Consider the following 113299-nt stretch of genomic DNA (forward strand, 5'->3'; position numbering starts at 1 on the left):
GGGTACGACAATACCCTACATGTGGCTGTTATCAGCTGCCTGGGCATACGGCAGGGCTCAGAAGGGAAAGATGAGGGGGGTAAGCTGTGCGGAGTGCATCAGGGTAAATTGAAAATCAAGGGATGTATGATACATTTTAAAACAATCTTTTATACAGAGCCCTGGTTTTTCGGGACACGTGTCACATTGGTATATTGTGTTCTTCCTTATCCCCCTCTTATAGCAGACTCTGCACCTCTTTTGACTCTTTCCCTTTCCACCGGTTTGGGGACCTTCTCCTGGAAAGTGTTGCCCTGGTACGATGCGCCCCCCCTTCCTGGACCCTAAAGATTAGATCTTGAAATTCCAGGAAAGTTCCCCTCTGGCCTGCACATCGACGTAGCACATACGCATTGTACAAAGCCATCTGTATGATGTGCCCGGCCAGCTTCTTATACCTCACCGCATGGCGCTGTAGGGCTTCAGGACTTGATTTGACAAGTCCATCCCTCCCATGTACCTATTGTAGTCCAGGATGCAGTCTGGTTTGGGGGTGGCCTTTCCTTCATATATCCTAAATCTGTAGGTATACCCTGATGCACTCTCGCAGCTTATACATCTTCACGCCATACCTTGCCCTCTTACCTGGCAGGTACTGGCGGAATTGAACCCTCCCTTTAAAATGTACCAGGGACTCATCAATAGAAAAACACTTCTCGGGGGTGTATGCTTGGGAAAACCGGGCACTGGAACGGTCTAATAGGGGTCTCCGTTTATACAAACGGTCAAAACTGGGGTCATCTCGGAGTGGGCACGGCTCATTATCAGTATAATGTAAGAAGCGAAGTATTGCCTCATTTATTTATTTTTTTAGGTTCCAGTTCATTTCTGAAGTTGCTTTGAGGGGCCCATATATTAGAAACCCCTATCAAACACCCCATTTTAGAAACTAGACCCCTCAAAGTATTCACAACAGCATTTAGAAAGTTTATGAACCCTTTAGGTGTTTCACAGAAATTTAGAGCAAAGTAGAGGTGACATTTACTCTTTTTATACCATTTTTTTTATAACACAAAAGGATTTATCAGAGAAACGCAACTCTTTACTTCTTGCCCAGATTCTGCAGTTTAGAGAAATATCCCACATGTGGCCCTCGGGCGGTAATGGACTGAAGCACCGGCCTCCGAAGCAAAGGAGCACCTAGCGGATTTTGAGCCCTCTTTTTTATTAGGCACCATGTCCGGTTTGAAGAGGTCTTGTGGTGCCAAAACATTGGAAACCCCCCAAAAGTGACCCCAATTTGGAAACTAGACCCCTTGAGGAATCCATTGTAGTTTTCATGGGGTGCATGCGGCTTTTTGATCAGTTTTTATTCCATTTTTAGGTGGCGTGGTGACTAATAAACAGCAATTCTACTATTGTTTTTGTATACTTTTTTTTTTACAGCGTTCACCGTGCGCTATAAATGATATATTAACTTTATTCGGCGGGGCGATACGATCACGGCGATACCAGATGTTTATAGTTTTTTTTTATGTCTTATGGCGTTTGCACAATAAAATACGTTTTGTAAACAATCATTCACTTTTTGTGTTACCTTATTCTAAGAGCCATAACGTTTTTATTTTTCAATCAATAAAGCCGTGCGAGGACTTATTTTTTGCGTAACGAACTGTATTTTCCATCAGTACCATTTTTAGGTACATGCGACTTTTTGATCTCTTTTTATTCCATTTTTTGGGAGGTGAAGTGACCAAACAATTGTGATTGTGGTACGGTTTATTAATTTTTTTTTTTACGGCGTTCACCGTGCGGGATAAATAACAAAATAATTTTGTAGTTCAGGCCGTTACGGACGCGGCGATACCAATTATGTATAGTTTATTTGTTTGTTTATATATTTTTATTAATAATAAAGGCCTGATAAGGGAAAAAGTGGGACTTTTACTTTTATTACTTTTAAAACTTTTATTTTCTTATTTTTACACATCTTTTTTTAACTTTTTTTTTACTTTATTACTTTGTCCCACTAGGGGACATGAGGGCAGGAGGCCCTGATCGCTATTCTAATACACTGCACTACATGCGTAGTGCAGTGTATTAGAACTGTCAGCTACTCACTGACAGCAAGCATAGTGGGTCCTGACGTTGTCAGGACCCACTAGGCTTCCGTCTATGGCATAGCCGGACGCCATTGTTTGGTGTCCGGTTGCCATAGTCACCATCGCCGGCCGCTATCGCGTAGCAGGCCGGCGATGGCAGCTTAACCCCTAAAAAGCCGCGATCTCTATAGAACGCGGCTTTTAAGGGGTTAATCAGCGGGGACACAGCGATCGGTCCCCGCTGTAGGAGCTGTGACAGCTGCTGAACAAGACAGCAGCGTCACAGCTCCTGTATGTGTCGGGAGGACGGCCGAAACGGCCGTTACTCCCGAGACGTACTATTACGGCATGGAGCGCGAACGATACAGCTGCCATGACGTAATAGTACGTCAAGGAGCGGGAAGGGGTTAAGATTGCTAATTACTGGGATAGAATCTTTAACATTTTTTGGGAAAAAATAGATCCAGATATAGTGTTTCAACCACAACTGGTATTGCTGGGTGATGATTCCGAATTAAACATTTGTAAGTAAAAAAAATGTGGACTAATAAAACTATTATTTATTGCAAAATTACTAATAGTTAGGCCCCATGCACACGAACGTGTTTTTGCGGCCGCAATTCCCCCGAAAATCCACGGGAGAATTGCGGCCCCATTCTTTTCTATGGGGCCATGCACACGACCGTAGTTTTTACGGTCCGTGCATGGCCCGGGAACCCGCACCGCAGAAAGAACGGGCATGTCCTATTACGGACATCTTCTGCGGTCCGGGCTCATTGAAAACAATGACGGCGGCCATGTGCATGTCCCGCGATTTGCGGGCGGCTCGCGGCTGTCACTCTGCAGCCGGCCGACACGAAAATCACGGCCGTGCACGCGGCTACGGTCGTGTGCATGAGGCCTTAGAAAGTGGATATCTAGCTCCCCACCGGAGGTTAATGCTTGGATAAATAATGTGAAAATTATAATGAAATATGAGAAAATCTATAATCAAGGCAAACACCGTAAAACCTATTGGGGGGAGTGGTAATAATTTTTGCACTTTTTGTTCTCTTCAACCAAGATCTGTCTTGAGAGGGTGGGGAGGATGGTGGGGTGGGAGTAGGAGGAAAATGTAAAAGTATGTTTATAGTTGTATTTTCTTTATTCCTTACTCGTATAGCATTTTATATTGTATTGAACAAACATAAATAATAAAAAAAAAAAGTACAATATGTCACGGGAAAGAATATCAGAATCGCTTGGATACATAAAAGCATTCCAAAGTTATTACCACATAAAGTGACACATGTCAGATTTAAAAAATAAGGCTCTGTCAGGAAGATCAAAAGTGGCTGCAGCGGGAAGGGGTTAACTAGTTACTGTTCTGAGCAGGGGTGAGTGTAGTTTGTCAGGGTCCTTGCAATATTTCTTGATAAATGAAGAAAATAGACACCTTTCAATAAAACAAATATATTATCAGCATTTATCTTGTTCATAGATCTAATCTCGCTTAAAGGAACAGTGTCACCAAAAAATTTTTTTTCATGTCAGTTTTATGTTAGTGTTTTATTAAAAACGTTTTTATTTATTTGTGTGTTTGTGTGTTACTTTTTTCTATTTTTACACTTTTTCTTCCCTATGGGGGCTGCCATTTTTTTTCTCCATTTCTGTATGTGCCGATTAACGACACATACAGACATGGAATACGGCAGCCACAGTCCCATAGGGACTGCGAACGGGCCCCGTCCCATCCCCTTCTGTGTACGCCGTCTGTGTGGGAACGGCGCATGCCACACAGTCCAATTTGAAATGCGCGCCGTCCGGCGCCATTTTCTTGTGGACCGGAAGTCGCGCCCGGACAGTAAGATTACTACTTCCGGTCGCGGCTTCCGGACTTGTGCACATGAAGCAGCGGCAGCAGACGGAGCGGACGGGCCGGAGGGAGCCACGGCGGCAGGAGCAGGTAAGAGATTTCTATGTATGTTCATGTTTGTGTGTGTTTACTACTGTATGTAAACCTACTACACTGTGTGTTAGCTCAAAAAATGGTGACACACAGTGTAGGAGGTTAGACAGTTCAATACCCTCGTTTCTCTCGGCACTAGCCAGGATAAAGGAGGGGGGGATTCTCAGAGCTCACTAGAGCGAGTGATTTTATCCCAATTTTGCAGCAAAAGGCAATGTGGTTGCTTTACCACATGCAATGCTGCAATTTTGGGAATAGCTCCATCTAGTGACCAGTGCTGGGAAATATTATAAATTAGAATCTAATTTATAATATTTCCTGACTTGTGAAAAAAATAAAAAAAATTTGAACAATGTTTAATCACCTACACACTAAATGTTTAACTAAAAAAAAAAATACATGTTTTGCTGGCAACACATTCCCTTTAAAGGATATCATCAATGTCCCACAGAGCAGAAACAAATTTTATCGAATTGTTTGCTGCGATTTGCATAGTGCAGGGGTGGGATCCGGCCGGTTCACCCCGATTCTCCTGAACCGGTTATTAAAATGACAGCCGGTTCACAGAACCGGTTGAAGCAGGAAGCCGGAACCGGTCCGTTCCCCTGCACTAAATTGTATCCACGTCCTTAGGACGCGGATACAATTGAGTTGACTAGCACTGCCCTGGCGAGGTTCATGATGCCTCGCCATTCGGCGCTTTAGTGATGATGCAGTCGGCGCGATGACGGGGACGTCATCGCGCCGCTGCATCGTTCCGATGGAGGAGGACTGACGTCGCTGGAGGATGGCGCGGCAACGGGTCAAGTAAGAAAATGTGTTTTTTTTTTCCTCTACCGTGGGCACTATAGGGCAGGGACAAATTAAAAAGAATGAAGAAAAAGAATGAACATTATTACTAATGGAAAGAAAATATAAAAAAGGGCATAGTGAATTTATGTTTGGTAGACCTGGCATGAACAGATTTTCTTTGTGTTTATTTCCTCATTAACTACAAATTCCATATAAGCAGACGCCTTTGGAAATTCCTGTGCTTGATAGGCCTGGAATGAACAGGATCTACGTGTAGTTTATAAGGGAATAAACACATATTCCATAGAAACAGATGTGTCATTATTTTCCTGTGCTTTATAGACCTGGAATGAATAGGATCTATGTGTATGTTTATAAGGGAATGAACACGTATTCCATAGAAACAGATGTGTCATTATTTTCCTGTGCTATGGAATATGTGTTCATTCCACTATAAACTACATGTAGATCCTGTTCATTCCAGGTCTATCAAGCACAGAAAAATAATTACACATCTGTTTCTATGGAATATGTGTATATTCTACTATAAACTACACATAGATCCTGTTCATTCCAGGCCTATCAAGCACAGGAAACATTTTTACACATCTGTTGCTATGGAATTTGTTTTTATTTTCTCATTAACTACAATGAAAATCTGTCCATTCCATGTTTTCGATACATAAAAAGCTCATTATATCTTTTTCTATATTTTCGCCCATTGCTAATATTGAATATTGTTCATTATTTTTCTTCATTCTTTTAAGTATGTCCCTATAGGGCACTACATAGGGGACTATACAGGGAAGACTATGTAGGGAGCTAACTACAGGGGACTATATAGGGGCCCTTATCTACAGGGAACGCCTCAGGGGGCCCTAATCTACAGGGAAACCCACAGGGGACCCTATCTACAGGGTAATGCCACATAGGGCCCCCTGTGGCGTTTCCTGTAGATAGAGCCTTTTGTGGCATTCCCTGTAGATAGAGACCCCTGTGGCATTCCCTGTAGATAGAGCCCCCTGTGGCGGTCCCTGTAAATAGGGCCACATGTGGCGTTCCCTGTAGATAGGACCCCATGTGGCATTCCCTGTAGATAGAGCCCCATCTACAGGGAATGCCACATGGGGCCCTATCTACAGGGACCGCCACAGGGGGCTCTATCTACAGGGAACGCCACAGGGGTCTCTATCTACAGGGAATGCCACAGGGGGCTCTATCTACAGGGAATGCCACAGGGGGCCCTATCCACAGGAAGCGCCACAGGGGGACCTATCTACAGGGGGCACTATACAGGGAACGCTACAGGGGGCACTATACAGTGAACGCTACAGGGGGCACTATACAGGGAACGCAACAGGGGGCACTCTACAGTGAACGCTACAGGGGTCATTATACAGGGAATGCTACAGTGAATGCAACAGGGGGCCCTGTCTGCAGGGAACGCTACAGGGGGCACTATCTACAGGGAACGCTACTACCTACAGAGGGGTCTATGGGGAGAACTATCTATAGAGGGTTTTACTGGGAGCACTATCTACAGAGGGCTCTACTGGGAGTACTATCTACAGAGAGCTCTATGAGGGGCACTATCTACAGGGGGCACTGTGTGTGGCACTGGGGACCCTTGACGTTGGGTTGCAAGCTTTGCGTATTTTGGCCAAAATAACAACTAATACCCCATGTTACCGTGGATATTTTTACTAGGTATACTTTTTTCAGGACGTGGCCAGGTCTTATATGCTGGGAGGGCATGATGTGCTAGTCCTTGGTGTGGCATGCAGAGCAGCCCGCTTTAGCTGACAGTAGCTGCGTTACAAATAGGCTGTGATACGGCAAGATATGCTATGCCTGACGACCAGCACATTATCCCTCCACGTATTACACTTAGTACTGACACCCCATGTACTATTCACAGCACTGACCGCTATTCATTACACTTATTTCTTTTTTATTACACTATCACACAGTTCTGACACTCCTATACATACACATTTCATTTTTACCATACATTCACACCCTAGCACTACACTAACACTGCACTCATTTATCGCACACTTGTGAGCACTTAGTTCGCCACTCCCCCCAAGACTAGTGGGAGTGGCTATTACTATTTAATGCACCCTCCTTCTGCAGCATTTTTTGACCTGTCTGCGTCCTGCTGGGAACGGGTTTTCACCCACTCAGTACATATATATCAGAACAACCAAGCTCAAAACATATATAATTCAATTCAAAAAGTGTCTCTCATATATTCTATATATTCATTACACACAGAGGGATCTACTTCCAGCATTTTTTTTATTTAATGTTGATGATTATGGGAACAGTTAATGAAAACCCAGAAAATTTGAATATTATATAAACCCAATTTAAAAAATAATATGATTTTTAATACCGAAATGTTGTCCTACTGAAAAGTATGTGCAGTATATGCCCTCAATACTTGATCGGGGCTCCGACTTTGCATGAATTACTTCATCAATGGCGTGGCATGGAGGCGATCAGCCTGTGGCACTGCTGAGGTGTTATCAATGCGGTGTGGCATGCAGACGATCAGCCTGTGGCACTGCTGAGTTGTTATAGAAGCCCAGGTTGCTTCATCACTGACTGTGGAAACTTCACAAAGTAAATTTTGCATTTCAGTTGGAAATCTCAGTCCCAGAGTCTGGAGAAAGAGTGGAGAGGCGTCAATCCAAGATTCTTGCGGTCCAGTGTGAAGTTTCCACAGTCAGTGATGGTTTGGGGGCCATGTCATTTGCTGGTGTTGGTCCATTGTGTTATATCAAGTCCAGAGTCAGCGCAGCGTCTACCAGGATATTTTCCAGCACTTCATGCTTCGATCTGCTGACAAGCATTATGGAGATGCTGATTTCATTTTCCTGCAGGACTTGGCACCTGCCCACACTGCCAAAAGTACCAATACCTGGTGTAATAACCACAGTATCACTGCGCTTGATTGGCCAGCAAACTCGCCTGACCTAAACCTCATAGAGAATCTATGGGGTATTATTCTGACTCCATGACCAGGCTGTAAGTTGTAGGGCCCTTGAGACAATCTCACTGTATATGTCTGTATTGAACCGGTACTCACACCAAGACACTGTCAGATAGCGTCAACTCAGCTGAAGAGGCACGTGGGAAGTTTCCAGAGAAGTTTATTTTCAGGCTGAAATACTTGTAATGTACACAAACCAGCAGGTGAAAAGATGATATTTTGCCAGAGTTGAGCAGGAGATGACTACACAGTATGGGAACCATGAGGAAAGACAACTAGGCACAGAAAGAAGGGAGGAGCTATTACCTCAGAGCCTAGCTACAGGGAGATAGCAGGGACAACTAAATAAAGCAAAGCAACTGCAATAGGAGCATATAACATAACATGACAGTGAATAGAAACCTAAGTCGAGGGACATGACACTCCCCGTCTGAAATCTTTAGATTTCACAATAAAATCAAACTTGAAAGAATGTCCTTGAATAATGTCCAGTAGTGGATCCTGGAACCTGAAAGACAAAAAGAACATGCAAACAATGACAATAGTTATAGTCCAAGTCTGTTGCCGATAGTCCACAACAGTAGGTATCCGCTTGTACAAGTTCCAAGTAAAAAACCCATCTTCGGATTGGGGAAGCCGCAACTTGCCAACACTTCCACCAACCCACTGTATATTCCAAATGGTAAGGTGTTCCAAATATAACACAGCTAGCAGCCAGCTGGGGGCTGTGTCCTTTATGTGCCTTCTTTCTTTGGAAGAAGAAGCACTAGTTCAGTGATTGGGCGGAAGAAAACTCGCACTGAGCCTCCTTTGGTCACCTTGACCTCTACCTTTCGAGTCTTTCCATCATCACTAGGCATAACCTTGGTAACAAGACCCATTGGCCATTCATTGCGATGGGCTTCCTTATCCTTTAGAAGAACAAGGTCACCTTCCTGGAGGTTAGGTCTCGACGTCTGCCATTTGTGACGGCTTTGAAGTATGTGCAAATACTCTGTCTTCCAGCGGTGCCGAACACGTTGGACAGGTATTGTACCTGTTTCCATTGGCGTCGGTAAATGTCGCTGTGGTCAAAGATTGCCGGAGGGATTGCAGCAGTCCCGATCTTCTGGGTAAGAAGCGTAGCTGGGGTAAGAATAACTGGGGAATCAGGGTCCGAGGATACTGGGACTAGTGGCCTTGCATTGATTATGGCGGACACCTCTGCAAGAAAGGTGACCAAGATCTCATGAGTAAGCAAAGACTTGTGATCCAGCAACATGGAGTCAAGGATTTTGCGTGCAATTCCAATCATGCGTTCCCATGATCCTCCCATGTGAGACGAATGTGGAGGGTTAAACACCCATGTGCACCCATTGTTAGACAAGAAATTGTCTAACTGCAGTTCTTTGCTGGCTCCCACGAAGTTAGTGCCGCAGTCAGACCTCAGTTGCTTGACGGGTCCTCGGATAGAGAAGAATCTTCGGAGGGCATTGATGAAGCAAGAAGAATCCATAGACTCAATCACTTCGATGTGTACTGCTCGGATGCTGAGACATGTAAACAGCACAGCCCACCGTTTGCTGTTTGCGACTCCACCACGGGTCCTTCGTGTAACAACTGACCATGGGCCAAATACATCCAACCCAACATAAGTAAAGGGCGGTTCCGTACTTAGTCGGTCTGCTGGGAGATTTGCCATTTGTTGTTGATGGTGTCTTCCTCTTAACTTATGACACTTGACACATTTATGGAGCACGGAGGAGATGCATCTCTTCATCCCTACGATCCACAAGCCGGCTGACCTGATGGCACCTTCCGTAAACTGTCTGCCTTGGTGCTGCACTCTTTCATGATGGTGTCGGACCAATAGTGTAGCAATATGATGCCGACCTGGTATAATGACAGGATTTTGTTCCTTGCTACTTAGATCAGATCTCACTATAAGGCCGCCCACTCTCAGCAATTTGTGATGATCAAGCACTGGATTCAGTTCAAAGAGTGCACTGCTCTTGGAAAGATTGATACCCTTTGTAATATTGTCAATCTCCTGACTGTATACTTCTTGTTGCACACAACGGGTAATGACTTCTTCAGCATGTTCGATGTCTGCGACAGTAGGGTGTTCTTTACAGATATGCCAGCCATGACACTCTGATGTGTCCTTAGCAAAGCAGTGAGCGATATGAATTAGGTGAGCAACAGCTCGCACAATAGATGACCAATTTGAGAAGCGCTCAAAGCGATGTGACTTCAGCTTCAATTTTGGAATTACAGAAGTGAAGAGCGTGGTATTTGTAGGCCTGATTTCCTTGTCAGACTCGGGATCCACCATCTCATAGGTGGTGTTGGTAGAAATTAAACAGGGATCCTCATACAAGAATCTTGGAGGTGACAACCACATGTCACATAGGCCTGCTGCCGGTTCAGGTCTTGTTCCACGATCAGCTGGGTTAAGGTCAGTGGAGATGTACTGCCACTGCCCAGGAGTAGAAAAACTTCTAATGCGTTCTACTCTGTTGCTGACATATACATAGAATTGTTTTGTTTGGTTGTATATATAACCAAGCACAACTTTACTATCTGTGTAGAAAGCAAATGAATCAATTGCAATGTCCATTTCGTTTTTAATAACTTCAGCAATCTCTACTGCTAGCACAGCTGCACAAAGCTCAAGTCTTGGCACAGAGTGTGCGGGTTTTGGGGTTAGTTTGGCCTTACCCAGGACAAATCCACAGTGAGGCTTGTTGGTTCCTGGGATTCTCAGATAGGCTACTGCAGCTATGGCTTCGATAGACGCATCAGAGAAAATGTGTATTTCTCTTCTGATGGCAGCTGAAAGAGAGCTGGGAACATAACAACGTGAGACTTGGAGTTGTTCTAATATTTTCAGAGACTCCTTCCATATCTTCCACCTTTGTTGTTTCTCAATAGGCAGAGAAGTATCCCAGTCTATGTTCTCGGTGGTAAACTGTCTCAGCAATTTCTTGCCTTGAATGGTGACGGGGGCTATGAAGCCAAGAGGATCATAGATGCTGTTCACAACAGATAAAACTCCTCGCTTGGTAAAAGGTTTGTCACTGGCTGACACTTGGAAGGTGAATGTGTCTTGCTTAATGTCCCACAGCAAACCTAGGCTTCGTTGTATAGGAGGAACATCAGAACCAAGATCGAGGTCTTTCAAGTTGGTTGCATGATCTTCAGAGGGGAACGCTTTCAAACCTTCTGGCTGTTAGAGATAATCTTGTGAAGTCTGAGATTTGCTACAGACAGCATTGCCTGCGTTCTGGTGAGGAGATCGATTGCCTCTTCACTTGTGGGTAAGGATTTAAGTCCATCATCTACATAGAAGTTCTTCTCAACAAATTGACGAGCATCAGATCCATACCCCTTCTCACCTTCCTGGGCTGTCCTTCTCAATCCATAGATTGCTACAGCAGGAGAGGGGCTGTTGCCGAAGACATGTACCTTCATCTGGTAATCTGTGACCTTGTTGTTGACATCATTGTCTTTGTGCCATAGAAACCTGAGGTAGTTCCTGTTGTCTTCCTTGACAATGAAGCAGTGGAACATTTGCTGGATTTCAGCCATTACTGCAACAGGTTCTTGTCTGAAGCGGATGAGTACTCCTATGAGGTTGTTGTTTAGGTTAGGCCCAGTGAGGAGCAGGTTGTTTAGAGAAACGCCTTCATACTGAGCGCTGGAATCAAACACCACTCTGATTTGATTAGGCTTGCGAGGGTGATACACGCCAAAGGATGGAAGGTACCAGCATTCTTCTCCTTCCTTTAGTGGTGGTGCAGGTTCTGCATGATCTCTATCAAATATATTTTGCATGAAGTCTACAAAATGTTTTTCCATCTCTGGTTTCCTCTTTAGGGTGCGTTTTAAAGAGGAAAATATCGAAACTGCTTGCTGTAGATTGTTTGGTAATTTTGGTCTTGGGGAACGGAAAGGCAAAGGTGCTACCCAGCTGTTAGACTCATCCTGAGCAAATTCTTTGTCCATAACCTTGAGAAATTCTTTATCCTCTCTTGCAAGTGGCAACTTATTGTCTTTACTTGTAGAATTGAACACTGTTGATCCAAGACTGTCATCCCACGACAGGAATGTGTTCATATTATCTTGGTGGTCAAGCTGCCACTTACTGTTGCTCAGCTTCTCTTTCACCCAGTAATGGTGTGGGCATGGCTGAAAATAAGTGTTGCGACCATTTGGCAAAATGTGAGTTTTAAATGAGGAAATCTTGGTAGGCTTCTTCATCTTGTCTATACAGACGTTGCCTATGATAACCCAACCTAAATCAAGGCGTTGGGCAAACGGAGCATCATGTGGTCCGTTGATTTGCTGGCGTACCTTATGTACCCTGAGAATGTCTCTACCGAGCAGAAGTAGGATCTCTGCACTCTTGTCAAGGGCTGGTATTTCTTTCGCTATAGCCCTTAGATGAGTGTGATGAAGAGCAGCCTCTGACGTAGGAATCTCATCTTTGTTGGATGGTATCTGGTTGCACTCAACAAGTGTGGGTAAGGGTATCTCCTGATTGTTGAGAGAAGCCACTATAAGTCCACTGGCTCTTCTTCCGGAGACCTCTGTAATGCCACTACAAGTACCCAAGGTGTAAGGGTAAGCATCTCCTTTTAAGTTGAACAGGTCAAAGAGTTCTGATCTTGCGAGTGAACGGTTGCTCTGATCGTCCAGGATGGTATACACCTTTACGGCCCTTTCTGGTTGACCCTTGGGGTATACGTTGACTAGACATATCTTTGCGCAGGACTTGTCGCAAAGGTCGTCTCCGCAGACTTCTGTGCATGAAGAAGATGCAGTAGTAAGATTTGCTGCTTGCTCTGCATTCTCCCCGCCATGATTTATCGCAGGAGTGGAATGTGCAGGTGGTGCAGGACTGAATTGAGATGGATGGAGCGCTTGCACATGGTCCTCACAGCCGCACTCTATGCATTTAATAGTAGTTTTACAGTCTTTAGCTAAATGTTCAGTAGACGCACAACATCTGTAACATACCCTAAATTTCTTTAGAAGCTCTTTGCGTTCCTGGAGCGGTTTCTTTCTGAAGCCAATGCATTTCTTGAGAGGATGTGGCTTCTTATGAATAGGACATAGGCGATTAGGATTTTCAATCTTTTCACCTTGGTTGTACTTGTCTGGAGCTGATGAGGGTGTGGGAAGGACATCAGTCTTTTTCACTGACACTGGACCTCTGTGGTTTCTATAGTTAGAACGTGGGCTGTCGTACTTAGGATGGGGTGAGCCAGGACCACTGGACTCACTGGAGGTAAAGCTTGGGTCATTCTTGGATTCTGCAATGTTCCTGATAAATTCACAGAAGTAAGAAAATGGAGGAAAGGAGACTTGCTTTTCTTTTTTGTATCTCGACCCAAGTGTAGTCCACCTTTCTTGAATATTGTACGGCAGCTTGGAAACTATTGGGTTTACCCCACGAGCTGTGTCTAGGTAACTGAGGCCAGGTAGGTGTGGGTCTGCCTTGGCCAGCTGGAGCTCTAAGAGTAGGTCGCTGAGCTCTTGGAATTTTTCATTGTCTTTGCCAGATATTTTTGGAAAACCTTGCAGCCGTTTTAACAGAGCATTCTCTATGGCTTCAGGACTGCCAAAGCTTTGTTCCAGTCTCTCCCAAGCAGCGATGAGGCCTGCAGTTGGATTCTCGATGTGGACAGATCTCAATCTCTTGACACGTTCTGTAGACTGTGGACCGAGCCACCTGATCAGCAGATCTAGTTCTTCAGCAGCAGTAATGCCAATGTCACTAATAACGGTTCTGAAGGCACATTTCCAGCCCCTGTAGTTCTCAGGCTGGTCGTCAAACCTTGTGAGGCCGGTTTTAGTAAGTTCGCGGCGAACCATGTATCTTGCAAACTCTGTCATGTCAGTTCTCTCTGACTTTGGGCAGAGTATTGCTGGCTGAGTAGTGCTGATCATATTATTTGCGGTGTTCTGGCTAAGAGACATAGGGAAATACGGGTTCTGGTGCAATGTGGTATGTGGAGAAAGGTAAGGATGACAAATTGGTAATGCATTGTACTGACCTTGGATGCAGAATGCTGCAGAAGAATCTGTGCCCCGTTGCTCTGGAGAAATATTTGCGCTGTCAGGATCATTAGCAGCAATCACAGGTTCACTGTTTTGGCTTAGTACGTAGTCTCTTGTGCGCTTAAGAGGATCTTCTACCTCCACTTCACATACACTGATGCTGTCTCTTTCACTTCCCCTGGCAGCTTCTTCTAAAACCTTTAACCTTGCCATAGCTGTGGCATGCTCGCATTGTTTGTTTAAAGTTTCTATTTCCGCCTTTTGGCGCGCTGCATCGGCTTCCATATCTGCCTTCTTTTGCGCAAAGACGGCCTGTATTTTAGTAGCCTCTGCTTCTGCCCGCGCTCTTATGAGCTGTTCGCTGAGCGTGGAATATTTTGAAGATCTTGACTTAGAAGATAGTTTTGAACGACTGGTAGACTTAGAAATGCGAGACGACGTTTCCTGTAATTGCGCGATTCTTGCCTCTGTGTTAGACTTAATTTTGCATACTAGGCTGTCTCGTTCCAAATTAAGTTTTTGGAAGCTTTCAAATTCTTCTAAAGAATCCTTTGTATTAAGTTTCTTCAAAATGCCAACATATTCCTAGCTTTTCAGTGAATAATGTTCATATGCTGTACAAAGCTGTTCTAGAGCTCCCTCTAGTGGTGAAACATTGTGAGCAGGCTGTGAGATGGTGGAGATGTGACTCAGCAATCTTTGCCATAAGTTTGAGACAGCAGAAGAAAGTTCATGTTTTGCACCTTCTAGATTCTCTGTAACCTTCCATGTAGGCTTAGAAGAGCGTTTAGCTCTCTCACTGTACTGCAGACTAGGATCCATACTTTCTTCTGACTGTAGGTACTGTTCACCTTGAGAAGACTGTGCAATGTTCTCTTCAGACATGACACCTCACAAACAGGATGTGGATAATACAGAGGTGGGGGTGCTAGCTTGCTAGAAGGGTCTATGCTGTGGGGTCACACACACTGATGATTTCTTCTGCAGGCAGTTGCTTGTCTGTGACTATCTCTGCAGGAGCTGCACACTGACTATACAGCTGGATCTGGCAGATATATAATCATCTTTTCACTATTCTGACTCCATGACCAGGCTGTAAGTTGTAGGGCCCTTGAGATAATCTCACTGTATATGTCTGTATTGAACCGGTACTCACACCAAGACACTGTCAGATAGCGTCAACTCAGCTGAAGAGGCACGTGGGAAGTTTCCAGAGAAGTTTATTTTCAGGCTGAAATACTTGTAATGTACACAAACCAGCAGGTGAAAAGATGATATTTTGCCAGAGTTGAGCAGGAGATGACTACACAGTATGGGAACCATGAGGAAAGACAACTAGGCACAGAAAGAAGGGAGGAGCTATTACCTCAGAGCCTAGCTACAGGGAGAAAGCAGGGACAAACTAAATAAAGCAAAGCAACTGCAATAGGAGCATATAACATAACATGACAGTGAATAGAAACCTAAGTCGAGGGACATGACAGGTATTGTCAAGAGGAAGATGAGAGACACCAGACCCAAGAATGCAGACGAGCTGAAGGCCGCTATCAAAGAAACCTGGGCTTCCATAACACCTCAGCAGTGCCACAGGCTGATCGCCCCCATGCCACACCATTGATGCAGTAATTCATGCAAAAGGAGCACCGACCAAGTATTGAGGGCAGATACTGGACATACATTTTAGTAATAATAGATAAAAGAAAAAAGGACACGGCGCCAGAAGAGGTTTGTTTTTCCAGGGAAACAAAATATGTGCTTCCTTTTCCAAATTGCAAATACTGGCAGGTAAATGCAAAGAAGTGCAAGCTGCTGCCGATCCCCAAACGCAAACACCTAAAGGAGTTGCCTTGATGAAAATTGTAAAGAAAATAAAACAAAAAAGAGGGATACTGTAGGCGCTGCTTGGTTGATAAAAGTTGGTTTATTGCATAAAGCAAGGTAAACAGATTTCTACGCGTTTCAACGCCGGACTGGCGTCTTCCTCAGGCAGATTTGCCTGAGGAAGACACCAGTCTGGCGTTGAAACGCGTAGCAATCTGTTTACCTTGCTTTATGCAATAAACCAACTTTTATCAACCAAGCAGCGCCTACAGTATCCCTCTTTTTTATTTTATTTTCTTTACAATACATTTTAGTAGGACAACATTTCAGTATAAAAAAATCATTTTTGTGAAATTGGGCTTATATAATATTCTAATTTTCTGAGTGACTTACATTTTGGGTTTTCATTAACTGTTACCATAGTCATCAACATTACAAGAAAAAAATCCTGGAAATAGATCACTGTGTGTGTAATGAATCTATATAATATATGAGAGACACTTTTTAAATTGAATTACTGAAATCAATTAACTTTTAAAGATATTCTAATTCACTGAGAAGGACTAGTATATATACTGAGCTTTGTTCTGGTGTTGAATATATGAACTCAGCTTTGTTCTGGTGTTGTATTTATGTACTGAGCTTTGTTCTGGTGCTGTATATAAGTTCTTTACTTTGTTCTGGTACTGTATATATGTACTGAACTTGGTTCTGGTGTTGTATTTAGGTACTAAGCTTGGTTTAGGTGTTGTATATATTTACTAAGCTTGGTTTTGGTGCTGTATATATGTACTGAGCTTTGGTCTGATGCTATATTTATGTACAGAGCTTGGTTCTGGTGTTGTACTTATGTACTGAACGTTGTTCTGGTGCTGTATATTTGTACTGAGCTTTGTTCTGGTGCTGTATATATGTACTGAGCTTTGTTCTGGTGCTGTATATATGTACTGAGCTTTCTCCTGGCACCGTATCTGTGCATTAGCCGGGAGAGTTGTCGCGGCTTACTGTGCACTCCGCACTGTCCTCCACCCTTCTCATGTGCACAGCCTAACTAAATAGGCTGAGCACGCTTAGGATATTGAATGTGCCCATATAGGCCTATACATAATGGATGAGTTTAACATAATGTGTGGGTAGGTCTGTACGTTTATGTAATTATATACATAGTGTAGCAATCCACACTAAAGCATTCTGGACAGGGAACTTCTTTATAGACAGTCCACTTTAATGTAGGGGGTATTTGGAATATCGTAATTGTTTTATTTTATTATTAGATTCATTTTCAAAGGGGCGATACACCGCAATACACTGTGACCCCCCCTCCCGCAGTGCGTATGTGTTCGTCTGAAAAACAGGGAACCTGTTGTTATGAATTTGAATCCCACCCCTGGCATAGTGAATAGTAGAGGACATGGTTTCAGTTACTGCTTCAGGCGGTAGAATGAAAAGCCATATTCCTGCTCCTTATACATCACATAGCATCTGTGAGGCAGCAGAATAAACCACAAAACGGCAGACCTCCTATGTACCCAGTCACAGCTCTAGATCAGCGGTGGTCAATCTGACATACTGTGGTGGCCACAAATGCAGCCGTTGACTCCATTAAAGTGAAGTACATCACATTCATCACATAAACATACACACGACACAACTTTTGGAGGCGAGAAAGATATCACAGTGCCCCCCAACAGGGGAAAAGGCAATGGAGGTCTTGGGCAGAGAACCTAGTTTACAGGAGCGCTGATGTAACATAAATACAGCACATGATATGAGCGCCAACAACTTTTATGCAGTTCAATCTTCTCAATCTTCTTTTTATTTGGCTTTTTGTTTCAATATTTTCCCACTGCATGACTCATAATTCTCAACAAAATTGTCTCTCAGGTATAGTGATTGGTTAGGTGTCACCCCAAAAGGTTGTATTAAAACACCTCCAAAATATCAGTACAGAGTAGCAAACTCCAAAATATCATAACGAACACTTGAGAACAAGGAGTCATTGCGCCACAAGTCATAGAAAAATATAAGTTTTATTCTTTATTATATACAATAATATACGCACAAAATATATAAAAAACCACAACGAGGTTCTAAAAAATTGAGGTCTATTTGTGGGTCAATCACAAAAACCATACAAACACAGGTAAGGTAAAGTTGCTGTACAATGCAAATCTCAATAATAGTTAATAGCCAGGATAATTTAGCAAATACAGTCTCATACTGCTGGTACTAGGTAAATTGACTATTATTTAATTAAATTGTCGCCATCCGTAGCCTTAAGGTATCAAGCACATATTCGGTCTTATTTAAGGAACTATACAAAAAGGTATTCTCTGCATGATCCTGGACACAAGTCAGAAAAAAGGGAGTAACCTGAAATGGTCAGAAGTGAAAAAGACTATGTCCACCTGGTAACACCAGGGGAGCCAGTGTAGTCAGTCTTACCCATGGAGTTGGAGATGAAGTGATCCACACGGTAGTTAGGCACCCCGACGCGCGTTTTGCAGGTATCGCTTCCTCAGGGGGTGTATATTGCTGTGTACCCTGTCCGCTTAAGTAGTGTCCTAAATCATCTGTGAATGTGTTCCGGTCCGTCCAATTCCCTGGTCTACGGCGCATGCGTGGGATTGCCTGAGGCCGCGAGACCTCCGTCTCCCGTCGTCATGTGGCCACCGCGCATGCGCGACTCCAGGGACGCGTCTCTAAGGAGACAGCGCAGGCGCAGCGCCTGCATACAGAAGAAAGGAGACAGGGGCGGGCACTCGACATCGCCGCAGCACGCGCAACCCCAGGGAAAGAGGTGCAACAGTGGTGAGTCTATCTATGTCCGTCTGTATCAGTCACTTCAAAAGCATCTCCCCATGTTTTGTGTCCAGAACCAAGAAGAGAAAGTGAAGGTGAAATCCCAAATATTTGGGCTCATGTAATAATAACATATGTTCAACAGAAGTTGAATTAAAAAGCAGTACATCCAGCACAATAAGTGAAATGAATACACTATTGACAAGTAAAGAAAGTGTAATTAAATAAATAGATGAGTAAATAAATACATAAATAAATAAATAAAAAGACGTGAATAGGGTGAACAAACACAAAATCTATATAAAATGAAAAATAATTACTGTAACACAGTGAGTTAAGTACATGAAAATCATGTAAAAAGACACGACTAGAGATAAATGAATAATCTAAACAAAGTGCACATGCATATATTATAAACATGGGGAGAGAAAAAGGTAATTTTAGTGACATATACAGAATCAAAAGGACCAAAGACATAATCTTTAGGGAAATAACTGGTATGGAAGACATCTCTTCTCGTCAACATCTTTCTCAGATGATCAGACAAATACCCGTCAGATTTTCGTCACCAGTGTATTATCACCGACATCCAAAGAATCAAGTATTCTAGATATCCTCACTCGAACACTAATCGTGGACACAAAACAGACAATTAATATCATATACAAAAAGTAGGACAGGTAACCACAGCTTTCTAAAATCACTTAAAAAACGGCAATGGACTGATAAGGTATCATAAGAAAGCAGAGAAGCTCAATTGCTCATTAAGCCCAAAGGGAGTCAAAGTACCCAAGGTGGTAATCCATCTACATTCTTTCTGCTCGAGAATCTTTTTCGCATTACCGCCTCTGACTCCACAATGCACCATGTCTATGCCCCATGCCAAAAAGGTTTTGGGGTCACATCCATGGTGTAACTTGAAGTGTTTCGGGATCGTTTTCAATAATGATAAATCATTAATTTCCTTGGCGGCCCTTATGTCTCGTACATGTTCCCGAATACGGATTCTGAGTTGTCTGGATGTTAAACCGACATAAGCCTTTGAGCATCCGCATGTTGCGTAGTAGATGACGTGAGTTGAGCTACATGAAATATAATGTAGGATTTTAAACCGACGTCCGTTATTGATGGAATTAAAGAAAGTTTTCCGTGCTATATTGGCACATGCCACACAGTCACCACATGGATAACAAACTTGGACTGGACCTCTTTTTGAAAAGGGTTCGGTTGTATGGGTACATAGTGGCTTTTCACCAGCATATCCTTGAGATTTTTACTCCTTCTGGCCATCATCTGAGGTTTTACTGGCAAGGCTGTCACAAGAGCAGGTTCTGTATTTAAAATTGGCCAGTGTTTTGCTAGAATTGATCTCATGGTTTGCCACTGATTATTATAGGTGGAGATAAATCTGATCTTGTTGTTGGCTATATTATCCTTTTTTACTCCAGTCGGATGTAATAATTTTTTCCTTTCAGTTTTTTTTGCCCGGTTATATCCTTGCTTGATGCATCTATGGCTGTAGCCCCTGTCTTGGAATCTATTTTTAAGATCCCGTGACTGTTTCTCAAATTTCTCATCAGACGAGCAGATCCGCTTCATCCTAAGGATGTGTTTTTCACAGCCTCTGGCTCCAGGCCTAATATGGATTTTCGCTTGCGAGACCAATCGTGGATCTCGCAACTCAATGAGGTTTTTAAAGATGATTTTAACATGCTTTTAGATGGCAATGGGAAAGATACGAGAACATTAACTAGTAGGCTCAAAGAATTGCTCAAACAAAGGACCAAGATCTGGTGGAATAAGGCCTTTCTCGAGAGGTACTTGAGTAAGGGCCTGATTCCTAGAGGCCTCAGAATTCAGGTTTTTCCTTCCTTCCCTACTGAGGAGGAAAGTTTTAAAGATAAATGGGAAATACTTTCTACCACCTGTTCACGAGGCTGTATGGACCTCTTGATACAATCAAATCAAGTGACCTTGGGGGTAATTGAGAAGGAGATAGAGGATATAGAAATGGCCCTTAAAAAAGATTTCTCCAGTGATGCACTAGACAAATTAAATATCGATCTAGAGAAAGAATTTCAGAAGTGGGAACAGGAGATTTGCTCCACCAAAACGAAGAAATTCCAGAGAGACACCAATGATTTTCAACAAGGGAGAGTCTACAAATGGCGACAGGGAAGATCACGGTTGGGGTCTCGGTCTAGATCAGGGTCTTTATCATCGCAGACCTCCGGTGAGCATATTAGCAATAGATGGAATGGGGAGGCCATTATAAATAGGCAAGACCCAATTTTTCCATGGAGAAACAGAGAGAGGCAACTGCAAAACGCAAGACCCCATCCCCCTACCAAGGAGGGAAAAAATCTAAGAACCTGGAGGTAATTAATCTATCTGCGCATACTCTCTCCGACACACAATGTTATGTTCTCAATAAGGGACTCACGTTCTCTCCAAGTAACTCGTTAGATTATTTCACAGCATTAAAGGACCTTCAGTTATTCTCACGTAAGCTGGTTTTAAGAAAACTTCACAGCAGGGGATAAATAGATGTGGGCTTGAATAGTACGATGAAGAAAGAAACTCTGTCAGCTCTGGAAGAATTATTACAGGAACAAATCTCCCCAGAAAAAGGTGGGTTCCCAACTTCGATTGTTCCAAAATCAACAAGGTTCCCCCCCTTGTCCCTTTGTCCACAGGTTGAAATATTTACTAAACTTGTGATGGAGGATTTTAAACAAATCTCCATCAATAAACAATTTGACAATTTAACGGCGGCCCTGAGGCTAGCCTTAAAAGAATTACAATCATATGATGATGTGGTATACAAAGCAGCGGACCAGGGGGGGAACATTGTGATTTGACCAATCAAATTATATGAAAAGGAGGCGTTTCGCCAGTTGAGGGACCAACAGACATATCAGAAACTCACATATAACCCAATTGGCTCTTTCTCCTCTGAGTTAGAGAAACTGTTGAGCTTAGCTCTGGATAGAGGGATAATTCTGAAAAAAATATTTGATGGCTTGGTAGTCCAATACCCTAAAATTCCCACCTTCTACCTGCTCCCTAAGATTCATAAAAACTTGACCGAACCACCTGGTCGACCAATAGTGTCAGGGATTGGGGGTCTTTGTGATCCCATATGCAGGTTTATTGATTTTTATTTGAAACCCCTGGTCGAGTGCTTGCCCTCATATGTCAAGGACACCATTGACGTACTCACAAGAATAGATGAGATATCCTTAGAGCCAGATATGCTCCTTGTAACGGCGGATGTTGAGTCACTGTATACGAGCATTCGGCACCATGACGGAGTCCATGCGGTCCGTTTTTTCCTGGGAATGAGCAACTGGGACAGCCAAGTCTGTGATTTGATCATTGAACTTTTGGAGTATATTCTTACTCATAACCTGATTGTCTTCAAGGATGTTTTTTAAGTACAAAAGCAAGGCACTGCCATGGGCACGGCGTGCGCGCCGTCATATGCAAACCTGTTCCTCGGTTTCTGGGAGAGACAGGTTGTGCAGGGTAGCGGCGCCTGCGCCGCTGACCATGTGCAGTGCTGGTTGCGTTATATTGATGATGTGTTCATCATCTGGCAGGGCACTGAATTACAATTGACTGAGTTTATGTGTGAACTTAATTCCAATTCACCCTTGATAGACGAAAGGTTGATCTTTTAGATGTTTCCATTGAGGCAAATGAGGAGGGGGCACTACAGATGGACGTCTTTAGGAAAGAGACGTCGGTCAACTCCCTCTTACATGCCTCGTCATCACATCTATACTCCACGCTGAAGGCTGTCCCAGTTGGTCAGTTCCTTAGGATGAAGCGGATCTGCTCGTCTGATGAGAAATTTGAGAAACAGTCACGGGATCTTAAAAATAGATTCCAAGACAGGGGCTACAGCCATAGATGCATCAAGCAAGGATATAACCGGGCAAAAAAAACTGAAAGGAAAAAATTATTACATCCGACTGGAGTAAAAAAGGATAATATAGCCAACAACAAGATCAGATTTATCTCCACCTATAATAATCAGTGGCAAACCATGAGATCAATTCTAGCAAAACACTGGCCAATTTTAAATACAGAACCTGCTCTTGTGACAGCCTTGCCAGTAAAACCTCAGATGATGGCCAGAAGGAGTAAAAATCTCAAGGATATGCTGGTGAAAAGCCACTATGTACCCATACAACCGAACCCTTTTCAAAAAGAGGTCCAGTCCAAGTTTGTTATCCATGTGGTGACTGTGTGGCATGTGCCAATATAGCACGGAAAACTTTCTTTAATTCCATCAATAACGGACGTCGGTTTAAAATCCTACATTATATTTCATGTAGCTCAACTCACGTCATCTACTACGCAACATGCGGATGCTCAAAGGCTTATGTCGGTTTAACATCCAGACAACTCAGAATCCGTATTCAGGAACATGTACGAGACATAAGGGCCGCCAAGGAAATTAATGATTTATCATTATTGAAAACGATCCCGAAACACTTCAAGTTACACCATGGATGTGACCCCAAAACCTTTTTGGCATGGGGCATAGACATGGTGCATTGTGGAGTCAGAGGCGGTAATGCGAAAAAGATTCTCGAGCAGAAAGAATGTAGATGGATTACCACCTTGGGTACTTTGACTCCCTTTGGGCTTAATGAGCAATTGAGCTTCTCTGCTTTCTTATGATACCTTATCAGTCCATTGCCGTTTTTTAAGTGATTTTAGAAAGCTGTGGTTACCTGTCCTACTTTTTGTATATGATATTAATTGTCTGTTTTGTGTCCACGATTAGTGTTCGAGTGAGGATATCTAGAATACTTGATTCTTTGGATGTCGGTGATAATACACTGGTGACGAAAATCTGACGGGTATTTGTCTGATCATCTGAGAAAGATGTTGACGAGAAGAGATGTCTTCCATACCAGTTATTTCCCTAAAGATTATGTCTTTGGTCCTTTTGATTCTGTATATGTCACTAAAATTACCTTTTTCTCTCCCCATGTTTATAATATATGCATGTGCACTTTGTTTAGATTATTCATTTATCTCTAGTCGTGTCTTTTTACATGATTTTCATGTACTTAACTCACTGTGTTACAGTAATTATTTTTCATTTTATATAGATTTTGTGTTTGTTCACCCTATTCACGTCTTTTTATTTATTTATTTATTTATGTATTTATTTACTCATCTATTTATTTAATCACACTTTCTTTACTTGTCAATAGTGTATTCATTTCACTTATTGTGCTGGATGTACTGCTTTTTAATTAAACTTCTGTTGAACATATGTTATTATTACATGAGCCCAAATATTTGGGATTTCACCTTCACTTTCTCTTCTTGGTTCTGGACACAAAACATGGGGAGATGCTTTTGAAGTGACTGATACAGACGGACATAGATAGACTCACCACTGTTGCACCTCTTTCCCTGGGGTTGCGCGTGCTGCGGCGATGTCGAGTGCCCGCCCCTGTCTCCTTTCTTCTGTATGCAGGCGCTGCGCCTGCGCTGTCTCCTTAGAGACGCGTCCCTGGAGTCGCGCATGCGCGGTGGCCACATGACGACGGGAGACGGAGGTCTCGCGGCCTCAGGCAATCCCACGCATGCGCCGTAGACCAGGGAATTGGACGGACCGGAACACATTCACAGATGATTTAGGACACTACTTAAGCGGACAGGGTACACAGCAATATACACCCCCTGAGGAAGCGATACCTGCAAAACGCGCGTCGGGGTGCCTAACTACCGTGTGGATCACTTCATCTCCAACTCCATGGGTAAGACTGACTACACTGGCTCCCCTGGTGTTACCAGGTGGACATAGTCTTTTTCACTTCTGACCATTTCAGGTTACTCCCTTTTTTCTGACTTGTGTCCAGGATCATGCAGAGAATACCTTTTTGTATAGTTCCTTAAATAAGACCGAAAATGTGCTTGATACCTTAAGGCTACGGATGGCGACAATTGAATTAAACAATAGTCAATTTACCTAGTACCAGCAGTATGAGACTGTATTTGCTAAATTATCCCGGCTATTAACTATTATTGAGATTTGCATTGTACAGCAACTTTACCTTACCTGTGTTTGTATGGTTTTTGTGATTGACCCACAAATAGACCTCAATTTTTTATAACCTCGTTGTGGTTTTTTATATATTGTGTGCGTATATTATTGTATGTAATAAAGAATAAAACTTATATTTTTCTATGGCTTGTGGCACAATGACTCCTTGTTCTCAAGTGTTCGTTATGATATATTGGAGTTTGCTACTCTGCACTGATATTTTGGAGGTGTTTTAATACAACCTTTTGGGGTGACACCTAACCAATCACTTATACCTGAGAGACAATTTTGTTGAGAATTATGAGTCATGCAGTGGGAAAATATTGAAACAAAAAGCCAAATAAAAAGAAGATTGAGAAGATTGAACTGCATAAAAGTTGTTGGCGCTCATATCATGTGCTGTTTTTATGTTACATCAGCGCTCCTGTAAACTAGGTTCTCTGCCCAAGACCTCCATTGCCTTTTCCCCTGTTGGGGGGCACTGTGATATCTTTCTCGCCTCCAAAAGTTGTGTCGTGTGTATGTTTATGTGATGAATGTGATGTACTTCACTTTAATGGAGTCAACGGCTGCATTTGTGGCCACCACTGTATGTCAGATTGACCACCGCTGATCTAGAGCTGTGACTGGGTACATAGGAGGTCTTCCGTTTTGTGGTTTATTCTGCTGCCTCACAGATGCTATGTGATGTATAAGGAGCAGGAATATGGCTTTTCATTCTACCGCCTGAAGCAGTGACTGAAACCATGTCCTCTACTATTCACTATGCCAGGGGTGGGATTCAAATTCATAACAACAGGTTCCCTGTTTTTCAGACATAGACATACGCACTGCGGGGGGGGGGGGGTCACAGTGTTTTGCGGTGTATCGCCCCTTTGAAAATGAATCTAATAATAAAATAAAACAATTACGATATTCCAAATACCCCCTACATTAATGTGGACTGTCAATAAATAAATTCCCTGTCCAGAATGCTTTAGTGTGGATTGCCACACTATGTATATAATTACATAAACGTACAGACCTACCCACACATTATGTTAAACTCATCCATTATGTATAGGCCTATATGGGCACATTCAATATCCTAAGCGTGCTCAGCCTATTTAGTTAGGCTGTGCATATGAGAAGGGTGGAGGACAGTGCGGAGTGCACAGTAAGCCGCGACAACTCTCCCGGCTAATGCACAGATACGGTGCCAGGAGCAAGCTCAGTACATATATACAGCACCAGAACAAAGCTCAGTACATATATACAGCACCAGAACAAAGCTCAGTACAAATATACAGCACCAGAACAACGTTCAGTACATAAGTACAACACCAGAACCAAGCTCAGTACATAAATATAGCACCAGAACCAATCTCAGTACATAAATATAACACTAGAACCAAGCTTAGTACATATATACAACACCAGAACCAAGCTCAGTACATATATACAACACCAGAACCAAGCTCAGTATATAAATACAGCACCAGAACAAAGCTCAGTACATATATACAGCACCAAAACCAAGCTCAGTAAATATATACAACACCTAAACCAAGCTTAGTACCTAAATACAACACCAGAACCAAGTTCAGTACATATATACAGTACCAGAACAAAGTAAAGAACTTATATACAGCACCAGAACAAAGCTCAGTACATAAATACAACACCAGAACAAAGCTCAGTTCATATATACAACACCAGAACAAAGCTCAGTATATATACTAGTCTTTCTCAGTGAATTAGAATATCATTAAAAGTTAATTGATTTCAGCAATTCAATTTAAAAAGTGTCTCTCATATATTATATAGATCCATTACACACACAGTGATCTATTTCCAGCATTTTTTTCTTGTAATGTTGATGACTATGGTAACAGTTAATGAAAACCCAAAATTTAAGTCACTCAGAAAATTAGAATATTATATAAGCCCAATTTCACAAAAATTATATTTTTATACTGAAATGTTGTCCTACTAAAATGTATGTCCAGCATCTGCCCTCAATACTTGGTCGGTGCTCCTTTTGCATGAATTACTGCATCAATGGTGTGGCATGGGGGCGATCAGCCTGTGGCACTGCTGAGGTGTTATGGAAGCCCAGGTTGCTTTGATAGCGGCCTTCAGCTCTATGACTTGTGGCGCAATGACTCCTTGTTCTCAAGTGTTCGTTATGACTCATAATTCCCAGTATTGTCCTTGATCTGACCACATGTTACAGCGTTCCTCTATTTTCTTCAGCTGCATGTCTATCTATTTATCTCATGTCTATCCAGGCCCAGACTAACCAACCGGGGAGTCGATGAATCCACCGGTGGGCCTTGATCTGGCAAACAAAGTGGACAGCTGCCACAGGGATTAGTTGTTCTCTTCCACTAGTTCTATTAGGGGGACCTAACTACTATATAAGGGACCTAACTAATGTATGGGGGACCGAACTACTATATTGGGACACCCAACTATTACATAAGGGCACTTAACTATTAGGGTATGCTCACACAGAAGCAGAATGCCTCCAAACATCTGACCATTGATTTCAATGGGAAAAACGGCATTCTGTTCCGACGGGCCATTATTTTATGCGGCCGTTTTAAAAAACGGCCGCGTTAAAAACGGCCGCGAAACAGAAGTGCAGCTCACTTCTTGGGACATTTTTGGAGCCGTTTTTCATTGACTCTATAGAGAACAGATACAAAAACGGCCATAAAAACGCAGCGAAAAACCCTGCGAAAATCGCGAGTGGCTTAAAAAACGTCTGAAAATCAGGAGCTCTTTTCCTTTGAAAACAGCTCTGTATTTTCAGACGTTTTTTGCTAAGCGTGTGAACATACCCTTATACAAGCTACTGTATGATATTATTCAGTAACAGTATGGAGGTATTATTCAGACACTATGTGGTGGTGATATGTGGTCATGGTGTGGCGGCATTATTTATCTTTGTATAGTGGCATCATTGGTAATTTTGGGCTTGGTAAACTGGGTTTTGACTGTATAATTTAAAGGTATATTATCATATATAGAATTTTTTTTATAGTTATGTTGTTTTTAAGAATAGGAATGCCTGTGCATCTGAGCAACAAATGGGGTGGGGGGGGGAGTGTTATGAGGGGGACCCAGGTGCAAAATTTACCTTTGGGCCCATAGGACATTAGTTACGCCACTGAATGCTAAAGTAGTAAAATATTAAATAAACTAGATATATCTGGTATCACCACAACCATGATGACTTATAGAATAAAGTTAGCATTTTACTTATACTGCGCTGTGCATATCGTAAAAAAAAGGCTAAAAATTATTAAATCTATCTATCTAATATCTATCTATCTATCTATCTATCTATCTATCTATCTATCTATCTATCTATCTATCTATCTATCTATCTATCTATCTATCTATCTATCTATCTATCATGATCAAAAGTATGTGACCGTGCCTTCTGTGCGTTCAGACATTTCAGTCACACCACTTGTTATCAGGTCACACATTCAGTCATACAACGTCAATAGATAAATATTAGCAGCAGGAGGAGTCCTAGTACAGCGCTTCGTTGACTTGGTGCTAGCCTAGAAGTTTACCTTCCGGGGTATAGCTATAGGGGTTGGAGAGGTAGAAGTGGCCTACCAGTATTATAGATCCAGAAAATAGGGTTTGTTGACAGCATTCTTATTCAAAATGCTTCCTTTTTTGGATTATATGGCTGAGGACCATCCAAATATTGAACACCTGCAATCTGCTGGCCGTTCAAGTCTGGAGCTATCTCAAGCACTATATTTTTTAAACCAGTATTAAAGATGATACATGGTAGGTGGGGGCCCTGATACAGATTTAGCATTGGGGCATTGCTAGAGCTGCACGTGTCATCCTTAAATGCTGTTATTGCGTAGTGGGAGCAACACAATCTCAGCCATGAAGCCGTAGGCTACAGAATAGGCCACAATCCTTGGTTACAAAACTCACTTTTCAGTTCCAATGTAAATCCACATAATCAATTCATGGATTGGGTTTCCAATAACAATTAGTCACAAACAGGACAGTGATCACGATGTACAGCTGAAATGATGTAGACCTCATCACCATTGGTCTTTGGATAATTGGAAAAATGTTCTCTGGAGTGACAAATCACACTTCACTATCTAGTGGCCTGACAAATTTGGGGTTGTTGTATGCCAGGATAACATGTCCTGATTTAATGTGCAAAGCCAACATAACATTTTCATGGAAAAATCCCCCAACTTTCATGCCCAACCTCACTAACATTTTTTGGCTAGCAGCCAAAATCTTGTGGAAAACCATTGGCGGAGAGAGGGGCAGCAGCAAATGGAATGATATGTTTACTAAGCACTTATGGCTATGAAGGCCATCCATCCACCCAGAGAGCCAGTCACAGAGGATACTCTGGTGGTCCTAGGCTCTGACACAATATCGTTCCCCCAATACAACAGTATCTCAAAGGTCCAGCAGAAGGCTACCCCATTTGGAGTCAATCACTTGTCACCAGGTTCTATTTCTTATGGGATCATTCACAAATAACCTATTAGACCTTATTGATGATATGTCTGGTGTGTGCAACGATAACAATAAGGCCCCATGCACACGAACGTGCTTTTGCGGCCGCAATTCACCCGAAAATCCATGGGAGAATTGTGGCCCCATTCATTTCTATGGGGCCATGCACACAACCGTAGTTTTTACGGTCCATGCATGGCCCGGGAGCCCGCACCGCAGAAAGAACGCACCTGTCTTATTACGGCCGTCTTCTGCGGTCCGGGCTCATTGAAAATAATGGCCATGTGCATGTCCCATGTTTTGCCGGCGGCTCACGGTTGACAGTCCGCAGCCGGCCGACCCGAATATCACGGGCGTGCACATGGCTACAGTCGTGTGCATGAGGCCTAAAGATTGCAATGCAATTAATAGTTGACGTGCCCATGTCCTCTATAGATGGAGGGTGACACTCAGAATAATTTTTTATGGAGGGCCCAAGTAACCCTAGTTTCACATTACATCCACTACTCCATCCATTCTTCTATATGTGAAGGATATTTAGCCATTAAACGTTTGAACATGTGTTAAAATACAGTACCGAAATATGATACAGTTTCTTCTCCGTTGCTCCCTTTTGTTTCTTTTTCCAAATTATGTAAAAGAAATAGCATCACTCAAGATCAATTAAACATTTTTAATTAGAAATCACAAGGTATTATATATTATTATGCATTTTATTAGTATGATTACAACATGCACATTTGTTAGTGGTTATAGAAATCATTGACAATATAAAAAAAATCACTGCTAAAGAATTGTGCTCAGCAAAAAGCCAACACAAGCAAAGCAATGCATTTACATTATTGTAATTCTTAAAGGGGTTGTCTGCTTAGACAACCCCTTGCATATGCAATGTAGTAGAGTGGAACCCCCTCTATTAGCCAGAGCAACTACAAAGACCAGCTCTTCCTCCGGAGCAATGGTCTTGTCAATGCATTATACGGATGATCCATTCAATCAAATCGGCACCATCTAATACTTCATTAACCCATGCCAGCCACTTCATCCAGTAATAGATGCCCCCCCACTATACAACACATTATCTGGGTACCATTCATGTGAACATGAGATGTCTAATTAAAAGTAAATGTTCACCTTTTTCTGTTTTCTAGAATTGGTGATAGCCCATGAGCTGGGACTTATTGAGTGCTGTGGCTTTAAGTTTGAAGATTTCATTATCTCTAAGCTATCTTGAGTGACATGGGCCCATTGTTGTAGATAGGCTTTCCTTCACCCGGAGCAAGGATTCAATTAGTTGCCCAAAACCTGTAGCCAAATACCATGGCTAAGGAGTAGTGGCTTGTCAGTGCCCTTCCTGGCACCCAGCGCGTATGCCCCACCGATCCGCCTCCTCTAGCTACGCGCCTGTATAGGCCCGTCATCATTATAGCCACCAGAGAGTATCCCAGCTTATGGACCACCACCATTGCTATCGTCTGACAAGTCTCCAGTACCTGTTAGCATTCACTTTAGAAAAATGCTTATATTGTTAATTAAAGCTCTCGAGTTCTACCTATGTTCAAAGGACACCACCATAAATAATATGTATGTTATATGCAACATTTTATATTTTAGTTGGCACATACAAGTAACAGTCTCAGTGGACACGTGGCAGTTTTCAATCAAACGGGGAGAAGTGCGGCTACAAGATAATACTTCTATCTGATATGCTCTGCACAATGTATTTGCCAGAAAAGTATTTACTAGCAATGGCTGAGCTCCATGTTATATTTTTCAAGGGCTTTCCATAATGTGTTTTCAAAGGTTTTCTTAGTCCCTTAAAGTGTAAGGGTATGTTCACACGGCTTAGAAAAATACGTCTGAAAATATGGAGCTGTTTTCAGGCGTAAACAGCTCCTGATTTTCAGACGTTTTTGTAGCAACTCGCGTTTTTCGCAGCGTATTTTACGGACGTTATTGAAGCTGTTTTTCAATTAAGTCAATGGAAAACGACTCAAAAAACGTCCCAAGAAGTGACATGCACTTCTTTTTCGCGGGTGTCTTTTTACGCGCCGTCTTTTGACAGCGACGCGTAAAATAACACCTCGTGGGAACAGAACATCGTAAAACCCATTGCAAGCAATGGGCAGATGTTTGTAGGTGTAATGGAGCCGTTTTTTCAGGCGTAATTCGAGGTGTAAAATGGCCGAATTACGTCTGAAAACAGTGCGTGTGAACATACCCTTACTATACATTCGACAAACTTCTGACATGTCATAGTGACATGTCAGAAGTTTTGATGGGTGGGGGTCCGAGCACTGAGACGCCCACCAATCGATAAAACAAAGCGGCAGAAGTGCTCATGTGAGCGCTCAGCCGCTTCGTTTCTGTTCGGCTTTTCGGGAAAGCCGAAGTTTCGGAGTACGGGCTCATAGACTTTCTATTGAGCCCGTACTGAAATATGAAAAAAACAGCGATTCCACCATTGTTTTTTGCGCTTCGTTTTTACGGAATTCACTGTGCAATTAAAACAACATGTTAACTTTATTCTGTGGGTCGATACGATTACGACGATACCAAATCTTTATAGTTTTTTCTATATTTTACTACTTTTACAAGTGTAAAAAATTAAATTTATTTTGTGTCGCCAAATTCCGAGAGCCATAACTTTTTTATTTTTTCGTCTATTAAGTGGTATGAGGGCTTATTTTTTGCGGGATAAGCTGTAGTTTTTAATGATACCATTTTGGTGTACATGCGATGGTTTGATCACTTTTTATTTAATTTCTTGTGGGAGATGAGGTGACAAACAAATAGAGATTTTTTTTTTAGGGCGTTCTCCGTGCCGATTAAATAATGATATATTGTAATAGTTCAAACTTTTACGGATGCGGAGATAGCAATTATGTTTATTTATAAAAAATTTTACTATACTCTAGGGGGAAATGGGAAAAGGTTTTTTTTTTTTAACTTTTAATTAATAAATGTTTTTACATTAAAAAAAACACTATTTTACTAATTTTAACTTTTTTTATTAGTCCCCTTAGGGGACTCAATCGTTAGATCGCTTGCACTATATACTAATGTATTGCAGTATATCGTGATTCTGACAGGCTTCTATTAAGCCCTGCCGGACGCAGCGCTTAATAGGAGCACAAAGATGGCGGACCTGAGGGCCTTCATTAGGCCCCCAGGAAGCCATAGCAACCATCGCCACCCCGTGATTGCATTGAGTGGGGCGCGATGAGCTGTTAGAGGGGGTCGCCCCCTCTTTCTAACGATTTAAATGCAGCGGTCGCTATTGACCGCAGCATTTAACGAGTTAAACGAGCATACATACATCGACACCGGCATCGTATGGAGTGGGTTCACTCCATGAGCCCATTCCATACTTCCCCTACCCGACTTTGGCGTATGGATACGTCTAATGTCAGGAAGGTGTTAAACATGTTGGCTACTAACTTGGTTGTTTTGTAAGCAGCAGGGCCACATAATTGGTGCTTTGGGTGCCTGTAACTATAGGGGACACCAAACATAGGAGGCAAAAGTAAGATCCACGGGGGGTAAGAAACAGATGATGTATAGGATGATACCCTAATCCTGGTAAATAGGCACAGGGTTTAGAATTGTCAAAACCCTAATAATTTTATGGAGAACATACCACTACACATTACACCGTGCATAAAATTTGCATAAAATTTAAGATAATTTATCTGAACTATGCCCCCTGGTACCGTCTTTCATTTCCTCTGGTCCTGCCCTGTCATTAGAAGTTAATGGCAACAGATTAATTCGATTTAAGATGAACTGGGCTGCCCAGTTGCAGATGACCTCAAGACATGGCTCTTATTTCTAGACCTAGAAGATTACCCACCCCCACCCCCCCCCCGGGTCCTAATAGAAAGTTTTTAACAGATATCCTTTTTATAGCACGAAAAAGTCTGCCAGGATATTGGATGTCCAGCTACACACCAAATCTAAGAGACTGACTACATTCAGTCAATAACACTTTCCCCTCTAAAAAATGTATTTATCACCATAGAAAAGTTTCTCAAAATCTGGCACCGATGGACTACCTCACCCCACACACACGATCCTAATGATACATGCCCAGCCTCTCCCCGTGTATTCCCCTAACACATAAAAAAAAAACCCTGCATACTTTGTAAGCCCCCTAAGATGTTCTCGCCTTACAGGCTACATTACTAATTATATACTCGGCTCTACATGACCCAATTCACATAAATACCCATATTTACTTAGGTATAACCACTCATATAGGTACACTTCAATTATTTAACTTTACTTTAGTTATGTTTTTTCCTCTTCCCATCCATTTATAGAGATTTTCCCTATATTTTACTTCTATGCAAATACAAATATAAAAGACACTTCCTACGTGGAATTGGTATTGTTATTTTATTATGAATATATGAATGACTTATGTACCTTTTCATTTCTCTTCTATACCTAACCTATGTTTATGTCTATCAAAAACCGTTTGTACAAATTCCTAAGTCTATTGACCTATAACCAGAATACACGGCTGTATTTGCTTTAATTTGTGTGATTTGATTGATGTCATTAAAACCTCTATGCACAACTAAATTCGATTTAATTTTTTTTAAAAACACTTGCTGTTGGCCCCTGCAAAAATTTGGTTTAATATTTGTTAAAAAGCAGCATCTGTTGACTTCTGCCTTTGGTTCAAATGAAATCCCATAATAAAGATTCCAACGTTTCATGATCCATCTACTTCAGAGGATTTTTAGATGGGGTTGGGGCCTTACACGGATGGGACTAATATTCAAAAATGCCCAAAAAGCTAGTGAAAGCTTTGCTAGTAAGTTGCTCTTCATGCACACACTGCAAACTTATCGCGCCTCTAGATAAGAGGTGTATGCACAGACAAAAGGTCCTGGATCAGTGCACTTTCTATTAGCGTCTTACAACAACTATCATCTGCATTATGGTTGTCCTTGCTTTGATAAATCTGTGAAAATAGAAAGAAAAAAGTAAAGATTTAGAATACAGGATTTATGTATGAAGGATAAGACTACTCAACTAGACACTGTAAATCTTAAGTGTAGACTTGTGAGCGAGTGGCGCTCCGAAAACCCCCAAAAATACGATCGCCACCTACAATTAGTGAACATATAGATTTTTTTGGGGGGAGGGGTGTTTTTTACTTTATGAAATTTTATTGAACCATAGTTTTAATTTGTTATTTTTTTTATTGATCTTAATTGGACTCGTTTTTTTCCCCTTCACTAGGGGACTAGAAACCGCAATCTTTTGATCGCTTGTATAATGCTTAGGAATACAGAGTATCACAAAGCATTATTGCCTGTCAGTGTAAAACTGACAGGCAATTTATTAGGCTCGTGACGCTAGTGCTAGATATTTACATCATATATATTTACTTTAAGAATTATTCCTGCGCAGTGACATCACAGTGTGCATTATCAAGGGTGTAAGACAGTATAGGAGGAGCAGAGGTTGCAGTTGCACCTAGTGCCTGAGGAGGCCTTGTTTTTATATTTTGTTAGGACATTATTTACATATTAAAGAGATCTTTTTATTGATCTTTTTTTTTACTTTATTTTTTTACTTTGTATCATGCTAGCATATACATATAGGCTAGCATATGGCACTGTGCATGTTAAATACACAGGCAGTTTATAGGGCATCCATAAGTATGCCCCAGAAACTGGCTATACTTAAAGTTAGCCCTAGGTTCCTTCGATAGATCCTGGGCTCTCTCTGCTCATATCTTGTTTGGGCAGCCATCATATCACATAAAATCCCTGTGACGCTTACAGAGGGACCCCCCCCCCCCCCCTTTAATCTACCTCTTCTATACCGCAGTATATTTATTGCTTACAAAGGGTTAAAGGCAGAGATCAGTGTTTTCCCTGATCTCCACTGTTAAAGAACTTACTAAAAATGCCATCAACTGCTCTGATTGGTAACAATATGTGTGACAACAAAATGACAACATACATTATACATACCAAAGCTTCTATATTAGAAATCTGATATCCCAAATAGGAGACCAGTTCTGAAAATGATGGTCTTTTCTTGGAGTCAAAAGCCCAGCAGGATTTCATCAAGAAATATCTGCAGAGAAAGCAGAAATATGTGGAAAAAAAAAAAACTAAAACTAAAGCTGAGAGTAAGTATATTCAATAATTAGTGCTTATTAACCCTTTCAGGACCAGCCCCATTTTTTTCAAATCTGACATAGATCACTTTATGTGGTAATAACTCTGGAATGCTTTTACCTATCCAAGCGATTCTGAGATTGTTTTCTCGTGACATATTTTACTTTATGTTAGTGAAAAAATTTGGTCAATAAATTCATTGCTTATTTGTAAAAAACAACAAAATGTAACTGCTTAACGACCGCCAAGGTGCCTTTTCATGGCGGCCATTAAAGGTACATATGCCAGAGCACCGCCTTTTTACGGCGCTGTGACATAAGCCCGGCACGGGTGTCCAGTGCCAGCTAAAGCGGGTGTCGGTCGGTCTAAAGACAACCGGGCACCTGCTCTAACAGGCAGGATCAATTTCAACATCGATCTCACCGGTTTAACTCCTTAGATACGGCGCTCAGTAGCGAGCTCCACATCCAAGTGGTTTTGGAGGGAGGGTGCTCCCTCTCTCACCCCAGCGGCACCCTGCAATTGCAATCGCAGGGTGCCGATGGCTTCTATGGAAGCCAGGGGCCTAATAAAAGCCCCTAGGTCGGCTTATAGTGGATGGCTGCTAGGCCATGCCTTAGGCATGACCTAGCAGGTTCCTGTCAGTTTTACACTGTCAAGCAATAATACACTGCAATACAGAAGTATTGCAGTGTATTATAAAAGTGATCAGAAGATTGCATAGTGAAGTCCCCTAGTGGTACTAAAAATAAATGTATCAAAAAGTTTAATAAAGTTAATAATAAATAAATAAAAATCCCAAATGAAAAACCCACTTTTTCACTTATAAAATACTTTCATATGAAAAAAAAAATAATTAAATCATTACACATATTTGGTAGCAACGCGTCTATAACGACCCCACCTATAAAGCTATTATGTTATTTAACCCGAACGGTGAACGCCGTAAAAAATCAAATAAAAAACAATGCCAGGATTGCTGTTTTCTGTTCATCCTGAAAGTGATCAAAAAGTTGCATGCACTCCAAGATGGTACCAATAAAAAACTAGAAGTCGCCCCGCAGAAAACAATCCCTAATACAGCTGTATTGGCGTAAAAATAAAACAATTATGGCTCTTAAAACATGGTGACACAAAAACAAACAATTTTGAAAAAAAAATGTTTTTACTGTGTAAAAGTAGTAAAACATACAAAATCTATATAAATTTGGTATCACCACAATTGTAATGACCCACTAAATAAAGTTATTATGTTATTTCTACCACACAGTAAACGGCGTAAATCTAAGACGCAAAAAAGAGTGGTGAAATATATGGGGTTGTTTTCCATTACCCCTTAAAAAGTTAATAAAAGTTAATCAATAAATAATATGTACCCCAAAAATGGTGCTATTAAAAAAATACATGTCTAAAGACAACCGGGCACCTGCTCTAACAGGCAGGATCGATTTCAACATCGATCTCACCGGTTTAACCCCTTAGATACTGCGCTCAGTAGCGAGCGCCACATCCAAGTGGTTTTGGAGGGAGGGTGCTCCCTCTCTCACCCCAGCGGCACCCTGCAATTGCAATCGCAGGGTGCCGATGGCTTCTATGGAAGCCAGGGGCCTAATAAAAGCCCCTAGGTCGGCTTATGTCCTGCAAAAAGAAGATCTTATACAGCCATGTCGACGCAAAAATAAAAAAGTTAGCGCTTTTGGAATGCGACGATTTAAAAACCTAAAAAACATCTTGGTCATTAAGGTCTAAAATAGGCTGGTCATTAAAGGGTTAAAGAAAATTTGCAAAAATTATGATTTTTCTCATTTTAAATGTATCTGCTTGTAAAACAGATAGTAATACAACACAAATTAGTTACTATTTTACATATTCCATATGTCTACTTTATGTTTGCATTGTTTTTTGAACATTCTTTTATTTTTCTAGGACGTTACAAGGCTTAGAACTTTAGCAGCAATGGCTCATATTTTCAAGAAAATTTCAAAAGGCTACTTTTCAAGGACCAGTTCAGTTCTGAAGTGGCTTTTTAGGGCCTTATATAATAGATAGACCCCATAAATCACCCTATTTTTAAAAGTGCACCCCTCAAAGTATTCAAAACAGCATTCAGAAAGTTTCTTAAGCTTTTAGGCGTTTCACAGGAATTAAAGCAATGTAGAGGGGAAATTTACAAATTCGTATATTTGTAATAAATATTTTCTTTAACACAGAAGGTTTTACCAGAGAAACACAATATTTATTGCCCAGATTCTGCAGTTTTTAGAAATATCCCACACTGGCCCTAGTGTGGTAATGGACTGAAACACCGGCCTCAAAAGCAAAGGAGAACCTAGTGGATTTTGGGGACTCCTTTTTTTAGAATATATTTTAAACACCATGTCAGGTTTAAAGAGGTCTTGTGGTGCCAAAACAGTGGAAACCCCCCAAATGTAACACTGTTTTGGAAATTACACACCTCAAGGAATTTATCTAGGAGTATAGTTAGCATCTTGACCCCACAGGTCTTTTGCTATATATATTGAAATTGGTCTGTGAAAATGAAAATCTGAAAAAGGAATAAAGAATAAAAAGCACCCCAAAACTTGTAAAGCTATTTCTTCCAATTACGGCAATACCCCATATGTGGTAATAAACTGCTGTTTGGACTCATGGCAGGGCTCAGAAGGGAAGGAGCGCCATTTGGATTTTGGAGCACAGATTTTGCTGGATTGGTTTTCAGTGAGATGTCGCGTTTGCAACGCCCTGGAGGGACCAAAACAGTGGAAACCCCCAAAAGTTACCGCATTTGGGAAACTACACCCCTGAAGGAATTTTTTGAAGAGTATAGTTAGCATTTTCACACCACAGGTTTTCTGCTGAATTTAGTGGCATTAGACCGTGAAAATCAAAATCTTTTTTATTTTTTTTAAACATCGAAATGTTTAATTTTTACATGAATAAAGGAGAAAAAGAACCCCAAAATGTGTAAAGCAATTTCTCCTGATTACGGCAATACGCCATATGTGGTAATAAACTGCTGTTTGGACCCACGGCAGGGCTCAAAAGAGAAGGAGCGCTATTTGGCTTTTGGAGCTCAAATTTAGCTGGAATTAAAAGTTTTCAGGTGCCATGTCGCATTCTCAAAGCCCCTGAGGTACCAAAAGAGTGGAAACACCCCAAAACTGACCCCATTTAGGAAAGTACACCCCTTAAGGAATCTTTCTAGGGGTATAGTGAGCATTTAGACCCCACACCTCTTTTTGCAGAATGTATTAGAATTAGGCCATGGAAATTAATATCAACATTTTTTTCCACTAAAATGTTGAATTTTTTCATTTTCACAAAGGATAAAGGATAAAGGAGGAAATAAAAACCCAATATTTGTAAAGCAATTTCTCCCGAGTACGGCTATACCCCACGTGGTCATAAATGTTTTTTGATTAGAAGTAAATTAACCTTTTCAGGATTGATAAATTTTTTGCGTATTTATTTTAGTTTTTCCCTCCCCGCCGTCCAACAGCCATAAAGTTTTTTGTTTTTCCGTTAATACAGTGGTGTGAGGGCTTATTTTTTGCAGGAGAAGTTGTAGTTTCTAGTGACACAATTTAAACTACCATTTAATACACTGGGAAACTGAAAGTAAAATTATTTGCAGGCTGAAATTGGAAAAAGCTACAATTCCTCCATTGTTTTTTGGGTTTCGTATTAACGGCTTTCACAGTGCGGTAAAAACCACAACTTAAATTTTTTCTGAGACTTAATACGATTACATTTATACAGTTTTTTTTATATTTTACTACTTTTACAAAGTAAAAACTATTTGTTAAAAAAACAAAATGTTTTCTTTCACCACATTCCGAGAGCCATCATTTTTTATTTATTGGTCGATTGAGCGGTGTGAGGGCTTATATTTTGCGGGACTAGCTGTCATTTTTATTGGTTCCCTATTTTAGTACATACAACTTATTGGTCCCTTTTTATAAATTGTTTTTAAAAGCTATGGTGACCAAAAAAACAGCGATTTTGGCGTTTTAAATTCTTTATTTTTTACGGCGTTCACCGTGCGAGTTAAATCATTGTACTGTATATTGTAATAGTTCTGACTTTTACGGATGCAGCGATACCAATTTTGTTTATTTATTTTTATTTTTTACATTACTTTACAGGAAAAATGGGAAAGGTTTTTTTTTTGGACTTTAAATATATTACATATTTTTTTCACTAATAATAACTTTATTTACTTTTTTTTTACACATTGTATTAGTCCCCCTAATGGACTTGATCAGCGATTTACACTGCAATACTAATGTATTGCAGTATAATGTCATTTTTACAGGCTCCTGTACCAGCGCCATTGCTGTTCCTATCTGTTAGTCCCGGGTGTCAGCTGTAATATACAGCTGACACCTGCAGCGCATGAGCCCACTCCAAATATAACCCCCCGCTCCACGACATGCTATTAAGTTGTGGTGCACGACGCGGTTAATGCGAGTGAAAATTCTAATTTTCCACTGATATGACATTTTAGTGCACAATATGTTGTGCCCAGTTTGTGCCACTCAAGACAAATACCTCTTACAAAGTTGAGCCGGTTCTCCCGGGTATAAAATGTCATATATGTGGACGTAAACTGGTGTTTGGGCACGCTGTGGGATTCAGAACGGAGGGAGAGCCATTTGGCTTTCGGAGCGTAGATTTTGCTTGGTAGTTGTTCTGTTTGGCGTTTTGCTGGTATTTCAGTTTATAATATGGGGGCATATGTAATCTGTGTGGGGTACATCAGGGTATATGTAAGCTGTGCGGAGTACATCAGGGCATAATAAGAGGTTATAATAATGCAGTAAATAAATAATAATACATAGATATGTGGCCAGTGTCGCACTGATAAATGGTGCCCAATCTTATCTGCTTTTGGAACGCTCTGCATAATTTCTGTTGCTATATTCTGAGAGCCCGAACTTTGTTATTTTTTCTCCACCAGAGCTGTGTGAGGGCTTATTTGTTGTGAGACAATCTGTAGTTTTCATTGGTACAATTTTAGGGTACATGTGATTTTTTGATCACTTTTTATAAAAAAAAATTGCCAAGTTGACAATTAACATAAATTCTGACAATGTTTTTTGTGATTTTTTTTTCTTTACAGTGTTCGCGCTATAAATGACATTTTACTTAATGCTGCGGGTCGATACGATTACGGCGATACCATATGTATACAGTTTTTTTTATGTTTTGTAGCATTTGTGCAATAAAATCACTGTTCTATAAAGTAATTTATTTTTTGTGTCATCATATTCTGAGAGCCTTAACTTTTTTATTTTTCAGTCAAAAAAGCTGTGTAATGGCTTGTTTTTTGCGGAACGGGTTGTAGTTTTTATTGGTACTATTTTGGGGTACATGCGACTTTTTGATCACTTTTTATTCTATATTTTTGGAGGGGTGGTGACCAAAAAAATTGTGATTCCGTGATCCCGATCGCGCTGTTAACACTCACCGTGAATTCACGTCAGCGCTGCATAGAGCCCAGTAAGCGCCAATGTGAATTTACAGTGGGCGGTCAGGAAGCGGTTAACAGGGCTGAGATTACATGACTGAAACTGAAAAAGAAGCGCTTAGCTCAGCTAGCAGCCATCTCATCACAAATACTGGCACAGCGGGCACAAGTCTGCCATATACAGTGTGGGAGAACGTTCTCTCATCACTACAGATTAGGTAACAGCTTTCAGTCTGACAAGGAATGTTTTGTGTGTGTCATTCCATCAATATACATTAATAACGGGTCTAGAACTAGATGAAGCGCAACAGCAGAAGGTGCAGAGTAAATATTATATTATAAAGCAGCTAAGTAATGATAATTCGAAGAATCATAACCATATTCAGTCTAAATGTCTCATGAGCAGAGACAGTTAATAGCATTGGACACTGGGTGTCAAGGTCTTTTAACAAATTTAGAGTCTAGTGGCTGCCAGATAGGAGGGTGCTAATAGCAAGAGTAGTCAAGTACCAGTCTATGTTCGGTACACAGAAAAGGGGCAACAGGTTATAGCATGGGGCAGAGATGTGGTCAGGAAACAGTCCAAGTTTGGTACACAGATAAGTGGGAACAGGTTGTAGCTTTGGGTAGAAACTTAGTCCAAGTTCAGTACACAAATGAGCAGCAAGAATTTATACACTGACAAAAAGAAACTAGACTACAGGCAGAAAGCTCAATAGTCTGGCAAAGAGGAAGTGTGAGATCCAGCCTTCAGTAGGAAGCCAAAAGGATGAGACTAAATAGGCAATCAAGTCAAGAACTATGATGAATCAAGAGAACATGGACAATAGATACAGAAGTAGAGCTGTCCAACATTACTTATAGCTCAATGAGAAGAGCTACTGTCTGGACACAGGAGTTTCTGGGTTAGACTTCTGACACAAGGATTATTGTCATATTTGACCTGTTCTTATAATTTATTCAATATGGTCTGTCACAAGGTAAGATCACTTTAAATTAGGGCAGAATTTTTTACTCTGGGTTCCAGGGAATATTATGGCTCTGGTCTTAGGGGTTCTCCAAAACAAAAAAGGGTAATGGGGGATGAGATTTCTAGACTGTTTTCCTGAAAACCAGAGATGCAGAAGTGAGCCCGGAGTGGTGACCGGAAGGTGCCCTAAATCATTTGGGAAAGGATCCCACTAAATCAGGGGTCTCAAGCATGCGGCCCGCGGGCCGCATGCGGCCCCTGGGGCTGTCATCTGCGGCCCACGGGACACAGAGCCGCTAGTACAGACTCTGCTCCGGGACTCTAGAATTCCCTGACATCGCTGTCCACATACGGACAGCGATGTCTGGGGCTTCCCCAGAGCGGAGTCCCGGGCAGAGCGCTAGTATAGCCTCTGCTCCGGGACTCTGGAATTCCCTGACATCGCTGTCCATATATGGACAGTGTGTCAGGGTCTTCCCCAGAGCCGGAGTCCCGTGCAGAGCGCTAGTATAGCCTCTGCTCCAGGACTCTGTGGATTCTCTGACATCGCTGTCCATATATGGACAGTGTGTCAGGGTCTTCCCCAGTGCGGAGTCCCGGGCAGAGTGCTAGTATATGCTCTGCTCCAGGACTCTGTGGAATTCCCTGACATCGCTATCCATATATGGACAGACAGTGTGTCAGGGTTTTCCCCAGAGTCGGAGTCCCGTGCAGAGCGCTATTATAGCCTCTGCTCCGGGACTCTGTGGAATTCCCTGACATCGCTGTCCATATATGGACAGTGTGTCAGAGGCTTCCCCAGAGCGGAGTCCTGGGCAGAGCGCTAGTATAGGCTCTGCTCCGGGACTCTGTGGAATTCTCTGACATCGCTGTCCATATATGGACAGTGTGTCAGGGTCTTCCCCAGAGCGGCGTCCTGGGCAGAGCGCTAGTATTGGCTCTGCTCCGGGACTCTGTGGAATTCCCAGACATCGCTGTCCATATATGGACAGTGTGTCAGGGTCTTCCCCAGAGCGGAGTCCCGGGCAGAGCGCTAGTATAGGCTCTGCTCCGGAACTCTGTGGAATCTTCTGACATCGCTGTCCATACATTGACAGTGATGTCAGGGGCTTCCCCAGAGCAGGAGTCCCAGTGATGACAGGAGCACAGCTGGAGTTCCAGGAAGAGCCTACTAGCGCTCTGCCCGGGACTCCAGCTCTGGAGTTGCCCCTGACATCCATGTCCATATATGGACAGTGATGTCAGGAGCAGAGCTGGAATCCCAGGCAGAGTGCTAGAAGCGGCTCTGCTCAGGACTCGAGCTCTGGGCAAGCCCCTGACATCACTGTCCATATATGGACTCTGATGTTAATGGCTTCCCCAAAGTTCCGGCGCAAATCCTATACTAGTGCTCTGCTCTGGGACTCCGGCTCTGGGGTTGCCCCTGATATCACATTCCGGTCCAGGAGGATCCCCTGACGTCACTGTGTATGGACAGTGATGTCAGGGGCTCCAACAGTAGAGGAATCCCCAGCCAAAGCGTCGTCAACGCTCTGGCTGGGGATTCCACTCCTAGAGGGAGCCCCAATGGAGCTATCTACTTGGGGTGTGTGGCATTATCTGCAGAGGGCACTGTGGCAGCATCTGTGGAGGGCACTGTGGCAGCATCTACGGAGGGCACGGTGGCAGCATCTACAGAGGGCACTGTGGCAGCATCTATGGAGGGTACTGTGGCAGCATCTACAGAGGGCACTGTGGCAGCATCTACAGAGGGCACTGTGGCAGCATCTACAGAAGGCACTGTGTCAGGATCTACAGAGGGCACTGTGGCAGCATCCACAGAGGGCACTGTGGCACTATCTAAAAAGGGGCTGCCCAATCTTGACATGTGTGTCTGCCAAACACTGCCAACTGAGTCGCCGGACTGCATTTAGTGACACTTAAACTGGAAAACTGGATTGTTGAAATAAGCACGTGCAGAAATATCTCAAATTTTAAACCTAGCGGTATTATTATAGTAATGTAGTATTATTATAGTAATATAGTGTTATAGTAGACCAAATAACTAATTGATTAACAATAATTTTGTATAATAGCAAATTTGAAATTAATGCGGCCCGTCAACTTCCCATTTTTTCTATATGTGGCCCACTTACCCGGCCGAGTTTGAGACCCCTGCACTAAATGATGTCACATTGCACACACTTGGAAAAAGCTTGCATAGCAGCCTAGATGGATGCTCATGCCCATACAGGCCTTCCTAAGCTTCGGGGAAGGGGTTGCTGGTCCTTGACCTTTGGAGAGCTTTCTGACACAGATATACTACATGTGGTAGACTGCATCTGCATATTTTATGTCAGGCTTTATGCACCTTGTGAGAGTAAGCATGTCATAGTGTCAGTCTAGCCCCAGTCTGTATCTTAATAAGCCAGTGTTTTGTATTTGGTACCTATATCATTATTATTATTATTATTATTATTATTATTGTATGAAGTATTCCTTCCAGGGAAGAATATGATACCTCACAGATGCCACAAAATAGATCCATGTGTATTCTGTGTGCCACCAGTTCTATCCACACTGCAATAACATAAAGTAATATAAAAGTAATAAAAAAGTTGTTTATTTTTAATGTACTTACATTTCATCAGTGGCATAGAATGGTTGGTCCATTTTAAATCCACTTTGCAAAAGCTTGTAAAATTTTGCATCAACTGGTAGGCCTGGATATGGATTTATTCCTTGAAGGAAATGCAAATCCACATTAATCACAGATACGGTAGATGTGTACATGTCGATATGTTTATATTGAGATTGTAATAATAGTCATACCAAGAGAAAATATTTCCCAAAGTAATATGCCATAAGACCACACGTCACTTTTGATAGTATATATCCCATCAAATATACTCTCTGGAGCCATCCATTTAACTGGTAGTCGAGCCTGGAGCAGACAGAGAAAAATAAATATGTGAAGTGTTGCTTGCAGAACAACTTTATGTGTCTTTATGTGTCTTCCAAGTGTATTTCAGACAGAGAAATATAGAGTGAAACCTCTTAGAGATAACAACCCAAAATTGCAAAAAAAAAATAAAATAATTTATTTTTGGGGGTGGTTTTTAAAAAGTCATGTTATCAAAGTTTGCAGATATCAGACAGTACTGTAGTATGAAATGTTCCATTAATTCCCAGCATCTGGAAAGTATTGTTCGGCCATGTATCTAGTCTTGTAATTATGTGTAACATGTAAAAAACTCAATATCTTAACAGTATACTGCAGTGGCCTTCTACCTATGGCTGCCCTAAGACTGGTATCGAATGATGGGAGTTTTCGTTTCAAAACAGCCGGAGAGCCACAGGATGAATACCAATGCAATACAGCACAGCATAGAGTACTGTACAGTATCGGTCTCAGTCCTCTGCATGGCTCCACTCTCCTTCTCAGCCCTCAGAATGGCTTCCCTCCCTTTCTCACACCCTAGCATGGCTCCCCTCTCCTTCTCAGTCCTCAGAATGGCTTCCCTCTCCTTCTTACACCCCAGCATGGCTCCCCTCTCCTTCTCAGTCCCTAGGTTAACACCCTTCTTGTCAGTCTCTTGGATGACTACTTCAGCTTCTCAGTCCCCAGCATGGTTTCCTTCTACTCAGTCCCTAGCATAGCCTTCTGTCTCCAGAGCCATAGTTAGTTTTTCCTTCACCTGGAGGCAAAGGTTCACTTAATGTCCTAGCCCTGTATCTAAATACTCTGGCCAAGGCAAAGTGGCTTATTGGCACCCCCACTGGCACCCAGCACCTGGAGTACATTTATTAGTTGCCCCCACACTGCCTATGTCCCTGTCCTCTTATTGTAATTTTATCCAGCATGGTTAACTTGTTTTCCTCTAAACGATGACTCCTTTCTCACCAGGTGGTGGCAGGCTGTTCTCCAGCTTATTGCATGGGCTTAGCTCTGTTCACATTCAGCATAATGTCAGCTACACACAGAGCTTGATATCTACCCTCCTCTGGCTCCCTCCAATTCTCCAGTAAGCAGCGCCTTGCTCCACTGCGCTGCATTTAAATTAGGGGATACATCGGGGCTGGGAGGGAGACAAGATTCAAAACTGTATGCAGTGGCGTAGGTATAGGGGTCAAAGAGTCCACAGTTGTAACCTGGCTTCTAAGCCAGGGGAGCCTACAGGCTCACTTCACCACACAATGGCTGACTGTACCGTCCCTTACTTCATTTTAACTCTCCCCACTGAGCAGCACCGCGTGTGACAGCCTGTGTATTCTGATTCCACCTCCACTGTGGTATTCTGAGGCGTCGGAGTGGAGGAGACAGGGGAGGAGGAATAAGGATGTTTAGGCTGCACACTATGCACATGATGCAGTGAATAATGATAAGTGCACTCCCCAGGGCAGTAAGATTCGAGGGGAAAAAGAGAAGTGGATGGTAGATGGAAAATACTCTGGGAGACAGAAAGCAGAACGAAACAGTGGAAAGAGTTGGGGAAAACAGGCTGTTAGGGGGAGTGAAGGTAGGAGAGGGAGAGATGAACCGTTAGACATTTACACCTAAGAAAAGTTAGGTGTAAATGCGTTGGCAGAGGGAGAAAGTATGAGTGAAATTTGCTGTCAGAGGTAGTGTGGGTTGTGGGGGAGTGGAAAGAAATATGTGCTACCAGAAGAAAAGGTAGGCAGAATTTGGGGGTGCTGTTTTCCACTTTCGCCATCCCTGTGATAATGATATATGGGTGGCTTTTGAGGATTCTGTTCTACTGTGCATTCTAACAGCACCAGCCAAAGACTAATATGGGTCTCCTCATGTGCCAGCTGTATGTACTGTTCATAGAGACTTCAGAAGTGGCTAACAGTATACTCCACCCCTTGCCAGGATGGGCTGTACAGTTGGTCCTCGGTGCCCAGTGTCCTAACTGCTCATAGGCATTTTAAAAATGCCTGTATTTAAAGCATCAAGCACCGGGCACTTTAAGTTTAGGACCTAGAGTGATAGATTCCCCTCTAATATAAGCTTTGTAGGATTCCCACAATGTGGGCTAACGATTTGTGGGGAGGTGCGAATATCAAAGAATCTAGTAAGTTTGCTAGCAATTTTTGGAACATGTTGAGGAGAACCAAATACCGTCTCATTCATCAGTTTCCAGGAGTTAGATATTACAGGGCGGTCTGAAAGGCGTTCTCCGAGGTAAATGGGAGCATGATCAGATAGTGATAATGCCATATTTTTTGATGGTAGGCAGGACTGAGGAGGATTGTTTGCAAAGAGCTGGTAATTGTAATGGGCTAGAATGATGGAGTCTCCAGATAATGTGTAGGTGTAATTCAACGAGATATAATTTAATTTCCATAAGGGCAGGATAGGAAAGCAGACATTTTGGTTGAACGACTCACTAGTGGGTCCAATATTATGTTGTGGTCATTATATGTCATAGTGACATATCAGAAGTTTTGATTGGTGGGGGTCTGAGACCCCCACCAATGGCTAAAACAAAGCAGCTGAAGCGCTCATGTGAGCTCTCAGCCACTTCGTTTCTGTTTGGCTTCTTCCAGAAAGCCGATGTATCGGAGTACGGGCTCATAGACTTTCTATTGATCCTGTACTCCGACACATTGTTTTCCGGAAAAAGCCGAACAGAAACTAAGCTGCTGAGCGCTCACATGAGCACTTCAGCTGCTTCGTTCTATCGATTGGTGGGGGTCTCAGTGCTCGGACCCCCACGAATCAAAACTTCTGACATGTCACTATGACATGTCAGAAGTTCGTTGAACATTTAGTTACCCTTTAAGGACGAGCCGGGGCCGGTAAGAGAAGATGCTGGTGGTGAGGGTGCCCAAGCTGCTCTTTTGCACCAGGCCCCATGGGTCTTTAGCTACACCCCCTGGCTGTAAGCTCCCTTCTTTGGCTCCCTCCTGTCCTTTGCTAGGCCTAGCTGTACCGCCCTGCATCTTATTTCATGGGACACGGGAGTGACAAGAAGGATAAAGTAAGTAAAGCGTGCGTCTTTACAAAAGAGGTCCAGGTAAAATAGCTGTTCCAAAAGGGTAGTCACTAGTCAGAATGAGATGTGATCTTTAGAACGAGAGTCACTATATATAAACCATAATGTAACTGCAAAGCTGTCACTAAAAAATCTGGTCTTCATGTTGCAGGAGGTCCTCTCAAAGATGTGGTCTTCTCGAGAGGTTTCACTGGACTATGGAATTTTCAGTTTTTTCTGCAGTACTTGTAGTATGCAGTATGATTCCAGTAGATGGCATTGCTGACTTCTTTATTTTTATTCTATTGTTGAACAACTGTAGTGGTAGATCACAACGTGATCAAGAAATTAAATGTGTTCAGGAACGTCTGTTTTCCCATGTGGAATTATAATAAAATTGCATGCAATATTGTAATACAATTTTTAATTTTCTTTTTTTCATTAACTGACCACTGCTCTACTCCATTACAGCAAACAATTGCATAAAAAATCATGTGACTTTTTGCATGCAATTTTCTGCAATGTGATATCACGTCAAAATGAAAAATTTCTGTATTGCGATCTCAAGAAAGATCACAACACAATGTATGCAATAATTGATCGTGGAGTCTTACCCTAAAACATTGCTACTATATTGTATAGACTAAAGCTACATGGGGGTTTCTGGTAGCACAATCTTCCTAAATTACCTATGATTAAGGGTATATTCACACAGTTTTGGTGCAGTTTTTGAAGACACAACCAGGAGAGAATTCAAAAAGAAGATAAGTAAAATCTTTCCTATATATTTTCCCACCCTTTACGAACTCATGGTTGTGGCTTTAAAAACATTACAAATCTGCATCAAAACTGCACTGTGTGAATACAGCCAGATAGACCTTTCTAGGAATTTTTAAATAATACTCTATGGCAGATACGCAACTTTGCTCAGTTTTGGGAAAGTGACTATGATAGCAACTCAGAGCACAACTGCAGGTCCATCATAAGGTATAATTTATTTCCATACATAAAGGATTGCATGGTTATTATTACACAAAAGCCTACAGAAGATTGCACTGCTGGTAACAGCACCGTTCTCACACTGAACTTTAATAGGGATGTGGAAAAAAAAAAGGTGTTTTAAAGGGCATTCCTGGTCAGGCAGGGATGGAGCCTAAATTTCCCACGATTTCGTTTTTAAATGTTGGGGGGTAGAAGATAGCAATGACTCAAAAAAAATTGTAAACATCACAAAAATCTTATAATGTCAAGGTCTGTAGCAGATCCGGAGTCGAGTGGCTGAAACAATCTAATAGGAGGATGATAATAGCAATGACAGTAGTCAAATAGCAGTCCAGGTTCTGTACACAGATAAGAGACAACAGATTGTAGCGTGAGGTAGAAATGTGGCAAGGAAACAATCCAAGTTCGATACGCAGAAAAGCAGCAAAAGTTTGTAGAGTAAGGCAGAGACTTGGTCAAGAAACAATCCAAGTTCAGTACACAAATAAGCAGCAACAGTTTGTAGAGAGGCAGCAAGGAAATAGACTAGAGGTAGAATAGTCTGGCAAGGGGGAAGTGCAAGGGCGAGGCTTATAAAGGAAGCCAAAAGAGAATATTTAGGCAATCACGGCAAGGAATCTCAAGAGGCAAGAATCTAGAGAACATAGACATTTAGCAGTGGAGCTGTCCAACAGCAGCAGTGGCTCAATGAGAGCAGCTACTGCCTGGGATACAGCAGTTTCTGGATTCTTATCCTGACATATAGATTTGTACGTTTATCACGGCAAATAATGAAAATGATTTTAAAATAACACTTACATTGCCCTTTACCACATAGTTTGAATCATTCACAATATCTCTAGCAAGTCCAAAATCACATATTTTGGCCACTTTCCCATTGTTGATCAGTATATTTCTGGCTGCAAGATCTCTGTGAATGCACTAAAGAAAGTATTGAAATGAGCAATCTGTATTAATAACACAGGGCAGTTTTACACTGCCATCCAGTGGTCCAAAGAGTGCCCGTGTCTAGTAAAATCTCTTTACTAAGGTTTAGACTTAAACTATAAGTTGCCTGGTGCAAAGTGGACGAGCCCCTTAATGGATTTCGCTGTAAATGTTTCATAAATATCATGTGAATTTTACCCGAAAGTTACATGACTAGCGCTGGGGATAAATTCTATTTGATAGCAACTGTCAAATGATAGTATTCTACCGCAACTTTAGTGGCATTAGATCAAAAACATTGCACTTCCCAAATCACCTTGTAGCTCTTACATCTTGTCTTATAGTTAAAGGGGAATTACGGTTACAACAAGTTACCTCCTATCCGCAACGTAAGAGGTAACTTGCTGATCAGTGGGCTAAATTTTCTTCTTTTTTTACGATTTTATTATTACTTTTACATATTATGCATAAGAAAAAAAGATCACGTATAAAAAACACATTTACATACACAGGTTCCACTATATTGAAAATCTCCCTCCTACCCATACCCACCCCCTAAACACACGGATATATATGCATATATAAATAAAGCAAAATAGATACATTTTACTATTCATATATTTACTTAGTCCCATCTAGAGAGTTATATTTAAAATCCACACAATATAATGTTCTGTTCTACATTTTCTGAGCCCTTGGGTAATAAGGACCATGAGCCCTTACTATTATTAATACAAGCGTTCCCTTCAATACTTTTTCATTCAAAGGAACTCTTTGGGACTTGCTGGTATCGGTAGCTATAGGGGGTGCAGCGGGAACCAGGCCCTGGTGCTTGCTTTGCTCATAAGTCCCTCTGCCACACAACAAGACACCAGTGGAGGGCATTGTACCCCAGGAGTTTCAAGTTACTCCTCTGCCGGTTATTACGAAAACCCTGCCAAAAAAAATAGAAGAAAAAAGTCTGCAATAGACTTATACTTCACTGGTTCCATGCTCCCTTCCGCACTTGGATGGGATGATTTAGAAATTCTGACAATGTATCCAAGGTAATGACATATTGTTACTCAGGGCTAATCCTCACACCAAAGCACAGGGGAATTGTGAAGAATTTTGACGGTAATTATATTACAGACTTATGTCATTTTCAAATTTTTGAAAGTTAACAGGGTTTTATTGAAGCACCAGAAACGGCAACATATGTTTATATAGGGAGTCAGAGCTGACAGTAGACTGAAGATGGATTAATACAGCGGAAAGCAGTGGATTTGGTGCTCTGCATTTGAAAAAATGGAGCTCAAATCAGCCAGTTTGTAGGTGGGGGCTGTGGACCTCCTTAATGTTCTGGGCTCTCTGGCAATTCCTAATGCTGACCCTGGTTCACACTGTCAATGAAATTTTTTAGATTCAGATTAAAGCTTGTAGTCCCTTCACAGGCTGTGAAAGACATTTATAAATTGCGCCATTGTACTAACAGTAGATCGCCAGAAAAAAAACTGTACAATTTATAACTGCCATGCACGAAATTCACAAAAATGTTGCACTGATACGCATGTGAACCTGGTGCCCAGCAGACAAGTTTATGGTGTAAGAAATGTTTCACTTGCTTCATAAAACTGTGACAAATTAGATAACACCCAGAAACTAAAAGCTGTCGGCCAAAAGGAAAACATGCAAAAAATTGTCAGCGAGATGCTTTATAAATCCCGCACACATGCGTTCTGTGATGGATTTTATTTTTTACAAATGTGTTGCAGTATCTTTATTTTTTTAGGTCCCTTTTCTAAACAGTTTTGCTGACACCTGCAAGCTGTGGATATCTAGAATAGACAGAATTTTTTTTTTACACTAATTCTTCAAGTGCTGGCCAGATGACAATGATAATTTTACCAGATGGATATCCCCCTCCTCCAACCACCCCACAGTTTGAAGCCCTCCCTGAGCTGCAACCTATTTCTGCACACTGTTTACAGAAAGTATCGTGCACGTAGTCAGCATAGAGGAAGTATACATGTAAATGAAGCTACACAAATAGACCAGCACATTCACTGTAAACATAAACGAGTGACGTCATCACTTAGGCTAATTTCAGGCAGTTCTGTCCTCTTTCTATTTTAATGCATTGTTTGTTCTTATCAATCCTCTGTTCCACCACACTCATTAGGCTTGATCCTACTTTATGCCTTGCTATAAAAAGCAGAACACTGACCAGTCCATTACTACAAGTCCTGATTTAGTAACTGCTCAATGGGTTAGAAGTTCAAGAACATCCTTGTCTGTCAAGAGCCACATAGTCAACTTACCAACTTTGTTTCAAGGAATTCCATTCCTTTTGCAACTTGATAAGAGAAACTGAGCAAATCTTCAAAGGTGAGGATGTTCAGATCCTCCTCATCAAACTTCCTGGTGTTTTGGTATTTGATTTCTTGGAAACAGGAGAAAAAAAAGAGACTAAACATTTTAGAAAAATGCACATTTTGTACAGAAACTTGTCATCGTCAGAAGTTTTCTGATGATATTGGATGTGTACGGGATGGCAATGAAGAGGAGTATAGGCAGATGGTGGAGTATTCTGGTGAGCTGGGTGCAGACAACGGCCTTATTTTGAAATCTGGAAAGACTAAAGAAATCATTGATTTGGGCAAGAAGAGAAGGTGATATCACTCCGGTGGTCATAGGTGGCCATGATGTGGAGAGTGTGGACAATTACAAGTACTTAGGTGTCCATATTGACCGGAAGCTTGATTGTAGAAAATGTAGAAAAGAACTATAAAAGGGTATGTCACAGCTATACTTCCTACAGAAGCTGAACTCATTTAAGGTGTAACAAGATTCGGTTGTAGCGAGTACCATTTTTTATGAGGCCATCTGCTGGGGTAACAATATAAGGAAGGAAGATGCAAACTAGCTAGAGAAATTTTTTAAGAAAGCAGGACAGGTAGTGGGATGTAAGTTTGTCTCTTTTGCTGATGTGGTTGAGACTAGGACACTATCTCGGTTCAGAGAGATAATTGAGAATGAATGTCATCCATTTTTTTAAGTCTCTGAGGCACAACGCATCACTTTTAGCCATAGATTTGTACAGTTACGTTGCGTGAAGGAGCGCTATCAGTGGTAATTTCTGCCAACTGCCAAAGGCCTCTACAATAAGAGGGAAAGATGAACGTGGAACTCGTTAATATTATAGACATGGATTGTACAATCTATCTATCTATCTATCTATCTATCTATCTATCTATCTATCTATCTATCTATCTATCTATCTATCTATCTATCTATCTATCTATCTATCTATCGTCCTTTGCTTTTTCACTGCCCCTGCTTTCCAATCTTTTTAGAAGAACGGATTGACCTTCAAACGCGCTTCTTTTTACCCCGTTCAACTGAAAAATATCAGAGGCGTACTTGAAGCTTATGGGACCCAATGCAAAATCTGTAACAGGGCCCACCACCTACCATGTGCCAAACTGGTGTCTTCTTATGTGGCACAGGTTTTTTTTCGACCCATTAGTTACTAGGGCCAAGGTTCGAGTGTAACCTCTGCACCCTCTATAGCTGTTTTTTTTCCCTAACTATTTATCCCATTCAAGTCTTACTGGAAAAGTTGCAGTTCTCTTGCAGTCTGCAGCAGGTTTTGCTGCGTTTTTGTTTACCGTTTAAGTATTGACCTACGAATCTCCTGCCTATCTTCACATCAGCTGTTGTTAATGGTGATTATTCTAGGATAGTGACCAATTGCGACACAGTAATGGGTTCACTGCCCTTCTGTTTGCCTAGTGACAATTTCTTGACTATTACTATTCAGTACCCCTGTCAAGGAGTTGTTTGAAGTGTGATTTGGTGTTATTACATAGTTAAACCTGAAAACATCAGGGGGTGGTGAATACTGTTTATAGGTTTTGCATGTTTGTGTGATTCTATACCTTCCGCTTGTAGAACCTCAGTTTGTGTGGCTGACAAGTCCTGGTTGTGCTGATTTTTGTCACATTCTTGTTTTGTCGTTATCCATGTATAGGAGCAGTTGCTTAACACTGTTACAGCTCTGTCTCTAGAAGGGTGTAAAACAAATATATTTACTGTGGAGATCAATTCCAAAGGGAAGTCAAAAGCAACTAAAGTATGTATCATTAAAGTACTAATTGTCCTCCTATGCCATTAACCCTAATGCATGTATTAGATAAGCAAATTATCTTATGAGCCCCACTGCAAACAGAAACTGGTGTACCTCGCCGCAGAATATGCTGGTCTTATATAAGTAACAGAAAATAAATAACTAGAAATGTTTTTTTTTCTTCTTGGGGTGGGTTAAGGATGGGGGACTGATACCTTTGTTATATTTGAAATTGTATGTATCAAAAAATAATGCCAATAAAAACTACAGCTCATCCTGCAAAAAAAATAAGCCCTCACACCGCTCAATCGATGAAAAAATATAAAAGTTATGGCTCTCAGATTGTGGTGAAACAGAACAAATTTTTGTTTTTTAACAAATAGTTTTTTCTTTGTAAAAGTAGTAAAATATGAAATAATTTTTTCCTATTTTCTGTTGTCTAAAACCTGGGTACGTCTTATAGTCAGGTGCATCTTATAGTCCGAAAAATACGGTACATTAGGTGTACATCACTTATCATAATTATCATACATGGTATCCTGTATAACATTAGTACAATAAATTTACCAATTAAAAAAAAACTATTCCAACAGCCAATAATACTATGAAAACACAAAAAAAATTGGCAAAAAAGAATTACAAAAAGAAAGATGGAATATGTATAATACCGGAATTTCTCATCCTGGTTGAAATTATGGTAAAAAGTGAAGTTATTATCCTTGACAACATCGGACCATGTTTTGTGGAATGAATCTCTTCTGCCTTTCAGATAATTGAGAAGATCTCCGTGTGGACAGTATTCAAAAATTAGGTATATCGGACCTGTAATAAAAATGGGTATATACATGAAAAAATATCAATTTATACAGTATATAGTGTAAGTAGGAGGGGGAAATAAAACAAAGTAATGCTGCTTTTACCTGATGTAGTACACGCTCCCAACAAATTGACTATATTGTCATGATGTCCAATCTGGGTCATCATCTTTAGTTCCGACATCAAGGCATCTTTTTCTGAAGCATCAGGATTTTCTGAAATTTGAGAAGATAAACTCCTGTCTCTCTGGAATGTAACACCAATTTTTTTTTACACCTGTCGGGTACGCTGCCATGTTTAAGTGCAGGAAGGCTCAAGTAATAAAGCCATTGTGGGGACAACAGTGAATTCTCCGAAGTCAGTCATAGAACATATATGTATAGCTAGTCAGCATAGCTCAGACCTTGCATAGATATAATGGCTTTCAAATTGATTTCCTTACCACAACACAATTGGAGGAAAAAAAGAAATGGCATTACAATCTAATTTGCCAATAGGAACAATAAGATTGTTAGGCCCACTAATACAAGGCCAGCTTTGACACTGTTGTCCATGGACACACTATGCTCACCACTACGCCCACATGGACACGCATCTATGCCTGGGTAAACATCAAGAAGTTAGGGCACACGCTGGAGCGCTATAGCCCCTTCATTCTGCAGATCAGCGACGGTCCCGGGGTAAAAGATAGACCATCAAAATTTACGTCTTGGAAAACCACTTTAAAGAAGCACTCCACCACATCATGCTAACTAACCAGCAATCTTCTAGCAGTGTTATTTGATTCTTCCTAGTTCAGTTGCATCTGTACATTTTGATCAATTTCATTATGAACAGCTGTGCCCTATGATCTCAGTCTGATCACCAAAACAGACCCTCCTGGCAGCTCTGAGACTTCTCCTCTCCACCCTCCTTGTTCCTCTATATGTGCCTCTTTGCATATAGTGCTGCTAAATAGATGAGTTCTGCTTTATCTAGGGGAGCAGGAGTACAGTGATATAATAGGTGAGTCTATACAATGATTTGCTGCAGAGTTATAAAATTTTCCTGACTCACACTAATTGTCTATACTAGCTGTGAGTGTTGTGTGCAGAATCTCCAGTGTATTTCTATTAAATGCTGCCTCACAACACCCCTGCTTGTAAGAGCTGGCAGAGGGAATTCTATTACTAGCAGGAGGCAGGGAGAGCAGTGTGAAGCTGCATCACATAAGAATACACTGAGACTCTGCAGTAGGAGGGCAGATTTTCTATGTCACAGATCTATGTTGCTGCACTTAGATTGGACTCAGAGCAAGTGCAGTGGGATGAGACTCTGCCCCATCTACCTCTGCAAAGTCAAAAGTATCATGGGAATTGTAGGCTGCATTAGGATAACCATATTAGAAGGGAAAAAGGAACAAAGATAGCAGACAACCCATAAATTGCACATTAACTATAATAAGGCTGGGTTCACACGACCTATTTTCAGACGTAATGGAGGCATTTTACGCCTCTAATTACGTCTGAAAAAACAGCTGTCAAAAGACGGCGCGTAAAATTACAGCCTCGTCAAAAGAAGTGCAGGACACTTATTGGGACGTAATTGGAGCCGTTTTTCATTGACTCCAACGAAGAACAGCTCCAAATTACGTCCGTAAAAGACACCCCGCAAAACCTGAGTACATGCAATTACGTCTGAAATTCAGGAACTGTTTTCTCCTGAATTTCAGACGTAATTGCAGTTATCGTGTGCACATACCCAAACAGGTATACACAAGGCATACACAAGAGCCCCTACATTATTCTTTAATAAAAGCCTATGCTGCACTATATAGGCAAAAAATTTATTGCTAGAATGCTTCTTTAAATTTTCAATGGTGCAGATTCAGAGCCTTATAAAAAGCTAGAATTATTTCAGTATAATCTGCTAAATCAGCAAGATGCTCAAGTCCAGGACACCCTTCAGATAAAAAGGGGAGATGAAGGCTGCTGGTGAGTGAACAGGAGCAACTATCATTTTGCTTTTGATTCAATAATGGTGCATTTAATTTATGAATATGAAAAATATATACCCAAAAGCTTTTATTATAAAAATGTAGTAATGCATAAACATATGTATAAATTCTATTTTTTGGTAAACAAAATGCAGCAAGGGCTCATAAACAACATACATTACGATTTACTCATATCTAACACTAAGTTATTGCAGTATTTTTTATGTAAAATATTAAATCAGACTAATGTAACGATAATATTCGGATCCCATAAAATGACTGAAGTGATTTAAATGGAACGTATCATGTCTAACATTTTTGTTTCATTATTTAGATGTAAGTTTGTAGAAGAGAAGTAATGTGTTTATTATTTTCTATGTTGCAGCTCTGTATTTTTTATTTTTTATTTTTTTTAGGGGGGGGGGGCGCATACTTCTTTCCTGTATTGTCTGTATGAACAATACAGCAGTGTGAGTGTGCTTTACGACACTTCAATGATTGGGAGTTAATGGTCAGAAATGTATAATTGACTAATACAGTCTCCAAGGAGAGATCGCGTACAGTTACAGCGTAGATGCATACAGAGCTATATACGTGCAAACAGTCTATAGGGTATCTATCTAGGCCTCCAGCAGTACAATAGAGGTGACATGTGTCCTTAAATCTCCTGCCTTCTAATGACAGTGAGATGACTTCTGATTCTCTCCCATTCTACACAGCAAAGCTGGAAGTACAAAGGAAATGTCGGTCTGTTGTGTAATATTTAATGATGTTTTAGATGGATTGCGAAATAAAAAACAGTACCAAAAGCTTTTTAAAAAAATATGGATAAAATAAATTGTTATAGTATTGTGATTGGTATTATTCAGGGAAATGGTATTTATACAATCTTAGGGTATGTGTGCACGACCTCTTTTCAGACGTAATGGAGGCGTTTCACGCCTCGAATTACGCCTGAAAAGACGGCTCCAATACGTCGGCAAACATCTGCCCATTGCTTGCAATGGGTCTTACGATGTTCTGTGCAGACGAGCTGTCATTTTACGCATCGCTGTCAATATACGGCGCGTAAAATGACGGCTCGTCAAAAGAAGTGCAGGACACTTCTTGGGACGTTTTTGGAGCCGTTTTGTCATAGACTCTATTGAAATCAGCGCCAAAAACGGCCGTAAAAAACGCCGCTAAAAATGCCGCGAAAACGCGAGTTGGTCAAAAAAACATCTGAAAATCAGGAGAAGTTTTCCCTTGAAAACAGCTCCGTATTTTCAGACGTATTTTTTAAATGGTGTGAACATACCATTAGACTTTAATACTATGGGGATTAAATTAAATATTTTCGTAACTCAGTAAATGCTGTTTTTTTGTCCGTAAATGTTTTTCTTTTTTGTTCTATATATTTCCTATATTATCTGGATGGCACCATGTAAAATTATTTACATTGACTGAGCTGGTTTATTTGACAGTTTTGTAGTTTTTCTATGTATAAAATAAAACATGATTAAATAACATGTCATTTTCTGATCCTACAATCCTTTTACTTAGTTGGATCTCATGGAAACAAATGGATCCATTTGTATAAAATGAATAACAAGTAGAGTAGTGCCTCCTATTAGCCGATTATAGACAATTGCTGGCATAATTGAAAAAAACAAAGTAAATAAATAAATAATAATTAAAAAAAATAAAGAATAATAAAAAACTGATAAAAAAATTAAAATAAATATATATATATATATATATATATATATATATATATATATATATATATATAAAAATACATAGAGAGAGAGATATATAGAGATACATTGAGAAAAGCAATGCTTTAGAAAAGTCCCATGGTGGGACAGAAACTTTGCATCATTGTGTTGACTGAATAAACCAATTTTTTTTGCTATACTGGAGTGCTGCAGGATTTCTTAAAGAAAAAATAAAAACGTATATATATATACCATATATAGTCCAAGGATCAGGACTTCTTGCTGGGCACCCTGACACATATTTTCCTGTTGTGATGCTGCTTTTCCTTTTTGCCTATAAAAGCAGCAGCACTCACAACTGGAAAACATGTGTCAGGGTGCCCAGCAAGTAGTCCCGATCCTTGGAGTATATAGAACTTTCAAAAGAAGATCTTGCAGCACTCCAGTAGACAGTAAAAATAATGTCGTTTTATTCAGTCAATATCAGACAGTGCAACGTTTTAGTCCTGCAACAGGACGTTTCTCAAGTTTGAGAAAGGTCCATCTACCAAGCTTGAGAAAGGTCCTTTTGCAGGACTGAAACAATGCACTGCCTGATGTTGACTGAATAAAACAAATTTTTTTTTGCCGTCTACTGGAGTGCTGCAAGCTCTTCTTTTGAAAACTATATATATATATATATATATATATATATATATATATACAGTATATATGAAACGGAGATACATATGCACTTTCTACCCAAATGTTTATACCATAGCACTTCCATACAATGCCAAACAATACTTCTAAACATTGCACACACAATACCACCATTTACTATCCAGATAATACCTCCATACACTACCTAGATAGTAAACAGGGTTAAAGGTAAGGTCCCTGGTGGACTAGAGCAGTGTAAATTTAATTAGTAAAGCTCCTGATGGTCTAGAACAGTGTAGGGTTTATTAGTAAAGCTCATGATGGCCTCTAACAGTGTAGGGTTCATTAGTATAGCTCCTGATGGTCTAGCGCAGTGTAGGGTTTATTAGTAAAGCTACTGATGGTCTAGCGCAGTGTAGTGTTTATTAGTATAGCCCCTGATGGTCTAGCGCAGTGTAGGGTTTATTAGTATAGCTCCTGATGGTCTAGAACAGGTTTATTAGTAAAGCTCCTGATGGTCTATAACAGTGTAGGGTCTATTAGTAAAGCTCCTGATTGTCTAGCGCAGTGTAGGGTTTATTAGTAAAGCTCCTGATGGTCCAGAGCAGTGTAGGGTTTATTAGTAAAGCTCCTGATGGTCTAGAGCAGTGTAGGATTTATTAGTAAAGCTCCTGATGGTCTAGCGCAGTGTAGGATTTATTAGTATAGCCCCTGATGGTCTAGCACAGTGTAGGGTTTATTAGTATAGCCTCTGATGGTCTAGAGCATTGTAGGGTTTATTAGTATAGCTTCTGATGGCCTAGAGCAGTGTATGGTTTATTAGTATAGCTCCTGATGGTCTAGAGCATTGTAGGGTTTATTAGTATAGCTTCTGATGGTCTAGAGCAGTGTAGAGTTTATTAGTAAAGGTCCTGATGGTCTAGAGCAGTGTAGGGTTTATTAGTAAAGCTCCTGATGGTCTAGAACAGTGTAGGGTTTATTAGTAAAGCTCCTGATGGTCTAGAGCAGTGTAGGGTTTATTAGTATAGCTCCTGATGATCTAGAGCAGTGTAGGGTTTATTAGTAAAGCTCCTGATGATCTAGAGCAGTGGAGGGTTTATTAGTAAAGTTACAGAGAACTTGGAAGTTGTAAAAGTTTTGAGAGACTTTTATTCAGACCTATATACCTCCAAGGTGCATCCATCTACATCTGATATTTATACATTCTTAAATAAAGCAGAGCTCCCTAAGCTGTCAGGAAGCGCCAAGGCACTTCTGGATTCTCCACTCATGTTGGAGGAACTGGAAGAAGCGGTCAAACAGATGGCTAATGATAAGGCACCTGGGGCGGACGGGCTACCAGTAGAAATTTATAAAAAATACTCTAAGGTGCTCTTGCCCAAATTATTAGAAGTATTTCATTATTCATTGGATTGTGGTTCTTTGCCGGCTTCTATGCAAGAAGCCATTATTGTGGTCTTGCCAAAACCCGGGAAAGATCCTCAATTAGCTGATTCTTATCGACCGATTTCATTATTAACATCTGACGTTAAGATTCTGGCAGAGGCATTAGCTCTGCGGTTGAATGGTGTTATCTCTACAATTATACAACCGGAACAGAACGGATTTATGCCTGCTAGGTCGACAGCCATGAATTTGAGACGTTTATTTTTAAATCTTCAGCTGAGGGCAGACATTGTAGGTGAAAGAGCCATTTTTTCACTGGACGCTGTCAAAGCGTTTGACAGTGTGGAATGGCAATATCTTTGGTGCACCTTGGAGGCTATGGGTTTTGGACCATCTTTTATAGCATGGATTAAGGTCCTGTATTCTTGCCCTACAGCCAGAATACAGGCAAATGAAGGATTGTCTCCCCGGTTTGCTCTTGAAAGAGGGACTAGACAGGGATGCCCATTATCGCCCCTCCTGTTTGCCGTGGCAGTAGAGCCCTTGGCAGCGCGCATACGTCTGTCTGGCTCGGTGCAAGAAAAGGTAGCGCTTTATGCAGATGATATGCTTCTATACTTGGGGAATGTGGGCAGCTCTCTGGCAGAAACAATATCCCAAATTGAGAAATTTGGGGCATTGTCTGGGTTTAAAATAAATTGGGATAAATCCCATCTGCTCCCTGTGGATTCAATGTGCTCTATACCAGGGGTGCATGGGGTACCTGTAGGACGCGTTAAACATCTTAAATATTTAGGGATCAAGATCTCGACCTCCCCTTCTGAATATGTTGCTCTCAATTTGCAACCCCTTATGGTCAAATTTAAAATGAAAATAATGGCTTGGTGTAAATTACATCTGACAGTTGTGGGTAGGGTCAATCTTATTAAGATGATATTAATGCCACAATTATTGTATATTTTACATAACTCCCCTGTATGGATCTCATTATGCAACTTTTATTATATTAATGCACTTTCTAGGGACCTAATATGGCGGAAGGGTCGCTCAAGAATTAGATTAGAAATTCTACAGCGCGCAAAGCATGACGGCGGTCTGGCCCTACCCAACCCTTGGATATATTTTCTTGCCTCCCAATGTCAGCACTTTAAGGGGTGGGGGGAAATTATATCAAAGGGATCCAATGGATCGATTCTACAGGCACAGTTTGGACCATCTGTTTTATTCTCAGTATTGGAGGCAGGTCACTCTATGTTGGCGGGCAGGAATACGCCCACATATACACTAATGCGTAAAGTATGGGATAAAGTCCGAGCTATTAGAGATATGGGGGTTTGCACAATTTTTACACCTTTATGGGGGAATAAGGCACTTCCGGAATTCTTCTCTCTTGAAGGATTTGAGGGTTGGAAAGCAAGAGGCATCCTTTATGTCTCACAGTTGCTCCAGGAGGATGTATTTAAAACTTATCAACAGATCCAAGAGGAGTTTGAATTACCTCGAAATTCCCTCTATCAATACTTACAGATAAGACATGCTTTTGATGCCCAGAAGAAGGCGGTGCATTTGGCAATACACGCAGATGGGGTGTTGTCTGTTTTACATACCGGGAGTGTTACATCGAGGGTTATTTCACATATCTATCAGTTGTTGATCAGTAAATTTTTTGATAAATACCCCCTGATGGCTTCTAAAAAATGGGAAAGAGATATGGGTCCCATCTCTGAAGAACAATGGATAGATATTATGAAAGCAGTTCCGAATATTTCTCTTAGTGAGGCTGGGCGCCTTTCTCAATTATATATTATCCATAGAGTATACAGGACTCCTAAATGTATTTTTCATATTGGGGTAAGGAGTGACTCGAAATGCCCCAGATGCGCAGAAGAGGAGGCTGACCATATGCATATGTTGTGGTCCTGCCCACAGTTAACCACGTACTGGATGGATGTACTGAAGGTGATTCAGGAGGCCTATGGACCTGTGTTGCAAGGGACTCCTATGGAATGTGTTTTGGGATGTATTATGGACACCCCATCCTCTACTTTGGAGCGGTTGGCTATTGTAAGGTTGCTATACATAGCTAGAAAACGAATTGCCCTACATTGGATACAAGGCGCCCAGCCGACTAGGAGCGAATTCATTGCAAAAGTGAATAAAATTATTGTATTGGAAAAGGTTGTCTATGTAAAGCGCAAAACGCTTAAAAAATTTGAATCCATATGGGGACCATGGGTAGGAGTAATGGAATCTGTATTATAAAATTTATTCAGGGACTCTGTATGACCGCCAGCCTTTACACGGTATTGGGGTTATGTATATAAATGTGGGATAAGGAGAAGGGGGGAAATAGAGGATTAAATATCTGCCATATATTATATCTGTTTTGTATTATACATGCTTGTAGACGATTAAGCTACTTGACATTTGGAAAATGATCTGTCCCATGTACCTTGTATTTTGTGAATAATGTATTCGATATTTGGTACAATTTCTATTTCATATACTATCTAATTTGGAATTTTGTGACGGTGCCTGGGGGGAGGGTTTGGGATAGGGTTTGTTTAATATGTTTTGTACTATATAATTTTGAAGCTTCAATAAAAAAATTATCTGATTTAAAAAAAAAAGCTCCTGATGGTCTAGAGCAGTGTAGGATTTATTAGTAAAGCTCCTGATGGTCTAGCGCAGTGTAGGATTTATTAGTATAGCCCCTGATGGTCTAGCACAGTGTAGGGTTTATTAGTATAGCCTCTGATGGTCTAGAGCAGTGTAGGGTTTATTAGTATAGCTTCTGATGGCCTAGAGCAGTGTATGGTTTATTAGTATAGCTCCTGATGGTCTAGAGCATTGTAGGGTTTATTAGTATAGCTCCTGATGGTCTATAACAGTGTAGGGTTTATTAGTATAGCTTCTGATGGTCTAGAGCAGTGTAGAGTTTATTAGTAAAGATCCTGATGGTCTAGAGCAGTGTAGGGTTTATTAGTAAAGCTCCTGATGGTCTAGAACAGTGTAGGGTTTATTAGTAAAGCTACTGATGGTCTAGAGCAGTGTAGGGTTTATTAGTATAGCTCCTGATGATCTAGAGCAGTGGAGGGTTTATTAGAAAAGCTCTTGATGGTCCAGAGCAGTGGAGGGTTTATTAGTATAGCCCCTGATGGTCTAGCGCTGTGTAGGGTTTATTAGTATAGCTCCTGATGGTCTAGTGCAGTGTAGGGTTTATTAGTAAAGCTCCTGATGGTCAATAACAGTGCAGGGTTTATTAGTAAAGCTCCTGATAGTCTAGCGCAGTGTAGGGTTTATCAGTATAGCTCCTGATAGTCTAGAGCAGTGTAGGGTTTATTAGTAAATCTCCTGATGGCCTAGAACAATGTAGGGTTTATTAGTAAAGCTCCTGATGGTCTAGAGCAGTGTAGGGTTTATTAGTATAGCTCCTGATGGTCTATAACAGTGTAGGGTTTATTAGTAAAGCTCCTGATGGTCTAGAGCAGTGTAGGGTTTATTAGTATAGCTCCTGATGGTCTATAACAGTGTAGGGTTTATTAGTATAGCTCCTGATGGTCTAGCACAGTGTAGGGTTTATTAGTAAAGCTCCTGATGGTCTATAACAGTGTAGGGTTTATTAGTAAAGCTCCTGATAGTCCAGCGCAGTGTAGGGTTTATTAGTATAACTCCTGATGGTCTAGAGCAGTGTAGGGTTTATTAGTATAGCTCCTGATGGTGTAGAGCAGTGTAGGGTTTATTAGTAAAGCTCCTAATGATCTAGAGCAGTGTAGGGTTTTTTAGTAAAGCTCCTGATGGTCTAGAGCAGTGTAGGGTTTAGTAGTAAAGCTCCTGATGGTGTAGAGCAGTGTAGGGTTTATTAGTAAAGCTCCTGATGGTCTATAACAGTGCAGGGTTTATTAGTAAAGCTCCTGATGGTCTAGCGCAGTTTAAGGTTTATTAGTATTATTATAAGCTCCTGATGGTCTAGAGCAGTGTAGGGTTTATTAGTAAAGCTCCTGATGGTCTAGAACAGTGTAGGGTTTATTAGTATAGCTCCTGATGGTCTAGCGCAGTGTAGGGTTTATTGGTAAAGCTCCTGATGGTCTATAACAGTGTAGGGTTTATTAGTAAAGCTCCTGATAGTCCAACGCAGTGTAGGGTTTATCAGTATAGCTCCTGATAGTCTAGAGCAGTATAGGGTTTATTAGTAAATCTCCTGATGGCCTAGAACAATGTAGGGTTTATTAGTAAAGCTCCTGATGGTCTAGAGCAGTGTAGGGTTTATTAGTATAGCTCCTGATGGTCTATAACAGTGTAGGGTTTATTAGTATAGCTCCTGATGGTCTAGCACAGTGTAGGGTTTATTAGTAAAGCTCCTGATGGTCTATAACAGTGTAGGGTTTATTAGTAAAGCTCCTGATAGTCCAGCGCAGTGTAGGGTTTATTAGTATAACTCCTGATGGTCTAGAGCAGTGTAGGGTTTATTAGTATAGCTCCTGATGGTGTAGAGCAGTGTAGGGTTTATTATTAAAGCTCCTAATGATCTAGAGCAGTGTAGGGTTTTTTAGTAAAGCTCCTGATGGTCTAGAGCAGTGTAGGGTTTAGTAGTAAAGCTCCTGATGGTGTAGAGCAGTGTAGGGTTTATTAGTAAAGCTCCTGATGGTCTATAACAGTGCAGGGTTTATTAGTAAAGCTCCTGATGGTCTAGCGCAGTTTAAGGTTTATTAGTATTATTATAAGCTCCTGATGGTCTAGAGCAGTGTAGGGTTTATTAGTAAAGCTCCTGATGGTCTAGAACAGTGTAGGGTTTATTAGTATAGCTCCTGATGGTCTAGCGCAGTGTAGGGTTTATTGGTAAAGCTCCTGATGGTCTATAACAGTGTAGGGTTTATTAGTATAGCTCCTGATGGTCTAGCACAGTGTAGGGTTTATTAGTAAAGCTCCTGATGGTCTATAACAGTGTAGGGTTTATTAGTAAAGCTCCTGATAGTCCAGCGCAGTGTAGGGTTTATTAGTATAACTCCTGATGGTCTAGAGCAGTGTAGGGTTTATTAGTATAGCTCCTGATGGTGTAGAGCAGTGTAGGGTTTATTAGTAAAGCTCCTAATGATCTAGAGCAGTGTAGGGTTTTTTAGTAAAGCTCCTGATGGTCTAGAGCAGTGTAGGGTTTAGTAGTAAAGCTCCTGATGGTGTAGAGCAGTGTAGGGTTTATTAGTAAAGCTCCTGATGGTCGATAACAGTGCAGGGTTTATTAGTAAAGCTCCTGATGGTGTAGAGCAGTGTAGGGTTTATTAGTAAAGCTCCTAATGATCTAGAGCAGTGTAGGGTTTTTTAGTAAAGCTCCTGATGGTCTAGAGCAGTGTAGGGTTTATTAGTATAGCTCCTGATGGTCTAGCGCAGTGTAGGGTTTATTGGTAAAGCTCCTGATGGTCTATAACAGTGTAGGGTTTATTAGTAAAGCTCCTGATAGTCCAACGCAGTGTAGGGTTTACCAATATAGCTCCTGATAGTCTAGAGCAGTATAGGGTTTATTAGTAAATCTCCTGATGGCCTAGAACAATGTAGGGTTTATTAGTAAAGCTCCTGATGGTCTAGAGCAGTGTAGGTTTATTAGTATAGCTCCTGATGGTCTATAACAGTGTAGGGTTTATTAGTAAAGCTCCTGATGGTCTAGAGCAGTGTAGGGTTTATTAGTATAGCTCCTGATGGTCTATAACAGTGTAGGGTTTATTAGTATAGCTCCTGATGGTCTATAACAGTGTAGGGTTTATTAGTAAAGCTCCTGATGGTCTAGAGCAGTGTAGGGTTTATTAGTATAGCTCCTGATGGTCTATAACAGTGTAGGGTTTATTAGTATAGCTCCTGATGGTCTAGCACAGTGTAGGGTTTATTAGTAAAGCTCCTGATGGTCTATAACAGTGTAGGGTTTATTAGTAAAGCTCCTGATAGTCCAGCGCAGTGTAGGGTTTATTAGTATAACTCCTGATGGTCTAGAGCAGTGTAGGGTTTATTAGTATAGCTCCTGATGGTGTAGAGCAGTGTAGGGTTTATTAGTAAAGCTCCTAATGATCTAGAGCAGTGTAGGGTTTTTTAGTAAAGCTCCTGATGGTCTAGAGCAGTGTAGGGTTTAGTAGTAAAGCTCCTGATGGTGTAGAGCAGTGTAGGGTTTATTAGTAAAGCTCCTGATGGTCTATAACAGTGCAGGGTTTATTAGTAAAGCTCCTGATGGTCTAGCGCAGTTTAAGGTTTATTAGTATTATTATAAGCTCCTGATGGTCTAGAGCAGTGTAGGGTTTATTAGTAAAGCTCCTGATGGTCTAGAACAGGGTAGGGTTTATTAGTATAGCTCCTGATGGTCTAGCGCAGTGTAGGGTTTATTAGTAAAGCTCCTGATGGTCTATAACAGTGTAGGGTTTATTAGTAAAGCTCCTGATAGTCCAGCGCAGTGTAGGGTTTATCAGTATAGCTCCTGATAGTCTAGAGCAGTATAGGGTTTATTAGTAAATCTCCTGATGGCCTAGAAGAATGTAGGGTTTATTAGTAAAGCTCCTGATGGTCTAGAGCAGTGTAGGGTTTATTAGTATAGCTCCTGATGGTCTATAACAGTGTAGGGTTTATTAGTAAAGCTCCTGATGGTCTAGAGCAGTGTAGGGTTTATTAGTATAGCTCCTGATGGTCTATAACAGTGTAGGGTTTATTAGTATAGCTCCTGATGGTCTAGCACAGTGTAGGGTTTATTAGTAAAGCTCCTGATGGTCTATAACAGTGTAGGGTTTATTAGTAAAGCTCCTGATAGTCCAGCGCAGTGTAGGGTTTATTAGTATAACTCCTGATGGTCTAGAGCAGTGTAGGGTTTATTAGTATAGCTCCTGATGGTTTAGAGCAGTGTAGGGTTTATTAGTAAAGCTCCTGATGGTCTATAACAGTGTAGGGTTTATTAGTAAAGCTCCTGATAGTCCAGCGCAGTGTAGGGTTTATCAGTATAGCTCCTGATAGTCTAGAGCAGTATAGGGTGTATTAGTAAATCTCCTGATGGCCTAGAACAATGTAGGGTTTATTAGTAAAGCTCCCTATGGTCTAAAGCAGTGTAGGGTTTATTAGTATAGCTCCTGATGGTCTAGAGCAGTGTAGGGTTTATTAGTATAGCTTCTGATGGTTTAGAGCAGTGTAGGGTTTATTAGTAATGTTCCTAATGATCTAGAGCAGTGTAGTTTTTTTTTTTAGTAAAGCTCCTGATGGTCTAGAGCAGTGTAGGGTTTATTAGTAAAGCTCCTGATGGTCTAGAGCAGTGTAGGGTTTATTAGTAAAGCTCCTGATGGTCTATAACAGTGTAGGGTTTATTAGTAAAGCTCCTGATGGTCTAGCGCAGTGTAGGGTTTATTAGTATAAGCTCCTGATGGTCTAGAGCAGTGTAGGGTTTATTAGTAAAACTCCTGATGGTCTAGGGGCAGTGTAGGGTTTATTAGTAAAGCTCCTGATGGTCTAGAACAGTGTAGGGGTTATTAGTAAAGCTCCTGATGGTCTACAGCAGTGTAGGGTTTATTAGTATAGCTCCTGATGGTCTAGAGCAGTGTAGTTTTTTTTTTTTAGTAAATCTCCTGATAGTCTAGAGCAGTGTAGAGTTTATTAGTAAAGCTCCTGATGGTCTACAGCAGTGTAGGAGTAGCTCCTGATAGTCTAGCGCAGTGGCAGTTTACATGCTCCACTCTCAGTTTGCTTCTGGGGGTATAGCCCTAAGGGGGCCCTGCCAGAACCATCTGTTTTCCATCTAACCTTTCAGCATTTTGATTGCCACCTGGAGGGACACGTCTGATTTGCTAATTCCGTAAGCTTTAGCAGTGACCACTTTCCCAAATGCTCCAGATCCGATGGTATCACCTAAAATATGCAGAATATTAGATTATTCTTTGTGGGCTGTTTGTGTGTATATCTCACAAGACATTATCTGCATCTCACCAAATTCCAAATTCTCTCTTGGGAACTCCCATTTTTTTACATCATATGGTAGAACATGGAAATCAACGTAGATATATTCATTATCGGAGGATCCGATGTATTGCATCATTTGTAGCTGACTTTCATATTTATGTTTCTGTAAAAACAGCAAAAATAAATGTATAAACTTAAGATAAGTAGAACATTTAAAGAAATTATTATGTTAGAAAGGAGAAAATGCTACCTTCTTGTACTTGTTCAGAACTAGAGCACATAGAATAGCAAAACACAGGCCGCTCAGTCCAGTCACAGTTGGGAGAATAAAATTACTTTGTTCTGTAATAGAAATGTAATAGTTTGTTTTAGAATTTTAGAAGATATCTTCAAATACTAAAGAACCAAGCTAATAGTGTGAAATAATGCTCACTGACCGATGATGACTTTTCATTTTGTTGACATACATGACTTGCCACCTACCGGTAGAGTGTCTACCGATCTGCACATACGGAATTGTAATGTGCACGAGGCCTTAAAGGGAATGTATTACCTAAGTTTTTTTTTAATAATTAAAACTGTACACGGATAAAAAAATATATATTTTTTAAATCTGTTTTTATTTTCTGATTACAGACTTTTTTTATTCTATTTTCTCCACAAGATTATGGGGGCAGCCATCTTGCCTGAGGTACTGTTAACAGCATTTAGAGAGATGCTTTACAGCAGACACATGGACCAGGACCATAGGAAACATTAATGAGATGACTACTGATAAGTGATCTCTACAGAACAGAAAGTGTCAGTCTATTACAAAGCTCAGTGGCCAGAGTGAAAACGGCAAGATTTTAGGATTTAAAAAAAAAAAAATGTAGGTAGTGACATGGAACATTTTTTAAAAATCATCAAAAATATGGTTTTACATAAAAACTTTACATTTTCTGATGACACATTCCCATACAGAGGCACCATACACAGCAGCTCACTGAGTGCCCAAAACTCCATATTATTAGGGACTATGTATCTCCGAGCACTTAGCTCTGCTATGAGATACTTATCTCATACAGTACCTATCTAGTTGCACTCACACTTTATGCAAACTTATTTTTTTGGTCTAATACATGCACTAGATGAAAACGAAGGGTCTTTGTTTGGCCCTGGGTATGACCCAGCATTGGACTGGGGTTCCTTGGGCCACAAGAGGAGGTGATTCTGAGGGCCCACCCTCTATCTATAAAGAACATGAACATGTCCACTTTTTATTTCATCATGGTCCTTGTTGTTATCATTGTACACACAGAACATATCATTACTAAGGTCTAATAGGTAATTTATGAATCATCCCGTAAGAAATAGACACTGGTGACACTTGATTGGCTCAACATGGGGTTGTCTTCTGCTGGACCTCATAGACCCATTATTCTCTGTTGGGCCAGTCCAACCTGGTATGACCCACTCTTGTTCAGTCCCTAACTATATTGTATTAAATGTTGTGATGCACCTGGAAATGTCATGATCTTTTACAAACAAATAGGTAATTACGCTCAATTAACAAACATACCAAGTTGTTTAAATAAAACTTTTGCGCATGTCCTTCCAACAGAATTGATAGCACAGCTGCAGATGGTGGACGTTGCTGCCTGGTTGTCTACATCCAATGTGCTAGTGGACTTCCAACTGGATCCATTTTTTTCTGATAGTCCTTTTGTAACTCCATTCCTGATTTCGAGCTCACATCTGTCAATAAAATCCTCTTAGATAAAAAGCTCCATGTTAAATAAAAAATTTCCATTAATTCTAATTATTCCCATGTACACTTACTTGGAGCCACCATCACCCTTCAGCCACAACCAGACTGGTAATGGATAACCTTGTGACTTGCAGGAGACACTCTTCAGGTTGGTCATCTTACATTCCACCTCAGGTTTTTCTAATAATAAAAGGAAATATCTAAACTTTTCTACCAATAAAATCTAACACTCATACAACATATGTGTAAAACCATTTGTAATAGCTTGACTAAAGCAGGGCTGGTATGAGAGCAAACCTGGGCCGATACCATGGCCCACTTGGCTTGGGGGTCCACAGGGATGTGACTAAACATGCTCTACAGTTGTCAATCTGAGGGTGGGGTAGGCAATGGCCTTACTGTGACTATCTCACTCAAAGGTGCCCACATACATCTGGAGCTGGCAATGAATTAAAGGAAGCATAATAGTTGACCACAATGTGAAATGCGGAGAATGAGATAGACATATGGCAGTAACTTTAAGAAAACGATGTCTCCCCATCAAACCACCAATACCATTGCATTATGTTGTATATGTGCATTTGTGTTGTGCGAAAGTAGTGTCTGGTGTATTTACATAATTGTTCAGTTACCTCTCATGGTATTCGATATGTTTTACCACCAGTTTCTATCATGCGGTTTCTTAAACTATAACATATTTAAAGATGACAAGAACTCACGTAGTATATTCAAAGTGAAGATTTTGCTGAGCTGTACATCATCATTTTTTACGTAGAACATATACTCTCCAGGCGTGTTTTTATGGTGGCAGTATTCGGATTTGCTGTCCAAGAATTAGAAGCATATTTAGTTAGTCTTATCTTAATTAGTTTATAGCTTTGATATGAAAAATGCTTCATCTACAAGTTATGAGTACTTAATAAGTGAAATATGAAATCAATATAAAAATAATACAAAGGCTAATATAAAATGGAATTGACAAATTTAGTTTTGTAGTTGAGTTATACAGTATATTATTATTTTTTTACATTACAGTATTATTTTTTTATTGTTAATTACTTGGATGAACCTATAGATTTGTAGCAGGTTTCAGTGGGATGGGTCAATGATCTTATGTGTATGCTGGCCTTTCTGAGAGTCCCCCACTAAGAAGACCAATTTTTCTTCCAATAGGTCTACTTAATCTGAACGATAATCCTGTCAGGTGAAGTGGCCAACAATAACTGGGTCATCGGAATATGGTAGCAATTAAAAGGGAACTTACAGACACCCTCCATACTCCTCTCTTTGCAAATTGCAAACTGATGAAGAGATCATAACGGCCCCACATCAGGCTACACCTGTTGCCCCCCGTGAATAAACACTGTACAAGAATAGATTGGATTCTTGCCTCCTCTCATTGTTATATGCATGCCATATCTCCTTTCCCTGGTCAGACCATGACCTTGTAATTTAGCTCCTACCCTATTCTGCCCATTCACATAGAGGCTAAATGAGTCTCTGATCCCACTATTTGCCAACCTTTCTCTACCATATTACCTGAATACTTCTCTACAAACCGAGCTGAAAACACCAACCCAGGCATCAATTAGGCTGCCATAAGGCAGTAGTACGAGGTACAGACGGACATGGAGTTCAAACTTGCTAAAGAGGAACTCGCGAATCAGAGACAATTTTATGTATTTATTTATTTCTGTTACTTATATAGAGAAAACAGTCTCAATATTTATTCCAAGCTATCGGAGATGTTAAATTAAGGCTTGATTCCATTCTTACCTATCATACTGAACAAACTTTGAGGTGGACGCAGGGCCGATTTTAATCATATGCTAACAAGCCTAAAAAAAAACTCCAGACAACATTTAAAAACCTTTCACCAATTACCCTTTCCATTTCAGTCTCTCACTGCTAATCTAGTTCATATTTATGACTATTTTGTCAGAATTATCAAAAGTTATATTCGGCCCCTAAACCCTCTTCTCTTTATTCTTTTCTGGCTCGAATTCCCTCAGAGGTGGTACAAGTCCTCAATGTCAAGTTTTCTTTAGAAGAAGTGGAAGAGGTTGTTAAAACACAGTCATATATTAAGGAAGTCACAAACTTCCCCTGACTTACTTTCTGCTATGATAACGGTCATTCCTAAACTTAATAAGGATCGTAACATGTTTTCCATATTGTATTTTTATGCAGCAGAAATACAATGTAAATACGCCACTTGTAAGCGCACTATAACAGTGGATAAGGATACAAGCAGGATAAAAAAGTGTTTTATTAGTAATACCAATAGTGTACGCCGGTCATCTAGTGACTCGGAACTGCCGCTGTGAGAAAGCAAGAGAAGGATGCTGGATCGTGAAGAAGTGAGAAACAACGGGATCAGCGCTATTTGTGACATTAATAATATTATGCTTAAAGGGAATGTGTTGTTAGCAAAAAATGTTTTTTTTTTTTAGTTAAACAATTAGTGTGTGGGTGATTAAACATTGTTCTAATTTTTTTTATTTTTTCACGAGTCAGGAAATATTATAAATTGGATTCAATTGGATTCTAATTTATAATATTTCCCATTGCTGGTCACTAGATGGAGCAATTCCCAAAATTGCAGCATTGCATGTGGTAAAGCAACCACATTGCTTTATGCTGCAAAATTGGGAAAAAATCCCTCGCTCTAGTGAGCTCTCAGAATCCCCCCCTCCTTTATCCTGTCTAGTGCCGGGAGAAACGAGGGGATTGAACGGTCTAACCTCCTACACTGTGTGTCGCCATTTTTTGAGCTAACACACAGTGTAGTAGGTTAACATACACTAGTAAACACACAGTAAAACACGAACATACATAGAAATCACTTACCTGCTCCAGTCGCCGCCGTTCCCTCCGGTCCATCCGCTCCGTCTGCTGCCGCTGCTCCATGTGCACAAGTCCGGAAGCCGCGACCGGAAGTAGTAATCTTACTGTCCGGCCGCGACTTCCGGTCCACAGGAAAATGGCGCCGGACTGCGCGCATTTCAAATTGGACTGTGTGGGAGCAGCGCATGCGCCGTTCCCACACAGACGGCGTACACCATAGTGGATGGAACGGGCCCCGTTCGCATTCCCTATGGGACTGGAGCTGCCGTATTCCATGTCTGTATGTGTCGTTAATCGACACATACAGAAATGGAAAAAAAAATGGCAGCCCCCATAGGGAAGAAAAAGTGTACAAATAAAAAAAAGTAACACACAAACACACAAATAAATACAAACGTTTTTAATAAAACACTAACATCAAACTGATATAAAAAATGAAAAAATGAAAAAATTAATGACATTATCTCTAATTCGAGGGACAGACCTGATGGTCACCCTGACTCGCCCACTATGCACCCTCCCAACTTCCAATATTACTCGGGCTCTACGTTCTGCCAACGACCTTAGATTAAAGTCCTCCATAATCCGAACCTCCCACTCCCGTCTCCAGGATTTCTCTCGTGCTGCACCAGTCCTCTGGAATGTGCTACCCCAGACAATCAGATTAATTCCCAATATCCTCAGTTTTAAACGTGCCCTGAAAACACATCTATTTAGACAGGCCTATAACATTCCCTAATCTGACTCCTTTCCATGGCCCTCCTTTTAGATTATTCATCAGAATAAGATTCCCTCACACTCCTTCTCTTCATGTCCGTCATACACGGATACTGGCTGGTGACCGGCTCATGCAGCTTTATGTGTACCACCCCATGTGTATAAAAATGGCCGGACTATTGTACAGAACAAACACTGTTACACTTTGTGTCTCCCTTATTTCCTCATAGATTGTAAGCTCTTGCGAGCAGGGTCCTCACTCCTCAGGTTTGAATTGTAAATTAACTTTGTCACTATGTAATGTCTGATATTGTTTGTTTCATGTTCCCTCTAAATTGTAAAGTGCTGCGTAATATGTTGGCGCTATATAAATAAAGATTATTATTATTATTATTATTATTATTATTATTAATTTGACTATAATGACTCTTCCCAGTAAAATGTATTCTTTTCTGACCTCGGAGTTATATTGTCAGCTAGTTTTCTTTAATATTATTTCCTTTACAATTGGGAATATGATCAGCTGGTATATATGTGACTTACTGTAAAATGATCTATGCATAGCCATTTTTGTTTGTTTTTGGTTTTTACTTTGTTTAATGTCTTTCCTGAAACTATGTTTGTGTCTTTTGAATACCTTGTATTCTATTTTTGATGATTTTTTTACACTTTGTAAACCTTCCTGTTCCGTTTTGTGATTAACTCAATAAATACCTTTGAAACTAAAAGGGAACTTGGTAGAAAAACCTTATTATAGTATGAAAGTATCCACTATAGCTAACTAGCGATGTTAGCGGGTTGGGGGGCTCAAAATTCATGACTCCCTTTCAAAAGACATTGTGAGATTAGACTTCAAATATGAGGAACACAAACTTTATGACAACAGTAAATACAGCTAACTTGACAGGGCTGACATTGATGGACATAAGTACATGGACAAGTCTGGTATTTTGTAGAAAACAAAAATAAAAAACTGGATAAAAGACCTAGAAATAATTTTCAAATGTAATTTTGTGTGACTCTATATGGATGGGAAAGCTGGACAGTGGACGATAAAGAAGCATGATTGGAAAGCCTTTGATGCCATTCAACTCTGGTCTTGGTAATGACTTTTCTCAGCATACCATAGATAGCAAGGAAAACAACTGAATCCTTGACCCCAACAAGCTGAACCTTCCACTTAAGCACAAATAATCTTGATCTAGTTCAGTAGAAAAAGCAATTCCCTTACGTTCTGCAGCAGCACAATATTGGGGTATCTCTGCCCCTGTGAACTAGTAGGACAGATGGAATTTTTAATTTAATCAAACTAATCCACTAGAGTCTCCTCCCTAAATAAGGACGTCCAGCCCCTCCTACCTTGTGTTTTTTTTTCTGTCCTTTGTTCTTGGATAGATGGGTTTGCGCTGCTTGTTTGCATTGTGTTACTGTTTTCATGTTGTTATGCTGAACTTCTGACATTCCTGTGAGATGTACTAGGGGTGTTTTAGCTTTATACACTGGAGACTGCTGCTGTAATCTGCGATTTAGGGTTTAGCTGTTGTTACCTTAAACTTTTTTCCCCCTCTAGGAAGCTGAGGGCGGAAGTGCTTGGAGGGTTCAGCGTTTCTGAGATAAGAGTCTTTGAGAAAGTTTAGTATGAAGAGCAATCCTCCTCCGCTTGTTCATGTATGCATTTAGTCTTAACAGAGTGCTGCGCTGCCTCATTGAACGCAACTATTGCTTGGTATAAAGGGTTAAATAATCTATGTTTTAGATGTCTTCAGCAGGTTCTGGCGACAGATTGTAGGAGGCTCCTCAGCAGAAACAGTTGCCTGCTAGAGAAGGATCAATATACTCAGACAGATTGGAGCATGTCTGCTGTGTAACAACGAGGTTGTATCATTCCAACGGTGCACCAATAACTGTGAGCACGGTTTTGGTCCCTCAATTATATTATACTGGGCTCCTGTGCATTGGCACGGTTTGCACATGAGGGGTGTCCGCCCCTAACCATAACATCTGTCAGAACAGGGGAACTTCAAGCCTTGTCATCAGTGGATCCATACATCAGATTCCTCCAGGACAGGGTCTTGCCGAAGCTACTACCAACAGGGTCTTGCCGAAGCTACTACCAAACTTCACACCAAAGTTCCTCATTTGTAACCTGAAATCAGGTCAACTCCCTTCCTGTGTTCTGGCACATGTCGTCCTCCCATGAGGAACATAATTTCTATTCCTAGATCTCTGCTGTTGTCTTGAAATCTAGTTGGCTTGGAGTAAGAGGTTAGGAAGGTTGAGAATTTATTGTTTCCGGGAAGAAACAAAGACATAAAATCCACTAAACCTACCTTGGGTAGATGAAGTGTAGGGCCCAGTAGTCTGGCTTACAGTGTTAGATCTCCAATTCACCTTATTTAGTCTAAAATGATCCTACTAGGGCAGTGGACACCTCTTGGGCTGAATAAAGTCTGATGCCGCTGGATCAAATTTACTGTGCAGCTTGGAGTTCACACTTAATATTTATCAACCATTATAGAGTCGGCTCTTGAGCGGTCAATTTTGAGTTCCACAAGTCAAGAGGGCCCTCCCTATGGGGTTTCTTCTCGCTATTTCCCCATTATTGTGCTGCTGCAGGACGTAAGGGAAGAGTAGATTTCTAACGTTAATCTGTTTTCCCTTAAGTCCAAGCAGCAGCACAAGTTTCCCGCCCTAATTAACCCCTAGGCGCACCACGACGCAACTGTACGTCCTTGTGGCCAGTGTCTTAGCGCACGAGGACATACAGTTACTCTGCGGTTTCCGGTGCACACTAAAGGCAACAGTGTGTCACGGGAGGCCAGCTGTACCCGAAAACTGACACTCCACTCTTGCCGATCAGTGGCTCATTGCCGCTGATTTAGGCAATTAACCCCTTAAATGCGGCGATCGATTGCAATCTCTGCATTTTGGGAGTTTCTAGCACATCGGCAGACCTCACAATAAAATCGTGATGTTTGCCGATGGCTAGCATGGCGACCAGAGTCCAAACAATGGCCTCCGTGTCTGCCATGTACGGAAGCCTATCAGGACCAGCAGTTTGATAGGAAGTCACTGTGTCGTTCCCGATGCACACTGTCGGTGACAGTGTCGGTGACAGAGTGCATCGGGAACCGGGAGGTGAGCTGTCCACAACAGCTGACAATCCACTGTTGCCGATCAGCGGCTCATCGCCTCTGATTTAGTCAATTAACCCCTTAAATGCGGCGATCGATTGCGATCGCCGCATTTAGGGGGTTTGTAGCACAACGGCAGCCCCCATATAATTGTGGGGGTTGTGATGGCATCCGGAGGCCAGACAACGGCCTCCGGGTCTGCCATGTATGGAAGCCTGTGAGGACCAGCCTCTAGCTGGTCCTCGTAGACTTATTGTCAGAGTGACTGCGACGTCACACTGACAGTTGGAATACATTACACTACTGGGTAGTGTAATGTATTCTAGCAGCGATCAGTGCTGCAGGTAAAAAAAAAAGTAAAAATACGTTTAAAAAAAAGTTAATAAAAATGTTTTACAAAAGCGTAAGAATAAAATTTTTTTTTTTCCTATAATAAGTTTTTTATTATAGGAAAAAATTGAAAACGCTAAAAAACAGTAAACATATTTGATATCACCGCATTTGTAACGACCCAAACTATAAAACTATAATGTTATTCTTCCCGCACGGTGAACACCCAAACAAAATAAACCAAAAACAATGCCAGAATCACTATTTTTTTGGTCAAAATAGTACCAATAAAGACTTCAACCCGTCCCACAAAACAAGCCGTTACACAGCTTTTTTGACTGAAAAATAAAAAAGTTACGGCTCTCAGAATATGGTGACACAAAATAAATAATTTTATAAACAAGTGATTTTATTGCAGAAACGCTGCAAAACATAAAAAAACTATATACATATGGTATCGCCGTAATTATATCGACCCGCAGAATAAAGTGAAACTGTCATTTATAGCGCATAATGAACGCCGTAAGAAATAAAGATATTGAATCGCCAAAATCACAGTTATTTGGTCACCTTAGCTCTAAATAAAATGTAATAAAAAGTGATCAAAAACTTGTATGTACCAAAAAATGGTACCAATAAAAACGACAGCTCGTCCCGCCAAAAATAAGCCCTCACACCGCTCAATCGACCAAAAAATAAAAAGTTATGGCTCTCAAAATGTATTGATACAAAACAATTTTTTTTTTAACAAATAATTTTTTCTTTGTAAAAGTAGTAAAATATACAAAAAACAATATACATTTGGTATCACCATAATTGTATTGACCCGCAGAATAAAGTTAAGTTGTCGTTTTTACCGCACGGTGAAAACAATAAAAACAAAACCCAAAAAACAATGGAGGAATCACAGTTTTTTCCAATTTCTCCCCGCAAAGAATTTTATTTTAATTTTCCCAGTACGTTATATGGTACTTTAAATGGTGTCAACAGAAACTATAACTCCTACCACAAAAAATAAGCCCTCTCACCGCTCTATTGATGGAAAAATAAAAAAGTTATGGCGTTTGGAATGCGGGGAGTGAAAAACTAAAATAGAAAAGAAAAAAAAAATCAGTCCTGCAAAGGTTAATTAATCTCTAATAAAAAAACAATTATTACCACATATGGGGTATTGTCATACTCGGGAGAGATTGTGTTACATTTGTTGGGGTACTTTTTCTCCTTTATCCCTTGTGAAAATGAATAAATTCAAGATTTTAGTGGACAAAAATGTTGATATTCACTTTCACGGCCTAATTCCACTAAATTCTGCAAAAAACCTGTGGGGTCAAAATGCTAACTATACCCCTAGACAAATTCCTTGAGGGGTGTCGTTTCCCAAATGGGGGTCACTTATGGGGGGTTTCCACTGTTTTGGTCACTCCAGGGCATTGCAAACGTGACATGGCACTGAAAACCAATCCAGCAAAATCTGCACTCCAAAATCAAAATGGCGCTCCTTCCCTTCTGAGCCTAGCTGTGGGTTCACACAACAGTTTATTCCCACTTATGGGGTATGTCCGTAATCGGGAGAAGATGCTTTACAAATTGTGGGGTACATTTTATTCTTTATTCCTTGTAAATATTACACATTTCTATGTTTTTCCGAAAAAAAGTAGATTTTCATTTTCACAGACTAACTCCAATAGATATAGCAAAATACCTGTGGGGTAAAAATGCTAACTATACCCCTAGATAAATTCCTTGAGGGGTGTAGTTTCCAAAATGGGGTCACTTTTGGGGGGTTTCCAATGTTTTGGCACCACAAGACCTCTTCAAACCTGACGTGGTCGCTAAAATATAACCTAAAAAAAAAGCAGGCCCAAAATCCTGCAGGTGCTGCTTTGCTTCTGAGGCCGGTGCTTCATTCCATTACCACACTAGGGCCACATATGGGATATTTCTAAAAACTGCAGAATCTGGGCAATAAATATTGAGTTGCGTTTCTCTGGTAAAACTTTCTGTGTTACAGAAAAAATGTCTTACAAATGAAGTTCGGCAAAAAATAGAAATTTGTAAATTTCCCCTCTACTTTGCTTTAATTCCTTTGAAACGCCTAAAGGGTTAAGAAATTTTCTGAATGCTGTTTTTAATACTTTGAGGGGTGCAGTTTTTAAAATTTGGTGATGTATTGGGGGATTCTAATATATAAGGCCCTCAAAACCACTTCAGAACTAGACTGGTACCTCTAAAAATAGCCTTTTGAAATTTTCTTGAGAATGTGAGAAATTGCTGCTAAAGTTCTAAACCTTGTAACGTCCTAGAAAAATAAAAGGATGTTCAAAAAAGATGCAAACATAAAGTAGACATATGGGATATGTGAAATAGTAACTATTTTGTGTGGTATTACTATCTGTTTTACAAGCAGATCCATTTACATTTACAATAATGCACATTTTTGCAAATTTTCTCTAAATGTTGGTGTTTTTCACTAATAAATATTGAATTTATCGACCAAATTTTTCTACTAACATAAAGCACAATATGTCACGAGAAACAATATCAGAATCGGTTGGATAGGTAAAAGCTTTCCCAAGTTATTACCACATAAAGTGACACATGTCAGATTTGAAAAAATCGGCTGTGCCACAAGGCCAAAACAGGCTGCGTCCTAAATGGGTTAAGGCTACTAATTTATAATAAACACATGATAGGAGGGGCTGGACGTCCTTATGTAGGGAGGAGACTCTAGTTGATTCGTTTGATTAAATTAAAAATTCCATCTGTCTTACTAGTTCACAGGGGCAGAGATACCCCCCATTATTGTGCTGCTGTAGGACTAAGGGAAAACAGATTAATGTTAGAAATCTACTCTTATTATCATTATTATTATGGGAAGTGTGAAAGGGAAAAGAGAAAGAGAATGACCAGCAAAAAGATGAACAGATCAAACAGAGAAAGAGAAAACCACTGTGGACCAGGAGTCGAATCAACACCCAAGCATCTATTACCTTTGTCCATTTTCATTTGTGAAGACAGAACATGGAGAGACGTTTGAGTTGTGAATCCACGCGCACATCACAGCTGGATATGCTTTAAACTCTGCAACAAGGCAAAAGTCTTGCTTTGGGTCAATATCATGTTCTACACTTGAAGTGTTCATGTCAATAAAACCAGTGTCTAGAAGAGGAGAGAAACAGAACCTAATTCACAAGAATTCAGTGCAGGTTTTAGGTTAGTGTAGGTTAGTAAGTTTTTGTTTGTTGATTGACTTAGAAATATGAATATTAAAAAAAAATGTGTACACCCACTGAATAATCATAAAGCAAAATATAGGAGGAGATGATTTGGTACGTCACTCATGCCCCAGAGGAAGCCGGAAGGGCGAAACCCAGGGTCGGGCGAGCCTGTTTTATGTGCTGCTAGATATTTATTTGTATCATTTATGCATTTAAATGTTTCTATTTTCTTTAAGTATGAAAAAAAAAACAGAGGGTGTTGCACTATTTCTCCTTTTCCTTTCGGAGTCATAGAATTTATCCTGCCTGGAGCTCGAACATCGGGAGACGGTGCAGAGCTCCGTGGAATTACAAGGACCAGAACAACTGCACAGATCTTTTCTGGATTGTAGATTGCCTATTGCTTATGGACTGAGCAGAAACGTTCATAAGATTGCAAGTTGGACTGTGGTTCTCGACGCCGTTGAGCAGTAAAGAAATTGTATATAAAATAGAGGCGGCTGTGTAAACAGTAGATGTGCTGCCCACAAAATGTATGAGGACGAACGATCATATTAACAATCGTGGTCAGCAAATAACATCATGGTTCTCTGTGAACGGCTCGGGAAAAACATTTTCTTCCTCGTTTGGGTTCAAATCGGCCGTGAAAACTGCCTTTTTTCACGGCCGTTTTGACACCCGGTTGTCTGAATAGGAGTATTCCAAATGCTGTGGTTCTGACAAGAGTTTTTAATAGCGCTAAATGTTGGAAAACTTGTTGTGTTAACTTAATTGTAACATTGATTTTATCATGATTTAACATTCCTACCTATAATTTTAAGGCTTTCAGATTTTTTTGCATGAATTGTTGAATTACATGTGATGTTCCTGCTGTTTCCTCCATTTATAAAAGCAAACAACACTCTCACCATATCCCGATTAGGCCCGTATGAGCTAACATTGAAGGACAGCATCTACAAAATGTATTAAAAGTGAATTAGTAATGTACCATATTATTCTGATATTTACAGTGAAATATTGGGTTTGGCCATATAGTAAAGCACTGGAATCAAGTAACAGATATTAAGAACGGCAAACTGAAGATAATTCATTTAATTAAAAAAAGAATGCATAAAATTAAAGGGTTGTACCAGAATCGACAATTATCACCTATCCACAGCGGTGGAGCTCCCAGCGATCAGACAATTATCACCTCTCCTGTGGCTATGTGATAATTGTAGATTCTGAGAATACCTCTCTAACATCAGTGCTAGTAATCAGGGGCAAAAATATTAGCATAATATTATATCGGTAATCAAACAAATCCCAGTACAATATAATACAATCCCATTAAATCCCAATTATAAAAATACACTTGAATATTCAGTCTCTGTGTGTTATGTGCTGAATCCCATTCTTCTGGAAAATGTACCACAGTGTAAGTCAATAAATTATGTCAAGACCTGAAACTGCATTTACCAAAATACCAAATATTTTGTTGTGTTAAAATAAATGTTACATATTAGTTTCAATAATTAGATGTAATTATGTGGAACATAAATTGTGTTTATATACATTTTTTTAATGTTGTAGCAATTTATTTTTTACTTGCAAAAACTTTCCTGGGGGTGGCTATTTTGGAGGCACTTCATTCCTGTAGAGTGTGTGTGTGTGTGTGTGTGTGTGTGTGTGTGTGTGTGCGTGCGTGCGTGCGTGCGTGCGTGTGTGTGTGTGTGTACGTGGACAGTTTAGCAGGGTGTGTGTGCTTTATGGCAGCTGCGATGAATGGAAATCAATTGACAGAGAGATGTAATAGATCATTACATCTCTAGAAAGTGATGGAGTATAGCCCTCTCGCCAAGAGACCAGGGAGTGACAGAGAACATCTAGTGCCTTATCTGTGCATATCGTGTTCCTATCCTGCCTTCCTAGGCCTACAGCAGTATATTACATAATGAAGTTACTCTGTCACTGTCCCAGTCTACACAGAAAAGTTGAAATATGAGCTGCAGAAAACAGGAAATGTCAGCCTATTGTGTGTGCTCCAGAGGGGTGTGTGAAATCTGGAATATTTAATGATTTTTTTAAATGGATAGTGACTGGAAAAAAAAAAACACCAAACATTTAAAAAAATATTTAGAATAAAAACATAATTAAAATGAATATGTAATTTTCCAATGATTCATTCCCTTTAAAGAGGTTCCTCACCTAAATATCATTTTAGAAAAATCAAAATAATACCATAGCCTGATATGAGAAACTACACGGTCTGGCTGCTGCCAAGCTGTTTTTCTTCCAATTAATAGTGCCAATCTAGGAAGCCTCCAACCAAAACTAGCTGCTTCTATCATAGAGTATAAATCAGGCTTCAGTGACACATTTTTTTTTACTTGAGTCAATGGGGATAAGCTTTTGTCACTCATACAGGCACTAGAACTTCCTGTATGGTGAATTTGCATTGACCCACACAGTCTCTCCACAGGGGGACACATACACCCCCATCATAGATACTGCTAATGATTAAACAGGCTCCTATCACACAGTCATAATAAAGAAGACCACTTTTCAGGCTCCCAGGCTCTATACTCATATACTTACAGTATTTGCTCTGCTTATTTAGGAGAACGTAGCGAGAAGAATAAATCACCATCCTCCCGGCAGAAAGATGAGTCATTTTCATAAGTCAATAGACTGTCTATTGTCTGTGCAATGCCAGATAAGCCTTTACTCACAAGGTGTTTCTTGGACAAAAATATAGGACATGGAGAAAGAGGGCAATTAAAATGGTGCCCCTCTCATTCCCTGCACATGACAGTAATGTCAGGGACTCTGTTAACTGGTTTCTCGCTCCAGAAGTTGCATAAAACATGTAGGGTGTTTCTAAAGGCCCAATTGGTCTAAGTTAGCAATCCCGTAATAAGTAATAGAAATGAAGCTCTATACCAGGCCCTGATGATGACTCCAAAAATGTTCAAAAATATACTGAGAAATTGCAACGTAAAGACTGAAAAGAAGAGGTAGACAAAAATTCAAATAGAAGTAACCACTATGAAATCTTATCTGTATTTTCAACATATCTTACCTGTTTTTCACTTTCAGCATCCCATTTAATTTTATATTTATATGATTTATACCATGCCCAACACCGAATAACAAAGGGCTCTCCAGTTTTAAGGAGTATTTCAGGATGAGATGTTTTAGACATCAGATCTTAAAAACAAACCGATAATAAAAGGTTAACTGAGGTTTAGTTCTTTAAAATAATGATTTGCTATAATATTAACTCAATATGCCCAATAATAAAATCTATAGATAATACTGCTCAATGGACAGTTCTGAGACTATATAGGAGTACCACACTTCATGCAGTTTGCTTCATTACAGTTGCTAATATCCTTTTATAGCTTTACACTTACACTTGTATTATATATTAAAAGGGGTTGTCCACAACCGGACACCACACGATCAACTGCTCCAGCTGCCTCCGGATGTTTTGAACGGTATGCAGTAGTTGGAGCTGGAAGTAGATGGCTCCGGTCACGGAATAGCGGCTGAGCTGCAGTATTGAAGTGAATAGGAGCAGAGCTGCAGTTCTGCAGAACGGCCGCTATGCAGTGGTCGGAGTTATCTGCATCCGGCTCCAACTACTGCATCAAAACAAAAACGGCTTCAAAACATCTAATGCCCGGAGGCAGCCGGAGCAGCTGATTGGTGCGGGGTCCAGGTGTCGGACACGCACCCTATCATATACTTATGACCCATCCGGTGGATAGGTCATCAGATGTCCGGTCGTGTACAACCCCATTAATCATATTTTAGTATTAATGAAAAATTAGTGATATGAATAGAAACTTAACATGACTCTGTGCAAAACATAAGTATACACACAGTGTGTCAAAAGCCATCCACATATATATAAGATACCTAGGTTGTATTAAAGATGGGAGATTTGAAGATGGAAGAAGGTAATGATGTCATGATGCTGAGATTAAAGGGTTTTTCCCACTAGAACAAGTGTCTAGAATATGCCATTACATGTTGACCATTTGGGATCTGACCGCTCTGTCCCGCCCGATCCTCAGAATGAAGAGGTTGCAGCGCTAGGTAAAGAGAACCTTTCACCTGCCCATACATGTGCAGCTGAGTGCACCATGTAATAGGCACTGCTGCACAATCCCTGGCCAAACATTTCTAGCCTCCTCCTTTCCTTAGATATCAGTGCCGTTATATTTGGTTATGTAAACAACCCCCTGAACTGTCAATGGGGCGTGTAAGTGGCATGGGGGCGTGTGACTTTATCGCTGTGACACTGTCAAATCAGCTAAGGACAGTGTCACAGCGGCTTATGCTGTGTGATCTCTCTCGCAAGATCATACAGTCTTGTCATCCTTGTCTGCCGAGAGCTGAAAAGTGAGAGCATGCGCGGACGCACAGCTCCGACCCCGCTGCCGACGGTACTCCTGCCGCCATGGAACAGAAGAAGAAGAATTCACATTCTTCTTCTCCTCTTCTGATCCATGGTGGCAGAGCTGTGCGCGTGCATGCTCTCCACTCTCCAGCTCTTGTCAGACAGTGAAGGAAAGACTGTGTGATCTCGTGGGAGAGATCACACAGCACAAGCCGCTGTGACACTGTCCGCAGCAGATTGGACAATGTCACAGCGATAATAACATGACCCCATGCCATTTACACACCCCATAGACAGTTCAGAGGGTTATTTACATATCGGGCGCCAAATATAATGGCACCGATATCTAAATAACGGAGGAGGCTGGATTTTTTTTTAAAGTGAGACAGGGTTTCTGCATCCCTGCCCATTACATGCTGCACTCAGCTGCACATGTATGGGCAGGTGAAAGGTTCTAACCAGTTCAGGACCGGGCTATTTTGCGCCTTCAGGACCAGACACCGTTTAGCCATTTTTAGCACGCGTTAGTTAAATGGCTATAACTTTTTTAATTGTTGGGCTAACGACGTGATTTTTGCGACGTTTTTTCCGTAGACAATGCAGGTTTCATTTTTTATCGTTTTTATACACACCTTTTTTGCTATTTTAGAATTTTTATTCATAAAGTTTGAAAATAATAGTAAAAAAATATGCTTTTTTACGTTTCAGCTATATATTTTTTTGGTAATAACATAGTTTTACCCTAAAATAGACCTTTTATTTGTGATCGTCATTGTCTACCGTAAATTTAAATATATTACATGTCTATATTATAGTAATTGGGTCAGCGCTAGCGTTACAACAATGATTGGCAGGGGGAGACGTTTTTTTTGGGGGGTGGGTATTTTATGTGTATTTATTATTTAATTTTTTTTTGCACTTTACTTTATTATTTTTTTATTACTGTGGTCTGTCCCTCAAAGGTCAAAAAAGACCTTCGGGGAATTTTATATATTTTTTTTCTTTCTTTTACACCATGTTTTTCCACTGTAACTGGAGCTGCACAGCAGCCCCAGTTACAGGGGAAATCAGCCCTCTCATAGTGACTATTGTCACTAATAGGGCTGTGCTGGCTCTTGTTAGACCCAGCAGCAGTCTGCCACTAACGGCACCCGGCGATCATGTGACCAGTCACATGATCACCGGGAGGAATAGAGACAGCGGCGCAGCCAATACCTCTATTCCTATACACAGCGTTCATTGAGCGCTGTGTAAAAAGACATCGGAGAAGACAGAAGCAGCTAAAGCTGCTTCTATCTTCTCCTCAGGGTTCCCGGCAGTCACTGACAGCCGGAGACCCAACATTCAGGTGCCCGATCGCGCGGGCAGCAAGTTAAAACCCGAGCCGTAAAAAGTCTATGGCTCGGGTTTTAAGGACCCTGACCGCTGGCCGTAAAATACAGCCAGCGATCGGGAACCAGTTAAAGGGGTTATCCGGGTCGTTTAAAAATCTGAAACATGTAATGTAATTAACTAGTAGATTATCACCACCTGAAATAGCCTCTAATTTAGTGCTGAGGCCCTGTTCAGCGCTCCAGTTGCGTAAGCTCCTATGCGGTCACATGCCATTTATCGGTCTCGTGCTGCTGCAGTTAATCGGTGGCTTCAGGGGATGGTATAAAGTAGAAGATACTTTTAACATGAAATATCCCGCGTTTCAGTGCTGAGGCCCCGTTCTCCACTGCTCCAGTCGCCTAAGCTCCTAAAGCGGCCATGTGCCGTTCATCGGTCACGTGTGGCTGCAGTCAATCGCTGGCCTCAGCGATGTTGTGCTGTTCATGGCAGCGTCATCGCTGTGGCCAGCAAAGAATGGGGCCTCAGTGCTGTAGCGGGGGCACTTTAGGTGGGGAGAATCTGCTAGTTTATTACTTTATACCATCCACCTGCTCTGCAGATTTGTAAAAGTCCTGGTTTACCCCTTTAAGCAATGTGGCTCCTTAAACATTTTTCCATGCACAGCGTCGTCCCCGACTGTAACACTGCAGCACAGTCCTATTAACTTAAATGGAGGTGGGTTGCACTTCCTTGCATAAAAGCTGGATGGGAGCATCATTGTGCAACGAAAAAATTGCTCTTCATTTTTGAGAAAGTTATGAACAATTTTAGATTTATGCTAATTAGTTTCTTAATAGACAACTGGGCGTTTTTTACCTTTTTACCAACTGGGTGTTGTAAAGAGAAGTGTGCCTCCAGGCAGGATGCTATGTCTATTCAGACTCCCTACACTTTGGTAAAGTTAATGTGGGACTTAATCGCAGCACAGTGTGATCTCGCGAGATCACGCTGTGAATGACAGCACAGAGTGATTTCGCGAGATCACGCTGTGCTGTGTGAGTAAGTCCCACAGAAGCTTTACCGAAGTGTCGGGAGTGTGAATAGACATCGCATCCTGGCTGGAGGTGATGCCTATTCACTCTCAAGACACTTCGGTAAAGTTAATGTGAGAGTATGTGACAGCACAGCATGATCTCGCGAGATCACGCTGTGCTGCGAGTACAGCTAAAAATGAATGAAGAGAAGTGTATGACGCTGATTGGTCAGCGCCATATACTTCTCCTTACAACGCCCAGTTGGTAAAAAGGTAAAAAAAAATGCCCAGTTGTCTATTAAGAAACTAATTAGCATAAATCTAAAATTGTTCATAACGATCAGATTATGTGGGAGAAAGGCCACTTATAAACTGGTGACAGAGCCTCTTTAATCTAATAAATTTGAAGCAGACTATTCTTAAGGCTATTCTTCTGCAGCATTTCTGCTAAAACTAGCAGACAATCCGCTGCAGAAAAACTGCACCATTTCCTGTATTTTTCACTGCAGAAAATAGTGCGGTTTTTGCTGCGTTTTTTTCAAGTCTGTGAGATGGAGACCACTCCTCTAAAAAACGCAGGACTTCATTCCACTTTCCGCAGCAGGAATTGACATGCTGCAGAACGAAAAATACGCACCGCAGGTGAATTTCCGGACTGAAATTTTACGTAGCGTGTGGATGACATTTGCACATTCACACCAACTTTGCTGCTACTGCATTCTGCTGCGTATATTCCGTCCACAATTACGGAGGGAAAATATGCAGCAATTCCGTTACCTGTGGACAAGCCCTTAGGGCTTGTCTAGACGTAGCGGATTTGCTGCAGAAAATGTCGACTAGCAGGCAGTCCTCGGTGGAAAATCCGCACCATTTCATGCGGTTTTTACTGCGTTTTTTTCAAGGGCTGTGTGATGGTGATATTTCTTCTTCCTGTGATGCCATTTCCACACTCTGTAAGAAATTCTGCCGCGTTTCAGAAGCAAATTACAGCGTACATCAGAAAGACGCAGGAAATAAGTCCACTTTCTGCAGCAGCAATTGACATGCTGCGGAACTAAAATTACGCACCGCAGGTGAATTTCTGGCCTGAATTTTTCACAACGTGTGGATGACATTTGTTAGGTCGTACCCACTTCCGCTGCATATTTTCTGTCCGCAATTCCGGACTGAAAATACTCAGCAATTCCGGTACGTGTGGACAAGCCCTTAGAGGTTCCCTAGACGATAGCAACAAGAGGATTTCCTAATTTTACAGCACATTCAGTGGTTCTCCATGGTAAAATAAGATATGGAATTACTGCATTGCAATATTGAAGACATGAAGCACACATTGTGGTATATTACCAATGGTATAAAGCTGGCTGCATTCTCTTCCAAGAGTATTAACTGCACAACAGTAAATATTATTTTCCATAAGTTCTGTTAAACCCAATTTGTTTCCCGCCTGTGGATTTCCATACTTATCGGACACAGGATTTGGAATAGAGTTAGTCTTGTTTTTGCACCTATAACAAGAAAAGTGTGGTTATAATAGAGCACAATAAAGAAATGCCTAGAACATTTGGGGGTCTAGAAGTGAGTGTTTCACTGCAGTTGGTTTGTCTTTTCTTTTTTTTTCTATGTTCCAGAAGCGTTGGTATGGTCTGGTGGTTCAGAGCATGGGTTGAGAAGCGCAGAACTAGAATGTTCCATATGTCAATGTGCAGGTTATTCAATTCTCCATATATATATAGATATCTATATATATATATATATATATATATATATATATATATATATATAAACATACCCGTTGATTTATCGCCATAGCCTCCATACAGGAGCAGGACAACTCCTCTTGGTGCCCTGCTGTAGGTTTCGTGACCTGACACCCAACCACCCTCAGTCGCTGACGTTAAGTATCACAGCTGTTGGACGGACAATAATTTATTTATTTTCACATTGCCCCCCACTGCCTGCCAATCCTCACAGTTCTTATTTATAATACCTACTCCCCATTACATTCCTTCTCCTCCCCACCATACTTGGCTGGTTGACCACCCTACCATGTAACTGTCGTAGAGTTTTTCAGCTCCTTTAGCACCTCTTTCCGACTCCATCCCTTTCCTCTTATATTATCGATACACTGACACCTGATGCTTATTCAGTCATCTGCTTCTATGTACAGGGGGCACCAGTTACACACTGAAATACCATTACTGTGCATTGGGTGCACCAATGCACTGAAAGGAAACACTAATCACATCTCTGTACCTACAGTATTACCAGCAGCTCGGGTACAGAGTCTAATTGGGTTTAAGAAAGAAATTTAAGGTTTGAGCATTTATTTTTTTAAACCATAGATTTCCTCCCCTCAATTATGTGGAAATGTTACAAAATATATTGGTTAAAAGGCCAATCAAACTTTAATGTTTTCTTTTATGGACCTCTTCCATATTAAAAGAAAAGTACATTTAAAGTTTGGTTCATGTTTCATGGTATTTTATGGGAATATATCAATGATATTAGTTGTGGATACCCTCTATGATGGCTCTATCACAACCATTTTGAAATGCCCTTTACTTCTTTATTATAGCATACAGTGACATCTACTCATACCTCTCACCAGATGAATTGCATGATATCCAGTATACAACAGGTTTTGGATAGCCTTCAGAAAAACAGCTCACATAGTTTGATACAAGTGTGAAATACGGTTTTCTGGGTTTGCCTAAAAAAGATCATAAATGATACGTGACTTCTTTATTGCAATCAATGATTCCATAAAAAGATTGTCTTTCTGTATAATTTTTGTTATTATGATGATTGGCTCGCTCCAGTTACAGGATTAACTTCCAGTCATAAAGTATGGAGACAGGTGACTAAAGAGACATCTTGGTCATGATATTCACCAATTAGAGGATTAGTGTCAACTGCCTTATTATAAAGAATTTTACAAGTCAGAAACACCCATTCATGTATTAAACTAAAACACCAAAATATCTGTAATGTACCTTGCTGCGGTCGAACACCGTCTCCACCTGTCAGGCACCGTCCCCACTGTGAGCCACTGTAGAAATACAGTGGCTGCATGTATACATCACTTATTGATGTCATGTGACCAGATAATCCAATAGTTCCAGCCACGTAAATGTGCAGCGCTAGAGCTATAATTTTTTAGACCATCTATCGTTCTTTCTCAGCCGAATCCATCTGTTCAGCTGAACTGACGGCTCGGCTAAGAGCAAGTCCTGCACGTCTATGACACACAGGATTCACGTAATAACAATTACATCTAAATTCATAACTTAGATGTGATTGATATTAGGTGGACCCTGTGTGTCAGAGACACACAGGACCCACTCCCAGCCGTCAGTTTAACTGGACTGACGGATTCAGCTGAGAGAACGATACAGCTTCTATATTTACAGGATACATAAAAGCTGTATCGTAAAAAGGTAAAAAAAAATAATATCAAAGTCATTTAGAAAAGTCATTAAAAAAAACATTGATTTAATAAAAAATTAAAAGGTGCCCTTAAACCAAACACAAATGCAACTCCAGATGTTCTTAGATATCTTCAAACTAGAACTCTCCACTAAGTTTGACAGACGGTTGTAGACATTGTTCAAATAATTTGTCATTGCTCCAGTGGGGTGTATACTACCTTCAAAAGATCTTACAGTTGGACTTATTAGTCTATAAAACTTTACTCCATATATCAGATGTCCAGTATAAATCCTCTAATGTAAATTTTACTTTTTTCAGTAATGGCATCTTGAGAGCTACACATCCTTTTAAAGCAGGGGTCTCAAACACGCGACCCGCATGCGGCCCCTGAGTCTGTCATCTGCGGCCCGCGGGGCACCGTAGCTCCCTCAGGAGAGGAGAGAGCAGGCGGAAGGAGGAATGCGCCGGTGCTCCTTCATGAAGTCATGAAGGAGCACAGTCCTTTGGTGGTAGGTGAGCAATGACCACACAGCCCCCTGTAGATAGTGCAACCCCCTGTAGATATTGCCCCACACACACCACCTGTAGATAGCGCTAAGTTCCTCCCGGGCCATACCTACCAACCGTCCCAGATTCCAATGGACAGTCCTGGATTCCAGGCGGTGTCCCACTGTCCTGGGAGTCCGGGTGTATGTCCCGCTGTCAAGTGTATCTGTGTCCTCAGGATGCAGGTACAGTTGAACCCAATGCTGAAGCAAGGAACTGTCAGCTCCCTGCTTCAACATTAGTTCAGAGCGTAGGAGCAGAGGGAGCTTCTCTACTCACCGAGGACTTCCCGTCACAGCGCTACTTTGAGCGCTGTAGCCGGGGAAGCCCTTGATGTCACTGTCCATATTTGAAGATAGCGCCACCCCCCTGTAGATAGCCCTAACCCCCCCCTGTAGATAGCGCCATTGGGACTCCCTATAGGAGTGACATCCTCAGCCAGAGCACAGGCCGGGGATTCCACTCCTAGAGGGAACCCTTCATTTAACTGTCCATATATGGAAAGTGACGTCAGTGGTTACTCCTGGAGCGGAATCCCCGTTACCGACGCTCTGGCAGGGGATTCCGCTCCAGGAGTAGCCCCTGACGTCACTGCCCATATATGGACAATGATATCAGGTGTTCCCTCTAGGAGCGGAAACCACGGCCTATGCTCTGGCTCAAGATGCCACTCCTAGAGGAAGTCCCAATTGCGCTATCTACAGGGGGGTATAACTATCGACGGGGGGGTGCTATCTTCAAGGGGGTGTGGCACTATCTACAGAGGGCAGTGTGGCAGTATCTACAGAGGGCACTGTGGCAGTATCTACAGAGGGCAGTGTGGCAGTATCTACAGAGGGCAGTGTGGCATTATCTACAGAGGGCAGTGTGGCAGTATCTATAGAGGGCACTGTGGCATTATCTACAGAGGGCAGTGTGGCATTATATACAGAGGGCAGTGTGGCATTATCTACAGAGGGCACTGTGGCATTATCTACAGATGGCACTGTGGCATTATCTACAGATGGCACTGTGGCACTATGTAAGAAGGGGCTGCCTAATCTTGACATTCTTGTGTCTGCCAGACGCTGCAAACTAAGCCAACTGAGTCGCCGGACTGCATTTAGCAACACTTAAACTGGAAAACTGGATTGTTAAAATAGGCACGTGGAGTAAACTCTCAAATTTCCGGTAGGTTTAACCCTAGTGATATTATTATAGTAATGTAGTAATATTATAGTAATGCAGTATTGTTATAGTAATGTAGTATTGTTATAGTAGTTCAGATAGATAATTCATTAACAATAATTTTGTATAGTATCAAATTTGAAAGTAATGCGGTCCGTCAACTTCCCATTTTTCTATGTGCGGCCCATTTACCTGGCCGAGTTTAAAACCCCTGTTTTAGAGCCATAATTTTGAGCTGTTTTCTCATGGTGGAAGAATAGACAAAAATATTTTTTTCAGATCTGAAGCATGAAGGGAGCATGATTTACTCCTGTCTCTCAAAGATGGTGACAGATAAGCTACTCATACACATGAAATATTGGCCAATCCTGCCAAAATTGTTGGAATTCGCCAACAATCTAATGTGTATAGAGGCCTTCCGACTGTCTACCGACAACTATTTCAGTTTTCTCATAAATAAACGTTTCTTGCTTTTTTTATTCTAACAGTGAATAACAAAAAATTTGGCCATTCGTACTCATGAAGACAACCCCATTTTTAAAAGGAAGCCATCTGATCGCTGCAGGTCAATTGACGCATGCATGCATTCTTACAGAGTAGCTCTCTATTCTGGCACATAGGGGGTGGTTCCAAGCAGGCTGTCCATATGACGTCCATATGCCCTAGTAGGGGTTGTCATGGTAAGACATTCCCTTTAAGTAAATTAAAGAGTGGTGTGTGACTTTTGCACAGTACTTTACATGACAGCATGCATTTCTTCTATGTATGAACAACAAAATTGTTGTATTGTTTGTATTAATAAGTTGCTACTATTATTTCTACAGTCGTTGATGCAGTTCCAGATTATGGACAGAAGTCAGCAGCTGTAGTGATGCAGACAGGTGTAGCATGCTAGATACTAAATCAGAAACAGGTCGTAAAGGCAAAAGTCGGCAACTGAATATCACATCAGGGCCAAAATCTCAAAATAGGAGCAAGGTCAACTGTCCGGGCCGTACACAATCGACAGTTGAATTGTCATAAACAGGAATAGTCACAGCTAAGGGTCTTTTTACACCGACCTATTTTGGCCATACCAACGAGTACCGATCAACGAAACAGCTCGTTGATCGGCGTTCGTTTGATTCTTCTACAAGAAGCAATGTCTGGTTATGTATGTGGACGAGCGATCGTTACTATGATTGCTCGTCCTCATGCATCACCCTCACGTCGGTGGCACATCTCACTGTTTACACAGGTTGATGTGCTGCTGACAACGATAATATTTTCTTACGCATAGACGATATGATCAGACGATGACCGATCGTTGCCCTGTTTACACAGGGCAATGATCAGGAACAAGGATTCGTAAGTGACAGATGACCCAAATCCTCATGAAAATATTCTTTTGGACAACAACTTTCTTAAAATTTGCAATCGGGGATTCTCGCGTTCTAGTGATCTACTTACTTCTTATTTTCACTTCAAAATATAATGAGTAATTGATGTTTTCACTTTGTATCACCAGCTCATATATTCCAGCTTCTTTTTCAGAGGCTCTCACCAGTTCCAAACAAATATGGCTACTGAAATTAAATAAAATTAAGTTTCATTATTTCGGCCGACAATCCTAATATGTAGCACTGTGCTAATGATAACATGTTGAATGCTTGAGCACTGCCACATAAGAAGAACGGTTGCCTGTAGTGATGAATATCCAGTATGATGTTCCACTCTAAGTATAGGCTGAATTTTGAAGAGGGTTCAATAATTTTAACACAGCAATGAAGATCCCCAGAAAATACATCAACTTACCCCTACTGGTCTTATCAGGATAATGTTGCCCATCCATGTAACAGTGCAAATCAAATTGCATCAATGGTCCTAGGTTATTGCAGACCAACACCACCCTGCTTCCGCCCATGAAATATATCTACTGCAACTCTCTTACTGCAGCATCTCAGCTACCGCAGGAGAGAAATAACCTTGTGCAATTACCTCTCTGTCTACATATTAAAGGGGTATTTCGGTTACAACAAGTTACCCCCTATCCGTAGGGTAAGGGGTAACTTGCTGATCGGTGGGTGTCTGACAGCTCGGCCCCCACCATTTACGAGAACGGGAAGCCCGAAGTTGCCCGAACCCCAAGTTTGAACCGAGCGGCAGGTCGCTCATGCGCACTGCCGCTCCATTCATTCTCTATGCAGCGCCGGAAAAAGCCGAACACTGCACTCGGCTATCTCCGGCGCTCCCATAGAGAATAAATGAAGCGGCAGTGCGCATGAGCGACCTGCCGCTCGGTTCAAACTTGGGATTCGGGCAACTTCGGGCTCCCCGTTCTCGTAAACGGTGGGGGTCCGAGCTGTCGGACACCCACCGATCAGCAATTTACCCCTTACCCTATGGATAGGGGTAACTTATTGTAACCGGAATACCCCTTTAAGGTCTCATTCACACCAGCATGTTTGATTCACGTCTGCAAAAAACTGTCCGTGTTGCGCCAATGTGGTTTCTGTGTGGCATCCGTTCTTCTTGTCCGTGTTTCTCATCTGCAAGAATTTCCTGGTTTATATTTTCCTCTGCATTTCTTAAGCAACTGATGCATGAAAAACGGGCAGCGCATGGATGTCTTCCATGTGCTGTCCGTGTTTTTCCACACACCCATAGACTTTAATGGGCAAGTCTGATCCACAAAACGGACCAGAATAGAACGTGCTGTGTGTTTCACACAACGGAAACACGCTCCGTGAAAAAACACTTATGTAAAAAAAGCCCCACTGAATTGCACAGGTAAATGTGCTGTCAGTTATTTAAACGGACAGTATACGAATGTGAAATACGTTCATGTGAATACGGCCCAAAGGGGATGCCACTTTGCAATGATACTTTCTAGTAATAAGTTGTCTTCATAAATTGCGCTTCCTCTGCCTTATCTATAACATGAATGGGGAGCACGTAAACAATTGCAGCACAGTGATGCTTCCATAGCGCTGTACAAGTAATAGCTTAAATGAGTCAACCTCTTCAACATCTGTAATAGGTGTCACAGAAGTTCTCTACCTAATTCTTACAAAAATATGATTAAAGGGGTTTTCCACCTTCTGACAACTGATGACCTATCCACCGGTTAGGTCATCAGTATATCATCGGTGCGGGTCCGACACCTGGACCCGCACCGTTAAGCCGCTCAGGTGGCCTGCGCGCACCAGATGTTATGGCACAGGAAGCATTTGGCCCTCGTACATAGCATAGCGGCCATGCTGCAGAACTGCAGGTCTGCTCTTATTCACTTAAATAGGAGCAGAGCTGCAGTACTGCGCTCGGCCGCTATTCCGTGGCCGGAGCCAACTTCGTCCGGCATGTACGTCTCGTGCACGGAGGCACCGGACCAGCTGATCTGTGCGGAGTCCAGGTGTCCAGTGGATAGGTCATCAGTTGTCAGAAAGTGGAAAACCCCTTTAATATAACACCAAGATATCACGTAAGTTTGGTTTAAGTTCTTGTTCCTGCGACTTCTTTACCATCAGTTTAGTAGAGATTCAGCCTTGTGCTAAAGATTTGGGTAATCTGAGAGAAAGACTAATTTGCTAGGGCAAGCTGTCTGACAATCCTATTGAAAACTCTGTGGTTGTTAAGTACTCTATCTTAGCAACAAGGCTGTACTGACCCACCACAGTACAATTGAATACTCTGGTGATCCCAAGATCTGGCACAATAATGTTCACAAATAACCTCTTACGTGGCTTCAATGGCTCCTAGACTTTGCTGTTATCAGTAGTTGTGATACATCATGCTCTGTTAGATATCTGTAATTTGTTTGAGATAGATTGGCTGCTATAGATACTTTACCTAACAACCATTTTTCTTACCTGTTCTCTGAACCGTTCACGACATAAGAAATATTGTTCTTATTCAGAAACCAGACAAAAGCTACCGTCTTGCTTATGTTCTGCAGTACTTTCAATGCTATCGTTTCAAAAATATTCACATTCACTGTCATGGCTGCCTTGTAAATGTTATCCGATAGCCACAAACAGTTCAAGTTCGTAGCATTGTTAAAAGAGTAGGAATTCTGTAAGATAAAATTTATGAATAATAGTAAACTTTTTCATTTTATTCACAAAGTAAAGAGCATGTATACAAGATGGAATAAAAATCAAGTTACTTATCAAGATAAAGAAGGAGATTTTCAAAAGATGGCGGTCAGGAAATTGCAGAGAGTTGAAGGGGCTGTACAGGATTAGAAAAACATGACAGTTTTTTCCCAATAACGGCACACCTGTCCATGGGCTGTGTGTGGTAGTGAATGAGGCTTAGCTGCAATACCACATACAATCTGTGGTCAGGTGTGGTGCTGTTTTTGGAAGAAAGCTAGGTTTTCCACTCCTGTACAAAGCCTTTAATGTTGGTAGCTCCTGTAGTGTATGTCTGGTCTGCAGCCAAGGGACCTAACTTGAAGCTTGTGAGCCCCAATGCAGAATCTGTAACAGAACCCCCCCCCCCCCATGTGCAATTCCTAATACTGGTGTTTTCTTATGTGGCAGAGGGGGCAGGTGCGACTGCTTCCTTTGCACCCCCTATCGATATACCCCTGCAACAGCCTATCTAACTATCTCCCACATAGAGGTTTGTTTTTACCTTGACCTTAGGCCTCATGCACAGGGCCGTGCCTGTAATCACGGGCAGCCATCTGCATTTTCGGCCCGTGCTCCCATTCAAAGTATGGGAGCATGGACCATAAAAAGTAAAAGATAGGACATGTCGGACCGTAATTACGGCCAATTTTTACGGTCGTGTGCATGTGACTAAGCATGGTTAGGGGTGAATACGTTTTCTAGGTACAATATCTAAAATGAAAATGTGGTTGCGATCAGTAAATAATGCTGCAGCTACAATGAATGAGGCTTTTCACATAAAGGTGCGGTTCCAATGGAAAACTTTATAATTTGTTTGTAAGCCATGTTGTCCTGCTTTCTCCCTTGTACAAGTTCCTCAGTGGCTTTGGCACCAGATCTTTGTGGTTGCCACAGTTCTGCATTCCAAATTTCTGTTTTCAGGTATGTCAGGCGCAGGAAATATTCTGCACTCATAAACAACACAAATATGACATATGTCTGCTCCTTCAGGTCTTCTATTGCAAAGCAACAAGCCTATCTATTTTGCCATTATATTGCCCTGTGATTATTGATATTGGGCATGTAGGTCATTCAGAAACAAATGACTGGCATCTTAGGTGTGAACAGGACATTTGGTTAGGGTGTACCACATGGGACTGGGGAGCAGTGGCGTAAATACCGCTATAGCAGCCGTAGCGGCTGCTACGGGGCCCGCGGCATGAGGGGGCCCGTGATGCCCGCCGGCACGGGCCCCCACCATGGCCGGAGGCTCCGCTAGCAGCCGCTATGGCTGTTACAGCGGGACGCCACCGAACACTACGGCAGAGCAGGGAGGTATCTCCCCGCTCTGCCATTAAACAAAAGACATGTATCCCCTATCCACAAGATATCCACAGGACAGGGGATACATGTGTGATCGTATGGCGTTCCCTACAGGGGGGGCTGTATAGCGTTCCCTACAGGGGGGGCTGTATGGCGTTCCCTACAGGGGGGGCTGTATGGCGTTCCCTACAGGGGGGGGCTGTATAGCGTTCCCTACAGGGGGGGCTGTATGGTGTTCCCTACAGGGGGGCTGTATAGCGTTATCTACAGGGGGGACTGTATGGCGCTATCTACAGAGGGGGCTGTATGGCGTTATCTACAGGGGGGGCTGTATGGCGCTATCTACCCGAGGGGGCTGTATGGCGTTATCTACAGGGGGGGCTGTAAAAAAAGGCACTATCTACAGAGGGGGGTTGTGTGACAACCAGGGGAGGGGGGCCCCAGTCAAAAGTTTGCTATGGGGCCCAGTCTTTTCTAGTTACGCCCCTGCTGGGGAGGTAGAGTGTGGCATCACTGGCATGAATAGCACAGTTTACACGTGTTCTGGCTCTTAGCCACGCTAAATATATAGGCTAAGCGTGTAAATATGGTGAAAAAATACGTGTAGTTCACTGCAAAAGAACCAAGCCTAGAACATAAATGCTCCTGCAGATCATACAGCGGCACAGCATGCGCTCCTCATGTGAGAAGGGGAGCGTGCGTCCATGGAAAACTCTGCTCAGTATATATATATATATGTGAGGTGCTGGCAGTGCCCCCTTCATGGTTGGATGTTGTGCTATCTGTGCCGAGTGTAATTGCTACATTACCTTGTATAGAGTCCAGAGAGTGCTGGGTGGCAGCCATCAGTATGCGTCAGTGTGACATCAGAGGTATATTGATGCCACCCATCGCTCCTTCGCTCTGTACGAGGCAATGTAGCAACTAGCAATTTCCTCCAGGCTACATCATTCCTCAGTGGAGGCAGTAAATAAAAATATAGACATGCGCCTCGGGGGAATGTCTATGACCTAAGGCATCGTTCACATCTGTGTCAGTCTTTCCATTTTTCTGCTCCGTCAGAGAAGCAGAACGACAAAAATACCAGAAGCCCCAGTTCCATTGTACAACGGAGACAACCGCCGCCTGATGGAACCCATTGGTCGGGTTTCTGCTAGGGTGTGTGTAGTTTCCTGGTTGTCCGTGCTGCACTATTCTTTCCGGTATTTTCGGTCAGATCTGTGACGGAAGCGCCTAGCGGACCCTCCAACGCAGATGTGAACCTGGATACTTAGACTACAATATATTTTGAAAATTATAAATATTGTAAATAAAAATGTTAAATGTATGGATAATTTTTTTTATTTTTCTACAATGGTTCTTTTTTGGAAGAACTGCAGTTGTAGATAAATGTTAAAACTTAATTCTCCCACCCCAAATATGTAGTATTTGGAAAGTGTATATTTTTGATGGTCAAAGGGCATGGCCTGCCATAAAAAGGGTGCCATAGTCAACATATGGACCCATGGGGGTGTTAGGTGTCTTAGTGTGTGAAACTGAACCATATTTTATTGCAATAAAATGAGAAAAAATAATACTAACCTTTAATCCAGTTCGAGTGTCATCTTTCACTACAGAGTTTCTTGTTAAATAACACTCAAATGGTGAGACGCTTTGTCTTGTGACCATCAATAAACTTAAAAAGACAGCAACTGTGGAAAGTAAATCAATGAAGGATTGAATCAATGTCATTGAACAACATAGAACACAGCCTGAAATGACTAATAACAGCAAACAATACATTAGTTAAAACTGTATGGCAAATGGAAAAATTTCCACCTTGGCTCACTTTATCAGCAAGTGAAATTTTTAATGCAGATTTTACATTTTGATGCGGAAATTGGCGCAGATTTTATGCTGTAGATTTCGGTGCGTTTCTTTTATAAACTTGTCATATACAATTCTGAGACGGAAGATAAACGCAAGATATATTGACATGCTGCAAAAAATCCGCACAGCGAGTCAATTTACGTCCATAAAAATTTAGCAACGTGTTGATGAGATTGCTTGAAATGTCATTTACTTTGCTAGTACTATATGACGCTGCAGGTTTGCAGCAGGTACACCTGTGCGGCAAATGTGCACGTAATACACAACGTGTGCATGTAGCCTTAGGGTATGTTCACACAGAGTGTTTTCGGACGTTTTTCGGGCCGTAAACATCCCGAAAAACGGCTGAAAAATTGGAAGCAGATGGGCCGTTTTTTATGCGGCCGTCTTTCAAAGCCGTTTTTGGAGTCGTTTTTCATAGACTGGCGTTAAAACAGCTGCGAAAATAGCGAGTTTGATTAAAAAACGTCTGAAAATCAGGAGCTGTTTTCACTTGAAAACAGCTCTGTATTTTGAGAGGTTTTTGATTTTGTGTGTGCACATACCCTTAGAGCATATGGATGTCAAAGAGTGGAATTCTCAGCTTGGGAGACCCCTATATTAGTTAGAGTAGAGCGCCGCTAACAAAGAGCTCTGGTAGCCCTCTCCGTCCATGTATAATATAAACGACCGTCATGTACAACTACATTTTATTTGGCTAGCTACAGCTTTCCCTGATGATAACAGCTGATCACTGGGCCGGCTTCAAAATAGAAAGAGTTTGTCTTGATGAGACAACCCCTTTAACCCCTTACCGACATTTGACGTAACTGTACATCATAGTCAGTCCGGGGGCAGTACAGACTGAGCCCGAACCGTACGCCATGTGTATTTTTGTAAGACAATGAGGAAAAATGATAATCAAAAAATAAAAAATGGCTGCAGCAACAAGGGGTTAATGTAGAATTGCTCGATAACAAAAATTGTTGCTGCCTCAGTATTCTTGCGATTAGCTGAATTGTTCATAATATACTCTACATGATATAACATACTGTATTAGAATTATAGAACAGGTTTCAGACATCAATATAGGAAAGGGTTCTTTACAGTTAGAGTAGTCAAACTATAGAATGTCCGACCCCAAGAGGTAGTAATGCCAGATATTATGTCAGCATTTAAAAAATACTATTTATTATGTTTATTTACAGACAAATGGCATTGAGGCGTTATAATTAATCGATCACTGAAACACAGGTAATTGAAAGGTTGGACTTAATATACCTGTGTCTTTTTTCAACCTATGTAACTGTGTAACTATGTAGGTTGTTCTTTTATAGACATGGGTCATTGTAACTTTACAACACATCATTTGTACTAGAATTTAAATTTTCATTTTTGGTATATGCATCGTAAATCAGGCATAACCAATGAATGTTGGTGAACTTCCCGTAATAAGCTATTTTAAAGAGGTTCCTTTAACAGTCACTGCACCATGCTGTCCTCCAGCAGTACATCTTTCCTGTTCAGATGATGCTAGCTGTTTCCTGTGGAGCAGAAGAGTGACTGCATGCTACAGGCAGGAAGGGAATGATGCCAAGCGACCTGCGGTCTACCCCCGCTCAAGACACAATATATGTGATATACAATGCATACTCCAGTAAGACAATAACATAGAATAACACATACCGAACATTATTTCCAAAATTTAGATGGTTCACGTTATATCCCATAAAGGCATATTACTGTAAACAGCATCTGAATGATTCATTATTTTCCTGTATATCACTGTGTTGTGTGTTCAGGCGAATACATGGAGATGATCATTTATGACGCTTTAGTTGCCAGTTGAGCTGTTTTCTAGGCAGTGGTCCAAATATGTTTGGGTCATTCCTTAGCAACCGATTCTGCTGACAGAAGGTGACATCACTCATTATTTTGGAAAAGACTGGTGCCATGTATTGATATGCTTCACTGCCAATCTAATGGACTGGAATTCCCCGTAATCCGGCAAAAATGTTTCGTTCACATCTGCGTCAGGGCTCCGTTCAGGCAGTCGACTGCGCTATTGATGTCGTCAAAACAACGGAACACGTTAATGGTGTCAAACGGCAACCATTAGCAAAGTTTCCGTCCCCATTGAGATCAATGGTGATGCAAACAGAAGCTAAGGTTTCCGTTTGCCTTTCCATTGAAGGGTTAACCCGACGGAAAACTCCAACGGAACCTCATGACTGGGCTGTAAATCTACAGGGTTTTAAACTTTTTCGGAAAGACAGGACAAATAGGAAAGGCGGTGGTGTATGTCTGTATGTGAGAAGTGATATGAAGGCGAGTGTGAAAGAGGGTGAAGATCGTGAGGCGGTTGAAACCTTGTGGGTGGAATTACAGAGGGAGGTAAACACTGAAAAAATTACTTTTGGTGTAATCTATAGACCCCCCCAATATAACTGAGGAGATGGAAGGTCAGCTATATAAACAGATGGAGCGGGCTGCACACGCGGGTACTGTAGTGATAATGGAAGATTTTAATTACCGGGATATTAATTGGTGTCATGGTTCGGCTTCAACTGCAAAGGGGAGACATTTCCTCAACCTGTTGCAGGAAAATGTTATGGGCCAGTTTGTGGAAGACCCGACTAGACGTGAAGCTCTGTTGGATCTGGTCATTTCTAATAATGCAGAGCTTGTTGGGAATGTCAATGTTCGTGAAAACCTCGGTAACAGTGATCACAATATAGTTACATTTTACCTATACTGTAAAAAACAAACACAGGCTGGGAGGGCAAATACACTTAATTAAGAAAGCAAATTTCCCCAGGATGAGGGCTGCAATTCAAGATATAGACTGGGAAGAACTAATGTCAAATAATGGTACAAATGATAAATGGGAGATTTTCAAATCTACTTTGGGTAATTATAGTGCAAAATGTATTCCTATAGGTAACAAGTATAAATGACTAAAATTAAATCCCACATGGCTTACACCTTCTGTGAAAGGGGCAATACATGACAATATTAGGGCATTTGAAAAATACAAATCTGAGGGTACATCTGTAGCCTTTTTAAATTATAAAGAGCTTAATAAAATCTGTAAAAATGTAATAAAATTAGCAAAAATACAAAATGAAAGGCAGGTGGCCAAGGATAGTAAAACAAATCCCCAAAAATTCTTCAAGTATATAAATGCTAAAAAAGCCAAGGTCTGAACATGTAGGACCCTTAGATAGTGGTAATGGGGAGTTGGTCACAGGGGATCAAGAGAAGGCAGAGTTACTAAGTGGGTTCCTTAGCGCTGTATATACAACAGAAGAAAGAGAATGCATCATATGTCCTAGGGGGAGCTGCACTGGGGGAGTCACTTGTTCAGACGGATCTGGGTGTACTTGTAGATCATAAACTAAATAACAGCATGCAGTGTCAATCAGCTGCTTCAAAGGCCGGCAAGATATTATCGTGTATTAAAAGAGGCATGGACTCGCGGGACAGGGATATAATATAACCACTTTACAAAGCATTAGTGAGGCCTCATCTAGAATATGCAGTTCAGTTCTGGGCTCCAGTTCATAGAAAGGATGCCCTGGAGTTGGAAAAAATACAAAGAGGAGCAACGAAGCTAATAAGGGGCATGGAGAATTTAAGTTATGAGGAAAGATTAAAAGAATTAAACCTATTTAGCCTTGAAAAAAGACGACTAAGGGGGGACATTATTAACTTATATAAATATATTAATGCCACATACAAAAAATATGGTGAAATCCTTTTCCATTTAAAACGCCCTTAAAAAACAATGGGTCACTCCCTCCGTCTGGAAAAAGAAAGGTTCAACCTGCAGAGGCGACAAGCCTTCTTTACTGTGAGAACTGTGAATCTATGGAATAGCCTACCGCAGGAGCCGTCACAGCAGGGACAGTAGATGGCTTTAAAAAAGGCTTAGATAATTTCCTAAAACAAAAAAATATTAGCTCCTACGTGTAGAAATTTTTACCTTCCCTTTTCCCGTCCCTTGCTTGAACTTGATGGACATGTGTCTTTTTTCAACCGTACTAACTAAGTAACTATGTAACCCCTCAACGGAAGGGCAACGCTTATGTGAACACATCTTTACATTGACTGCTTGGAATTAATATTGAAGAATGTATAAATCCCTTATTTTTAGTTGGCATTTCCAAATGTCATTTTTCAATCATTCCTACCGTGGGAAAAAATGTGCCTTGGAGATAGCAGCCATTAGCTACTACAATGTAGAAACCATACTGTTACCATACCTCCAAACCGTCCCGGATTCAGCGGGACAGTCCAGGATTCCGGGCGGTGTCCCACTGTCCAGGGCGGCCGGGGGTATGTCCCGCTGTCAACTGTCAACATATACGGCTACTCCTTAAGCGGAATCCCAGGCCAGATTATCAGCAACGGGGATTCCACTCAAGGAGTAGCCATTGAGGTCACTGTCTATATATGGACAGTAAAGTAGCACTGTGCCTGGGGAGTCCTCGGCGAGCGGAGGAGCTCCCCCTGCTCCTCCGCTCTGAACTAATTCTGAAACAGGGAGCTGATGGTTCCCTGATTCAGAATTAGTGGCTACTCCTTGAGCAGAATCCCCGTTGCCGATGATCTGGCCGGGGATTCCGCTCCTAAAGGAAACCCCTGAGGTCACTGTCCATATATTGACATTGATGTCAGGGCTCCTCCTGGAGCAGAATCTCCGGCCAGAGTTGGCAACGAGGATTCCGCTCAAGGAGTAGCCACTGACGTCACTGTCCAGGTCTTCCCACTAGGAGCGGAATCCCCGCCGGCCTATGCTCTGGCTGGGGTTTCCGCTCCTAAAGGGAGTCCCAATGGCATTATCTATATGGGGGGGCTTGGCGCTATCTTCAAGTGGAGGTGGCACTAACTACATGGACACCGTGGCACTATATAGGGGCACTATCTACATGGGCACTGTGTCACTATCTACAAGGGCACTGGTACTAGGGGCTGCTAAGGGGGCATTTTACTGTATGGGGGAGCTATGGGGACATTATGATGTTATCTAGGAATTTTTTTGGGCATTACACTGTATGGGGGCATCTGTATGGGTATTATACTGCATGGGAGAATCTGTGTGGGCATTATACTGTGTGGGCATTATACTGTATGGGGCATTTATGTTGGCTTTATACTGTATGGGTGTATCAATAGGGCAGTATAATGTATGATGGCATCTATGAGGGCATTATACTGTAGGCACTATGGGAGCATGATACTGTGTGGGCTGAACCAGGTGTGTATGGACGGGGATTGGGTGGGAATAGAAGCGTGGCTTAAAAGAAAAAAAAAAATCTGCAACGCGCTGCATCTGTTGTCCCTCTTTGTGATACGTGAAAGTTGGGAGGTATGCTGTTACAGTGAACGCTTTGAGCACATTCGGAATGTGAACACTGGTCTATACATTTTTAATTTGGATTTCCCTTGACCTGTTAGGCTATTCATGATGGAACTATGCATTGCTGGATCCGTTGTACGCCAGATACCAACGGCGCCTGATGGACTCCATTGACCTATAATAGGGTCCGTCAGGTTCCATTGTGCTGCTTTCCTGTTTTGACAGGAAAAATAGCGCTGAATGCAGTAAAAAAAATAAAACAATAAAAATACCTGCTGGAAAATTCACACTTCACGGCTAATAATGTTTTCCTTTCATTGGAAGCAAAGATTCTGGTGGTACACATTAATTCATACCACCAGTCCTCCCATCTCCACAGGTTGGCGTCTTAAGCATTGGCCTGATCACACTTTAACCATGCCTAGCAAAACTGGTGTGCGTACAAAAATGTAACAGGAAATGTGGAGTAATGAAAAATTGCAGTTATAATACGGGCATATTTTAGCATTCGTATTAGAGTATGTTCACACGGCTTATTTTCAGGCTGAGGGTATGTTCACATGTACAAATAGAAGTGGTTGTTTTTTGTTTTTTTTTTAATTTGAAGCTTATTTTGAGGCTTTTTTTTAGTTCAGCAGCGTAAAAATACACCTCATGTGAACAGCGGTGTATTTCCCATTGAAATCAATGGAACCTCCTGAACCTTCAGCAGATCCTATGGTGATCTATGTCTGGGCAGTCCCGTTCTTGCAGCCACAACGGAGCAGCATGTGGATGAGAATTGTTGAGATAGTATTTATATGGCTGGTACTGTCATCCGCTGCAGATTTTTAACTATTGCACTTACTTAACTGAATCAATATTTCATGTTAATTTAGCACAAATAAAAAATATATTAGTTCAGAAGCTAAATATAAAATAACAAGTGGAAGTGATACAGAGGGTGGGTATGACATACCGTTCGTGTTTCAATAACTGTGGTTAGTACATAGGAAGGTGAGATATTTTACATTTGATGGAAAAGAGAACAAAAACACTTGTGTATAACCAGTGAAGAAGAACTGAAAGAGTAAATGAACTTCCTTAAGGTAAATACAGAATATATTTACTGCCAGACTGAACTGAGATGGGAAGGAAATATGGAGTTCTGTTCTAGTCTAACACGTAAATCACATTACAAAAACAACAAAATGTCATTTTAACAGAAACACACAAAGAAATAATTGCGGCCACCGTCAGTACTCAGCGCGTTGTTTTGGGAAGTGCTGCTTCTTCATATATGACTGTTAGAAAATATACAATAAATAGAATATGTCAAGTCACCATAAATACAAGGGGTAAAGGAGAGCTGAAGACTTGTTTCTGGGGCGTACAATGGAATCATTGTTCAGTGTTGAGATATTTGCTAGCATGTAACCAATTCTGTCATGCTTAATATGAGCTTTGAATGCAAATATTCTGCACAAATATCTAATATACATATACCGATCAGCCATAACATTAAAACCACTTGCCTAATATTGTGTAGGCCCCCCTCATGCAACCAAAACAACATTTACCAATATAAAGTATGGACCCCACAAGACCTCCCAAGGTGTCCTGTTAATTTGGCACCAAGACGTTAGCAGCAGATACCCTCCGGTCCCGGGACAACATTTCAAATATGATGGGGCATATGGAGTAATAGTACCTGGTGTTCTCCAGTTGCCCCCCTATGCCATGGATTTGCCTTTTAGGGTCCCCTCTGTGCTGTACCAAAATGGCTGCAGAGCTTCTTAGACTACGAGTCTGAGACACTCCCACTGTTCTTGGATTGGCCATGAGCTGCTCACGTGAGCAGTTCCGTCCAATTCGTGAACAGTGGGAGTGCCTTAGACTCTGTGGCCATTTTGAGACAACACAGAGGGGCCCTTTAAATGGCGGATCCACTGTATAGGGGGCAACTGGAGGGAACCAGGTAATATTACTCCATATACACCATCACATTTATAATTTTGTCCTGAGACCGGAGGGTCGCTTTAAGTCCTGTAAATTGCAAGGTGGGGCCTCCATTGATCGGACTTGTTTTTCCAGCACATCTCACAGATGATCAAACCATTCCTGAACAATTTTTGCTGTGTGGCAGGGCGCATTATCCTGCTGAAAGAGACCTTTGCTATTAGGGAATACCGTTGCCATATAGGGGTGTACTTGGTCTCCAACAATTATTCGTCACACCAACATATTTTGAGTTGGATGTAGGTATGTTGGCTGCTAATTTGGGCACAGAATGGAATTATTATCTGAGCACTGTATGGTGCTATTGTATGGCAATTGCCTGGCATTGTTATGTGGGCCACCTTGATTCTCTATTTGCTGTTCTTTAGGTTGTCATGCACTGCCTCCTCAGGCCTTGCTCTAGACATAACTAGGCAAAAGGTCTATTTGTTTTGCCCGGAGCGTTGCTTTAAAGGGGGTAGTTAATACAAATTAAGATATTAGAATTTTATTTTTTGGGTAGGAGTATTTTTTCTTGGTACAGTTTTATAACAATGCTGGGCTTGGGGGGATATGGTCACAAAAAAAAAAACACAAAAAAAAATACTTGTGGTTACCCCTCTGATTACATCTATAGTTGGCCTTGAGTGAGTATGGTGGCTCAGTTCATTGATGCACTGGGGTCCTGGGTTTAAATCTGACCATGGACAATATCTGCAATGAGTTTGTATGTTCTCCATGTTTTTACATGGGTTTCCGGTTAACCTCTACACTCCAAAAACATACTAATAGGTTAATTGGCTCCCTATGAAATTGCCCATAGTACGTGTCTGAGATAGGGAGATTAGATCGTGAGCCCCATTGGGGACAGGAACTGATGTGAGTGATAACAATCTTTTTACAGCGCTGCAAATATATTGGCATAATATAACGGGAAATAAATAATAAACTTGAACTGAACATAAACTGCAACTTGGATCAAATGAACTTTCACTTTGCAAACTTTCTGTATGGTAAAAATCACAGGTGTCATAAAAACGATGCACAAAACTGTTTGTGGTTGATGACAAATCTGTCTATAAATAAAAAAAACATGAAATTATATATGACATTGCAGGGTCCTCATCGTGCACCTTTCCCATGATCACCCTCACTACAACAGTAGTGGGGAAATAACCAGCTTGAGGATTATAGATGGGAAGGGGGAGCAGAGATAGCGCTTGGCTCTGCTGTCCCTAGAGTGTGCTGTGACCCAGCAAAAGGAAGGGGGTCATATCATTTAGGTATTTTTGTTATGGGGCTTCATAAACTATACTCATTTTTATTACTACAATTAATTAAATTTTAATTTCCAGTGGCCTGTGCTGGCTGATCTGACTGGATGGACTTAAACTGACCCTCCGATCCTGGGAAAACATTTTAAATATAAAGATGTAAATGGGGGTAATATTATATGGACAGGGGTTACCAATACAATAGCGACAACACCATATACAATGCTACTATTTGGAAGGACAAACCCAATATCAAGAAAATTATGTTCTTCAAAAGATTAACAGCAACATGACAGTCCCCTACATTCACCCAATATATAAACGCTACACAAATGCTAAGTAGAGCCCCCACAGTTATAACGTCTATACTTAGCTCAATTACAAGTGTTCATATTAGTGCTAGGGAGTAGCACCAGCAGCTCATCCCCGAGCCCCCCGTCTTGTGATGTAGTATAAAGCGATGGTCACACTGGGGCACAGCATGTGGTCCAAGCTGTGATTCAGAGAACAAAGAGGCCTCCCATACATTTATAATGTACAGCTATAATAATGCAGCCAATGAGAATCATTTACACAGCAAGTCCTAGTAAACCACGAAGAATAATGAGCAATTAGCAGGTATGTGTTGGCCTTTGTTACAAGTAAACTTTGTGATAAGAAGTATGAAGCTGCGTCTGTGTGGGGGTATAGGCTCAGAGGACTCCTACAGTCAAATCCCTTATCTATTAAAGCAACACAGCTTTCCTGAAGAGTCTTACAGAAACAGAGCTCTCCGAAAAATAGCCTTAATGGCACAACAACATACGCAGAAATGTGGCATTTCGGATCCAAGTGTGTGTGTGTGTGTATATATATATATGTATATGCTCACACATACACTTAAAGAGGCTCTGTCACCAGATTCCCAAACCCCTATCGCATGTGATCGGCGCTGCAATGTAGATAACAGTAACGTTTTTTGTTTTTTTTTAAACGTTCATTTTTGGCCAAGTTATGAGCTATTTTATATATATGCAAATGAGCTTTGAAATGGACAACTGGGCGTGTTTTTTTCGTTATGTCCAACTGGGCGTGTATTGTGTTTTTAACTGGGCGTGTTTATGTGTATGACGCTGACCAATCCGTGACCAGTCAGCGTCATACACTCCTCTACATTCATTTACAAGCAGCACAACGATCTTTTTGCTCTTTTCTTTGAGATTGCAGCAAGCCACTCGTAATCTCGCGAGATTACGAGCTAAACGAGATTTCGTTTCCCTTGCTGGAAATCTCAGAGAAAAGATTCAGAAGTGTCAGGATTGTGAATACACATGACGTCCAGGCTGGAGGTCATGTGTATTTATTATCAGGACACTTGTGTATGTGGCTGCACATCGTTCTAGTAAGAACGCTGTGCTGCTTGTAAATGAATGGAGAGGAGTGTATGACGCTGACTGGTCACGGATTGGTCAGCGTCATACACATAAACACGCCCAGTTAAAAACACAATACACGCCCAGTTAGTAACATAAGTAAACACGCCCAGTTAAAAACACAATACACGCCCAGTTGGACATACGAAAAAAAAAACGCCCAGTTGTCCATTTCAAAGCTCATTTGCATATATATAAAATAGCTCATAACTTGGCCAAAAATGAACGTTTAAAAAAAAAAAAAAACGTTACTGTTATCTACATTGCAGCGCCGATCACATGCAATAGGAGATAGGGATTTGAGAATCTGGTGACAGAGCCTCTTTAAGATTTCTAACTTTTTTTATTTTTATAATGAGGCTTAAAGGGATTTCCATATCCCCCTGAATGTCATTGCAATGCTCAGTACTACGTACATTACAAAGAGAAGTTTTCCTGATGTAGACATGTGACATATGTGCTTGGAACACATCCCTATGCAGTGTACGGGTGTCCTGTACATTGCACAGACTAGGAGAAAGGTGCATGTACAGAAGTGGGCACCAGAGGGGCGCTGTAGGCTGGACATTCTTCCACAAACATGGAATTGAAAAGCCCTCTTATTCTTTAGGAATACGAGGGCTAATCCTGGATCAGATATAAAATGTGGGAGATTAAGGAAGTGTTCAATTACCCTGCAGCACCCCCACAGGAGGAACTAAGCATTACGCAGTGCCTATTCGTCAATGGGCTGTCCTGTAATGCAGTGTTTGGGATTACATTAACACATCATGGCACTGTACAATGAGTCTGCATTGCAAAGTATGGACGGACTGGGAGAAGTACAGATGTTTTCAGATGGATTTTTTAAATTTATTTATTTTTCATTCATTTCATTAAACATTTTTACGCTATCACAGAAAGTTTAGATATATTGAATGCCATTTATCTATTCCCTTACAAACAGAAACTCTGATAAGGTAATAGCATAAGTGTTTAATCTTAAGGTCTGTACATTATGCACTTAGTTATATGAGTGATATTTCTTTATATAATTGTATGACTGTCATTTATTATTAGTTATAAAAAATTTAAAAGGTTAAAAAAAATTGTGTAATGCACAGTTCCTCCACAAGATGGCAATGAAGTAAACGGAAGTACATTTAGAAAAGTATTCAGGCCTTGTTCACATCTGCATTGGAGGCTTCATTAGGGGCCTCTATCGCAGATCCGACTGAAATTACCGGTAACAATAGCACAGCATGATATTTCCAGTAAAACACGCTATTTCCGGAAAAAACATGGACACCCCAACGAAACCCATTAAAGTCAATTGATTCCATCGGCTGCCGGTGGGGTCCGTCAAGCAACGGAACCGGCTCTTCTGGTATTTCTGATGTTCTGCTCCGCTGACGGAGGGGAACAATGGAATGCCGAACGCCGGTATAAACCCGTCCTAACATGAGTCAGTATGTCACTGAGATAATAACGACAACAATGAAAACTATCACTGACCAGCAAAACCTCTAAAACATAACTTCTAATAGTAAATACTGTATTTCACAAACATCAAACATTGCACATTGTCAGTGGTAACCTACATGGCTGCTATTTGTTAGGGGCTCTATGATGTCCATATACCCTACTAGGACATATGGAAAGGAGTTGTTTTACTAAGACAACCCCTTTAAAAGGGAAAAATCGAGCTAAAGTGGATTTGTCATGTCCCCAGAAATGTCAGAGCAGTTTAAGTTTATGACACATTGGCGCTGGGTGGTGGAAACCGCCGAGTTCTCAATGTATTTATTAATTAGCATATCACGGCACCTAGAAACATCAAGCAAACGGCACTGGAATCGGAGGAATGGCAGCAATACAGATATGGTGACAGATTAGTTTTTTTGGGGACATGACAGGTCCCTATTTAAAATGATCTTTTGATGTCTCATACAGTGAAGGAAATAAGTATTTGATCCCTTGCTGATTTTGTAAGTTTGCCCACTGTCCAAGACATGAACAGTCTAGAATTTTTAGGCTAGGTTAATTTTACCAGTGAGAGATAGATTATATTAAAAAAAAATAACTGAAAATCACATAGTCAAAATTATATATATTTATTTGCATTGTGCACAGAGAAATAAGTATTTGATCCCTTTGGCAAACAAGACTTAATACTTGGTTGCAAAACCCTTGTTGGCAAGCACAGCAGTCAGACGTTTTTTGTAGTTGATGATGAGGTTTGCACACATGTTAGATGGAATTTTGGCCCACTCCTCTTTGCAGATCATCTGTAAATCATTAAGATTTCGAGGCTGTCGCTTGGCAACTCGGATCTTCAGCTCCCTCCATAAGTTTTCGATGGGATTAAGGTCTGGAGACTGGCTAGGCCACTCCATGACCTTAATGTGCTTCTTTTTGAGCCACTCCTTTGTTGCCTTGGCTGTATGTTTCGGGTCATTGTCGTGCTGGAAGACCCAGCCACGAGCCATTTTTAATGTCCTGGTGGAGGGAAGGAGGTTGTCACTCAGGATTTGACGGTACATGGCTCCATCCATTCTCCCATTGATGCGGTGAAGTAGTCCTGTGCCCTTAGCTGAGAAACACTCCCAAAAAATAATGTTTCCACCTCCATGCTTGACAGTGGGGATGGTGTTCTTTGGGTCATAGGCAGCATTTCTCTTCCTCCAAACACGGCGAGTTGAGTTAATGCCAAAGAGCTCAATTTTAGTCTCATCTGACCACAGCACCTTCTCCCAATCACTCTCAGAATCATCCAGATGTTCATTTGCAAACTTCAGATGGGCCTGTACATGTGCCTTCTTGAGCAGGGGGACCTTGCGGGCATTACCATTGGTAATGTGTTACCAATGGTTTTCTTGGTGACTGTGGTCCCAGCTGCCTTGAGATCATTAACAAGTTCCCTCCGTGTAGTTTTCGGCTGAGCTCTCACCTTCCTCAGGATCAAGGATACCCCACGAGGTGAGATTTTGCATGGAGCCCCAGATCGATGTCGATTGACAGTCATTTTGTATGTCTTCCATTTTCTTACTATTGCACCAACAGTTGTCTCCTTCTCACCCAGCGTCTTACTTATGGTTTTGTAGCCCATTCCAGCCTTGTGCAGGTCTATGATCTTGTCCCTGACATCCTTAGAAAGCTCTTTGGTCTTGCCCATGTTGTAGAGGTTAGAGTCAGACTGATTAATTGAGTCTGTGGACAGGAGTCTTTTATACAGGTGACCATGTAAGACAGCTATCTTTAATGCAGGCACCAAGTTGATTTGGAGCTTGTAACTGGTCTGGAGGAGGCTGAACTCTTAATGGTTGGCAGGGGATCAAATACTTATTTCTCTGTGCACAATGCAAATAAATATATATAATTTTGACTATGTGATTTTCATCTTTTTTTTTTATATAATCTATCTCTCACTGGTAAAATTAACCTAGCCTAAAAATTCTAGACTGTTCATGTCTTTGACAGTGGGCAAACTTACAAAATCAGCAAGGGATCAAATACTTATTTCCTTCGTATATACAGGTGCGAAGATCACACTGAAGTCTGTGATCTTGGAGACATCTCTGATTTCCAAAAAGAAAGGGTTCTATGGAGAACTTAAATACTTTGATGCGGCTCAGCGCGGTTGAGCAGTGCTAAAGGGCTTTGAGCGCTATCTAAAGCCCTTCCATTCTGGAAATCAGTGGTGGCCTGAGATCATAGACGTCACCAATGTGATCTTCTCACATATATCTTTCACATATCACTGATTTTCCCCTCATGAAAAGCAGATATACCGATAAATCATTGAAAAACATAGAAAAACGTTGAGTGGGACCTACTGGCAGCTCGGCTTAATGTACTACGCCATTATTAAAGTTATTGACCACCATTTTGTTTTTAGGTGCAAAATTCTATTCTGTTTTTATGACTTGATAAATGATACAACTCTGGCTGCATGCAGTCACCACTAGGGGGAGTTAACGGTATATCGGTTTATATTTTTACTTCCTGAGATCAGTTCCTGGACCCAATGGGGCTCACAATCCTAATTTCCGTATCTCACACAAAATAGGGGCAATTTCATAAAAAGA

General features: G+C 41.2%; 1 protein-coding gene across 1 annotated transcript; it reads right to left on the minus strand.

Moving 5' to 3' along the window:
• Positions 1 to 33335: 33335 nt before the first annotated feature.
• On the minus strand, positions 33336 to 99042 carry FLT3 (fms related receptor tyrosine kinase 3). Its single transcript, XM_075851674.1, has 23 exons — positions 98941 to 99042; positions 95791 to 95993; positions 93392 to 93507; positions 89399 to 89510; positions 88145 to 88305; positions 83128 to 83255; positions 80875 to 81019; positions 79839 to 80007; positions 70540 to 70643; positions 69892 to 70000; positions 69632 to 69807; positions 68321 to 68412; positions 68098 to 68233; positions 67915 to 68019; positions 54561 to 54671; positions 54309 to 54462; positions 53453 to 53577; positions 51833 to 51954; positions 49404 to 49526; positions 44455 to 44566; positions 44264 to 44363; positions 35054 to 35159; positions 33336 to 34032 (listed from the first exon to the last, which is right to left on the minus strand). The coding sequence occupies exons 1-23, from the start codon at positions 99025 to 99027 to the stop codon at positions 33925 to 33927; spliced, it is 2904 nt and encodes a 967-aa protein (XP_075707789.1). The 5' UTR covers positions 99028 to 99042; the 3' UTR covers positions 33336 to 33924.
• Between the last annotated feature and the right edge of the window lie 14257 nt (positions 99043 to 113299).

The sequence above is a fragment of the Rhinoderma darwinii genome, chromosome 2 (assembly GCF_050947455.1).
Source record: "Rhinoderma darwinii isolate aRhiDar2 chromosome 2, aRhiDar2.hap1, whole genome shotgun sequence".
Classification (NCBI taxonomy): Eukaryota; Metazoa; Chordata; class Amphibia; order Anura; family Rhinodermatidae; genus Rhinoderma; species Rhinoderma darwinii.

Excerpts from the sequence above, each read along its gene's own strand:
- FLT3 (XM_075851674.1), bottom strand. The coding sequence starts at position 99,027 with ATGGTCACAAGACAAAGCGTCTCACCATTTGAGTGTTATTTAACAAGA. Across the intron at positions 69,808-69,891 it reads AAGGGTGATGGTGGCTCCAA|ATGTGAGCTCGAAATCAGGA; the intron begins GTAAGTGTACAT and ends TTTTATTGACAG. Across the intron at positions 34,033-35,053 it reads TTTCTAATATAGAAGCTTTG|ATTTATCAAAGCAAGGACAA; the intron begins GTATGTATAATG and ends CTATTTTCACAG.